The 127,358-nt window shown below is 50.7% G+C and overlaps 2 protein-coding genes across 5 annotated transcripts; one reads left to right on the top strand and one right to left on the bottom strand.

Moving 5' to 3' along the window:
• Positions 1 to 21,801: 21,801 nt before the first annotated feature.
• RPS14 (ribosomal protein S14) lies at positions 21,802 to 28,452 on the bottom strand. Its single transcript, XM_042949221.1, has 5 exons — positions 28,345 to 28,452; positions 25,673 to 25,823; positions 24,905 to 25,066; positions 22,946 to 23,022; positions 21,802 to 21,923 (listed from the first exon to the last, which is right to left on the bottom strand). The coding sequence occupies exons 2-5, from the start codon at positions 25,819 to 25,821 to the stop codon at positions 21,856 to 21,858; spliced, it is 456 nt and encodes a 151-aa protein (XP_042805155.1). The 5' UTR covers positions 25,822 to 25,823; positions 28,345 to 28,452; the 3' UTR covers positions 21,802 to 21,855.
• Positions 28,453 to 55,687: 27,235 nt separating this feature from the next.
• On the top strand, positions 55,688 to 114,764 carry NDST1 (N-deacetylase and N-sulfotransferase 1). Of its 4 annotated transcripts, none has more exons than XM_042949188.1 (15): positions 55,688 to 55,887; positions 86,299 to 87,197; positions 93,576 to 94,070; positions 96,957 to 97,044; positions 98,214 to 98,368; positions 99,044 to 99,229; positions 101,100 to 101,228; positions 102,053 to 102,235; positions 103,587 to 103,683; positions 104,913 to 105,036; positions 107,427 to 107,601; positions 109,662 to 109,832; positions 110,485 to 110,594; positions 112,281 to 112,383; positions 113,594 to 114,764. In XM_042949188.1, the coding sequence occupies exons 2-15, from the start codon at positions 86,685 to 86,687 to the stop codon at positions 113,711 to 113,713; spliced, it is 2,649 nt and encodes an 882-aa protein (XP_042805122.1). In that variant the 5' UTR covers positions 55,688 to 55,887; positions 86,299 to 86,684; the 3' UTR covers positions 113,714 to 114,764. The 4 variants fall into 4 exon arrangements, with proteins under 4 accessions (XP_042805122.1, XP_042805137.1, XP_042805130.1 ...); XM_042949203.1 differs by lacking the exon at positions 55,688 to 55,887 and adding an exon at positions 56,247 to 56,357; XM_042949196.1 differs by lacking the exon at positions 55,688 to 55,887 and adding an exon at positions 75,619 to 76,162.
• Positions 114,765 to 127,358: the final 12,594 nt, after the last annotated feature.

Here is a 127,358-nt window from a genome sequence, read left to right as displayed (position 1 = left end):
TGCAGAAAGGGAGAGGAAACGGTGGGCTCGGTGATCCCCCTGCTGCCTCCTAACTTGAGCATTTCATGAACTGAGTCCATGTTTCTAAGGCTCTGGGACTAACATTAACTGCCACTTACTACTAAGTCCTCCTTTGTGCCAGGCACAGTGCTAATTGTTTTACATGCTTTGTTTCATTTGATCTTTACAGCGACTCTTTGAAGCCTGTTTTATTTTATTATTTCCATTTATAGGGAGGGACTCAGAGGCTTTTGAGAGGCTACGTGCTTGCCCAAGATCATGCATCCAAGAAGTGGGGAGTCTAGGTTTTTAACCACTCGGCTCTTCCGTCATGCTGATGTCCAAACCATGTATTTCAAATTCAGGACAGTGGGGGCCTCTGCGGAAGGCCTGAGAAGGGAGATTTAACTGTGTTGGCAAGGTTTTATTTCTTACTATCTGTGGCTCACATACCACATTTGTTTTATTAATCTTTATGTCTTTTATGTGTTTCAAAATTTACACTAGTAATTTTTAAAATAATTTTAACAGCTTTTAAAGACTTTGTGGTTTGGGGTGCCTGCGTGGCTCAGTCAGTTAAGTGCCCAACTCTTGGTTTCAGCTCAGGTCATGATCTCATAGTTTGTGACTTTGAGCCCGACATCAGGCTCTGTGCTAACAGCACAGAGCCTGCTTGGGATCCTTTCCCTCTCTCTCTGCCCCTCCCCTGCTCACGTTCTTTCTCTCTCTCTCTCTCTCTCTCAAAACAAATAAATAAAGTAAAAAAACATAAAACCTGTTAAAAATAAAAACAAAATAGACTCTGTGGTTTGAAGATTCAATGAGTCTAAGATTTCAAAAGTCAAGGGAGATAGTATATGTATTTTGAGGAGACGGAGAAGAGCAGACATGGCCTTCAATGCACCAGACCGGAGTTCAAATTCCAAGTCAGGAAGACCTAGCCCATGACCTGAGCCAGTGCCTTGACCTTTCTGAATTGTTTTTCTCCTTTGTAAAGGAAGGACAATAATACTAAACTTCCTAAGTTGTAAGAGTAAATAAGCATTTAGCACAGAGCCTGGTAACCATAGGAGATGCTCAAGAAATGAAACTGTTACTCAGATATTTACTAGTTAAGATATTTTCTGGATAATCAAGACAAATGAAATTATGTATCCATACAAACTTGAGCACAAATGTTCATAATAGCCCTCAAGTGGAAATAACCCAAACCCAAAGTCACTAGATAAACAAATTGTGGTTCACCCATACAATGGATACTACTTGCAAAAAAAGGAATGAACTATTGATACATATACAATCTGGATGAATCTCAAAATAAGTATACTATATGAAAGAAGCCAGAACAAAAGAGTATATACTGTATGATTCCATTTAGATAAAGTTCTAGGAAATGCAAACTAACTTACAGTGATAGCAAAGAAATGAGTAGTTACCTAAGGATTGAGGGGGTGTATGGGTGCCTGGGTGGCTCAGTAGGTTAAGCGTCCAACTGCAGCTCAGGTCATGATCTCGTGCTTTTGTGAGTTGAAGCCCCACGTCGGGCTCTGTGCTGACAGCTCAGAGCCTGGAGCTCACTTCAGATTCCATCTGCCCCTCTCCTGCTCACACTGTGTCTCTCTCAAAAATAAATAAATATTTAAAAAAAATTTTAATGAAAAAAAAAGGATTGAGGGGGTGTGGCGCAGGAAGGGACAAGAAGGAGGGATGACAAAGTGGCACAAAGAAACTTTGGGGGCACTATCTTGATTGCAGAGCTTTATTCATGATGTATGTACATGTCAAAGCTTACCAAATTGTACACTTTAAATACACAAAATTTATTATGTATCAATCATACCTCAATAAAGCTATTTTTAAAATAAGACTTTTGGGGGCACCTGGGTGGCTCAGTCAGTTAAGTGTCCGACTTCGGCTCAGGTCATGATCTCATCATTGGTGAGTTCGAGCCCCGCATCGGGCTCTGTGCTGACAGCTCGGAGCCTGGAACCTGCTTCAGATTCAGTGTCTCCCTCTCTCTCTGACCCTCCCCTGCTCATGCTCTGTCTCTCTCTCCTTCAAATAAATAAAAACATTAAAAAAAATTTTTTTAATAAAATAAGACTTTTTAAAAACATTCCTTTTTTTTTTAAGTTTATTTATTTATTTTGAGAGAGAGAGCAAGCAGGAGAGGGGTAGAGAGAGGGAGAGAGATTCCCAAGCAGGCTCCAAATAGAGCTCAAATTCACAAACCATGTGGTTTCTAAGCTGAAACCAAGAGTAGGATGCTTAACTGACTGAGCTACCCAGGAGCCCCTTTTAAAAACATTTCTTAAAACACAAGCGACAAAGCAAAATAGTGTGTTGTCCTTCAAAAGTCACTATAAAGAAAGTAAAAAGTCAGCCCCCAAATAAGAGAAAATATTTACAAATTATATATCTGATAAGGGTCTAATGTCCAGATTATATAAAGAGGTATTAGAACTCAATAGTCAAAAGACAACCTAATTTCAAATGGGCAAAGGATTTAAGCACATCTTTCTCCAAAGATGTACAAATGGCCAATAAGCACATGAAAAGATGCTCCACATTATGAGTTATTAAGGAAATGCAAATCACAGCCACAATGAGGTGCCACCTCACACCCACTATGGTGGCCGTAACCGAAAAGACAGACAATAACAAGTGTTGACAAAGATGTGGAAAAAGTGAAACTGCCGTATTGCTGGTGGGAATGTAAAATAGTACAGCTGGGGCGCCTGGCTGGCTCAGCCACAGAGAATGCCACTCTCGATCTCAAGGTCCTAAGTTTGAGCCCAACATTGGGGATAGAGTTTACTTTTTAAAAAATAAGGGGCGCCCGGGTGGCTCAGTCGGTTGAGCCTGACCTGATCGGCTCAGGTCATGATCTCACGGCTCGTGGGTTCGAGCCCCGCGTCAGGCTCTGTGCTGACGGCTCGGAGCCTGGAGCCTGCTTTGGATTCTGTGTCTTTCTCTCTCTCTGCCCCTAACCCACTCACATCCTGTCTCTGTCTCTCTAAAAAATAAATAAACATTAAAAAAATTAAAAATAAAATTAAAAATAAAATTAAATTTAAAAAAATAAAATAAAATAAAATAAGGGGCACCTGGGTGGCTCAACTGGCTAAGAGTGACTCTTGGTTTCAGTGCAGGTCATGATCTCATGGTTGTTAGATTCTCTCTTTCCCTCTCCCTCTGCCCCTCCCCACTTGCTCTCTCTCTAATAAACTTAAAATTTTTTTTTAAAAATTAAAATATGGTACCACTACTTTGAAAAACAATTTGACAACTCCTCAAAAAATTAAACAGGGTTACCATATGAGCCAGTAACTCTGCTCCTAGATCTGGCACAAGAGAAATGAAAGCATACCCCCACACAAAAACCCGCACACAAATGTTCTTAGCACCATTGTTCTTCATACCCCTAAAGTGAAAACAACCCAAATGTCCATCAACTGATGAGTGAATAAAAGTGGCATATCCATACAATAGAATATTATTTAGCCATAAAGAGGAGGTAATATATCAACAGAACTGTTTTTTTTTTTTCCAGAAACAATGAAGTACTGATTCATGCCACTAAATGTTTGAATTTGGAAAACATCATGCTAAATGAAATAAACCAGACACAAAAGGCTACATACTGTATGATCTATTTCTGTGAAATGTCTGGATTTCCATAGAGAGAGAAATCCATAGAGAGAGAAAGTAGATCAGTGGTCGCCGGGGGCTGGGTGGGGAGGGGAGGATAGAGAATGATTGCTAATGGGTAGGAGGTTTCCTTTTGGGTGATGAATATATTCTAGAATTAGATAGTGGTGATGGTTACACGACTTTGTGGATATATGGAAAACCACTGAGTTGTACAATTTTAAAAGCTTGAATATTGTGTTATGTGAATTATAGCTCAATTTAAAAAAAGATTTCTTGGTAATGATGGCTAGAACACACATATAGCTTCACTTCCTCTCTCAAATGACATTTTTTTAATTTAAACTATAAGGACAAGGAGGACAGAAGAGAAAGCAGCAGCAGAATTTTGGAAGCTGGAGAGCATATACACTAGAGGTAACTCCTATAGCAGATCCAGAAAGCTAAATCCTAAACCTGCAGCTAGAAAAGCTGACAAGCCACCTATTTACATGGCAGATGTAAATCTGCTCAGGAATTGGGATATTAGGCAACTGGGTAGGAGTAAAGGTGGGGCTAAGAAGAGGAGGATTGGTTGGAAGTCTGCTTACCAAACAGTTGGATGGATACCCACTTCCTTTCCTGCCATAAGTTCCTCCTCCCTCTCTCAGGGAAGACTGGAAGTTTATCCTCTGGCACAGCATAGGACATGGGCTGGTACTAAAGCTAAGAGTCCCAGCCTTCTCCCCACTCCCGGTTCCCCAAATGCTAGAAGGCAGGCCTGTCCCTCCAGGCAGTACATGAGAAGATCCTTCTTTGGGGAACATGACCATCCCAGGAGAAATGACCTAAATATTCTGACATTGGGGGTTCCTCAATGAAACGGATAATGCTATAGGGGAGCTCTCAGTGGATAAGTCCTACTCATGGGTCACAGCTTCTACTTGGTTTTTTAGATCATCAAGGGTTATAGAATATCTGAAGAAAGCCTCTAACATAAAAGAGAATGAACAAAACAAATAACCAAACCCCCAAAAAGCACCACGGAGGAACAAAATGGCCATGATTAGCATTAGAGACATAAAATATGATACTATACCCATGAAACAAGAATAGATGCCCTTAGAAGAAAAACACAGCTGAAAAAAAAGAAGAAGAAAAACGCAGCTATTGAAGATTAAAAGCACAAGGGCAGATATTAAAAAATTGGTAGATGGAAGATAAAGGTTTGTTTTTTTTTTTTTCGTTTCTCAGAAAGATAAATTTCCCACAAAGACAAAAAGAAAAACTGGAAAGAAAAGAAAAGAGAATTAAAGACCAGTTTGGGAAGCCCAACAGCCAAATATCAGAGTTCCACAAATAGAGAACAAAGAAAATCAAGGGGAAGAAATCATCAGTGAAATAAGTTAGTACGATTTCCAGAATTCAAGGGCATAAATTTCCAAACTGAAAGGGCCCAGGGAAGACCAAGGAAAAAGCATGAAAATAGTCTCAAACCAAGGCACATTATGGCGAGGTTTCAGAAAAATAAAGACAAAGAAAAGATTCCGCAAATTCCAAATTTCCAAAAAGGAAAAAACAAAACATATACAAAACACCAGGAATCACAATGACTTTGGACTTCTTAACAGCAACCCTGCAAACCAGAAGATAATGGAGCAATGTCCTCAAAATTCTACAGGAAAGTTATTTCCACCCTGGCATCCTCACTGAGCCAAATTATCAAATATGTGAGGGTGTCATGAAGATATTCTCAGACATTCAAGATCTCAAAATTTTTCCTTTCTCAGAAAGCTTCAGGAAGGTATGCTCCACCAAAATGAAGGCGTTCACTAAAAATACAAGGAGACCTGAGACACAGGAAACTGAAATTCCACTTGTGAGACAGAATAGGGATCCCCAAGAGGGTGGTGCACAGAAATTCTAGGAGTAAAACGAAAACATCTACATTGGATCAGGCCCAAAGGCTCTGAAAGACATCTCAATGTGACAAAATTGATACATATCTGATATGTCTGATAGATATGTCATATGTACTGAGAGGCAAGTTTTTGGAGAGTATAAAATTAAATTATGATAATTTCACTGAAAATTAAGTAAGTGAAGGAACACTCATACACTGTTGGTGGGACGCAAACTGGTGCAGCCACTCTGGAAAACACTATGAAGGTTCCTCAAAAAGTTAAAAATAGAAGTACCTCATGATCCAGTAATTGCACTACTGGATATTTACCCCCAAAATGCAAAAACACTAATTCAAAGGGATACATGCACCCCTATGTTTATTGCAGTATTATTTACAACAGCCAAATTATGGAAGCAGCCTAAGTTTCCATCAACAGATGAACCGATAAAGAAGATGTGGCACATATACACAATGGAATATTATTCAGTCATTAAAGAGAATGAAATCTTGCCATTTGCAACAACATGGATGGAAGCAGAGAGTAGAATCTTAAGCAAAATGTCAGAGAAAGACATATATCGTATGATTTCACTTATATGTGGAATTTAAGAAACAAGAAAACAAGGGAAAAGAAAAAAGAGAGAGAAAGACAAACCAAGAAATAGATTCTTAACTGTAGAGAACTGATGGTTACTGGAGGGGACGTGGGTGGAGGGATGGGTAAAAAAGGTGATGGGGGAATTAAAGAGCACACTTATCATGATGAGCCCTGAGTAATGTACACCTGAAACTAATATAACACTGTATGTTAACTGTACTGGAATTAAAATAAAAAACAATTTAAAAAAACAACAAAAAAAGAAGGGTTGCTGGGTGGCTCAGTCCACTGAGCAACCCACTCTTGATTTCAGCTCAGGTAATGATTCCAGGGTTGTGGAAGCAAGCCCTAAGTCGGGCTCACGCTGAATGTGGAGACTGCTTAAGATTCTCTCTCTCCCTCTGCCCCTCCCTGACTCCTGCTCTCTCTCTCTCTCTCAAAAAAAAAAAAAAAAAAAAAAAATAATAATAATAATAATAAAATTTAAACAAAAAAACTTAAAAAGGGGTGCCTAGGTGATTCAGTCAGTTGAGTAACCAACTTTTGGTTTCGGCTCAAGTCATGATCTCAAGGTTCATGGGTTTGAACCCCACATGGGTCTCTGTGCTGATGGTGCGACGCCTGCTTAGGATTTTCTCTCTCTTCCTCTCTCTCTGTGCCTCCCCTGCTCATAGGCACATTCTCTCTCTCTCACAAAATAAATAAATAAACTTAAAATTTTTTTTAATAAAAAATAAAAGAAAAGAAAACAGGGGTACCTGAGTGGCTCAGTCTGTTTAAGCAGCTGACTCTTGATTTCAGCTCAGATCATGATCTCGTGGTCATGGGATTGAGCCCCGAGTCAGGCTCCATGCTAGACGTGGAGCCTGCTTAAGATTCTCTCTCCCTGTCTCTCTACCCGTCCCCTGCTCACATGCTCAAGAAAGAGAGAGAGAGAGAGAGAGAGAGAGAGAGAGAGAGAGAAAGAAAGAAAGAAAGAAAGAAAGAAAGAAAGAAAGAAAATTAAGCAAATGAAAAACCAAGACAACTATTAAGTCTTGGGAAAACAAAAGTTATATATGAAATTAATAATAATCCTAGTATACTATGTAACTCAACTTGAATGTCATACACATTGTCATAATACGGTAAACATTGAATGCTGATCATAAATAACCAAACATATAATAGAGGTATAAGGGAGGAGGAAAGGACAAGAAAGAGTGACATAGAAGGACAGAGGAGGAAAGAGGGCTAAATCCTCATCTTCCACTGTGAAAAACCAACCAGGTAATGTTTAAAATTGAAAAATCAGGAAGTAAAATCAGAAGTTATTTAGAGATACAGAGATAGATACCAAAAGAATCAGCTAAAAAAGTTTAAGTGGTATAAAGAGGAAGATGAGGAAATGCTATTTTTCATAGTAAGCCTTACAGAAGTATTTGATTCTTTGAATATGTAAATTTTTGTAGCTTTGATACAAAGGAAAACTAAATTTAAAAATAATGAAAAAAGGGGCACCTGGGTGGCTCAGCCGGTTGAAGCCTCCGACTTTAGCTCAGGTCATGATCTCGTGGTTTGTGGGTTTGAGCCCCATGTCGGGTTCTGTGCTGACAGCTCTGAGCCTGGAGCCTGCTTCAATTCTGTGTCTCCCTCTCTCTCTGCCCCTCTCCTGCTTGCACCCTGTCTCTCTTTCTCTCAAAAATAAGTAAACATTAAAAAAAATTTTTTTTAAATAATGAAAAAATACATCAAAGTCAATTGATTGTAAGCTGACTGTGAAAACAAAATGGCAGGCCAAAACCTTTTCCTTGTGAAGCAACTTTAGGCTAAGGCCAAAGATGACCCCAAAAGTCAACCTGCTCTTGAGTGCAGGCGACTGGAGACTAATTCCAGCCAGGAGGGTGGACCCCAAGACTGAATTTCTCCAGGGTGGGTGGGAGAGGGCTCTAGGCCCCAGTGCCTACTGAAGGAGACCTATGCCACCCCTCTCCCTGCATTGGGAAGGAGACAAAGTGGTGAGGAGTAGGAAGACTTGGTATCTAACACATTCTTAAGGTTAAGGCAGGATTCAATGACCCCATTGTTCAGATGGGGAAAGTCTGGCTCAGAAAGGGGAAAGGAACTGGCCCAAGGCCATACAGCGAGGTCACAAAACGCTGGGTCTGGCCCCTGCAGCTAAACAAAAGAGCCAGTCTGCGGCAGACTTCCTGTATTCACCTCCAAGTTCTAGTAGTTGGATCACAGGGCAGAGAAAACGAAAATACAAGGTAGGTGTGTTGGAGACATCAAGAGAAAGAAATGTTCAAAGACTACTGGGATTTGTCAGAAGGATCCAGGATCCAAATGGAATGGGCAGCTGTCAGTGAAACATGGGACATTTCTAGAATCAATTAGAATAATTTACCTGCTCTTTAGAAGAAACTATAGTTCAATCCCAGGTGATAAAGAAAAATTCTTCTTAAAAAAATTTTTTTTTAATCTTTATTTTTGAGAGACAGAGACAGAGTGTGAACGGGGAGAGGCAGAGAGGGAGACGCAGAATCTGAAGCAGGCACCAGGCTCTGAGCTCTCAGCACAGAGTCCAGTGCGGGGCTCAAACTCACGAAACGCAAGTTCATGACCTGAGCCGAAGTCAGATGCTTAACAGACTGAGCCACATGATGCTCCCAATATTCTTTTTTTTTTTTTTTTTCAAATGTTTATTTTGAGAGAGAGAGAGAGAGAGTGTGAGCCAGGGAGGAACAGAGAAAGAAGGAGACAGAGGATCAGAAGTGAGGTCTGTGCTGACAGCAGAGAACCCAACACAGGCTGGAACTCACAGAACGTTGAGATCATGACCTGGGCTGAAGTTGGACGTTCAACCAACTGAGCCACCCAGGCGCCTCAAAGAAAAATTCTTCTTTACAGAAGAATACAAGAAAACCAACATAAAAGAAAAGATAGAATTAGAAAATCACCTTTTAATAACCCCCAGTGCAATAGCTGGTTCAGGTAAGGGCCACCAATGGATGCCAAAACCATGAGATGAAAGGTTGGAGAAGGAAAGGATATCATGCACTGAAGCAGCATCCCAAAGGTCCTCACTGGTTGCAAAGAGGGAAAGGCACTTTACGAGGGTGTAATCCTGCTATCAGCACCAAGTGATCAAACTTAGCATCACCAATCGTGGGACAGCCTGACAACAGGTTTCCTAATGGGATATAACACTGAGCATCAGCTGGGAAATATCTTTGCTAAAACATCATTAACCTGAATCTACCTTTTTTTTTTTTAAGTTTATTTATTTAAGAGAGAGAGAACTGGGGAGGTGCCGAGAGGGAGGGGGGCAGAGAATCCCAGGCAGGCCTCACGCTATCAGCATGGAGTCTGACGCAGGGCTCAAACCCACAAACCGTGAGATCAAGACCTGAGCCGAAACCAATAGCTGGATGCCTAACCAACTGAGCCACTCAGGCATTCCAACCTGAATCTCCCTTTAGACCTAAGTTTCAGTTTACAGTAATTAGAAGAATAGAAGAACAAGTGAAATGACACCAGAAGGAAAAAGACAAATCCAAGGACAGTCCACAAGACAATGACTGTTACCATCAAAGAGTCAATGCCATGAGAAAGTGTGTGTGTGGAGAGGGTTCTATATTTTAAAAGATTTAAGAAATAAAAAAGAAAAAGAAATGTAGGGACACCTAGCTGGCTCAATCAAGGGAGCATGTAACTCTTGACCTCAGGGTTGTGAGTTCGAACCCCACGTTGGGTATAGAGATTACTTAAAAATAAAATCTTTAGGGGCGCCTGGGTGGCTCAGTCGGTTAAGCATCCGACTTCAGCTCAGGTCACGATCTCACAGTCTGTGAGTTTGAGCCCCACGTCAGGCTCTGTGCTGACAGCTCAGAGCCTGGAGCCTGTTTCAGACTCTGTGTCGCCCTCTCTCTCTACCCCTCCCCCACTCTCATTCTGTCTCTTAAAAATAAGTAAACATTAAAAATCAAAATCTTTAAAAAAATAAAAGATTTACAAAATTTAATAACCAGGTGCAATTTATAAATCTTGACAAGATTCTGGTTTGGAAAAAAAAAGCTACAAAAGATATTTTTGAGAGGCTGAGGAAATGTGAATCTGGATTGAATATTAGAGGATATTTTGAAATTGTTACTGCTTGTCTTAGCAATAAGTGTGAAAGTGGAATTTTTGGCTGTTAAGTGATTATGTTTTCAGGAGCTGAAGACTGAATGAAATACTTGGAGGTGACATGACTTGATGTTTGCAACTTATTTTCAAATGGTTCAGAAAAAAAGATACAGATAGATAATAGGTAAAATTAACTAACAACGGTTGATCATAGATGGTGGGTATAGGAATGATAAACTTTTCTGTATGTTTAAAATTTTGCATAATAAATGGTTGGCGGAATGGTTTTCAAAGCCTACACAGGAACCGTGTTGGGTACTAAGAAGACACTATGTTGCCATCACTGTTACATTGACACTTGTGGGGGCAGCGGGCTCTTTTACAGCACAGGCACATGTGCGTCCTAATCTTTATTGGACTTTCTCAATAACTATTCAAAAGGTTTTTTTGTTGTTTTTTTTTTTCATAGGAAAAAATTCCAGCTCTACCACTTACTAGATGGGTGATTTTATGCCAATTACTTAACTCCCTTTTGCCTCAGTTTCCTCAAATGGGCATGCTAAGAGAACCTATCTTACTGGGTTGCTGGGAGAATGGAAGGAGTCAACACACACATGCCTGCCATAGAGACTAAGTGTGTAGAATTTAGGTAGCTCGGTGATATGATTTCCTTGCAAACTTGCCACGTCTGAATTAGGAACCCTGCCTGTGTACAGAGATTTGGAGCCACTCAAGGAAAGGGAGCAGCAGGTATGTTTGTCTCAGCATGTGTATCCTCCCACCAGGGAACTTCCTGGGAGTCTCGAGGTGTACCCTTCAAGCTAGTCAGTTGAAATGCCTGCTCTCCCTTGGTGTGGACACTCTAGGCTCCAGAGGTGTGAGTTCCTGCCAGTTCATTTGGGTGAGCCAGGAGGTGGACTCTCTCAGGACCTCAGGCCCATCCTGTTCTCCTCCTCAGTCCCCAAGTCTCTCAGAAGGCGGAGCCGCCCCAGGTAGCAGGCCGGCAGTGCGTATCCAGCCCTGCCCACCACCCTGCATGGCCTGGCCATTCTTTTGGTGGGAGGTCTCCAAGGACTCTGGTACACTTGGGCTGTGAACACAGAGCCAGGAAAGGGGCTCTTTGTGGGGAAGGAACAGGTCCGGGCTCCAGTCCCACATCTGCTATACCTGCCCCAGGCAAGTTACTTACTTCACTTCTTCCATTCACTCATTCAACACTTACTTATTGCACATCTTCTTGGTGCCAGGCACCGTCTTGGGTACTTGGGCTACATCAACGAACAAAGCAGACAACCATCTCTGCCCTTATGGAATTTACATTCTAGTGGGAGATAAGCATGTAAACTATACTGTTTGTTAGAGAGAGATGAGCAAGCTGGGAAAAAGGGAAGGTATTGCTGGGGCAGGTGGATAGGGGTAGGCTGCAGTACTTTATAGGGTGTTGGAATGCGCCTCACTGGCAAGGACAGATTTGAGCATAGGCTTGAAGGTGAGGTTGTTTACTACGCCCACGTCTGGGGGGAAGAGTGTCCTCGGCAAAAGAAAGCCAGAGAAAAGGTCCCATGGTGGGGATGTGCTTGGCATGGTTGAGGAATGGCAAGGAGGCTAGCGTGGCTGGAGTGGAGCCTCTGAGATGGAGATCAAGTGCATGAGGTCAGTGATGTCTGGTGCCAGGCCCTCTTCATGGTCTGGTGTGGCCATCTTCATGACTTTGACTTTTACTCTGAGTGAAATCAGGAGCCATGGGAAGCCTTTGAACAGAGGAATGCTGTTATGATTGTGTTTGGCTTTTTTTTTTTTTTAAAGAATGCTTTGTTTTCATGTTTATTTTTGAGAGAGAGAGAAAGAGAAAGAGGGAGGGAAGGAGGAAGGGAGGGAAGGAGGAAGGGAGGGAAGGAGGAAGGGAGGGAAGGAGGAAGGGAGGGAAGGAGGAAGGGAGGGAAGGAGGAAGGGAGGGAAGGAGGAAGGGAGGGAAGGAGGGAGAAGGCAAACAGAGACACAGAATCCGAAGTAGACCCCAGGCTCTGAGCTGTCATCATAGAGCCTAACATGGGGTGTGAACCCATGAACCATGAGATCATGACCTGAGCCAAAGTCAAATGTTTAATCAACCCAGCCACCCAGGTGCCCCTCTGATTGTGTTTTAAAAGGGTGGCTTGGGCTGCTGCTTTGAGAATCTCATTGGACTGCTGTGAAGGTCTAAGGAGAGCCTGGATGGAAAACACTTTGTAACAAAAAGCTCTGGGGAAAAGAGACTAGCTGTTCTGCTTCCTCCCATCTTATCCAAGAGACAATCGAGTAAAGAAAGGATTTGACTTGCCCAAGGTCAGATGCTCTACAATCAATTTAGCATCTGGAACTCCCGGACTCTTCTCCCAGGTGCCATCTGGCAGGTAGGTAAATAGCTTTTGGACTTGTGGTCTCAGTGAATGCATCTGAACAGGACCGACTGAGTGGTTCTCCCCCATGATTCGTTCATCCAGCAAATATGTATTAAGCACAAGTTCTCCACCCGGCATTAGGATATAGGGGCAATCGAAGACACCTGGTGAGGGCTGAGCCCCAGTCTTTGATGGAGCAGGAGTCAGATATCAGTCAGAGACCAGGCCACCAGTGGCTGGGGGTAAGCTTAGGGGTCGGGGGTCAGTCCATGGCTGGAATCAGCATGAGGCTGGAGGCAGAGAGACCAGTCAGGAGGCTGTGGTAAAAAGCCAAGCTGGAGAGGCAAGGCCTGGTGGAGCCTGTGGCTGGGAGCATGAGGAAAGGGAACGAAGAGTAAAAACGTCAGGAGGAAAGTCCACAGGACTTGGGGGAGACTGGATATGAAGAAAGGGGTGGGTCCAAGATGCTGCTGAGCATTCCTACTTGGGTGACAGAGATGATGTCATTCACAGAAACAGGAAGTCCTTGGCACATCTGAGGAACAGAAAGAAACGCCATACGTCTGAGCATAATGAGCAAGGTGGGGTGCGGTTTCAAATGTTGTTGCCGAGACGGGCAGGGGCCAGATCATACAGACTTGGGTCTTAGTGGGTAGTATTCCAAAACAGTGGGAAGCTAGCAGAGAGTGTCAGGCAGTAAGGGACTGTGCTTGGTTGATGTTTTAAAATCATGTGTGGCATACAGATTTAAGGGGGGCAGGAGTGGGAGCCTGGAGACCAGTTAGGATGAAGTAGCTTAGGCGAGAGATGGTGTTTTCCGGTGGTGGTGGAGACAGGGAGAAGTGGATGGATTCCATAGCTGTTTTGAAGGGAGAGATGTCAGGTGTGGGCAGGAGATCAAAGGAGTGCCTGGGTTTGGGGTGTACAATGGATGGTGGCATTCATCAAGATGGGGAAGATGGGAGAGCGCATTCTGGGATAGGCAGACTCCAGAGTTCGGCTCTGGCTACATTCTGTGTGACACCCACATGTAGACATCAGGTAGATGGTTGAAGGTACCAGACTGACACTTAAGAAAAGAATGAACACGGACATTTGTAAATGGTCAACTCGCAGATGGTATTTAAAGCCATGGGACTAGGGCTGAGCCCTGGGGACCCTCAACATTTAGAGACTGGATGGAGGAGCAGCCCTGACCAGTGTGGAGAAGTCGTCAGGGAGGAGAAGGAAAACCAGGAGAGGGTGCGCTCATAGACCCCAATAAGGGAGTAGGCGGGGGGGGGGGGGGGGGGGGGGGCGGTTACTGCGCCCGATGCTGCTCAGAGAACCAGGAGGAGAAGAAGCCCCATGGGCTCGACCACGTGGGGGCCACGGGAGATGGAGTCAAGAGCAGGTCGGCAAATTGGGTCAGGAGGTGAATGGGAGGGGAGGAAGTGATACCAGCATGAAAGGGGGGGGGCAGGGAGTGGGGGCCAGCAGCTGGAAGAGGACTCAGGTCACGGCTCTCGAGCATGTTTTGTGGATGGGAAAGATGAAGGAAGGGGGCAGGGGCTTGATGGTGCTGAGGAGGAGGGGCCTGCCCAGCTCCTGCGCGGGGCGTCCTGAGGTGCTTCTGCACAAGCTGCCCCTCCAAGAAAGGCCGCTCTGCCATCCAGCCTCCTCCGCAGTGCCTCCCCTCCATGGCACTCAAAGCACCTCCCCTCCATGGCCTTTCTTCTTCTCCTCCTCACCACCCGGACCTCCTGCCTCAGCACGGCAGCTCATTCCCCCAGTGCTGCCACCACCAGCACCATCCACTGGATTTGAGCTAAGTGAAACTTCCGGAAGTATACCAAGGCCTTTGTTCCTGGCTTTCATTCCCTCCTAGGGTCTCACCTCTTTGAGTGCAACCTATTCCCACATGGTTGCTTATTGTATTGTCACAACAGCCCTGCAAGCCTCAGGGGGATTTAGGAGATATACAAATACAGCTAAGCGCGCGGCTAGTAAGTGGCGAAGCTGGGACTTGAACACACGTCTAGGCTGTCCGCAGAGCCCATTCTAACTACCGTCCCATGCTGCCTCCACAGACCTCTCATGCCTTTTGGCCAGTCTTGGTGAAGGCGACGCCTCCTGTACTCCTCCTGTTCCCATGGGATGGATTTGAAAGGCAGACGGGATTCTTTCCCCATCTGTGTTTCAGGGGGGCAATTTCTACAATTACTCTCCAGACAAGCTAAGTACCAGTTCACCAGGCTTCTGTCCTGTCCAGGAATGACCCTTTCTGAACATTTCCTCACATCCCTGAGAATCTGTTTGCATGCCTTCAGAGACAGAGAGCGTATTACTACATCCACGAGCAGCCTGTTCTAGGCAGGAGGATAGCAGAGCAATCCAAAAACGGACTCCAACCCCAGATGCTTTGGCTGAATCTCAACTAGTATCCTGTGCCTCAGTTTCCTCATCTGCAAAATGGTAATGATAGAAGTGCCTACTTCCTAGTGTGATTACGAGGATTAATCAGATGCTACATTTAAATAGCCTGGGAAGTACATCATAAATTTCACTTATGAGCATCATCATCATGTTTCCTGAGGGCAAGCTACAACTCACTTTACTGCAACCTCCACTCGTCAGGCCCTTGGAATTCTACCCTCTTCTTCATTCACCTGCAGTTTAATCCTGTTGTTCTGCAGTCCTCAATTTTTATTTTCTCCTGAAGCCAGGTTTGATTTTTTGGGTGTTTTTTTTTTTTCGTAAGTTCAGTTATTTATCACGCAAACGTGATTTTCCTAAGATCATTTCTCCTTGACAGAGTCACTGGTTGTTTGCCAGGCAAGCGCAACAGTACCAAGCACATAACTAGGCTTGGAGAATGACAGCTTAAGGCCTCACCTCCTACCCTCACAAGCCCACTTGTCGGCTCCCAGGCTTTTGCGCTCCCTGGATTTGGAACCCTGTGAGCGGGCCCACGTGACTGCATATCTACCATCGGGGCAAGATTATGTCATGACGGAGAGCCCAGATTCTGGAGACAGAGCCAAGTTCAAGCCCAGACTCTTCTGCTTACTTGCAACATGTCATCTTGGCCAAGACACTCAGTGTTCCTGAGCCTCAGTTTCTTCATCTGCAAAAATGAGATGATACTACCCTTGTTTACTTTATCAGATGCTATGAGGATTAAGATAATGTATATAAAATGCTCAGCACAGTTCTTACCTCAATAAACATTTGCCATGAATGTTCTAGGGCTATGCCATCTAATAGAGCAGTCACTAGCTCTCTATATGTGGCAGTTGAAGCCTGAAACGTGGCTAGTCTGAATTGAGATGTGCTGTTAAGCATAGAATACACATTGGATTTCAAAGACTTAGTATAAGAAAAGAATGTAAAATCCTTTGATAACTTTTTATATTGCTTATATGTTGAAATGAAAACATTTTGGATATATTGTATTAAATAAAATATATTATAATTAATGTTATTTTTTCTATTAACAGGTCTTCTAGAAAATTTGGAATTATATGTGGCTCAGTTTTGTGGCTTACATTATATTTCTTTTGGACAGTACTACGATGGTGGGGCTTCTGTCGTTTCGGGTGGGCGATGGTGGGGGTGGTTGTATTTTTTTTTTTTGTTTTCCAGTGTGGCAGGGGGGAACAGTATAAGTGGTTTTGAGGTATTCGAATTTTAGTGGATGTATCTGTCTCTTATAGATGGTATTTGAGCTGCAAAGGCTCTTTGGAGATTAAGTAGGCCAATCTTCTCTCTCTAATGATGGGGGAACTGAGGCCTACCCAGAGGCCCATGGGATATGCCTAGGGCCAGAGAATTAATGATAGCAGAACTCAAATCAGAACCCAGATACCTTCCCCATCCCAGCAAGCGGCTTCAGGTCAGAATAATGCTGCCACCTGGTGGTCACCCATAGATGAGCGTCACAAGCCAGGGCGGCAGCTAGGCTCCCTCAGGAGCAGGACTCAGCTGCCATCTACTTCCCTGTCCTCTGCGGAAGCTAGAACAGGAAGGACCCTCCTCCAACCTCCTTCCAGTCTGACTGCACAGAGCCCCAGCTTGCCAGGGGTATGAAAGTGTAGTGATTAAGGGCACTATGTGATTACAGACAAGTGAAGGGTTAAATCCCAACTCTACTCCTCCTAGCTATGAGGCCCTGCAAAAGCCACTTATCTCTGATCCTTGGTTTCCCCATATGTAAAATGTGGGTAATAATAGCGCTTACCTCAAAGTTATTAAATTTGAGTCAACAAATATCTACAAAGCACCACCACTTATGCACTGTTCCTGGTACTGGGATATAGCAGTGAACCTAAAAAGACAAGCCCATGGTTCTCAGTGTGCCCTTTAGACCACTGAGAGCAGCAGCACCTGAAAACTTGTTAGAAATGCAAATCTTCAGGCCTCCATCCCAGATCTACTGATTCTGAATCTGACACATGCTCAAGGTTGAGAACCACTAGACTTGGACACGTAGATTATATATCAGGTGGGGTTAAGTGATATGAATATGGCAAATAAATGGCTAAATATCTTGAGAATAATGGCCGGGGGCGGGGGTTAGGTGGGGAACACTAATTGATCTGTGAGGGTCAGGGAGAGCCTACCTGATGAGGTGACAAGTTCCAGCAGACATCTGAAAGCAATTATCTAGAGGAAAGGTTAGAAGGATATGCCGTTTCCCCTTCAAAACATCCTATATTTATAATAAGTCCTGGGGATAGAAGATAGGTGACTATAGTTATTTAAAAAAAAAAAAAAAAAAAAAGACTTCCTGCAAACTGCATATACATTCTACTTATATCCTATTGGCCACAACTTAGTCAGATGGACCACACCTAACCACCTGAGGAGTCTTTATTCTGATAAACCATATATCCGGCTAAAAACTGAGAGTCCTATTTACAATAGAAAAGGAAGAAAAAGCATTTTGGTGAACAATGGTTTCTGCCATACTAAGAGATTCTGATGTAACCAGCCTTTGGGAGTCTGGTTTATACTTGTATGCCTCCAATGATGGGGGATCCCTTATCTCATGAAAATTTTATCCCCTCTTTGAGCAGCTCTTTTAGAAAACTCTTTGATAACTCAAGTCTACCTCTCTGTAATTCCTACCACCGTGGGACTACACGGAACAAGACTGCTTGCTCCCTCTTCCCCAAGGGAGAATTTTATTTTAAGTCCCCTATACATCCTCTCTTTGAACCACCTAAGGTCAATGGCTTCCCCCCTTGGGAAGGGTTTTCCTGATCCGGCATTAAGAGATTAAAAATGACCTTGACAGTAACCTCATGGATGACAGGGAGCCACATCATCACCCAGGTCCATGAAGATGAAGTGGAAGTCTAGTGCTCTACCTCAAGCAGAATGTGAAGGAAGCCAAGCAGGAATTGGAGTTCCAGTCTCATTGGACTTTTGTATTTCTTCAGGTTTATTTTGTAGTTCAGAAATTCTTCCTTCTGTTGGCTCTAATCTGCCATTGAACCCATCCACTGAGTATTTAATTTCAATAACTGTATGTATTTTTCTTTGGTTCCTTTTTGAAGACATCTGATTATATCTTGCCTACTTTTTTACTCCATTATTTCTTTAAGCATTTCATATGTAGTTATTTTATTTTTTTTAATATATTTTAATGTTTGTTTATTTTTGAGAGAGACAGAGACAGAATGCGAGTGGGTCAGGGGCAGAAAGAGAGGGAGACACAGAATCAGAAACAGGCTCCAGGCTGTCGGCACAGAGCCCGACACAGGGCTCGAAGCCACGAGGCTTGAGATCATGACCTGAGCCAAAGTCGGATGCTCAACCGACTGAGCCACCCAAGCGCCCCTGTAGTTATTTTTTTATTTCAGAGAGAGAGTGTGAGCTGGGGAGAGGGGCAGAGGGAGATAATCTTAAACAGACTCCACAATCAGTGCAGAGCCTGATGGGAGGATCAATCCCACCACCCCAGGATTATGACCTGAGCCGAAATCAAGAGTCGGAAGGCACAACCAACTGAACCAACCACCTAAGTGCCCTGTTAGGTAGTTTTACGTTTTGATAATTTTAATATGAACTCTTTGGGGGTATATAAATCTTTTGTTTCTGTTTGGGGTACTTATTTTCATGTGTTGGTATCTTTTTTGGGAGTGGAGGGAGCAGGAGTCATATTTGGTTGAACCTAATCTGTGAGAAACCACTGGGCTTCAATTGTGCTTCTGTCCAGAGGAGCTTTTGCTTTCTATCAAGAGCCCTGACACAGTCCTACTTAGGACTTACTAGCCCAGAAATCTGAGGATTTCTGGCTTGTTGTGAAGGTCAAGCTCAGCTCCCTCACCGTGGGGCCGAGCCTAACCTTAACTTCCTGGCACTGACTTGGCATTTGCCTTAAGAGCTACCCCAACTTTCTTTGCTGACAGCCATTCCCCAATCCATTTCAACTTGATGAACTTTTCTTTCATTTCTTGAATGCCCCTGGGGATTTCTTTAAAATTTTTAAAAATTATTTTAAGTAGGTTCCACACCCAGTGTGGAGCCCAACACAGGGCTTGAGCTCATGACCCTGAGATCCAAGTCGAGCTGACATGGAGAGTTGGCCACTTAACCCCACTGAGCCACCCAGGTGCTCCTTTATCTCTTTGAAGTCCAGGAATGCATGTTTGTTTTATCAAGGATCTAGAAATAGAAATGCTTTTTTAAACTATCTAGTTTGCAGCATCTATCTAGTCTACAGTAGGGGAAAGCCCATTCACCTATTCAGTGATTCATTCGACAAGCCATTATGGAGCTTGTACTTATCCAAAAGCTGGGGCTGAGGGCTGGGTGGGAGGCACTGGACAAGACCCACTTTACCTTCTCAGAGCTCACACATTAGTGGGGAAAATAGGCTAGAATGCAGGGGGACGGTGGTGGCACATGGGAAGTGGGGGGTGCAGTGGGAATTCAATAGAGAAGCGCCTCGAGGGGCAACCAGGAAAGTAACTCTGAGAGAGGGATGAAGAACAGATTCTAACAGATGAGAAGACAGTGAGGTGACATGGGGGAGAGTAGATGCTGAAGAAGCCAAGCTGGGAGGGGATGTGAGCAGAAGACCGAAGGCATAGAGAATTGGAAAAGCAAAAGGACTAGGTTTGGCTCGGGCAGAGTGAGAGCGTCAAGTATGGGCAGGACCAGGTAACAAAGCATGTGGTCTAGGGCTAGGCATGGAGGCTTGTTTAGTAGACTTACAAGAGCTCAGGTCAGAGAAAGGAGCCAGGAGGGCAGGAGGGACCATTTCTCAGGGCCTGGCTGGGGCTGCAGCTGCAGCCCACGACATCAGGCTCACCTGCCAAGGCTGGGCTCCCGTGGTTCGTGGTCTCAGGCGGGCAACAGCTCCTCCAGTCCTGCCTTGCATGTCTGTGACCGACAGACTGCTGTTTCAACCTAAGCTGTGCAAACTGGCTCTCCTTGCAAACAAAACCCTGAGAGGAACAGCTTTCAAAGACCTGGCTGACTGCATCTCTGGTTACCAGGAAACAACAGTACAAGTTGCAAAGTCCCATCACAGGAAATAAAAAGAATGCTCTAGCAACCGCCAGCATTTTTCCACCAGGATTCCAGCCAGCTGTCATTCAGGCTCCTTGGCATAAGAACTGAACAAGCTTAAGAATAGTGGTAGCTTCTTCAGAGCCAGGCACTGTGCTAAACACTTTAATCTTGCTTAATTCTTATGATACCCTGAGAGGCAGCCATTATCACAGGAAGTTTCACTAAATGGTCAAGCGGTTAAGTAATTTGCCTAAAGTTAGTCTGAAGCTGGGAACTAGGTATTTTCGTCCAGGCATGTTCACTTCTTGAGGGTCTGTACACATCCCGCCTTAGCAATCAGGCTGCCGGTAAGGAAGTACCGTTTTTCCCCCCTAACATTTTTAACTTTGGAATAATTTTAGATTTACCAGAAAGTTGCAAGGATCGTATGACTTTTCTACATACCACTCATCCAGTTTTTCCCCTAATGTTAACATCTTACATTACCACAAAATATTTGTCAAAATTAAGAATTGAACTTCAGGCCTTACTCGTATTTTACCAGTTTTCACGCTAACGTCCTTTCCGGTTCAGGATCCAATGGTGCATTAGTTAAGTCTCTCTAATCTCCTTTGGTCTTCTATCCTTGTTTTTCATCACTTTTGACCCAAGCACTGGCATTCTGCAGAATGTCCTCTAATTGGGTTACGGGTTTCTTAAGAGTATCAGAGTTCAAGAGCTCTCATCATCTTGCATCTAGAGTATTGTTGACCATTCAAGAGCATAGGTTTGAACTGCGTGGACAATTCACGTGGATTTTTTCAATAAATACGCATAGAACTGTCTTCTCTCTTCCTTATAATGTTCTTAGTAACATTTTCTTCTCTCTAGCTTAATTAGCCACCCAACAGTGGAGCAGTTACCATCACAGGGCCCTATGCTAATCTCTTGCAGAACACTCTGTACCATCTGGTACCACTGGGTCCTCGGAGGTGGATGCAAGCTTCCGGAGAGCAAAAACTTTTTTAATCACTGATGAAAATAGGGCTTGGTGTGTATTTGTGGGGTGACCGAATCTCTATGTACTTTATGTACTGATGTGGAACAATCTCCAAGATCTGCCAAGTGAGAAAAAGCAAGACGCAGCAGAGTGCACTACCAATTTTGCACAGAAGGTGTGGGGGGCGAGCAGACACCCACGTATGTTTATATATGGCTCAAGTCTGGAAGGCTCCTCTTCTGCTCAGACTACACTCGGCTCAACGGTTTCCACTCTGCCCTGGCTCTTTAAGAATTGGTCCATTTTTGGAACCAACATCTCCTTTTCAAAACAAGGTCTCTAAGGTCTTGGTCTGCTTTAGATGATGGAGGCAACGATGCCACAACCAGCAGAGTGGAAAACACCCAAGTGCACACAGGTACCTCACCTCTCCTTAGGCTCCTCCTCCCAGGAAGTCACTTCACCGAACACAGGCTCGTCCTGTCAAGTGTCAGGGTCCTAACCAGTATCTTCTGTGTTCCTGTTTGGCAAGTCATCCGTATCCTCTGCAGTAATATACCTGTTAAAGGCCTCCTGCTTTATCCTGCACCTGTGATCCCAAGAAGTCTTATGCCCTGGTCAAATGTAGCCAGGAGGAGAGAACCAAGTATCCCTGAAGGGTGGCCTCTACATGAAGGAGAGAAGACTGGAGTCGAAACAGCTTACACAAAGGCAATTTATTAACAGAAAACATTAATTTGAGGAATCCTGTTCACAGACGGCGACCACGGCGACCCCCCTTCCTGCGGGTGCTATCGGAGGGGATGGGGGTGACATCCTCTGTGGGGAGGAAGAGAAAATATCATTGCCTAGAGATGGATGGGAAGGAGCCCGGGCCTCCCTAGACCAGTGGCCTCACACACCAACAGTGGATCCTGCTGCTCCCCACATAAACCCTCCATACATAACACACGGATGCGGACTGCCCCATCTGCTGCTTCCTCAAATTTTCCGATGTAGTCTGAACTCATTTTTCTGAAGGGAAAACTGAGGCTCAGAAAAGGCATACAACTTACATACGAGGTCAGAAGCAGGCGAGAAATCACGTTTCTGACATCCAGCCCACTGACTCTCTAGTGAAAAGATTCTCCTACTAAACAGGGCAACCTAACACTATCTTCTTTCCAGTCAGTAAAAGGTTGAAAATATGCTGAAAAAAATAAAACCTTAAGAGGAAAAGGTTGGACCACCAGATCGAGGGATCAGTACATGATGCGACCATGTGCACAGAAACAGGAAAAGGCTAACATCTTCTCAGGAGCTAGAAAGGATCAGGAGATCACAGGCGTGAGGAGGGCAGGCACTACACAGATATAGGGGATTTGCTGTGATTCTCCACCGCAGGAGTTGCCACTCCCTGCATTCAGTTTTCATGGTCACAATGACTAGTGTACTCTTAATACTTAGTAGGCAAGGACCAAGGATACAGATGGTCCTACAATTCAGGAGACAGACTACACACAATGCCAACTCCCTTAAGAGACACTATAAAGGATAGACAATTCATCTCCTAACAGTTCCACCAGCCACTGTCCCAAACTATACACCAGGCAGTGTGCGGCACAGGGGTTAAGAAATCAAACTGCGCTGTCCCAATGTAAAAGAGAAGGTCGACATTTACAACAGGTGATGGGGTGTTCAGGGAGAAATTCTGTCACATGGTGCCTCTTGCAGCCCCCATTAACAACCCTAATTGCCAACAGTACCCAGACCAAGCACTGTATCCACTGGGTACATCACAAGCTTTCTGGGATTAATACTTCAAAGTAAATTCAAACGCTAGTTAGAGGGGGGACACTTACCAATCCGCCCAATCTTCATTCCTGAGCGGGCAAGGGCTCTGAGGGCTGACTGGGCCCCAGGTCCAGGGGTCTTGGTTCTAGGAAATGAGAATCTATGTTAAGAAAAGCTCTGTCCAACTCATTAGGGGTTCTTTCTGAGATCCCACAACCCTCTAGCTAAGGACTTGGCAACTTTCCTTAAAGGGCCAAACAGTGGAAAGCCCAATGTGGAACTCAATGAACCTGAGATCAAGACTTGAGCTGAAATCAGGGCGCCTGGGTGGCTCAGTCGGTTAAGTGGCCGACTTCGGCTCAGGTCATGATCTCGCGCTCCGTGAGTTCAAGCCCCGCGTCGGACTCTGTGCTGACAGCTCAGAGCCTGGAGCCTGTTTCAGATTCTGTGTCTCCCTCTCTCTGACCCTCCCCTGTTCATGCTCTGTCTCTCTGTCTCAAAAATAAAAAAAACATTAAAAAAAAAAATTTTAAAAAGACTTGAGCTGAAATCAGAGATGGACACTTATCAACTGAACCATCCAGGCACCCCCAAACAATAAATACTGAAGGTTTAGTGGGCCACTTATGATTTTTGTTGCGTACTTTCTGACCCCTGGGTCATAGTTTGTGCTCTGCCCTGCCTGCAGCCCATTTAAAGCACTGTCCCTTTTTGCCACAGGCTATAATTCTTTTTTGGTGATCTGTTCATTTCCAACTGCTCCACCCGCCCCAAACCAAGACCCTAACATCTTTTCAGTGGACCACTTCATCTGGTCTGCTGTCCACACAGCAGCCATTGTTTTTGTTTTGTTTTGACACAAGCACTATGCCCAATGTGGGGCTTGAACTCAAGACCCTGAGATTAAGAGTTGCATGCTCTACTGATGGAGCCAGTCAGATGTCCCAACACAGCAGTCATCTTTAAAAATGTCCAATCTTGGGGTGCCTGGGTGGCTTTGTTGTTTTAAACGTACAACTTCAGCTCAGGTCATGATCTCACGGTCCGTGAATTCGCACCCTGCTTCGGGCTCTGTGCTGACAGCTCAGAGCCCGGAGCCTGTTTCAGATTCTCTGTCTCCCCCTCTCTCTGCCCCTCCCTCACCACGCTCTGTCTCTCTCAGAGAAGGGGGGAAAAAAAAAAAAAAAAAGTCCAATCTCAGGGCACCTGGGTGGCTCAGTTGGTTAAGTGCCCAACTCCTGATTTTGGCTTAGGTCATGATCTCATGGTTCGTGGGGTGCTAACACCACAGAGCCTCCCTGGGATGTTCTCTGTCCCTCCCTGGCTAGTACTCTTGCTGTCTCTCAAAATAAATAAACTTTAAAAATGCCCAATCTCATCAGGTCATTACTATTAAAAAGTTCTTTTGCTCCCCCCACCTTTGGCTGAAGTCCAGCTCTTTACTGCTTCTTTAAGACCCAGCAGGAACTTGCTCCTGCCTAGCTCTCTGATCACAATTCACAACACTCTTCCCACAGATGTGCCAAGTCCATTCCCACTCGAGACTTTTCCACTGCAGCTGTATCTTGCTGAATACTTTCTCCCTGTCCTTCTTTCACTGGACCACTTCCTGGCACATTTAGGTCTTAGTTGAAATTACACCTTGTCACTAAGTCCCATTCCTGACACCACACCTTTACTTCCTAGCACTTACCACAAATGGGAAGCACAGGCGCCCCTGCTTAGGTTGTTTAAAGTCAGACTCTCCTACCAGCCTAGGTGCCTCTATACAGGAGACGAGAGGTGACGGCTACTCTTTTCCATCATTCTTTTCTAGTACCCCACACACAATACCCGGTATGCAGTGAGTGCTCAACAAACAAAGTTGGGGAGGAGGGAGCAGAAGCGGTGGTGCAGCAACCAACTACTAAATATGAACACACTTAACATGTCTTGTGCAAAGTCACAAGAGAAAAACCAAGCCTCAAATCCAGGTGCTTTGGCATCCATGCCCAGAGACCTCACCTCCCGGCCCCCGACTCACGTACCTATTTCCTCCTGTGGCCCGGAGTTTGATGTGGAGAGCGGTGATGCCCAGCTCCTTGCACCTCTGGGCTACATCCTGGGCAGCCAACATGGCAGCATAGGGTGAGGACTCATCTCGGTCAGCCTTCACCTTCATCCCACCAGTCACACGGCAGATGGTTTCCCTAGAACAAAAGCTCACGGTCATTCCGCTCACGCAACAAGGATTCTAAGTACTGAGCACATCCTAATGAGTGCCACAGTTCGGGTATGGCAGAAGATGAAGGTCAACTCGAATATGCATCCTTCCTAACAAGATGGCCATGGGTTCTGCCTTGATGGGGTTCAAAGACCCAAATGAATGGGACGCCGTATTAACAATATAAATTTACTTTTACATTTAATCCTCTCAATTGCTCCATGACGTAGACGTTAACCTCGCCGTATATGAGAAAACCAAATCTTAGAATTTGAGTGACTCTTGCTAATGGTGGCCAGAACCTGTACGTAGAGCTGACTTCCAGTCCACCACTGCTCCTACTAAGTACCAACAGATTGAGGATTCACGGATCACCACACTTTAAGGACACAAGGGCACGGAACGTCTTTCTTGTAACTCAAATGCCTGGGAAATCACAGTATTTGTGACTAAACAAACAAACAAACACGTTTCCTTATCTAACTTTTTAATTCTTTCAAGAGAACCCCTTAAACTGCCACCGGATTCCAGGAGAATTTCTTCCCCCAGACCCTTGCCAGTTTGGTCTGTACCTCTTCACCCAGGTACTCACTTGCCAGAAAGATCGGTGACATGGACAAAAGTGTCATTGAAGGATGCAAAGATGTGGCACACGCCAAACACATTTTCTCCTTCAGCTACCTGAGGTCCAAGGCTGATGACCTGTTCTTCTTTCTTTTCTTTCCCCTTTCGAGGTGCCATTTCTGAAAGGAAGTAAAAAAAAAAATCCCGAAGTTAGCAATGGACAAGAGGTTTCCACAACCTTTTCCTGGCTATTAAAGGAAATCTCCAAGTTTTGCTCCTCTGTGTCTCTTTCCCTGCACCCTGGGAATCTGTGCAATCCCATCTCTGCCTAAACTCACTTCTCTCTGCACTTAGGAGAGTTCAACTGGTGGCTAAAGAAGCAAAGTACCTTGAGATAACCTTTCCCCTGAATTTACTTAAAGCACAGATCATAGCACTTGCTAAGCAGCCCAGAGTTCTAGCAGCAAGACCACAAGTATCCCTCCAATTTTTACCAAGTCGGCCTCAAAACCACGAAAAACACTGGCTTAGATCCCTAGAGACCTCCAAGTTCAACTGACAGCTCTGCAAACCTGGGTAATCAATTCTTCCTGGGCCTTAAAGCCCAGAATATATATCCTGAGAAATTTTTAAAGATTTGTTTAGTGACACAACAAGTCAGTTGCAGAGCAGTGATGAGAACCAGGTTAAGGGATTCCTAGTCTACACTCCACAACACTTCCAATACCAGGAGGGCTTCTGGTCTCCTGGACCCCAAGTATCATTTACTGGTTAGGCTCAAAGACTTTAAAGACTGCATTCAAAAAGATTAGTAGAAGGCCAAGACCAATGACCTACCCATGAATTGGTGACAGCTGAAGACCCTTTACGGAAGACACCTGCTGCCTGAACTCTGCACTAACTCCTACACTTAGAATTCAAGGGTCCCTCACCCACATAGTTCCCTAGTTTCATCTCCTACTATATCCTGTGCCAGATCCCTCCAAAAAGCCAGTTCAAGGGCTATCTCTCATCCTCTGACAATTCATCTCCTGCTATCCTTCCACTACGGATTAAAACCAAATGCTTTTTAAAAAAATTTTAATGTTTTAAACATTTCTAAATGCTTATTTTTAAGAGACAGAGACAAAACATGAGTACAGGAGGGGCAGAGAAGGGGGGGACGGGACACACACAGAATCTGAAGCAGGCTCCCCCCTCCAAGCTGTCAGTACAGAGCCAGACGTGGGGCTCAAACTCACGAACACGAGATCAATGACCTGAGCCGAAGTTGGACGCTTAAGCAGCTGAGCCACCCAAGTGCTCAGAACCAAATTCTAAAACTTTTACTAGAATCGAGCATTAAAGGCAATAAAACATATCCTTTTGGAAGGCTAATGGAAAAGCCCCATCCCAAAGACTCAGTGTTAGCGAAATCAAGTAACTCTAATCTGACATAGCATGTAATGGAAGTGCAATTATTCCATTAAAGGAGGAAAAGCAAGTATGGATAAGTGGAAGGCTAAGAGAGGACTACTTTCCTCCCAAAGCACCTCCTGACACTCAATCCGAACAATTCCCTAACACTTCCAGAAGACACTAAAAATCAGAAGGGCTCAGATGACTTAGGCTGCACCCTTTCGGATGAAGACAAATTTGGCCTTGCCTTGGTTCGTAAAGACAGTGGCAAAACCAGACTTAAAATCAGTGCCCCGACTCCCAGTCCAGCATTTTCTACCCTGTGCCAAGATGCTTTTATTCCATGAAGGACCATTCCAGACCTGAGAAAGTCCATGTCTCTTGCATTCCTGGATCTCCCCAGTGCCTTCCTTATACAAGGTCTGGGGAGTGACCACAGTAAGCACATGTGTAGGCCTTAGATGTACAAAGTAACTGTTCCTACGCTCAAATTACATCCAACAGAGTTAAGAATTTTAAGGAAGGGGCCAAGGGTGCTCACAGGAAAAGTTTTAAGTTCTGCCTGGAGAAGCCCAGAAAGACCAGCAGATCAGAACTTCAGCAGATCAGATTCATCAGGAAGCATGAATACGAATTCCTCAAGTGGCCACCCCACAAATGCCGCCCTGAGGTGGTGATGAGACGGGTCCTCGCAGAATATATAAGCGCATGGAAGGTGCTCAACCAACACTGACTTACATCCTTCTCTACCTTTAATGTCTGGCTTTGTAAGGCGCGCCCAGTACTTGCAACGTGCCAGACCTAGCCATCAACCGGGTTCAGGGAGCACCCAACGCAAGGCCGTTTTTTCGGATTCTGTCCCTGAATCCCCACAACCCCCACGGAATCCGGACGACAGTTAATCCTACTTCCCAAACAAGGAAACAAACTACAGATTACGAGCCCGGCCTGCGACCGCTCAAGAAGCTGGCGGAGTAGAGAGAAGCCACATCGGACTAGGGTCCCGGATCCTTCCCAAACATGCTGTGCGGCCCCTTAAACGGAACGGTGGTGGCAGCGCGGAGCGAGGGCCTTCAGGGCTGTACCCACACTCAACCCCCTCCCCTTCGCAAGCTCCTCCTTGAGACAAGACGGCCGCTTCCGAGACCAGGCGCGAACCTGAGTCTGGGGTCGGCCGGCCGCGCCCCTCTCGCCTGGCACCTGACTCGGCTTCCGCGGAAACACCCCAGCCCAGCGCCCCGAACCCCGAGGGGTCCCCCTGCCTCAGGATGCCACTGGATTAAACCCACTGAAGCCTCCTACCTGCGCGTCTTCGCTAGACTCCGCCACCGGAAAGAGAGGGCGAGAGAAGGCGGGGCGACGGGTCACGTTCGCGTTCCCGGAAGTGTACGTCTGAGGTCACGGAGCGAAGCCGGTGGCCCGTTTCCAAGGAGTTGAAGACTCGCCCTCGGGAAAGGCGGTTTACTTAAAAGAGCGCTAAAGGAGGCAAGGGGAAGGGTGTCGCTGCGAGCGGGTCTGCCTCTGAGACTGCACGAAGCAGCTACATCTCCTGAGCGAGGCGGGCCCTTGTGCGAAGATCGTGGCGGCCGCACCTAGACGGACTTCTTCCATCCTGATCCCGGGCCTAGTCGGCCCGGAGGCGGCAGCGCCTCTCGTGGCGCGGAGGGCAATAACAACAATTGCCTGCTTTCATCACTGACTGTGGACGGCTTGCTGTGTCCTGAACAAAATAAGGATAAATTATTCAATATTTATTATATACTAGCTTGGGCTGAGCGATTTATATGCATTGCTTCATTTAATCCTCACAAAATTATCAAATAGATAACTTTTTATTTCTCTTTTACGGATAAAGGATGTTAACCAAGATTACACATTTGTGGCTGATTTGGATTTCTGACTTCAAAGACTGTATGTTTGATACCTACTTCCATGTATCCCTCTAATAGTGAAGGACCTTGAAGGGTTGGGAGGTGTATAGATGGAGATATGGGGAAGGGCAAAGAAATAGGTCGTGTGTGTGTGTGTGTGTGTGTGTGTGTGTGTGAGGCCCATGTAATAGACTACATATATTGCATATATATGAAATTTTTGAACAAAATTAGCGATTATACAGGGTAACGTATAGCCCTTTCTTCACTAGAGTTGGTGCCACTGAACAGCTTTAACTCAGTTTAGCAAAGACCTCCTTTTTAAAAAAGTTTCCCCTTTACAAAAGCAATTAATTACAGAATACCTATAAAAGAGAAACATATAAACATTCTCAAAGGAGAGTACAAGGAAGACAAAAGAGAAAAAACCAGTGACAGTCTTACCCACCACAATTAACACCTTGGTGTACATCCTTTCCAAACATGATCCATGCAAATACCTACAGAAGAGGCACTTCCTTTTTTTTTTTTAATATGAAATTTATTGTCAAATTGGTTTCCATACAACACCCAGGAGGCACTTCATTTTTTTTAAAGAAAAGAGAATAAACTTGCAATATTTTTTCCCAATGGCTAAAAAAAATCTGTGCTCATAAACAATCCACATGATAAAGTGTATAGAAAAAAGTAAAAATCATTTCTAAATTCTTCCTTCTTTTTTTTTAAAATTAATGCATGTTCATTTGGAAGTCACTTGAATGTAAAAAGAAAAACAAGTATCCATCCGAAGACAAACACTGTTTACAACTTTAAATACGTATGTATGTAATACATATACATACCCACGTGTATATATATATCACCTTTATTTTGCTTTTGGCATTATGCTATAGGATGTTGCTATATAGTTTTTAACTTTTGATTTTGAAATAATTGCAGATTCACAGGAAATCACAAAAAACACGTAGGGAGAGTTCCCATGTACTCTTCACCCAGTTTCCCATAGCGGTAACATCTTGCGTAACTATAAAACACAATCACAGGAAACAAGCAATTGCAATGTATGCATAGAGTGCTATATAATTGTATCACACACGTACACCTGTGCAGCTACCATCACAATTACCACACAGAACTGTTCCATTACCACAAAACCTACTTGTGCTGCCTTTTCAGAGTCCCATCCACCTCTCTGTCCCTCCATCTCTACCACCACCCCTAATCTCTGGAAACCAATGATCTATTTTTCAGCTCCAGAATTTTATTATTTCAAGAAAGTTATATAAATGGAATCACAAGTATGTGACCTTCTGAGATTTTTTTTTTACCTAGCATAATTCTCTTGAGACACATCCATGTTGTTACATATATCAATAGATTCATTCATTTTTACTTTTTTTTTAAATTTTTTTTAACGTTTATTTATTTTTGAGACAGAGAGAGACAGAGCATGAACGGGGGAGGGTCAGAGAGAGGGAGACACAGAATCCGAAACAGGCTCCAGGCTCTGAGCTGTCAGCACAGAGCCTGACGTGGGGCTCGAACTCACAGACGGCGAGATCGTGACCTGAGCTGAAGTCGGCTGCTTAACTGACTGAGCCACCCAGGCGCCCCGATTCATTCATTTTTAATTGCTTAGTAGTATTCCATGTATAGATTTACCATATTATTTTATTTTATTTTATTAACTTGTTTTATTTTTTGTTTTTTTAAATTTACATCCAAATTAGTTAGCATATAGTGCAACAATGATTTCAGGAGTAGATTCCTTAGTGCCCCTTACCCATTTAGCCCATCCCCACTCCAACCCCTCCAGTAACCCTCAGTTTGTTCTCCATATTTATGAGTCTCTTCTGTTTTTATATTATTTTTGTTTCCCTTCCCTTATGTTCATCTGTTTTGTCTCTTAAAGTCCTCATATGAGTGAAGTCATATGATTTTTGTCTTTCTCTGACTGACTAATTTCACTTAGCATAATACCCTCCAGTTCCATCCATGTAGTTGCAAATGGCAAGATTTCATTCTTTTTGATTGCCGAGTAATACTCCATTGTGTGTGTGTGTGTGTGTGTGTGTGTGTGTGTGTGTATCACATTTTCTGTATCCATTCATCCATCGAGGGACATTTGAGCTCTTTCCATACTTCGGATATTGTTGCGAGTGCTGCTATAAACATGGGGGTGCATGTGTCCCTTCGAAACAGCACACCTGTATCCCTTGGATAAATGCCTCATAGTGCAATTGCTGGGTCATAGGGTAGTTCTCTTTTTAGTTTTTTGAGGAACCTCCATACTGTTTTCCAGAGTGGCTGCACCAGCTTGCATTCCCACCAACAATGCAAAATAGATCCTCTTTCTCCTCATCCTCGCCAACATCTGTCATTGCCTAAGTTGTTAATGTGAGCCATTCTGACAGGTGTAAGGTGGTATCTCATTGTTTTGCTTTGTATTTCCCTGATGATGAGTGATGTTGAGCATTTTTTCAAGTGTCGGTTGGCCATCTGGCTGTCTTCTTTGGAGAAGTGTCTATTCATGTCTTTTGCCCATTTGTTCACCGGATTATTTATCTTTTGGGTGTTGAGTTTGATAAGTTCTTTATAGATTTTGGATACTAACCCTTTATCTGATATGTCATTTGCAAATACCTTCTCCCATTCTGTCAGTTGCCTTTTAGTTTTGCTGATTGTTTCCTTCGCTGTGCGGAAGCTTTTTATTTTGATGAGGTCCCAGTAGTTCATTTTTGCTTTTGTTTCCCTTGCCTCCGGAGACGTGTTGAGTAGGAAGTTGCTGCGGCCAAGAACAAAGAGGTTTTTGCCTGCTTTCTTCTCGAGGATTTTGATGGATTCCTGTCTTACGTTTAGGTCTTTCATCCATTTTGAGTTTATTTTTGTGTATGGTTTAAGAAAGTGGTCCAGGTTCATTCTTCTGCATGTCACTGTCCAGTTTCCCCAGCACCACTTGCTGAAGAGGCTGTCTTTATTCCATTGGATATTCTTTCCTGCTTGGTCAAAGATTAGTTGGCCATATGTTTGTGGGTCCATTTCTGGGTTCTCTATTCTGTTCCATTGATCTGAGTGTCTGTTCTTGTGCCAGTACCATACTGTCTTGATGATTACAGTTTTGTAGTATAGCTTAAAGTCTGGGGTTGTGATGCCTCCTGCTTTGGTTTTCTTTTTCAAGATCGCTTTGGCTATTCTGGGTCTTTTCTGGTTCCAAACAAATTTTAGGATTATTTGTTCTAGCTCTGTGAAGAATGCTGGTCTAAATTCTTTCTTCTAGCGATACCACCATTATCAAATTATCATTATTGAATTGGAGCATAATTCCAGAAATAACTGTCTATATCTATATTTTTATCATAAAACACACAGTCTTAGGTAAGTGAAATCATATTCTGTATGCCATTTGTTAACCTTTTTTTCCCTCAACATTGTGGACATCTTCCCACAACTATAGTAGAGAACTACAACATTTTTTTTTTTACAAATACTTAAAATTGTATTTGTTATTTTGAATATTAAGTGCATTCACAAGAATAAAGAGACTATAAACAGATATGAAAAAGTGTGCAAAAAAAAAAAAAAAAAAGATTTCCTCTCATCTCTGCCCCGGCAACCCTATCCTCTTCCTTGCAAGCAACCAGGAATAGCTGTATCTTTTTTAATTAAAAAAAAATTTTTTTACATTTATTTATTTTTGAGAGAGAGGGAGAGAGAGAGAGAGAGTACAAGTCGGGGAGGGGCAGAGAGAGAGGGAGACACAGAATCCAAAGCAGTCTCCAGGCTCTGAGCTGTCAGCACAGAGCACATCACGGGGCTCGAACTCACAAACCGTGAGATCATGACCTGAGCTGAAGTCGGATGCTTAACTGACTGAGCCACCCAGGTGCCCCTATTTTTTTTTTAATTTTATTTAATGTTTATTTTTGAGGGAGAGAGAGAGAGAGACAGAGTGCGAGCAGAGGAGGGGCAAAGAGAAAGGGAGACACAGAATCCAAAGCAGGCTCCAGGCTCCGAGCTATCAGCACAGAGCCGGATGTTGGACTCAAACTCACAAACTGTGAGATCATGACATGAGCCAAAGTTGGACGCCCAACTGGCTGAACCACCCAGGTGTCCCATAGCTGTATTGTATCATTTTTAACTACTACCTGATATTCCTTTGTATAGCCAAACCATTATTTAACCAGTTCTCTGTTGGTGGGGACAAAATTTGTAAATGTAAACAAAACTGTCAAGAACATACTTGTGCCTTTCTTTCCTCAGGGTAGATTGCCAGAAGTCAAAAGGAATATATATTTGAAATTTTGATACATGTTGCTAAATTGCCCTCCAGAAAGTTCATGTCAATTTCCACTTCTGCTTAACTGAGAAACTATGTCTCTTAGTATTGTATTTCTTCCATGGTTAGTACAGTGAGATGTCTCTTCATGGATTGTTTTGAGCATTTGCATATTTTCTGTGACTTGTCTGTTGATAGTCCTGAAAAGGGAAGGCTTTTTATTCTCAAGTAGTAAATTCCTCAATAGAAGAGGTATGATAGCGGAGACTGGAGAATTGTGGAGTGAGCTCTTGCTTTGGATAAGAGTTGTACTAAACAGACCTTGGTGAGGGAAACATCATGAAGGGAGAATGGCTTAATCTTACGGCTGAAGGCAGTCCATACAGTTACTTCACAACTTATTTTTTTTTAGGGGCACCTGGCTGGCTCCGTTGGTAGAGCATGTGACTTTTGATCTCAGGTTCATGACTTCAAGCCCCAGTTTGGCATAGAGCTTACTTTTAAAAAATAACACAAAACAAATATTTGTTTTTTTAAAAAGAAGAACCTATTTCTTTTATAGGGAAGTCTTATCTTCATATCAAATCATCAAAGCCACTGCTTTCAAACTCCACTTTGATTATTTAATCAACATATGTATTGTTTCTACAAAGAGTTGTTAGTTGTGGGCAAAAATTGTAACCTTTCTTGGCTTTAGTTTTCTCATCTGTAAAATGGGATAATAACGGTATTTAAAAATGTATATTGAAGCGTATGTCTTCATTGGGTACTTGCTCTGTGCCAACCTCTGAGATATAATAATACTGACATTTAAGCTAAGAAAGACTTAAAGGGGTGCCTGGGTGGCTCAGTCAGTTGAGCGCCCGACTTCGGCTCAAGTCATGATCTCACGGTTTATGAGTTCAAGCCCCGTGTCGGGCTTTGTGTTGACAGCTCGGAGCCTAGAGCCTGCTAGGAGGGATTCTGTGTCTCCTTCTCTCTCTCTGCCCCTCCCTGCTCATGCTTTGTCTCTCAAAAATAAATAAACATTTTTTTAAATGTTTTTATTTTTATTTTTTGAAGGAGAGAGAGAGACAGAGCATGAGCAGGGGAGGAGCAGAGAGAGGGAGACACAGAATTCGAAGCAGGCTCCAGGATCTAAGCTGTCAGCACAGAGCCCGATGCAGGGCTCGAACTCACAAACCGTGAGATCATGACCTGAGCCAAAGCTGTATGCTTAACCGACTGAGCCACCCAGGCGCCCCCAAAATAAATAAACATTAAAAAAATTAAAAAAAAAAAAAGACTTATTGGGCTCTTAGTATGTGTCTTGCACTGTTCTAGATGCTTGGGGTACATTTGTGACCAAAGCAGACAATGATCCCTACCTTCTTGGGGTTTATATTCTGGTAGCAAGGGCAGGCATAATATCTAAATAAATTCTCTATTATGTTACAAGGTGATCAGTTACTACGGAAAGAAGAAAAAGTTGAGTAAGGTAAAGGATATTGCAGGGGTGGGGGGTTCTCACGAAAGGGGTGGGGCACATAGCAGATTCAAATCGAGAGGGCAAGGTAGCCTTGTTGAGAGATTTGAGCAGAGGGGGGAGGCGGGAAAAGGAGCAAGTGTTGCCAGTATCTAAGGGAAGATTACAGCAGGCAGAGGGAACAGCATGTACAAAGGCCGCAGGTGAAGCGCCCATGGCATAGTCCAGGAACAGTAAGGCCAGTGTAGCCACGGTGCAGTGATGAGATGCAGTGATGGGAGGTAATGGATGGTATGGGCACATCATATAGGCCTTCAGGTCATTGCAAGGACTTTGGTTTTTATCCTGTAAGGAGCCATCAGAGGGTTTTGAGCAGAGGAGGGACAGAATCTGACTTATTTTTTTTTAAGTTTATTTATTTAGAGAGAGAGACAACACAAGGAGGGGGAGGGGCAGAGAGAGAGGGAGAGAGAATCCCAAGCAGACTCCATGGTGTCAGCATGGAGCCTGATGTGGGGCTCGATCCCACAAACCGTGAGATCGTGACCTGAGCCAAAATCAAGAGTCAGACACTTAACTGACTGAGCCAGCCAGGTGCCCCCTGACTTAGGTTTTAATAGCACCAATGAGGATGCTCTGTGGAGAATAAACTCTCGGTCGGTGTAGGGGTGGGGGTGAGAGGTAACATAGAAGGAAGGGTTCCAGTTTAGAGGGGAAAGATACTGGTAGCTGAGACCCAGGTGGTGTCCATGGGGGCAGAAAAAAGTGATTAAAATTCCATTATATTTCTGAAGTAGATCCAACAGGATTTCTTGATAGGTTAGACAGGAGACATAAGAGAAAGAGAATTATCAAAAATGATTCTGGGGCGCCTGGGTGGCTCAGTTGGTTAAGTGTCCGACCTCGGCTCAGATCATGATCTCACGGTTCGTGAGTTCAAGCCCCACATCGGGCTCTGTGCTGACAGCTCAGAACCTGGAGCCTGTTTCAGATTCTGTGTCTCCCTCTCTCTCTGCCCCTCCCCCACTCACACTCTGTCTCTGCCTCTCAAAAATAAATAAACATTGCAAAAAAATTTTTAAAAATGATTCCAACATTTATGGCAGAAGAAACTGGAAGGATGGAGTGGTCATCGCCTAGGATGGGGAAGGCCGAGGGAGGAGTTGGTTTTTAGGGGAAGATGAGACATTCAACCTTAGGCCTGAGTCTGAGGTGTTTAGTGCACATCCAAGTGGAGATGCCAAGGAAGTTTTGGGGATGGATGGGTCTGGAATTGAAGAGCGGCGTCTTCAGCATCTGGATGGTATTTGAAATCATGAGACTGTTGATGACCACCGAGGGGCTGAGTGCAGATAGAGAAGGGGAGTTCAGGGACTGGGCATCAGAGCATGGGGATAAGAGAAAGAGACAGCCAAGGAAAAAGAAGCAGGGAACAGCAAGATGGGAGGAAAACCGAGAGGGAGGGCGTGTCTGAGAAGCCAAGCGAAGAAAGGGAATCAAGGAGAAAGGAGTGGGCAGCTGAGAGGTATCTACCTCGGTGAGGCCGAGAATGTGCATAGAAGCCACAACACAGAGGGCACTGGGCACCTCCACAAGAGCAGTTTCAGCATGCACGTGTATCAGGGGAACGTGCGAATGGAGTAGATGTAAGGAAGAAATGAAGGTAACGCGTGCAAAAGGCAGAGGATGAGAGAATGAGGAAACGGGATCAAGAGGTTCTTTTGGGTTTTCTTTTTTAAGGTTGCACCCACAACAGATATTTGTACACTGCTGGAGGTGAAAATTTGAGGAAGGAGCTGCGTCCTTGAGCATGTGAGATCTGATGGGCTTTAGTGCCCGCAGGGATTAATTGGCTTTGGGTAGGAGCATGGGTAGTGCATCTGTGCAAATGAGGCAGAAGGAAGGTGCTGCAGGGAGCAGAGCACGTGTGGTGGGTGGGAGCTTGAGAACAGTCTCATTGGGGGAGGGGCATGAGGCTGGGGGTGGGCAGAGCGATATGGAAGGTTGGAGGTGATAGAAGACTTGAAACGATCACCGAGGTCCAGGGCAGTAGAGGATGATTCCCAGGCAGCATTAAGGGTCCCCTTGAGGTTGGTGGTTGGTGCCTTTTTCCAGCCACGTTCGGCTGCATGGATGCAGGCATGGAATAAACAGTGCGTTTGGACTAAACGAGAACTTGAGAGACCAGCGGGAGAAGGAGGGTGAGTGCACAGAACAGTGACCATGACTGAACATGACATTGAAGCTGGATGACTGGGGCCATGAGAATGTCAAGGGGCTAAGGAACACCCTAAAGGCTGTGGGGGCAACAGGTCAGAGGTCCCAATGGGGCCAGGGACAGCTGAAGTCAGTTACCGGCCAATACTTTGGGCTGGCGATCAGGAGCCCAGGGGCATGAGACTGAGATGTTGGTTCAAAGAGGAGTTGCGGGCAGTGGTAAGACCATGGGAGTGAGTGGTCCAGATGGGCCGGGGAAGGAGCTCCTTGGAGTGAGTGGATCCAGGGTGATGGCAGCATCCTCTGTGTGAAAACTGAGATGACCAAGAACTAAAACAGGGATAGCCTGATTGAGAATGAAACTGAGTCCAGAGTAAAGAAGTCCTTGAGGATGGCAGGATGTGCCCCAGGGGTTGGTAGATGTCTGCACTGAGGGAGTAATGCTCCCTGGCTACACGTGTGCGGTGACAAGATTCAAAACTGGCGTCCTTTAGGGAGGAGGGAAGGGGAATGGCCTGGAAATAAGGAGTAGGAGAACAGCATGCTCACATCCTGCGGTTCCTACCCCCTTCTCTCACTTCTATAGCAGGGAGGCCACTGGGGAGCCTGCAGGGAAATGCAGCGTCTTCAGGCGGGGGCCAGGTTTCCTAGGACGAGACGGGAATATCCAGAGAAGAAACTGGAAGGAGAAATCTCATTGCTGATGGTCTGGAATTCCTGAAGGGAGCAGAAGGCTTTGAGGAGCTGAAAGGGAATCGAACTTGGGGATGGGGGGTACCGAGGAGGGGCTTCCAGGGCCCCACTGGGACAAGAGAGCAGAGACAAGGGAGGCCCTGGGTGTGGGATGGGCAGATAAAGGCCCCAGAGACTAGTGACTGAACATTGCAGCTGCTTGTTGGACAGCAACAGCAATGACAGCACCTACATTAATGATTTACAGCATGCCGGACCCTCTACTAAGCGAGGTGCATGTATAATCCCATTGAATCCTTTCAATCACCCTGTGAGGTAGAAATGTTTTGTTCCCCTCATTTTACAACGAAGGAAACAAGCAAGCGATCAAGAGCCATCAGTGGTGGTGTGGGAACCTGAGCCCACACAACAGGACTCCAGAGCCTGGATATTTTATTTATTTTTATTAGAAAGAGAGAGCATGCACGAACCTGAGAGAGGGGCAAAGCAAGAGAAAGAGAGAGAGAGAGAGAGAGAGAGAGAGAGAGAATCCCAAGCAGGCCCCATGCTCAGCATTCAGCCCAAAGCATGCCACGGGGCTCGATCTCACAACCCTGGGATCATGACCTGAGCTGAAATCAAGAGTTGGACATTCAAACGGCTGAGTCGCTCCAAAGCGCTCCAGGCACTCCAAAGAACCCAGCTATTTTAAATCTCAGATCCAGGTGTTTTCTAAATATCTGTTGAGTAGGTAAACGAAGAGCAGGGCATTGGCCTGAGAAACCCAAACCCAGCCCTTTGCTGGGCGTTCCAGCCCAGCCTGGAATGCCCCATACTTCCTATGCTTAGCAACTGTTCATACTTTAATTTCCTCATGGGTTCTATCCTCTGCTCCCCTGGGAGGCTAGTTTTGCAAAAGGGAGCAAGGGAAGGGTGGGAATAAGAAGCTGTGGCCCAGACAGGAAGAGATAGTTCACCACAGACCCACAGCCTCCTAGCCCAGTGGGCACCAGGCCTTGGAGGTGGGGCCCAGCCCAAAGCAGTACCTGTGTCCTTCCTGGAAACTCTCAGTTTCCATCCTCCATCGGCTGTGACCTGCCTGCTTCTGATGCTCACAGGACTCACCCTCAGTCTGAGTGCATGGGTGCTGGACCCTCTCAGCACTTACCATGCGGAAGGAAGCATTACAGAGCTTCTGTCAAGGTCTTTGTTGAAGGAGGAATACAGGCAAAAATCATGGAGTATGTGGAGCAGGGCACGTGGGGTGTCCGTGGGGGCTACAGAGGGCAGGTTCAGCTTGGTCAGGGCCTCTGGGCAGGTGCCACTCAAGTAGATGCCCAGAGTGGGAGTAGGGATCAGCCAGAACAGGGAGAAGAGGGTTGGGGAGAATTTCCAGGCTGAGAAGTTAGTCCGTGGGAAGGTCTTGAGTCCGTAGAGAACGTGGATCACTCAGGATCATTTGTGAAGTTCTGTGAAGTCCCGTGTGGCTGGAGTGGAGGGCATGGTGGGAAGTGAGCTCCAGGGCTGGGGGCTGAGAGGCTAAATGCCTGGATGGGCAGCCCCTGTGTTTGCTCCTAGGCCCAGCCCTGCCCAGGGAAGGAGATCAAGGTTGGGGTGGGGGAGGTCCCAGGGAGCTGCTGCCCCCACCCTGAGTGAAACAGAGGGGCTGAGTACCAGCTCCCTCCTAGGTTTCCCACTAGGTGGCGCCTGATCTCCACACTGGGAGGAAGGATGGGGGATGCTGTTGTGTTAGGGAAGGGCTCTGCAGTTTCTGAGCCCAGAAGTTGATTGGGGAGTGTGAGTCTGTGTGTGTAAATCTGCACTTCAGTCAGGACATCCACCTGGGACATGGTTGTGATGTGGCCTTGGCATACATTCTCCCTTCGTGCTCAGCATACCACCAGGAGCTCGGATTTTTGTCCTCAGAGTCTAGAGTGGGAAGCCGAGGCTAGAGAAGGTCAGGGATGTGCCCAAGGTCACTGGGCTGGTTCAGAATGGAGTAAGTGGATAGAGGTTACCACCAGGCCCCCCAGATCTGGATCTCAGCCTCTGCACCTTGCCACGCTGCAGGAATGGCTTTCAAAGGACCTGCTCTGGGTCAGTCTGAAGGGGAGAGCAAAGCCCAATGGGTTGGTGATACCAGGATATGGATTCTGGGCCATTTATCCATTCAGCACACTCCTTGAGTGCTGCTATGTGCCATGCACTGTGCTAGGCATTGGTGAGCAATAAGGCAATGGATATAGCATAGACCGGAAGGCACAATCCAGCAGGGGAGACGGCCAGACGACATACGAATAAACTGGCTGACAACTTTATTGTTACGGATTTTCGTAAGTGCTGTGAAGGAAACAGGCAGACCCAACAAGGCCACAGGGGTGGGCTCCTTCTCTTGAAGGGGGTGGGGACCGGACTCTGAGGAAGAGACCTGAAGGGTGAGAAGGCACAGCTAGAGGAAATAGCTAGTCCAAGAGCTGCCAAGGCAGAAAAGAGCGTGAGGGATTGCATGGAGGAGGGGGCAAGTGAAGAGGGGGAAAGAAGTAAGATCATCCAGGAATCCAGGAGCCTGGTGAGCCCGGGTAAGGAGGGTGCCTTGGGAAGGCAGTGAGGAGCTATAAGCAGGGCATTGCACGTTCCGATTTGTGTATTTCAAAGCTCACCCCGAGGGCAGCTCAGTGGCTCCGTCAGTTAAGCACTGGAGTCTTGATTTCAGCTCAGGTCATGATCTCATGGTTCATGAGTTCGAGCCCTGCTTGGGGCTCCACGCTGATAGTGTGGGGCCTGCTTGGGATTCTCTCTCTCTCTCTCTCTCTCTCTCTCTCCCCCCCCCCTTCCCCCATTCATGCTGTCTCTGTCTCTCTCTCTCTCTCAAAATAAATGAACTTCAAAAAAAAAAAAAAAAAAAAAGCTCACCCTGGCCCTGTCACTTTTGGAGTTACCTGTGGGACATCCCAGTAGACAGAGGGGGCAGGCAGTGGAGGCTCACTGGACAGGCCGGGGCTGCTGGTGTAACTTGAGGAGCCTCTAGACTGTACTCATATCAAGGGATTGGGGGAGGTCACACAGCCCACAGTCCACGTGGCTCAACGATGGAAGGTAGCAAGGGCCCCATCACTGCAGGTGGGCAGGGGAGCCTGGCTGCTGGAAAGGGGAGGCCTCTTTGAGGGAGGTGGAAGAATGAAACGGCCTCTGAGGGTGTCAGAGACCGAGCCTGGGTGGCCCTGGGGCTCTGGGGACAAGCTGGAGATGCTGACTCTGTCTCTTTGTCTGGTTAGATTCTCCTTCTCAGTGGCACTTCCCCCACTGCCATCTGGTAGGCCCCAGAGACAAGACCCCTGGTGGGGGCGGGGAGGCCAGCCCCAGGGACACGCTGTAATTCTAGCTGGGGGCAAGGTTCCTGAGTTTCAGTGCCACCTGGTGTGAGGTTCCTCTTTCTGGCACCTCCCTCATGACTGGCTCTCTGCTGACAGTTCCTCCTCCCCAACTGCGGGGCTGTTCAGCTAGCTTCCCACCTGGAAAGACATTGAATCAGGTGGTACCGCATGGTGGGGGGGGGGAGGGGTAATTGGAGGGGGCCGCCAAGCTTAATTAATGGTTGTGAAGTCCTTGAAACTGCATCCGAGAGGTGCCCCCCCTCCACCTTGACTTTCATCTTCAAAACTTCCCCACCAGCCTGGATGAAAGGGCCAGGGAGGGGCCAGGTATTAATAGTAATTTTTAGTTTCACTAATAAAGAGAAGACACGGGATTATCACCAAGTTTAACTTGTTCTCCCCTCTTTGTCTACCTCTTCTCTCCTTCCTCTGTCTCCATCTCTCCCTTCCTCTTTTCCTCCTTCCCCCTCTCATGCCTTGCCACTTCTGTGTGTCCTTGTTTTGAGGCCTCAGCATCCTGCAGATGGGTCTGGGTCTCAGCAGATCCTTGTGTTGGGATGTCTGGGGCACCAGGATATTGGGGGAGCACCCCTTGTCTGGGTTGCAGAAGGAGGGCAGGAAAACATGTGGGTGTGGGTGTGTATTAGGGTGTTTATGTCCATTCATTCATTCATTCATTCACTGTTTTACAAATGGTCATTGAACACCTACTGGGTGCCAAGCATTGGGTTGGGCCCCAGGGATTCAATGCTGAGCAAGACAAGACTCAGGCCCTGCCCTTGGAACCAACATCCAAGCGGGGAGGACGGATAATAAACAGCAAACTGGGAAGTACACGTGGGGTCACAGACTGAGGTGCACACTAAGTAGGGATAATTAGCAGCTATGATACAGAGTCATGTGGGGGACCACTTTAGACTGGGGGACCAGGGAGGCCTCCCCGAGGAGGTGGCGTTTGGGTGGAGACCTGAATGATGGGAAAATGGTCTGCAGGGAGGACAGCCTTTACAAAAGCCCTGAGGTGGGAAAAAGCTTAGAATGTTGGAGGATGAGAAAGGAGGGTAAGGGGGCCCTGTGACAGGAGGGGAGAGCTAGATGGAGAAGGGGCAAGATGAGCTGGTGCATGGCCGTGCCCTCCCCCACCCCGTGCATGCACACCAGCCCCACACCTACTAGGGTGCTCTGCTCTCACTGTCTTGAAATTCTTAATTTTTTAAAAAGACACTGGTAAACTTTATTTAAGTTTATTTATATTTTGATAGAGAGTGGGGGGAGGGGGTAGTCGGGGTGGGGGACGGGCCGAGAGCTAAGGAGAGAGAGAGAATCCCAAGCAGGCTCCACACTATCAGCGTGGAGCCCCAAGCAGGGCTCGAACTCATGAACCATGAGATCATGACCTGAGCCCAAATCAAGAGTCAGATACTCAGCCGACTGAGCCACCCAGGCGCTCCCTGAAATTCTTAATTTTTTTTTTAACGTTTATTTATTTTTGAGACAGAGAGAGACAGAGCGTGAACAGGGGAGGGGCAGAGAGAGAGGGAGACACAGAATCTGAAACAGGCTCCAGGCTCTGAGCTGTCAGCACAGAGCCTGACGCGGGGCTCGAACTCACGGACCATGAGATCATGACCTGAGCCGAAGTCGGACGGTTAACCGACTGAGCCACCCAGGAGCCCCTGAAATTCTTAATTTTTGAACAAGGGGTTCTGCATCTTTATTTTGTACTGGACTCCACACAAAGTATGTACCTATTCTTGGCTGGGAAGGTCGGCAAAAAAAGTGAATGTCTGTGTAAAAATACGGGGGCCACTGGGCTGGTGTTTGGTGAAGGAAGGAAAGAAGGAGGGAGGGAAGGGAGGAAGGAAGGAAGAAGGGAAGGAGGGAAGGAAGGAAGCCATGTGCACACATGTGTGAGCTGATCAGTGAGGCTGTCACATTCAGGCCACATTAGCTTGGACCAGGGGCTGCTGTTATGTGTGGAGGGCTCACATGAAGATGTGGCCCTAACCAACATGCCCCAAAGTCCTGCGGCCCCTGCTACATTTCCCAGGGCTTGTTGCTTGAGGGGCTTCCAGAACCTGTGTGTACCAGGCCTGAAGCAGCACCATGCAGGGAGTGAGGCCAGGCTCATCCCAGGCCCCACTTTGGGAAACAGGGGGACTCCTTCACCCCAGGCGGAGGTAGGTCTGTCTCGCCTGTATGATTTGAGACTTTGGAGCCAGACAGACTTGAGTTCTAATCTGACTCTGTCTAGTGGATGTAAATAACTGAACTTTGAGTAGGTGATTTGCTCCTCTGAGCCTCAGTTTCTGCATCTACAAAATGGGGGTCACCACTTAAATTTGTTGAGGGGATTAAATGAGGTAAGAGAAGAACTCCTGGCCGAGCCAGAACTTGGTAAATATTTGCAACAATAGTTATCATTACCATACAATCTCTGGAGCCTTGGGTAAACATTCGCTTCTGCTTCTGCCTCTAAATGTCTGCATAATCATGAACCAGCATTTAACCCTCCTGGGCCTCGGTTTCCTCTTCTCTTAAATTGGAGTGATAGCAATCTAACACATTTCTAACCGGAGTGGTCTGGATGAAACCGCATGATCACTGGAGCTTCTCTGTAAACTGATATGTGTGCACATGAGCTGTTGGCACACTCCTGACCATTTGGGGGAAGGTTTTCTACAAATCTGCCCACCTGGAGAGAAAAGGACCCTTGGGTTATTGCAGTGCATTGAACCTAGTTCCTGGATTCCAGCCCTGAGTTATTTTGCGCCCTTGCTGGAAAGTCTGCCCTGAAAGCGAACCTCAAGTTCAAGGTCTGCTTTTGGGCAAGGAAGAGGAAGGTCCAGAAACTGCAGCAGGGGAGGAGAGGATGAGCTGAGGGAGGACAAAGGACCAGGAGCCCAAATCCCTGGTGGCCTTGCTTCCTGCCTCCTCCGGGTCAGCAAGCAGCCAGAAAGCTATGAGAAGTAGTCTCTGACCAAGGGTCCCAGGGGACCGGGTTGGCGTGGAAAGACCCCCACTTCTCTCTCACGGACACTCCCAGCAGCTGATTGCCAGGTGCCTCCAAAACTCATGGGGATCCCTAAGCAGCAGCAGCACCAGGCTGGGAAGGGGAGCCCCTCCCCCCTAGAGGAGATCTGGCCAGGGGAACCTGGAAGAGAGAGTGAAAGGGCCCTCTGTCATCCCTGAGTGAAGACTGTGAGCTCTGGATCCATGCCTAGAACGGCCACAACCAGCAATGTGACCTCAGCACTATTTAGCCTCTCTGTGCCTCAGTTTCCTCACCTAGAACACTTTACTCCTTCTGAGTGCCTCTGGGAAAACTAAACACTCTAAGGTTCTTAGCAAAGCCTGACACACAGTGAGGGCTTTCACAACATTTGCTGTTATTATATTCCTTAAAAGACGAGGCCACTCAGCAAGCTGTGACGGTCTGTCAGATGTCCTGATAGACTAGCCCTCCTCTATATTTTGCTATAGTTTTGGTTGACAATAATCATTCATTCATTCATTTACTCAGTAAGTATTTATGGAGCGTATTTATGGCAGCAAAGGGTGGCAGATGGGGGACCCCAGGACTGCTTGGTTCCTGGAAGGGCATTTGAGCGAGAACTCACATTTATTCAGCACTGACTCTGGGCAGATTCCCACTACCCCGGAGATGGGCATTAGCCAGCTAACAGCAGAGGGAGTCTGGGTGAAGTCACAGACACAAAAGCACGCAGCAACACAGTGGCAGTGCTGGGACTCAAATCCAGGTCCGCCTGCCTCCAAAATTTGTGCTTTTCCAAATCTAGATTCCTGGTCTACCTTTCTGCTGCCCTTCCCCTCAACACCTGGCCCCTGCCCCCACTTCAGCACAGCCACATCCCTAGAGGCCAAAGGTTGGGCTGTGTTCTGTTGCCCTCTGTAGCAGGATCTTTGTCATTTCCTCTCTGGTTCTCCTGACCATGCAGAACAACCTTGGGGCTTTCCTCAGAGGGGAAACCCAGACTGGAAAGCAGCCCATGGAAAATGTGGCTGCGGGTGACTCCTGATGTTTGTCTCTTCAGCTGCAGAGCGTCTGGGTGCTTGGGAGTGGAGCAAGGTGGGAGGCTCCCGGGATGCGTGTGGAACCAATCATTCCCCCAGGGACTCCCTCTGGCTCTGTTATCTGAGACAGGTCACAGCGGCTCTTTAAAGGGGCCTCAGTTTCCCCACCTGTAGAAAATGGAATAGTCGCAAAGCTCCAGCAGCAGGCTCTCTGCATGGCATTTGAGCTGGGAGTTTATGTGCTATTGGCAAGTCCTGTCCACCTTTCCTCTTTCACTCTCGGGAGGATAAAGTGGGACCATGGCTGCACAACCACTTTGAAATGGAGGGCAGAGTGGGGGCAGATCGATGTTGACCAAGCCCCTCACTGTCCAGCTCCAGCTTCTGCCTTGCCCAGACTCCCGCCTGTACCTAAGTCCCCATTCCCCAGACCCTCTGAAGGACCTGAGAGCCTGGGGGCAAGGTTGGAGTCCGGGGGTCTCTGAGCCTGGCATGAGCCAAGAAGCCATTCACCTGGAGGAAACACCTGTGGGGCCTTCCCGCAGCTTTCCCGATGTCTCGCCATGCTGGGTTTGTGCTTTCACTTTCCCCACAGGCAGAGACAGGAGGGGAAATTTGGGAGTAGGAAGAGGGACCCTGTGGTTAACCAGAAGGCATCCTTCTGGCAGAACACAACACTTATGCCTCGATTGGGAAACCCTTTCTTCTCTCCAGCCTCAGTTTCTTCATCTGCACAACTCAAGGGATACATCACATGACCTCAGAGAGCCCTCCCGGTCTTCCAGCCCCAGATGGCAGGTTTCTGACTTCTGCCCTCCTCCGGGGCTCCAGGCTTCAGGCTCCAGCAAATGAAGACCAGTTCCACCCTCGGCGGACCCCATCTGGGGTTTTAACCACACTTCCCAGCTCCGTCTGCGGCAGCAGTCCCCAGATGCTCTCTCTGGGGTGGACAGAAACCAAGGGAGGGAGGCAGGGGCATGCCCCCTCCCCAGGAAGATTCAAAGGCAGGAGTCTCACTTCCAGGCTTGTGCGCATGGATGGAGAGATGATGAGCTGGAGGGATGGCTGGTGCGGCAGCTCCACACAGGCAGGCCAGCACCCTGGGCACATGGGCACGCCCACCCCTCTTCCACTGGCTGGGCCAGATGGAGGGGGCAGCTGAGGGGAGGGCTCCTTGCCCTCCACCCCCCTGGGACTCTGCAGGGGCCTGGATTTCTTTCCACACAAATGACATCGGGGTGGGGCGGGAGCCTTAATCCAGAAACAGACTTGGGGTAGACTCAGGGAAGCGTTTTAATCTGGTGGAATCACCATTATAACATTATAGAACCAGAGTATGCTGCCGAATTCTAGAATCTCTGAGGCACCACATCCTAGAGTTGTAGAAAAACGAGGCAGAGATTTTAGATCTCTAAACTGCTGTCCAACACTGTAGCCACTGGCCACGTGTGGCTAGTGAGCACTTGAAATATGGCCAGTCGGAATTGAGATGTGCTTGTAAATGTGAAGTACCAGTGGATTTGGGATTTAGTACAAAAGAATTTAAAACATCTCAATAATAGTTTTTTTATATAATTGCATGTCAAAATGCAAATGGTTTGGGTATATTGAGTTCATATGATGTATTACTAAAATTAAGTTCACTTGTTTCTTTGTATTTTTTAAAATGTGGCTACTAGAAAATTTTAAATTTGATTTGTGGCTCGCATTATATTTCTAATGGACAGAACTGTTCCAGAACCTAAGAATCATAATATTTAAAAATCTCAGATTCATGAGGGGTGCCTGGGTGGCTCAGTAAGTTAAACGTCTGACTTTGGCTCAGGTCATGATCTCCCGGTTGGTGGGTTTGAGCCCCATGTCAGGCTCTGTGCTGACAGCTCAGAGCCTGGAGTCTGCTTCAGATTGTGTGTCTCCCTCTCTCCCTGCCTCTCCCCTGCTCACGCTCTGTCTCTGTCTCTGTCTCTCAAAAAAAAAAAAAAATTAAAATTTTTTAAAAAAAAATCTCAGACTCATGAAATTGTGGCATTTCAGAACCTTAAAGTGATAGAATTCTAGAACCAGATTTCCAGATCTTTACATCGCTTATTTGAATCTTAGACACTAACTCTCAGAGCCTAGAAGAATCTGAGAAGACTCCTGGTCTTTCTCCCACCCAGAGTAGGGACCCTTCTATTCAACCCTGACCAGTGCTGATGCTGATGAGTTTCTGCCCACCCCTTCCCATCACCTGGCAGAAAGCACCCTGGGGCCAAGGCTGCTGGGCTCCTCGAATGATTAGTTTCTCCATGTTGGGTGGGATCTACCCCCTGCAGCTTTTTCGACCTTTGAGATTGGTTCCCAGAGCACCTTCCAGGGCCTTCCAGACAAGTCTGCATCCTCCTCCCCATGAAAGGTAAGGACTCTGGGTCCTATCCCTCCCCTTCCCAGGCTGTTGGCCTACAGGCTGCAGGGACTACTTTGACAACTGTTCCTAAAGATGGGCTTCAAGGACCCCCCCAAGCAGGGACCTTCAGGTCCAGATGACCCTCTCTGCTTCCCCATCCCTCAGAACTGTTCCTGGGGTCCCAATAACAGAGGTGGGGGGGAGTCCTTCCAGCCTCTAATTTGTAGATTATCCTGTCTGTCCATCTGGATAACTGGCCTGTACCTCATGGTCTTGACTCTGCCCTGTTTTCAGCTCCAGGAAGATGGGGGGTGGGTGACCATGGGTACTGGGGCATGGTGTGGCACAGGAATCAGGGATCCATTTAGAGTGCCCCAGATCTGCTTGAAAAGTGAGACTCTGAGAGGAAGAAGGAAGAGGCCTTTTCCCCAACCGAATCAGGAATTGCAAGGCAGGACTAAGTGGCAATGACTCAGAGGGCCCCAGCAATTCAGAGGCGGAAGACCAGAGGTCAGTCAGGGAAGGCTTCCTGCAGGAGGTGGGACTTGAAGGAAGGGGTGGGGAATTGGAATTGTGAAGAGGTGGAGGTGAGGGAATCCTGGGCAGAAAGAATGTTTGTGCTCAGGTCCTGAGGGGCCCAGGCTGCCTGGAGTAGAGGGGTCAGTGGCGGGAGGGCTGTGAGGGTGGGGCAGCTGGCTGAGGGCAACCTGTGGGTTATCCTCTGGGGATGGGAGTGTATGCTAGAGAGAGAGGGAACTCCAAAGAGTTCCAAAGGGTCCCTCACTCTTCCGTCCCCCAGCCCCGCACCATCTCAGGACAGACCCAGCCCAGGCAGGTCCCTGTGAAGAGGGGCCTCGGAATGATAAAACTTCCGTGCCCGTTGGAGCAGATAGCCCCAGACCATCATGCCCGTCACAGAGCCAGCTTCCCACCAGGTCAGCTCTGCCCCGCTCCCCGTGCTGGCGCATCTGCAAGGGCCCAGGAATGATGTCAACACAGGCGTCCTTGCCTGGCTAGTTAGTGCCACTTCCTCAGCTTCTGCTCCGTGTGTAGTGGGGCACCGGAGACGGCTGCCTGGCAGGGCCCTCCCAGGTCGTCCGGGCTGTGCTACATCAGAGGCGATGGGGGCAGGGCTCTGCTCCTCCCTGGGCCTCAGTTTCTCCATTTCTGGAAGGAGGCAGATTAGGACTAGTTCAGGAAATAAACTAAGATGCCAAGGGGGCCCATAATGCGAATGACGAAGTGGACTGGGCATGTGTATGAAATGGTGGGGACCAAGGAAAACGGGACAGCAGCCTCCAGACCAGGTGACCTAGACCTAGACCATCCCTCCCAGCCTTATGTGGGGGGTATGTGTGGGGCAGGGGGGTGGACTTCTACTGGGGCCCTGAGTCTCAGTTTCTTTAGCTAAAGAATGGGTATTATAATGCTTAACCCCACCCCCAGGGTGGGGGGTGATGAGAATGAACTAAGATAATTGTTGGAAATCTTATAGAGAAATGCCCCCCCAACTTTGATTAGTGGAATCTTTTTTAAAAAATGTTTGTGTGTGTGTGTGTGTGTGTGTGTGTGTGTATGTCAGTGTGTGGGTGTGTGTGAGAGAGCATGAGCGGGGGAGGGACAGAGAGAGGGAGGAAGACTCAGAATCCAAAGCAGGATCCAGGCTCCCAGGTGTCAGCACAGAGCCTGACACGGGGCTTGAACTCCTGAACCGTGAGATCATGACCTAAGCCAAAGTCAGCCGCTTAACCGACTGGAGCCACCCAGGCGCCCCTGATTAGTGTAATCTTTTGATTGAGTGATGTTAAAAGTATTTAGCTCCAGGGGATCAAGTGAAGAGGACTGAAGAATGAGGAGGCCAGACAGTGGAGGAATGGATGAGAAATGGCCTGGGGGAAGGGGCAAGGCCAGGCAGAGTACCTCTGACCGGCAGCCGGCAGCTGCAGCCAAGAGGTTTGGGAAAGAACAGTCCCTCCAGGCCCTTGGCACCTGCCACCCTGATGGCTGAGCCTTCCACTCCGCTTGCCAGGCTTCAACTCAACCCTGGACCCTGCCCTGCCCTCAGGCGACTTTGAGCTCTTGCAGTAACATCATTTAGAGACCACCTGTGTGTGTGTGTGTGTGTGTGTGTGTGTGTGCACGTGCGCGCGCGTGTGTTTTTTCTTTCACCAGGTTGTAATTGGTGCATCACAATGAACACAGAAAAAAAAGAAATTAAGCGATTTACATTTGTTTGCAGAACCCTTTACCTCTTCCGCATTGTGAAGATGTTCACCCTCCTTTCCCTCCTTTCCCATTCTAGCTGTTCTATGGGTCCACAGGGTCAACAAGAAGAAAGCAGGCAGGTGGCCCAAAGATCACGTTTAGCCTCAGCTCTGCTCCTCTGCCAGCCATGGGGACCTCCTACAGGTTAGCCACATCTCCACTTTCTCATCTGCAAAAGGGGAGTGAAAAATCTCCACTGTGTCTACCTCTCAGGACTGCTATGTGGTGCCCAGCACTCGGTTTCCAGAATGAGAAAATGCTTTCCAAAACAAAGGAGAAGTGCTGCCCTGGAAAGGGATTGTGCTGGGTGAGCCAGTGGCCAGCGGCGGCTCCTGAGAGTGAGGGACAGTCTGGGGAAGGGGCGATATGGATCTTCAGTCTCTGCCCAAAACAGGAAACTGGCCCCAGAGATGGAACTGCTTTGGAAACCAGTTACAGCATCAGTGAAAGTGGGTGTACAACAGGGAGGAGTAAGAAAGCCCCACCCCCGGCAGTGAGGGAAGGGAGCACAGAACCTAGGTGGGCTTGGACAGTGTGGGGGCTCATGGCCCCTCAGCACCAGGTGGGGTGAAGAGTGACAAGAACACAGTCCTTTAGTTGGATGGACCTGGATTTGAACTCTCCTCAGCTACTCCTGTCTGGGCGACCTCGGGGAAGGTGCTTCGCCTCTCTGAGCTTCATGCTGTCTGGGTTGCGGAGTAACAAACAGAAAGTGGGCGGCACGCACCAGGGCAAGTAATTAATGAATTGCTGTTAGTTGCTCCTATATCCCATCTCAGACAGACAGTCTTTGGTTGGTTCCCAGAACATTCTATATCCATTGTCCATCTGAAGCATGGATAATCTGCCCATTTCACAGATTTTTTTCCTTTATTTGTTTGAGAGATATCAAGATCTGCCAGGAAGCACTCAATGTATGTGTGTGTGGCGCGTGTGCAAGTGCGTGCATGTGTGCATGCGTGTGTGTGTGTGCGTGTGTGTGTGTGTGTGTGAGAGAGAGAGAGAGAGAGAGGAAACTGTTACACCATGTGGTCAGTGTTGTAATTACGGTGACTGTATTCTCCAAACCACAAATCAGGTCACGTGGCCTGACAGAGGCTATTTTCTGCCTCCCCTGAAGTCCAAACATGAAATCACATGTAGTTACACATTCATTGAATCACCTTGTATTTTTTTAAAGAAGCAAATGACATGAAATTTGGATTGTCCTTGACAAATCCCCCTGTAGTCCGAGAAAACTCACTAGAGCCATGACTGGGGCCCTTAAAGAGCCTTGGCAGAGGCAAGATGACTTCCCGGAGGAGGTGTTGCTTAAGGGGCCTTGAAGACTGAATAGGAGGTCTCCAGACAGAAAAAGAGGAGGTGGCCTGAATGCCCTTAGGACATTTAGAGCCTGAATGCTCTAAAGACAACCTTGCTAGGAACTGGGGATTCTGGCAACTGTGTCTGCTTTCAGTTACTTTTCACTTTCATTGTTCCAAAGACCTGCCACAAAACAAGATTGTTACAGGCCAGTGTAACCACATGGTTACCCTGCGTTGTATCTTCCGAGGCATGTACTCGTCCTCTCTGCCGTGGACTATGCATTCCTCAGGGGCAGGGGCCATATCTGTCTTGCTTGTCTCTGTGTCCCTCCTCTCCTGTCCTCCCCCATAAGGATGGCATGAGGAAGACTATAGGAGAGGTACTAAAAATGTCAAATAAATAAATGAATAAAGTGCCGTTGATGAACTTTTCATAGGTAGACAGTCTCTCTATTTGGTCCTGCGTCTACTGAATTTCAGCTCATCTGTTTGGTTAGTGACTCTGTGCGGGTTGCCTACCCCACGTCTGCCACTGTGCAGGGTGGTGGGGCTCTGAAGGGCGTGAGACCAACAAGGGCCTGCCCACACAGAGCTCACTCTCTAGGGGGAGAGATGGGCAGAGGACAAGTAACTACAAGGGTGATGAAGAGGGGGTGAGACATGTAGACCCGCAAGCCTGGTCTGGATTAGGGGTCAAGGGAAAGCCCCGCAAGAGATGGAATTTAGCCTGAGACTTAAAGTATCCTAATTAATACTTAACATTTAAATAATGTCCACCCTGTGATAGACACCACCCTGAAGGCTTTACGTAATTAACTCACTTAATACTCACAACAGCCCGGTAAAGCGCAATGCTATTGTTGTCCCCATTTTAGAGGTGAGGGAACTGAGCACAGAAAGGTTAACAAATAGGACCAAGGTGACATAGCTTATAAGTGGAAAGGCCAGCATTCAAACCCAGGCAGTCTGGCTGAGTCTGCACTGTTATCAAGGACTTAGGTAAAGGGGAAGGTGGGACATTGCTTATTTAGGATAAGAGGTGAGGCTGGACCTCAAGGCAGGGAATTTATCCTAAGATCCATGGGAAGCCATTGGTAATTTCAAGGAAGAACCGAGCATGATGAGGTTGCATCAGAGGGAGCAAAGTGGGAGGGAGGGAGGGAGGGAGGGAGGGAGAGAGAGCAATTAACAGGCTGTGAACATGGACCACGGTAGGGACAAAAGAGCTGCTTGGACTAGGGTGGCAGTGGTGCAGAAGAAGAAATGGGGTTGTTAGGTTAAAAACAAATCTGGAGGCAGAGCCAATGGGACTTGCTCGTGAAGGGGGTATGGGGACAAGGGGCTGGTGTCAGATTTCTGGACTAGACATGTGAATTGGGGACACAGGAGGAGGAAGAGGAGGAAGAGGAGGAGGAGGAGAAGAAGATCTGGGTGGAAGATGATGAGTCCAGGCTCTGACTTGTGGAGTTGGATAAAGGTGACCTTCGGACAGCCCAGGGATATGTCAAGTGGGCGGAGGAGAGGCCACCTGGGGCGGAGGAGGGGGTCTGGGTCTGGGAGAATTGTCAGCACAAAGAAAGTCCCCAAAGCTCTGGGAGGTGTGGGTGGGTCCTGAGGGGATGGAGGAGGAGGGCATCTGGACCGCCTTCCTCAGGACTTCCTGGGGTGTGGTTGGAAACGCAGGTCCTCAGCTTCACCCAGTCCCATGGAGGCAAATCTCCTGGGTGGGCCCTGGGCCTTGCCTCCTGGGAGGCTTTCTGGGTGACAATGAGTTGGAGGGCCTTGGGGCCAGCTTGGTGAACAGCAACTCTGAAGACTTGGGAAGCGTCGGAAGAGGTAGCTACCCATGATGGGGAGTTACCCCAGCTCACTGCTGCCCCCCAAATGCTTTGGACCTGCAGCTCCAATGATGAGATGCCAGATCTCCATCAGCTTGGTCAGGAGGATGATTTTGTGACCTGACTGGCCGCCCTTCCCCTCAACCCTCCCACAGCATGGCTCTTATCACCTCTTCCACCTGCTTACAGCCGTCTTCTCCACCAGGTCCTCAAGATAATGTCTGATCCGTGGAGCTTCCCCCAAGAGGTCACCTATCATTTGCTCCTAACCCACCTCTCCAGTTTTCTTGCTCATTTCTTCCTTCCTGCTTCCTCCGCCTTCTCCTCCTGCCCCCTGCCTCCCACCCAGGCAACACTCAGCTTTTCCTGAGCACGGTGTATGTGGCCTTTGCACGGGTTGTTCCTCATGCTGAATGTGTCCTTCTGCCCGCCCCAATCCTACCCATTCATCCTGCTCCTGCTCCCAGGCTGCCTCTCCCCAAAGCTTCCTCATTCTATTCCCCTCTTACTATGGGCCATAGCCCTTGCCCTGGTCCTCCCTAGCAGTCAATCCCTCCTGGACACAGGAGGGACATGCAGATTGTCTCCGAACATGCTCGTCCACTTGACTGCAGACCCATGTGTCTTTCACCCCTGCTTCTCCCTTACCGGTACAGGAGCTCAGTGCCTGGCACAGTGAAGATGTTCACAGGACCTCAGGTGGGTGGAAATCGTCTTCTAACATTGTTTTTTAATATTTGGGGCACCTGGGTGGCACAGTCAGTTAAGCATCTGACTTCGGCTTAGGTCATGATCTCACGGTTCATGAGGTCAGGCCCTGCGTCGCATTCTGTGCTGACAGCTCAGAGCCTGGAGCCTGGTTTGGATTCTGTGTCTCCCTCTCTCCATGCCCCTCCCCCACTCATGCTCTGTCTCTCACCCTCTCCCAAAAAGAAATAAACATTGAAAAAAATTTTTTTAATGTTTATTTATTTTGGAGGGAGAGAGAGAGAGCATGACGGGACAGGGTGGGGGGTGGGGGATGGGAGGCCGAGAGAGAGGGAGACACAGAATCCAAAACAGGCTCTAGGCTCCAAGCTGTTAGCACACAGAGCTCGATGCGGGGCTTGAACTCACAACCCATGAGATCGTGACCTCAGCCAAAGTCAGATGCTGAACCAGGTGCCCTGGAAGTGGCCTTCTAAAGCAGAGATTAGCATGAGTAAGATTCTAGGGGGGCTTATTTAACCTGCCTAATACTCAGAGCATATTCGAGGACTTTTAGATCATTGACCACAGGAACATAGATGATAAAGGATAATTTGCTGGTAGATGCTGACTTACCTGGACAAATGAGTGGCAGGGCTGGAGAATGCACTAAGAAGTCACAAGCCCATCTTTGAATGGGGCCTGCAATTTGGGCCTGTGACCACCACGATTAGGCTCCTTCCTGTCTGATGATACTCTGTCCAAAGCTGTCACTTGGGCACAGCTTGGAGTCAGGAACCCAGTCCCATCCCCCAGCACTTTGTGGGGCTTAGCATCTTTCCCCTGTGAAACATGCATGGGCTGGCTGAAAACCTCTTCCCCCCAGCACAAAGTTAGTTTTTAGGGGGATTGGGGTGAGTCTATCCTACTCTCACATGTCAAGTTTGGCTTTTCTACCCCTCTTGGCTTTGCTCTGTTTGCTCATATATATATATATTTTTTAGTTTATTTATTTATTTTGAGAGAGAGAGAGAACAAGCAGGGGAGGGGCAGAGAGAGAGAGAGGGAGAGAGAGAATCCGAAGCAGGTTCGAGCTCACAGTGAGCTGGACGTGGGGTTCGATCTCACAACCATGAGATCACGACCTGAGTGGAAATCAAGCATGGATGCTCAACCAACTGAGCCACCCAGGCCCCCCTGCTCGTATGCTTTTTGAGCTTTGTTCCTACAGTTAATCTTGAGCCTCAGGAGGTTCTTAAGAAACTACCAATCTACTGTTTTCCAAATTTGCCCCAGCCCCACCCCAGGTCCACAGAGTCAGGACCGCCAGGGGAGGGGCCTAGTTACATACATCATTAGCAAGCTCCTCAAGGCTCAGTAATCGAATTCACCCCTCCCCCTCCGCCGCATCCCTCCTGGTTCTGGATGGTTCATGGACGCCAAAAAGCCCCTACCTAGTCAGTCAGATCTGAGCAGCCTCCATTCAGCTCTCTATGAGCCTCAGAGAAATCATCTCATGTCTCTGGGCCTCATTGTCCCCATCTGTTTCATGAGGAAGGCCACCGTAGTCTGGCCTAACTTGCAGGGTCCTTGAGATGGTTGAAATGACACTGGGGATGGGAACCCGAGGCTCAGTGGGAGAAGAAATCTGCACAAGGTCATCCACCTCTTCAGCTGCCTGTTACGTGCTGGGCGCTAGGGATTCAGCTGGGAACAACTTGTTGGGGGAGATGACATTCTAGTAAACAATGAGACCAGTAAATGAACCAGATAATCACGATAAAGGAAATAAAGGGGTTTTCAAGAGTCAGGGCAAAGGTGGGGTGGGGTGGGGTGGGGAAGGCCTGCCCAGGAGGGGTCACTCCGGCAGAGACCTGGTTGTCGGGGAGCCGTCCGGGGAGGCCCTGGACAGTTGTCATAAGCTCAGCGGCGGCAGAGCCCGGAGGCCCCCTCGGGCCCGGCCAGGGCGCTCCCAGGGCCCCCGGAGGCGCGGCGGGCGCGGGTCTTTGTCTCCCTAGTTTTCTCTGAAGCCTCTCCGACCCCCAGCGCTGTTCCCTCTTTGACCCCGAATAACTTGTGGGCTTCCCCCGGGCTTTGTTTCCCCGGGGTCACCGCCTCCAGGACGCCCGGCAGCCGCCCGGGGCCCTCGTGGGTCCCGCATCTGACACCCCCTCCGGCCCCCGCCCCCTACCCGCTCGGAGACAGGGGTCAAAGGCAGCCCGCGTCACGTGGTCGCCGAGCAGCACCGAATCGGCCGGGAGAGCCGAGGGAGAATCCGGGTGGAAGCCGAGAAATCCAGCCCCGATAGCAGCTCCCGGTCCCGCCCCGGCCCCCGCCCCGGGGCGCTCGCCGCACGCCCGCCGGCCGCCGGGGCCTCCGGAGCCGATCTCGGGCCGGCACCCACGCTCCATCACGGGATCGAACCCCGCTCCCACGGCCGCGATTCGGGGAGGTAGGCGCCGCGGCCGGCGAGGGGAAGGGGAGACGGGCTGGGGGCCCTGGGCGCGCGGGCTCGCCCCTCTGTGCGCCGCCGGCCTGCGGGGTGCGGGGGCAGCGCGCCCCAACTTCCAGCTCTCGGGGAGACCCCCACCTCCCCGCCGCGGGACCGCGGGGCGGGGGGGTGGTGGGGGTTGGTGGGGGGTGGGGACTGCGAGCTGCCCCAGCGCGGTGCCGGGGGCCGGGACTGGGGGCTGGGCACCGGGCGGGGGAGGGGGAGGGGGACAGCGGGCGGGAGGCGGAGCGGGCGGTGGCGGCGGCTGCGGCGTGGAGCGGGGGTGGGAGCGGCGGGAGGCGGCCGGCGAGGGGTTAACCCCGGCCGGGGCCAGAGCCCGGCGGCGCCCGCACGGCCGGGGGGGAAACCCAGGCGTCCCGCGGCTCGCCGGGAGCGCCTCCTCCCCCCGGGGGGCGCCCCAGCCGTGGCAGGTAAGAGGCTGGGAGGGCCGGGGCCAGCCAGTCCCCTGTCGCCGGGCCGGCGGGGCCCGAGCCGGGCGTGCAGGCCGCGCGGGGCCCAAGCGGCCGCCGGCGCAAGTTTAGTGCGGGCGGGCGCCGGGCGGGCGAGCCGAGTCTGCCGGGCCCCGCGCACGGGGGTGGGAGGACAAAGGGGTGGGGGGCCGCGCTGGGGCTGGGGGCAGGCCGGGGTGCGGGCGAGGGCAGCGCGGCAGCTGTAGGTCACGGATAATGTCACTCACGAGGAATGCCCCCTCCCCCTCCCCTACTCCCGAACAGGGGAAACTTTTGTCTGGCGAGGGAGGGGGTTAGAGGCCGGGTCCCGGCTTGGGGCAGGGTGAGGCGGCCGGACCGGTTTTCTCGGGGCTGCGAGAGCGGCCTGGTCTCTAACTCTCTTCCTCTCTCTGGTTCTCGGAGCGTGGAGCCTCCGCTTTGAACGCTGCTCTTTAACACCCTGGGACGGGGTGAGGAGGGGGCACTGGGACAGGATGGGAATCTGGGGACTGGCCTCCTGGCTCTTAACTGGATTGAGCACAGGGGTCAGCCAGGAGCCATGCCAGGCCCAGGGGATTCAGGACCCCACCCCTGTCTACCCCTGTCTAGCCCCAGCGCTGTACAAACCCCCCCCCCCCCACCAATCATTCAGAATGGCCTCAGGCAGTCCTGCCCCTGGTCTTGAGGTGCAGACTGACCTGGATGTCTGTCACTTCCCAGCTCTGTGACCTTGGGCTGGTTCCTTACCTTCCCCTCACCTCAGTTTCCTCACCTGTAAAATGGGAAAAATATAGTATATTCTAGAATAAGGATGAGATGAAAATCTGTGGTACCTCAGTAAACTGTGGCATGTTTATATTCAACAAGTATTTATTGCATGTTTACTATGTGGCAGGCACTGGGCTAATTGTTTTGCTTTGTTTTTTAATGTTTACTTATTTTTGAGAGAGAGACAGAGTACAAGCAGGGGAGGGGCAGAGAGGGAGACACAGAATCCCAAGCAGGCTCCAGGGTCTGAGCTGTCAGCACAGAGCCTGATGTGGGGCTCGAACCCTCGAACAGGGAGATCATGACCTGAGCCGAAGTGAGACGCTTAACCAACTGAACCACCCAGGCGCCTCTGGGCTAACTGTTTTATATATATTATTTTCTTCAGTTCTCCCGCTTTACTATGAACCACATTTCACCGAGGGGGAAACTGAGGCACAGGATGGTAAAGTCTGTGCAGGTGAGAAGTGATGGAACTTGGATTTGACTCTCCTCCCCTAGCCTGAGTCTCACCTACAGGTCTCTATAAAGTCCTGCTGTGACTGAGCTCATGGTGTAATTTTCAGTTGAAATTATGAGGACACTTGTCCCCTCTCCCCATCACCCTCACCCCCAGGTGCTGCTCCTTCTGCCTGGTACTGGTGCAGGTTGAGGTCTTGTGCCCTGGCTCTTGTTACTGTGGGCAGCTGGACCAGGAGGGAAGTCCAGTGGAGCCTGGGCCCGGACCTCTATGGTGGTCCGACTTCTGTTGCTGGCTGGGTCCGTGGCAGGAATGCTCTCCCAGTGAGGGTGGTGCAGGAGGAGCTGGTCTCCCTGGCTCCAGCTAGGGACAGCTGGTGGCTTTGTCAACAGGCCTGTCCCCAGCACCCAGGAGAAGGCAGAACCTTTCATCTCCATTCAGACCAGGTCACTTTTAGATCAGCAGGGGACAGAGGTAGGGCCAAGAAGCCGAGCCCTTGGGGGCGATGAGAGACAGAAGGCCAAAGGATTTATATCACAGGTGTCCACTTGTGTGACTCATCAGCAGGGTCCTTATTGCTAAACTAATGGCCTGCCCTAGGTGCTGCAGCCCCAAAGGTCCCCGAGGACAGTAATAGGAGGTGGACTTTGAGCCACGGTCAGGATTACAGAATCCTAATGGAAAATGCTTGTGTGTACTGGGTTTCTGAACCTGGGGCACAGTGTAGACCCTCAGTAAATACTCTGAGTGAATATGCATGGACCCAGACTTCCGTCGGTTTCAGTGCTCTGTGCTGGCCCAGTCTTTTGGTGAGGGAACCATCTCATGACTGCTGATCAGGCTCTTATTGGGGGCCTTGAGTAATTTCTTTAAACATGGAAAACAAATTTCTAGTTAATAAATGACATCTTAAAACAATGGAGTGGGGTAGAGAATGAAGGTTCTTGGGAAATGAAAGTTTGCGTGCACATTACTGTCCTAGATGCTCCGAGGGCTGTGCCAGCACTGCGTCTGGGATTTGCAGGGTCTGTAGGTTTTTGGTAGGCTCCACGAACAGGGGGCCTTCCTGGGCTGACAGACCACTGTCAGCCTCTAGGAACAAGAGTGGAAATTCCACTACTAGCTGGACTTTGAGGGGACTCAGAAATGCGGGGCGATGAGTGGAGGGGCTGGGTGGGTGAAAGGAACCCTGAGGGATGGGGGTGACCCTTTGGCATGAGGCCAGACTGTCCTTGTCCTCGTGATCAGAGCAGAAAGAGAGGCCTCTGGGAGAATCGACAGGTGAGGGAAGGAGCCAGCAAGCAAGAAAAAATGGATAGTGAGCCTCCTGTCAATAAGGGGCATGCAAGAAACAGTTTTAATTCACAAGTTGAGGATGTGGTCGAGTGTGAAATCATAGGCTGAGGGTTGGCCCAGGAGCCAACTGAGAAACTGCATCTGTGACACGTAGAAACGGGCTCCGGTCTCAGCAGCTCCGAGCTCTCTCTGCTCTGGGCTTTGGGCCTGCTCGACCCGTCCGTCTTCCATACTTTGGGACCAAAGCCAGGCCTGCAAGTCCCTAGAGACTGGGCAGACTTCTGCTGGCTTGGAATTTGGTTTGGGTATGGCTTGAAATATCTGGACTGTTTGGAGGACTTGGACATACTTTACATGAAATGGAACATTAGGGTAATTTGTTAAATATGTATGGAAACTGTCTGCGGGGTGGGGTGATGGGGAAACGAAATGGGGTGAGGGTGAGGTGCTGCTTGTTTCTGAGTGGAGAGGCTGCTGGTCTGATGGGGGAGGGAAGACGAGGCTCCGTGATGGTGGAGAGGCAGGACGTGGTCAGTGATAGATGGGCTTTGGAAGGTCAGTAGAGGGGAAAAGCTCTACTGGTTGTTAACGTCGGCAGGGCTTCCTGGGAGAGGAAGTGTTTGTGAGGATGCAGGCTGTGGGAAGGGGGGCAGTGGAAGGCAAGATTGGGTTCTGGGGACTTTGCAGCATCCTGCTCAGGAGTTTGGATTTTATTCTGTAGCCGGTGGAGAGGACAGAGGGTGGTAAGCAGCTCGTTGAGTCGATGCCTGTTGCCGTGTCTCGTGCCAGGCTCCTTACAGACGCTCCACTGAAATCTCACAATACCCCTGCAGAGTAGCTGCTGCCGCCGGTAATCCCCACCCCTGCCCCATTTCCAGATGGGGAAATGGAGGCTCAGAGGCCTTGAGTCACTTACAGAGCGGTATTGGAACGCAGGCCAGAACTGCTTTTGCCCCAGTGTGCTGTTCCTCTCAGAGGTCATTTGGCCAAAGATGGTGGTGAGACTGGTTGTGTTGAGACCAGCTCAGAGATGATGCGAGTTGGGGTCCAGCAGAGAGCTGAGCAGAGTCTGACTCAGGCGGTGGGACTGAGGAAAGGAGGAGGAGGAGGCTGAAGGACTTTGTAGCTGCTTTCGGGCTCAGGCTCATCACAGGTGACCTGAGGTTTGGGGAAGGACCCTTAAGTGACAGCATCACTGCTTCCAACCCCTGGCAGGGCTCTCTGTGGGCAGAGGGCATAGTCTTGTCCCGTGCCTCCTGAGGGCAGAGACAGCAGCAAGAGTGACAGGAGGCTAACGGGAATATGATGCCTCGGGAGAGGCGAGGTCTCCATTGCTAAAGGTAAACAGTGACCCTGGAGAGAGGGAAAGGATGCCGAAGGCGTGTGCTGGGAGGGTCAGACCTGGGTGACCTCTTTCAGTTCCCTTTTCTTCCGAGAATCTCAGCAGTTGGGGTAGTGCTCGGCCCATTTCCACCCCCTGTTTTTCTCATAGCTCTTCAGAGCTGCCCCTTCCTGTGCTTCTTGGGAAGTTCCCCATGCTGGCCTGGCCTGCAGTGCTCTGCCTGGGAGAGTCCTTACCCTGTGGAACACACTCAGCACAGCTGACCTTCCAGGGGCCCCTCGGGATGTCTGGACCAGCTGCCAGAGCTGCCGGGACTGTGGTTTCAGAGGACTGGAACCTTAGGCTTCTATTTCCCCATCTGTGAAATGGGTTCAGTCTCTCTTTCCTCAAATGTGTGGAAAGAAAGCTGAATCATGAATCAGTCTGAACCAGTAGGAGTTGAAGGGAAGGGCCAGTGGGTCTGAAAGTGCGGAGCGGGAGGGGTGGAGGCAGGGCTGTCCCCCGCCTGCCCTTCAGCAATGGTTAATGCAGGGTCTCCTGGTCTTGAAAGGTCACCAGTAGAGGCGCTTTCTCCTGCCTGTGGGGGCTGGTACAAAGTTCTGCCCATCAGCTTCAACTCGGAGGTTTGGAGCTTGATAGAAGGTGTGGATGTGAATGTCTGAAACTGTATGGCCTCTGGGGTAGAGATAGTCTGCCACCAAAGGAGTCACAGAGGGGACCAAATCTCTTCCCTAGATGGAGGAGAGTTTACATTAAGCTGCCTCCTAGCCCTTTTTATTTCTACCAGTCTTGTTTCTTGATTCAGACTGGATTAATCTAATGTTAAACATATGCATTATAAATGAGCATTTGCTTATTTGGAGGGTAAGGTATGGGAGGTAGCCCACTATGTGACCAGTGCCCCATCTCCCATTCCCTCACAAGCCTCAGCAGAACCTACCCATCTCTGCTCATGGCGAGGATGCTGAACCCCAGTCACTTGCCCTCACCCCCCAATAGTCCCCCACTGAGGCCCAGCTCCGGTGTTACCACTTCCCTACAGTCATTCTTAATGCCATTGGACATTGCCCGCTCCCTACTTTTGCATGGGAAGAGCCTACTATATGGCCCTGTCATGGGGCCCTTCACACACCTGGCTTTGAATTCTGGTTTCTTAGGGACATGTCTCATTTCTTCTAGGCTCCAGGCTTTGGAGGCAGGGGCTGTGTGTGGCCCATTTCACCAGGGGGGAGCATTGCAGAGTGGAGTCAAAAGTCATGGGTTCAAGGGGGCGCCTGGGTGGCTCAGTCGGTTAAGCGGCCGACTTCGGCTCAGGTCACGATCTCGCAGTCTGTGAGTTCGAGCCCCGCGTCGGGCTCTGTGCTGACAGCTCAGAGCCTGGAGCCTCTTTCGGATTCTGTGTCTCCGTCTCTCTCTGCTCCTCCCCTGTTCATGCTCTGTCTCTCTCTGTCTCAAAAATAAATAAACGTTAAAAAAAAAATTAAAAAAAAATAAAAATTAAAAAAAAGTCATGGGTTCAAGTCCCAGCTCTGTCATCATTAGCTGTGGGATCTAGAGAAAATTACCTAAATCTTAAATCCCTCTAGGCTTTAACCAATGAGGATAGTAATAGTCCTGTTTTGCTAGGAGAGTTGAACAGATCAGTGCCTCACCCAGAGTAAGAGCCCAGTAAGTAGCTCTTCAAAGATAACAATGGGTATTAGTATTGTTTATACCTACGGGGTGGTCTGTCTTTTCCGAGATGGAAGGAAGAATCCTTAGGGTTTGAGTTCCTGAACATTCTGTCTCATAGCCTGGGAATGTTTATTTGGAAGAGGAAACTGAGGCCCAGAGAGACTGGGCAATTTGCACGGGGTGTGGGAGCTGCCAGTCTTATCCAGGAGGCCGGACAGGATTTCTTCTGTTACACCTGTTTTTCCTCTTTTGTCCTTTCCATCAAGGTTAAGGTGCTCAAGTTCCGTAAGGGCCCGTGTCCTCCCTAGTGGCCATGTTGAATGGTATCTAAAACTTATGCCAGATAAGTTGGCCTGGCTGGTAGGTCCTGTGGCTGTCCTTGAGAGGAGGGCACCATGCCCTAGACTGTGCACACTGTGGGCTGGCACCTCCAGAGGCCTCCCACCGAGCCTCCCTGTGCCCTGGGAAGGGGGACGGGATGATGTCAGGGAGAGGTGGCCTGGTGTAGATCTTGGGGCAGGTCACTAGAACACAGGCAGGGCAGAGGCTGGGAGCTAGGCTCTGGACCCAGATGGCCTTGCTGGATCATTTCCTACTTGTGGCACCTTGGGAAGCTCTTCAGTGCCTTCCTCCATTCAAAGGGGATAGTAACGGTCCCCATCTCACAGCATTTCGAAAGATAATGCAGGAAAGATGCTTAACTATAAGCTGAGTCCATGTGAGTTATGATTATTGTTGTAGCTGGTGATGTTGCTATTGAACAGGGAGCTCATTCCATCCTCCCCAGAGCAGGAGGAAATAGACACTTGTGTCACCCCTCCTGGTAGCAGGTGTGGCCACTAAGGCTTAGCGAAGTGGAAGGGTCAGCCTTTGCGGCGTGGGGGGCGGGGGGGCAGTTCAGGCTCAAGGGATTACCATTACGGGCTGCTGGTTTCTAAGGGGCTGCTCTGGCCAGACAGAGCAGACTTACTCTGTAAGGCACCGGAAATGAGGAAACGTAAGCATGCTCAGAGCTAGCCAAGACGGAAGGGGTTGTGTGGGGAGGTGTGGGGCAGAATCCCAGGGCTCACATGGTTGAGATGTGGTGGAGACTCTGGCCTCGTTCGCACCCGAGGTCTGGCTGAACGAGGCAGGGTGTGGATTCTCATCACCCCTAGGCCGGCCATGGATCGGCCTGTCTGGGCAGGTCTGGGGTGGCGGTCGGCGGAGGTCTGCTGTAATCATTGTTCAGTGGCAGCCACCTCTGGTCTACACTACCTGTCCAGGCAGAGGCCAGGTGAGGAGAAATGAATGTCGTCATCACAGGGCCTTCACTTATGCATCACTGTCTGTCCAGATTCCCTTCCTCCTCTTCTTAGACCATGGCAGCTCCTGCTCATGCTTTTACAGGAGGGTTAATGTCACATGCTCATGGAGGCTCTTCCTTATTCACCTGCAGGTTGAGTCAGTGGTTCTCGGGGTTGGCTTCTGGACTAGTAGCATTACCTGGGTATTACCTGGGAAGTCGCTAAAAATGCAAATCATCTGACCCCACCCCAGACCTACTGAATCAGAAACTGGGATGAGGGGGGAAGGAGGAGTCCAGCAGTCTGTTTTAAGAAGCCTCCAAGTAATGGGGCACCTGGGTGGCTCAGTTGGTTGAGCGTCCGACTTCGGCTCAGGTCATGATCTCACGGTCTATGGGTTCAAGCCCCGCGTCGGACTCTGTGCTGTCATAACAGCTTGGAGCCTGGAGCTTGCTTTAGATTCTGTGTCTCCCTCTCTCTCTCTGCCCCTCCTCTGCTCACTCTCTGTCTGTCTCTCTTTGCTTCAAAAAATAAACATTAAAAAAAAAAAAAAGGAGCGTCCAAGTAATGTAGGTGCATGCTAAAGTTGAAAAAAACTTGGTTAGAGGGGCACCTGGGTGGCTCAGTCGGTTGAGTGACCAACTTCAGCTCAGGTCATGATCTCATGGTTCATGGGTTCGAGCCCTGCATCAGGCTCTGGGCTGACAGCCCAGAGCCTGGAGCCTGTTTCAGATTCTGTGTCTCCCTCTCTCTGCCCCTCTCCTGCTCATGCTCTGTCTCTTTCAAAAATAAACGAAAAGAAAAGAAAAGAAACACTTGGTTAGATAATTAAAAAAACAACAACACACTTCCCTCCTTGGGCTCTCAGCATATTCAGACACCCAGCAAATGTTGAAGACCCAGAGAAAAGCCCAGTTTTTCTCTACCCTGTCGTCAAGGATTCATCATCTCGTCACATCTCCAGGAGACACTCTTGTGACACAATAACAAGGTTCAGTGGAACCCCAAGACAATTATAGGAGACAGTGCTGGGGCCACTTAAGGAAGGCAGGATGAGGGGACTTGAAGGGTGGGGGACTTTGTGGAAGGCAAGGGTGGGTTCCAGGAACAAACCAGCTGTGTTCTGGGGCTGGGGCCAGGCAGAGAGTGTGGATCCTGCTCCAGAGAAGGGTGTGCGTGTGTGTTTGCGCATGTGTGCGTGTGATCACAGTGGTCAGATATGGCTTGAGAGGGTTAAGGGACCTTAGCTGTCACCAGTCCAGTGGTTTTAAGCATCTCGATATTTTTATTTTTATTTATTTTTATTTTATTGAGAGAGTGCATGTGAGTGGGGGAGAGGCGCAGGGGGTGGGGGGAGAGAATCCCAAGAAGCCTGGCACAGGGCTCGATCTCATGACCCTGGGATCATGACCTGAGCTGAAACCAAGTGTCAGATACTCAACTGACTGAGCCACCCAGGCACCCCAACTATGTCAATAATTTTAATGAAGATGATCATATCATTTTCACTCAACATTTTTTGAGACCTTATCTGCTTACTCAGCATAATCCTATAAAGTAGGCACTATTATTGTCCCCATTTTATAGATGAAAATACTGAGGCCATATAGCCATAAGGTGATAGATCTAGGAATTCTGTAGAATTCTATAGAGGTGCTTGGAAACACGATCTCTTTGGAAGAAGGGAAGTGGGAGATTGTCTTGGAATGTTTATGTAGCAGACCCCACTTGGACTGGTTTTTTAAAGATGCAAAAATATATCAAATATCAAATGAGTGAATTAGGTTTTGGCGGGGGTGATGGGATTGTGTTGGGATGATTGGCGCTGAAGCCTCCATGCTGGGGCCTCCACTGGACACTGTCATTCTTTCTGTCTTATGGACGGCCATTTGAGGTACACAGAGACTCACTCAGTGCTGAGTTCAAGGTCCCACAGCTAGGACAGGAGATAAAATCAGAGAAAGAAAAGAACCCTCTTCTGGTTCTAGGAGGAGGGGTAGGGGTGGGGGTCAAGATCAGAGCCCACTGTCCAGTGCTGTCCTTTTCTGCCTCAGTGTCACCAAGGTACTGCTGAGGAACTGGAGGGCTTTCCTGACACAGCGGGAACCCCTTCGTTTCTCAGTGGTGAACCAAGCAACAGGGACTTGCCCACACAGGGCCACACATGGCGTCATGATGGGGACCCGAACCCAGCGCTGTCTCTGTTCTGACCAGGGAAGGCTTTGTTTCCCGAAAACTGCCCCTGCACCCCACCCCATCTTTGGCCGGCTGGGTAGCCATAGCCCTCGGGGTAGCCCAGGGCAGTGCTGGGGGCCGAGACGGGAGTGTCCTGGGGAGAAAGCTGCCAAGGAGAGGCGGGGCCGCCTCCGAGGGAAGAACACTCAGAAGCCCAAACCCCAGACGGAAACCCAGTGTATTTTCTAGGTCCTGAGAGGATATTTGGAACAATGGAAGTAGGATGGGGGAAGTTGGACTATAAAAAGGGCTTCTTGATATCCTTTTTAAAAAAAAGTCGTCTTTAGGTTGGACTTTTGTTTCTCTGAAGGATGTTTATGTAACTTCCTGAAAGCAGGGTCCCAGGGCGGCACAGTTTGTCAGATGCCACTGTTTATACACTCGGCTTTGAGCTGGGAAGGACTTGATAGGGTGGTCTCCACATTTGACAATTGGTGGAACTGAGGCTCTGAGAGGCAGGACGAGCCTACCTGAGGTCACGTAGCGAGACAGCGGGAGACTTGGCACTGGAGCCTGGGTCTTCTGGGGCCTTGCAAGGGGCTGTTGTCTTGACCCACTCCTCCCAGGGCCGTGGCTGGCATGGGAGCTGGGCAGGGGCCATGGAGGGGTCCCCCTGGGAAACACTCAAAGCTCTGGAGGTAGGGCAAGGCCAGGGCTGGTCTGTAGTGAGGTGGGCTCCCTGGATGTTGAGTTGTGCGGTGGGCGGGAGGCTGGGATGGTGTGCTTGGTGATGCCACCCCCGTCCAGATGCCGGGGCCCAGCTGTTCCCCGTCTGCCCAGCAGCTGGGAGCTGTGACTCACACCCAGTGGGTGCAAAGGCAAGGGCTATTGTACGTCGTGATTTATCCTGTTCTCCTAGCCCCGAAGGGATGACTAGACCCTGAGCCCTGGTTCGTGCCCACGCCTATGAACTTAAGCAGCTGTGAGTTTGGGCCCTGTGTTTATAGATATGAGGCATCCCAAAGGGCTCGGGGGAATCCTCTTTCTCTGCCACCTCCTATCTCTTGATCCTACGTATCCTATGATCTTGACTCATCCATTGTCACCAGTGCAGGAGTCTGCGTGCCCCTGAAATCACGCACAACATTTCGTGGGGATTTCTATGCATTTTTTCCTGCAGAGAGAGTCTGTAGGTTTCATCAGGTTTTCAGAGGACTCGACTCCCCGCCCCCCCCACCCCGCCTCCCCGCCAAGTGCTGACAGGAGGACAGGGGCCCACATGCGTGTACTGCCTGCTGCGAGGAGTTGCTGAAGGGGCAGGGTGGTTCCAGTGTTCTAGCAGAAAGTAGCCTGGTGGCAGCAGGTGGTGCAGAGCGAGCGTGGTCTCAGAGGCCAGTATTGGGGTCTAAGCCACACCCTTCAGTTAAAAGGCCTGTGACCTTGGATAGGTTGCTGTGTCTGTGCTTCAGTTTCCCAATCTGTAAAATGGGAGTAATAATTGTCATCTCATGGTGTTACTGACTTTTAAATAAGAGAATCCATGAAAGGACTTATCCCAGTGCCTGATACAAAGTCATTACTCAGTAAAAGTTTGCTATTATTATTAGTTCCAGCTCTGTAGTCCTCTTAAGTGCCTTATCTTGGGGTATTAGTCTCCACCTTTAGCTCTGTACTCTGTGTTGGGCTTTCCAGGCTCTGCAAGGCAAGGTTGGAGAGTAGGGGTAGACAGGGAGGGAGGGAGAACCCTCTCTGTATTTCTGGGCCTCTCTAGCCCAGGCCCTCCCTGGTGCCTTGAACGTGGCTTTGTCCTGAGGCAGGCTTATGTAACCAGCCAGGCCTGGCCAGGCAGGACACGATTCTTAACCTCGTTTTGTCCTCCATTGTCTCTACCTCTGATGGAGCTGTTGCATTAGTTGATCTGTTCCTCAAGCTCCAGGGATGAAATTAACCTGTGCTATCCTGCCGCCAAGTGATGTAATCAGGAGGTTTGCTGGGAAGGTGGCCCCTCCTACCTCCTGGGGATGTTCAGAGCTGATGCCTCTGTGCCTGCTTTGGGGACGGAGACAAGGACTCTTCTTTAAGAGGAAAGACAGGCCATAGGCTAGGGGGCCTTTGACCCATGGCCCCTGTGGTTCCAGTGGGTGTGCGTACCCCTCCCTAGGATTCCCTCCCAGGAGTGAAGCCCCACCATCTGGCAGCCCACACCAGTTCTCTCCCAGGAAGCCTTCCGGGGACCTCAGCTGCAGGGGAGTTGGCTTCCGCTGAGCTCCATGGCACGTTCTGTGTCCCTTTCAGGAAAACAGAGGCCACAAACTGGCAGGCCACATCTGCCCCATGGGCACATCCTACTTAACCCATGCCAAAAATTGAGCTAATTGCCAAGAGGAGATTTCACCTAAAAATCCCTATTTCTGGCTTTACTTCACAAATTGGAAGATCGGAAGACCTTGAGCCTACGTTCTTTTATTTATTTTTATTTATTTATTTATTTATTTATTTATTTATTTATTGTTTTTTTTTAATATGAAATTTATTGTCAAATTAGTTCCCATACAACACCCAGTGCTCATCCCAACAGGTGCCCTCCTCAGTGCCCATCACCCACCCTCCCCTCCCTCCCACCCCCTGAGCCTGCATTCTTAACACACACTTACCTGTTTTTTCTGGCCCTCCAGGTATTTGAGTTTGTAACCCTATCCTGGAGTCATGAACTACTTTCTTTCTTGTGTTATATAGTGTTGTTCCTCATCTGCTTTGTGAGCTCTTTAAGAATGATGGAGGGGGGCGCCTGGGTGGCTCAGTCGGTTAGGTGTCTGACTTTGGCTCAGGTTATGATCTCAGTTTGTGGGTTCCAGCCCCGCGTCGGGCTCTGAGCTGACAGCTCCGAGCCTGGAGCCTGCTTCAGATTCTATGTCTCCCTCTCTCTCCGCTCCTCCCCCACTCATGCTCCGTCTCTCTCTTGTCTCTCAAAAATAAAATAAAACATTAAAAAAAAAGAAGAATGGTGGAGGGTAGGGGGCTGGCTCATCTCTGCTCAAAGCATGGTGCTCAGGCTTAGGGCTGTGTGCACAGCAGGAGCAAATTAAATATCTCCTTTATGAATGAAGGTGTGGCAGTGCTGCTCCCCGCCGCTGGCTGCAAAGGTTCCATTTAATAGAGGCCTCTGGATCAGCCTGCCCTGTGGCCCTCGAATCCTCCTCCTCCCAGATAAGCTGTGACTGCTTAGCCACTGACCCAGGCAGCTTCTTAAGCTGCGGGTACACAGTCACTGAAGGTGTCGTCCCCATGCTGCCGTATAACCACAGAGAGGAGCATCTGACCTGTGACAGTCCCATGTTTCACTCTCCCAGGGGGTTTGGAGGAGTTTGGGGAGAGAGAGAGGCCGGGGTCAGCAGCCCTCAGATGGCACCTGTCCAGACTTCTGCGTTCTGGGGGTACAGAGGGAAAGGGGGGCATCAGCTCAGGTGTTTACTGGAATGGGCTTCCCCTCTTTTGAGCCTTTCTCTGCTTTACTCTGCTCCTAGAATACGTGCTTTATCCGTTGACTCCTCTGTCCAGATGTCTGTCCAAGGTTTATTTCACTCTTTCCGCTGAAATCCTGCACATCCCTTGAGGCCAGCTAAGCTGCGCTCCTCCTGAAAGAGGTCTTGGCTGAGAGGTTGCAGTTGTTCTGGGTGTAAGAAAAAGCTGGGAAGCTTGTAAAAACTACACGCAGATTTCTGTCCCCCATCTTTGGTTCCTTCAGTCTACGGTATAGCACCCCCTCCCCGGAAGGTTCAGACATGGGGCTCTGTAGACAGGTTTTGAGGACCCTGTCTTAACTCACGAAGCCCAGGGCTGCTAGGGAGGACCCGTGGGTGGCAGTCGGCTGTGTAACATCAATATGCCCTTTTCGCTCTCTGGGCTTCTCTTTTGCCCTCTGTGTAGGTTCCTTTCTGTGGTTGTGGCCGAAGGGGCCTTGTGAGCCATCCTTGGAGAGGATGACAGAGGGGATCAGTGCAGGTGCCAGTGTCTGGGTGGGGTGAGGCCACCTGTCACTGGGCCAGGCCCAGAGAGGTTTCACATTTGTCAGGTCATCATGGGAGGAGGGAGGCTATAAGCCTGTCAGAGTGGGCAGGCGCTATGGCCTGGGTATCAGGCCCCATAGAGAGGACCTGAGCCCAGCGAAGTTGGAGTCTAGCCTGTGTGGCCCAGTGACCTGGCCACAGGCTGAGAGGTGCCGCACTGTGTGATCCAATGGCAGGCAACCTGAGGCTTCAAAGTGCAGGCCTGGACAAGCCGTTTACAGATGGGTAAACTGAGGTACAGACGGGTCACACACAAGTGCATGGAAAGTCAGGCCTAGATTCAGGTCATCTGACTCTCAGGTAAGACTACACTCCTCTGTCCCCACCTCCCTCTGTGCAGGGTCAGTGCCAGTTGACCCAGCTGGGACAATCATCTGATTGTCTGTGTTGACCTCCAGGCTAGGGCCTGGAAAAGTGAAGTTACACCGTCACAGCCACCCTGGAGGCATGAGACCGGTGGGGTGTGCAAATTAGCCTTCAAACATTCTCCATCCCATTTTTTTTGTTTTGTTTTTCCTTAAACTGTCTGATGGGCCAGCCCCCTCGGTGCCCGTCTCTCCCTGGCACTGGGCTTCATGCTCTTTATTCTGGAGACAAAGCTTCCTTCTGATGGCCCTCAGTGCTCCAACAGGAAAAGGGCAGGCGTGGCACCGGGCCGGCCTCCTCCGCCTCCTTTTGCTGGGAGCGTGGGGCAACCTTTGTCAGATGCTGGACCCGGGACCCGGCAGCACTGGGGGGCTGGGAGAGCTGGCAGCCGCAGCCCAGTCTCTGCTCCTGCCAGTGGCTGGAGCCGCCCTGTGGAGCCAGCTGTCAGACCCAGAAGTTCTCCTGCAGTGGCCAAAAGGGTGGTAAAGGCTTCAGACAGGGGCCAGGAAAAGTCCTGTTCTGGTGCAAGCAGTCAGTTGTCCCAGGACAGGTTGGGGATTTGGCCAGGAACTGTTCATGTGACAACCCTCGGGGTTTCAGCTGGCACAGGTGATCAGCCTCCAAGCGACACAGCCTCCAAGCGTCTCCAGGAGCTGCAGAAACCAAAAGATGTGTTCAAAAAAATGCTTTTTTTGTCAAGCATTTGCCTTGTTTGGGTGCTTTTCCTTGCCCTGGGACACAGCGGTGGGCAAAACAGACCATGTCCCTGTTTTGGACTTGGGGCTGACATTCTAGCGGTGGGGCAAGATCAACAAAGCAGCGAATACCAGTTCAATACTGGCTGTTTTTCAGGTGGCAAGAGGTGCCTGGAAGAAAAATAAAGCTTGGTTGGGGGTAGAAAGAGTGACTTGAGCAAATGGCCCTCCTGTGTTGGGCAGTGGTGGAAAGCCTCTGGTAAGAGGGCCGGCAGGCTCCACGAGGGAGGCGGCGGGAGCCACGGGCTGTCTGGGGAAGAGCATTTCAGGCAGAGGAAACAGCACCGCAAAGGCTTTGAGGCAGGAGGGTGTGGGGGTGTATCTGAGGGACAGCCAGGAGGCTGGTGTGGCTGGGACAGAAAGAAGAGTCACCCTTGTCGGGGATGGGACCGGAGGGAGGGCAGACTCGAGAGGACTTTGCTGTTTAGTGTGAGTAAAGGTGAAGCTGCTGAGGGGGGGCAGAGGCCGCCCTTGTTCCAGCACACATTTGGGAAGGACTGAGTGCACTACCACCCGAGAAGTGACGGCAGGGTGGAAAGCCCCCGTAGGCACTCAGATGAAGGAGGGCTCAGTGTGACCACTGTGCGGAAGGGAGCCAGAGGTCGGATTCTGGCTCAATTTCACTGGATAAGCTGATGGATTGGGTGTGGGATGTGAGAAGAAGCGGGTGCCCACAGCAAGGATTCTGGCCTGCAGCACTGGAAGGACAGCGTTGTCATTTACTGAGACAGGGAAGGCTGCATGACGAGCAGGTTTGGGGAGAGAAATGGAGATTTCAGGTCAGATGCGTTATACCGGAGCATTGGCTGGAGTGGAGGGCACGTGAGTAGAGATTGGTCCTGGGCCTTGTATTCCTGCTGCTGAAGGGGCAATTCCTGTGTGGGTGTGAGGGCTGCCCTCCCGAACTCTGAGACTCTGTTCTCTAAGAACAAATGTTTCTGGGCCCTTCATGTTCTTTTCTCTCTTTGACAGCCTCCTACTGCTTTTCCCTTCGGAGGAAAAAGGCAGATTCTGATGGCTCGCTGTCATGGTGGTCCCAGCCTTTCTACCTGGCATGGCTCTTTGGTCGGGGGGGTGGGGGGGCGGAGGGGGCAGGCTGGAGGTGAGCCCTGGAGGCCTCAGGCCTTGTCTTGGCTCTGCTACCAATAGAGAGAGCTATCACTCTGGGCCTTGGTTTCCCCTCTTGTACACAGAAGTGGTGAGCTTGCCCCAGGGTTCTGAGGGTGGAAGGTTACGCTTGAGGCGGCCGCATAGCACGGTGGTTAAGAACCTGGGCTTCGGAGTCCAGGTATGGGTGTGCATCTTTGCCCTGCTGCTTCGCTGTGAGACTCTGGGCCAGGAACATAACCTCTCTGAGCCTTAATTTTCTCATCTGTGAAAATGGGCCAACCATGGTACCTGTGTCCGAGTTGCAGTGAGAGTTAAATGAGAACATTTGCACAAAACATGCAGCAAAGGCCCTGGCACATCCCATTCTCTGTTAACTCGGGCTGTTAGTAGCAGTGACCTGTGCGGTGGGTCAGGGGAAGGGGTTTCGCCTGGGGGCAGTGGGAGCCATGGCAGGTTACTAAGTAGGAGTGTGTTGCACATGTGATGTGAGAGCAGCTGCGAGTGTGGGGACTTGGCCTGAGTCCTCTTGGTAAGTCCCTGACCCCTTCTACCCGCCAGAGTGAGAACTGGGGGCTGGCCCTACTGGGTTCTCCTGCCTTCCTCAGGTGGGGGTCTTCACTGACCTGGCATGAGCAGCCTCTGCCTTGCACAGGTCCCTCAGGGATGGAGTGATTCTTTTCCTTAAGTTCTCCTACAGGCCTCTTGGGCTGTACATGCCAGTGACTGACCTTAGGGAATGTAAATGTGGGGCTTTGAGGGGTGGGTGACATTGAGGGGACTTGAGTTACATGTAGGGCTCTGGACAGGGCTGGGGGGGGGGGGGGCGGGGCAGGCCCGGAGTAGCATTCCACTGGGCACTTGACTGTGGCCTCGGTTCCTGGTCTCGGTCCAGGCTGGGTGGTGCTTGCTGCACTGGAGCCGTGGAGAGGTTGACGACGGGCGGAGGAATGTGGCCCCCTCAAGACCCACACTTCACTGGTGCCCAGGCATGCCGGCTGAGCCCTGGGCTTTCGCAAGCCTGTTTCTCCTCAGTTGAGCCATGCCAGGATGGCAAAGGACATTTCGGAGCCCCCAGGGCTCACAGCCAGGCTGTCATTAGGCATTGCTTGTTTTCCCAGGGTCCAAGCATTTTTAGAGATGGAGGGGGCTCTGGAGATATTCCAGGGACTTCTCTTAATAGCTGGGTAAATTGAGATCCAGAGAGAGCAAGGCACTTGACCAAGGTCTCACAAGGCCACCGCCCTACTATCTGTCACCTCCCTTTGTTCCCATGTCCTTTGCTTAGACTCCTGGCCTCCTGCCCGGATGTTTGTAACAGCCTCTGTCTTGTGGGCTCTCTGAGAGCTTTGTTTGTCTTCCTATTATCATACTCTTGCCTAACCTGCCAGGCACACGTGCTGCTTGAGCGTGTCTGGTCTCCCTTCCGGTCCCAGACTGAGCAGCGCAGCACAGAGGTTCTGAGCCAGCTCTCCCTTCCTAGCATGGTGACCTGGGGCAAGATAGCCACAATTTCAGAGCCTCAGTGTCTCTGTGAAAGGCAAACAGTAGTAGTACTTAATTAATGGGGGGGGGGGGGTTTAAATGAGATCATGTGTGAAGGATATTATACCTGCGAGGACTGAGCTCTCAAAAATGGTCATTGTTATAAACGCTGACTGAACTGAAGGTCGAGGGCGCGGAGGAGTCAACAAAGCTTTGGACTGGGAGGCAGAAGATGGGCGCTCCGAGTTCACTCTCAAATACTGCCTCACTGTGTGCATTTGGGGACATCACTCCTCCTCTGGGAACCCCACTTTCCTCATTCGAGAAGGGTGGAAGAAATCCCTGCTATGTTCTTGTAAGGCTGTCATGTGATGCTAAAGCAATGTCTGTGAAAAAGCTTTGCATCTGTGTAATGATTTAAAAATGGCACGGCAGTGGCTGCGGTGTGCTGATGGCGATGAGGACATTGTAGCCACAGGGGTGGACAACTGGCTTGGCTGCAGTCTGGTCAGTCTGCAAATGCTCAGCGCCCACACGGGCTTCCCATGCCTGCCTGCCTGCTCCCGGCCTCCACCAGCCTGCCTTTCACATCAGCCTCACCACCGCACACTCGAAGGTGTGGGAGGTGCAAAGACCCAGTGGCATCTTCCAGGCCCTGGTGGATTTTGGGTTATCTGTGGCTAATGCCATGGAATGTAGGATTATAGCCAGACACTGGTTCGAATCTCAGCTAAGCACTTCCCAACTGGGGGCCTTAGCAAGTTGCTTAACTTCCACGAGCCTCAGCTTCCATACTTGTAAGATGAAGCCCTGATGAAGTGGAGGCCAAGCATTCGGCAAAGGGCGCCACGCGTGGTTATATAGGATGGTGGTATAATGTGTTTTCTGCCTGGAGTTTGAGGACTGATGGGAGAGGGAACCATTGTGCCCATTTCTGGGGATGAGCTGTAGGTCAGAGATGCCCAGCTTGGAAGCAGCAGGGCCTTTGGAGTCATCTGGCACTGCTCGCTTTGCCGGTGACAAAAGCTGGTCCTGGAGAAGAGCAGGTGCTTGGCCGAGGTCACTGGCGGGTTAGAGGAGGGCTGGGCCTCGGGTGAACTTTAAGGAGCCCCTCACTCTCGGGTGCTACTGGGAGATGGTGCTCCCTCTCAGCATCGGGCAAGTGCACACAGCAACATCTGAGAGTGGGCGCCTCTTTACCGTTTGTGTCTGCTGCCTCACTTGCCTCCCCCCAGTCAGGTCTGGGACCAGAACTCCAGTCTCCTGACCCCAGGAACTGAGCCACCAGCCTTGGGAGTGCAGGGACACCTGTGAGGCACCTTCTAAGAGTCTCACAGAGGCCCCTCGGGCCCCTTTAAAAGGAATCTGCCGTAAGTAGGTCACCGGATACTTTTCACTCTATGCTCTCTAGTTTCTGTGTTCCAGAGAAAGTGAGGCCCTCCTCCCTGCCTCCCACCACCTCCTACCCCTTCCCCTGCCAGCTGTGCCTCCATGTAAGCATGTTGAGGCCCTCACACTCAATGCGTGTTGGTGGCGGGCCCCCGTCGTGGCAACAAGCCCCAGCACATCTAGAGAGATGAGGCCACTTTCATGCGTGCCTTGAGGAAAGCCTCCTGGGTCTCAGCAGGCCCGTGCTGTGCCCACCAGGCCTCCAGGAGATTAGGGAGCTTCCGTGGCTCTAAGTGACTCGAAGCTTACCCTTCCTCTTTGTTGCTCCCAGCGCATCTGGCTTCCCTCTGCGCTGGCCACAGGGCCTGGAACTTTTTCAGTCTCCCTAAGGCTTTCCTGTCTTGTGGGCAGCCTAGTCTTGGGACATCCATCTGGGCCAGTGGCCCCATCACCACCAGTGGGCCTGTCGGCTAGTCCTCAGGTGGCTGTTAAGAGGTAGCCAAGGCCGCTAATCCCTGCAGGAGTTCTTAGGATTTATCCAGGCCCCGGAAGGTGGTCCTGGGCCACCCTTATGACGTGACATGAGGGGACTTGGACAATTAGCCCAGTCTCTGTCCCTGGGCCCACGCATACAAAAACTCCATCTTTTTTTTTCCTACCCTGACTCTCAGGGCCTGGAATTCTGCCATTAGCAAGTTGCCTTGTGCTCTCCTTGACGTCCTCTAAAAAGGCAGATACTCCTGCATGTGGACAGTCCTACGTGTTTACTGCTAAAGAGTAAAGCCAGGCTAGCCTGGCCCTTTTCCAGCTGCCTGTGTGACCGTGGCCATGTTGCTTCTCCTCTCTGGGCTACCTAAGGCCCTTTCACCTAACACCTCAACACGCTGGTCTGGATTCTACACCTTCCACACTCTGGCAGTTACCCTTCTTCCTCCTCTGCTGGGCGGACAGTGGGAAGGACCCCGCAGCTGAGTCGGGATGGGGGCAGGGCCCAGAAGCCAGTGTTACCACCAGCGGGCCCAGATAGCTGAGCGGATATCATATCATCATATCGGGCCTACTTCCTGTTCTTTTCAGGACAGGTGGGGAAGCAGGTCTGGAGGGGGAAGGCTCTTGCTTCACATAGGAAGTCAGGTGGAGCTGTAGCCATAGAGCAGATTTCCTTGCGGCCAGCGCGGGTTCCTCCACTGCCGGCTGCACCTTTCGTGAGAGTGTCTGGAGGGCCCATCAGCATGAGGGCCAGGGACGTGCTTTCTCCTCCTCCATGGAAGGCGCCTCCAGGCTGGGGCCTCTGCCTGTTGTGGGGCCCCTGAGTGTGGGGCAGAAGCAAGCAGGACATCCTCTTCCTGAGGTCCGGGAGGGAGGGGCCGGTGGCCTCTGGCAAGGAACCTGGTGGTGAGGGGCCTGGAGGCTTCCGGAACATGGTTGGTGGCTCAGGATGCCCTAGAGCCACCACTCCCTCCCTCTTTCCCTCCCTCCCTCCCAGGGAGGGGACTGGCTGAAAGTAATGCCATTTGTCCTAGCTCTGGGATTAGGTGCGGCCTCGTCAAGTGAGGAGCGTGCAGCCATTAAGAGGACGCAGTGAAGGGAAGCCGAGCCCAGCGCTGCTGCCTGGAGGTCTGGTGGGTCTTATCATTCTCTCCCCGGCCTTCCCTTACCCTCTGACCACAGCCCCTAGGCCCCTCCCTTCTGTCCAGTCCTCCCAGGTGTGTCTGGATGTGTGTGCACCAGTAGTGTGGGCACGTTCACAGCCATGCAGGAGGGGCCCGGGTGTGCAGGGAGTGGGACAGCCTGGCCCCAAGCCTGGCCCTGGGTCCTGTCTGCATTTAGGACCAGGAGCAGGTTCCTGAAGTGTCTCAGCCCCTGGGGCAGCCCCAGAGAGATGGCTCGGGGCTGACCTGGCAGATTCCTGTTGGAGGAGGAGGTAGTGGCAGAGGGGTAGGAAGGAAGGGCTGTTTCTCTTGATAGTTCCGTGATCCTGTGAACCCACGGAAGCCAACAGGTCCAAGAGTTAAAGAATACTGCAGGGCCATTGGGGGGAGCAGGAATGGCGAGGTCCCAGGGTGCTGAGAGGTCACATTCATGGCCTCAGTCTTGTCTACACTTGTGAAAGCCACAACATGTCAAAGCCAGGACTCCTGGGCAGTTCCCCTGTTCTTATTTGGTGTGTGTTTGGGGGGGGGGGGGATGGGGGAGTGGTCACAGCCACCCTGCATTTGTTTGGAATGCAGTATCTGTTTGGGGAGAGCCCTCTAACAGCTTTCATAGATTCTGGAAGGGTTCTGTAACCCGGGAGGTCACAAACTTCCGATCTAGTGCACACCCCTCGTTGTCTAGTGGAGGAAACAGAGGTGAGGAGAAGGTAAGGGTCTTGCCCAGGGGCACCTAGGGAGCGAGTGGCAGGGCTGGGATGCTGATGTGGACCCCAGGCCCACATGGGTTTTGGCTTCTGTACCCATGAGATGGAGCGCTCCCCACCGCCTAGCAGTACAGCTGCTTTATGGAATCTCTCGGGGGGCATCTGGTGACCTGGGGTGGACCCGTGGAAGGACAGGGGCTGGGACTGACCAGCCTTGCCTGGCTCCTCTGCAGGGGTGGCAGATGGGGGTGGGGAGGTTCAGGGCATGATAAACTTGTTTCTACGTCACTGGGAAAAAATGACAAATAAATGGGGTCATGGTAGTACCTGGTGTGCCACAGACCCCTGAGGCATGCTGGTCACCATTTTCCTTCGAGTTGGCCCTCGAAGTTGAGATGTCCTACTTCTTCTTACCCTCACTCCTTCGTCTCTTCTTCCTTCACTTGAGGCTGCTGCCTGGGCCATGGAGGCGGCCCCCTTTCTAACATGGACACCTGCTTGTCAGAGGTGACCGAGGCCCCTGGGGCAGGGGAAGGTGAGGACCCTCTGGCTGAGGTCTTGCCTTTCTGGGAACCTTTGGTGTCCTACTCTGCCAGTAAAGACTTTCCCATTCCTGAAGAAATTGGGTCAGCCTGTGTTTAGGTAGCTGGGATGGGTCATCGGCAGGAAACCTCTCTAGGCCACAGACCTCACTCAAGAATGGTGTGGAATGCTGAGCATAAGGACTGTCTATAGGTTACAAATAGCCCACCTTGGAGGACTGGCCCAGGGTCATCCTAAGCTCTGCCTCTGCCTAGCTGGGTGACTTTCAGTCGGTTGCTTACCCTCTCTGAGCCTAGGTTTCCTCATCTGTAAAGTGCATATATCAGTGACCCCACCTCTCTGGGTGTGAGGATTGGGTGTGACAGATCAGAGCAGACTCTCAGCACTGACCCAGTGTGGGGCTGGTGAGTTATCAGGAGCTCAGCCAGTGCTGGCTGCCGTCCGGCAGGGAGGTTATGAGATTTGCAGGGAACTATCATTCCATTCCTTTTGAATGCCTATGATCTGAGCCTAAGAAAAATAGGAATGGATTCAACTCTGTCATCGATGGATTTGGGGGTTGGGTGGAGAGAGCCCTATTTGGGGAAGCTTCATGGGCTAGTGAAGAGCATGCCCTGTGATGGGCCTCCCCGTCTTGGTCTGTTAGGAGCTTTGGTGGGACTGGGGGGCAGCTGGTCCTGACCTGTCTTGTTCCTGACTCCGCCCCTCCCCACAGGCTGTCTTGTTTGTTTGCTTGCGAAACCCTTTCTTCAGAGCTAGTGCATAGGTAAACTCTCAACTCCGGGCCTGTTGGAGGAAAGACAGCTTCTCAACAAGTAGGGTCTAAGTTCCTGAGGTTTTTTTGTTGAGCATTCCCTGCTGGGGAACCCAGAACAAATCCCAGGTTAGGAACCTGGGAGTGAACCAGCAGGGAATGCTTTGTTTGCTTGTTGATTGATGGCTGATTTGTGGGTCTTCCTCCAAGACAGATCGTGAGAGGCTGCTTTTGATGTTAAAACACGCATAAAATGGATGAAAACAAAGACAGACAGAGCACCATTCAAAGGGAGCAGAGAATAGGATGTCCAGAGCGGTAGAGTGTGGTAGCCGTCCCGGGCGAACACAGGGGACCCGTGTTGCTGACAGCTGAGGATCACAGGCTCTGGAGCTGGTGGCCTGTGCGAGATCCTTGTCACCCACTCGTTAGCTCCGTGGGCTGGGGCAAGTCGCACGCCCCCTCTGGGCCTCACTGTCCTCATCTGTAAAATGAGGGGAAGGTAGGTCACAGTGCTGCGGTAAGGGTTAAATGAGCATGTCATACCGGCATATTGTGTCCAATAAATGAGTTCCTAGCATTGATGCATTTGGCTCGGATCCCCAAAGGGGAAGGTAATTGGCAAGGGCACATCTGTCTTGAGCACCTACTGTGGGTAGGAGACCACGTCTGCTTTGAAGAGCTTTTGGTGAGGTTGGGGGACCAGTGTTCCAGTCCCGAGAGGCCCTGGCATCTGGCGGCACGCATCCAGCGCTGCATGATGGGACACAGAGCAGGAGAGCTCATCTAGGACTTTGAAAGCCACAGCTGGTCTTGGAGGAGGATGGGCAGGCTTTTAGTGGACAAGAAAATGGGTCAAGGTAGGTGGGCGTGGGGGCAGGGGATCCTTTGCTCGCTCTCTCTCTCTCTCTCTCTCTCTCTCTCGGGATCTCAGTGTCCCCATGTGCTCACCGCGGGGTGGACTTCACACTGCAGCCCCGAGGCTCTGAGCCAGACTGCCGACAGTCCCTTGGTGGCGGCCCCGGACTCCGGACTCTGGGGTGACTGATGGGCAGCGGCTGGGCCCTCGGCCAGGCGGCACTGCGGGCCTGTGGGGGATGGGGTGTGCAGCGAATTCCAGCAGAGGAAGGGATTTGCTTCTGGTTCGGCCTCCCAGGGGTGTAATTGGGCTGGAGAAACTCCTGCACAGCTGGGAAGCAAATGTGGAGGATTTTCTGTGCTGCACTGTGCGTGGTGGGTGGGGCAGGCTGAGGCCGGGTGGCTGGTGGAGCTGGGCGGCTTCGGGGTGTGGCCGGGTGGTGGGTGGTGGGTGTGATTGTGCTGGGGGTGGGACAGGCCGGGAGGGGCTGGGTCAGCTGTGGGGAGTGGCCCTGGGATTGCCTGTGGGGCTGCCACTGCCCAGGCCTGCAGCCAGCCCTCCTCCCCCAGGCCCGGATGCCCATTCACATACTTCTGAGGCTGTTTGCGGGGCTCTTCCTGCACCTCCTTCAGCTCCCCACCCCGTACTTGTGCCTGTGGCCCAGATGGCTGTGACGATACCATTTGAACGTGTCGGCACCGTGTGAGTTTGCCCGTGCGTCTATATGCATAGGAGTATGGGGCATCTGGGGAGGGTGTCAGGAATGACCCAGGCGGGAAATAAAAGCTGGGCTAGGTGAGCACCCAGGGCTGCAGGGACCTTCCTGCATTTTACCCTGCAGCAGCTTCACACCAGAAACCTAAAACCTTGGGGTTTGGTAAAGCCTACTTCCCAGTGCCCAGGGCCATTCTCGGTGCCTAGTGGTGCTCTGTAAGTACAACGAGGGGACAGGGGATGGGCCATCTGCTGTGCCCCACTTCCAATGTCCTCCCAAACCTGACGCCGTTTCTTCTCCTTCTGGATCCACTGTGAATTTGGTAGGTGGCCCTGGGCCAGTTGCTTCCTGAGCCTCAGTTTCCAAATCTGTTAAATGGCTAATCATTTTACCAGCCTATATCGCCGTGTGCCGGGCCCTGCGCTGTTTTGCACACGTCATCTCTTTTAGTCCGGGCAGCAGCCCTGCGAATATATAAAGCCTGTTTTACACTTGGGGAAACCAAGTCTCAGAGAGGTTGAGGGATTTGCTCAAAGATCACAAGGCTAGTAAATAATGGATGCAAGATTCAAGCTCAGGCAGGCTGGCTCTAGTCTAAGCCCTTAACTGTAATGCTAGCAGCTGGTGCATGGCCACCTCACAGAATGACACGTGCCGCCCTTCACAGGAGGTCTGCTGCACACAGTAGGCGCCAGGTAAACGTGAGGGCTGGGTCATTAGGTGTGCTTCACCATGAAAGGCACAGGACGCTCAGCCTCTGAGAGTTCTTGGTCCTACTCCTGGTGTTGACCTGCCCATCCAGGGCAGAGACGGACCCTCTCCCCAATCCTGATTCTAAACACCTTGGTTTCTGGAAGGCCCTTGGCCTTTGCCTCCTTTCTCTCCAGGTCCTACACAGGATTGTGGGGGAACCAGAGCATTTTGGAGTAAGGGGGGGTGGGTGGGGTAGGGAGTGACTTTCAACTCCAGAGCAGTGGCCACAGTTACCGTGGTATTTCCCGAAAGTGCAGCGTTGCCATGGTATCTCCATGACAACCAGAGCATCTCATTCATTATCCCCAGCACCTTGGCAGGGAGAGCTGGGTCTGGGGCTGAGAGAGCACAGTGGGAGCCTGGCTAAGAGCTAGAGGCCTCAGTGGCCGAGGCCCCCTCCTGCTCTCCCCATCCCAGCTAACATGTCCCTGCAGGCTCTGGAGCCACCTCTGTCTCCTGGGGTCTGGCTTCAAATTTCAGCTCTGCCACGGACTAGCTGTGTGATTTTGAGCAAGTGACTTAACCTCTCTGAGCCTCATTTCCCTCAACTGTAAATGTAAATAATGACAGTAGTTTAAGGCTTAAATGAGATATGGCATGTAAAAGTGCTAAACACAGTACCAGCCAGGCTTGTGGTAAACGTTTGAAATGTGGTAGCAGTGAAAATAACAACGGCGATAATTATAATGGTATCATTGTTGTTATTATTTTTATTATAGAAGCCCCTGGGTTTCATGGAGGAATGAAAGGCCAAATTTTTGAAGTTAGGGAGGAAACCCATTTGAGTCAAGATTTAGTGGTTTCCTATGTGACTGGGGCAAGTCATTTCACTTTGAAGCCTCAGTCTCCTTATCTGTACATTAGGAGTAATAACAGGTCATTATGAGTCATTCATATCTTGAGTATTCAATTAGAACCTAGGCCTGGGGAGAGTGGTGGGGGCTTCCCTGCCCTTTGGGGCACCCAGGCATGTGGGGAAGGAGAAGGAATGAAATTAGTATTTGTGGAGGGCCTATGTGCCGGGTGTCAGGAAGGGCCTCTGCCCCTGCAGAGGTCAGTCAGTCCTGCTCCTGCCCCGGGTTCTGGAGCCTACAGGGTGCAGAGTTGTGTATAGAAATACCTGGAGTCTCCTCTGCATGGACCTCACACTCAGGTGCACCCAGGGACTGGGCGGGAAGCCAAATGAAGGAAGGAGGTCGACTATGGGACTGTGTTAACTGGAGAATGCGTACCTCAGCTGATGGTGGCCTCTGGGGGTGCGTGCCCAGTGTCAGCCAAACGTGCTCTTTTTATTTTTATTATTTAAGTATTCATTCATTCATTCATTCATTCATTCATTCATTTATAGAGGGTGCAAGTGAGCGAGGGGCAGAGAGAATCCCTGGAGGGGCAAAGAGAGAGAGATGCAGGGAGAGAGAGACAGACAGACAGAAGCAGGACTCACCCAAAGCAGAGCTCGTGCTCACCTGATGTGGGACTTGAACTCACCAACCATGAGATCATGACCTGAGCGGAAGTCAGATGCTTAATGACAGCCACCCAGGTCCCCTGAACATGCCCCCCCTTTTTTTTTTAAGTTTATTTATTTACTTTTGAGAGAGAGAGAGAGAGAGAGAGAGAGAGCGAGCACAGGTGGGAGAGGGGCAGAGGGGGAGGGAGACAGAATTCGAAGCAGGTTCCAGGCTCTGACCTGTCTGAGCCGAAGTTGGACACTTAACTGACTGAGCCATCTAGGTGCCCCTGGACATGTTCTTTTTAAAGAGAAGTTAGAAGTCCTAACTTTTATGTGAAGTCTCGTGATGTTAAAATGTTGATAACTGATCTCAAATTTAAGTAAAAAGCTGTGCAAGCCAAAGAATGCACATTTGCATCCTGTCTTGGCCCGAGGGTCCTGGTTTTCCTGTGCAGCACTATGGAGGGGGATGGGGCCCGTGAAAGTCTGAGGAATGGGACTTGGGAGCAGGAAAGGGGGTGGTGGATAGGGATGACTTAAGAGAAGTGATGACATTGGAACCGGGGTCTTGAAGGATGAGTAAGTGTCCCAAGGGGGAGGGGGAGGCATTCCAGCAATGGGAACTTCATTAGCAAAGGCCTAGATGCATGACCAAGATTGGTGACTGGTTGGGCGAGGCTGGAGTTTAGGAAAACTGCTGGTGATGTCCGCAAGACCCAAGCAGGCCCTGGGCAGCAGGGGGAGCATTGAGGCCTCAGCCCCCAGCTGTCCTGAAGGACTTGGTGGCTCCAAGGGGATTAGAAGCCCCCTAGTTCTCCATCCCTTGAGCCACAGGGGCTCTGGAATGCAGGTGGGTGTGGAAGGTTTTGAATGGCTGGTGCCAGGCCTTTGAGAACGTTGCAGTGGGGGACAGTGCTGGAGGCCCCTCTCGCCAGTATGGTGGTGGCTGGCACTTGGCTCATGAAGCATCTAGCCCTCTGCCCACCCCCACCCCAGAGTATTTGGCCTCTCTGGGGACAGGGGCTGGTTGGCCCCCTCTCTTTCTCTCTTTGCCCTCTCCTGGGCCTGGGCTTTGCCATGCCTTCTCTCTGGCCTCCTGGCCTTTGACCATCTGGCCCCTGCTCATCCATCTGGCTCGAGGGAAAAGCCAGGGCCTCTGAAAATGGGGGTTTGGGATTCTGAGGACTGGCTGTCAGAGACTGGAGAGAGAGCATTGGAGCTGGCTTGTTCAGGCTTTGTGGGCTCAGTTATACCCACACTGTGCCTACATTGAGGAAGCAACTGGAGTGATTGGTAAGAGCGGCTGACCCTTATTCAGTGCCGTGTGCCAGGCGTGGTCTCTGTGCTTTCAGTGTATCGATTCCTGTAATTTTCACAACCATGAGAGCGTGTTAAACTTTGCTGTTTTACAGATTAGGAAAGTGGGGGCACGGAGAAGCTAAATAACTTGCCTGAGATCACACAGCTGCTGGGCGACTGAGCTTGGGTGTGAATGAAGCTCCAGTCTGCGTGTAACCATGAGGCTTTCTTAACATAGGACTTCAGGTCCAGGGACAGGTTTGGGGACATGGGGTCTGGACTCCTTGAAACTGTTACAAGATTTTTCAGCAGCTATGCATATTTTTTATGGAAAAATGTTGTCAGATTCCTACAGGGGTCTTTGACCCCTAGATGCCTGAGACTGTTGCTTGCATCGTTAACATCTACGCTGAAAGTCTGTTAACGCAATAGACCAAGGGCCATTGACCACAGCACCTAGGCCTGCAGGGGAAGTGTGGTTGGGTGGCTGGAGTGGGCAGGTGTCCCCAGGCATGGCAGGCAGGCAGGGCATCATCCAGGCAGCTGTACCTCCCCACCCACTGTGCTGGCCCCAAGCCAAGAGGTGGGGCTAGCTGTGGCCACAGGGCAGAGAGCTGCCCTTATCAGTGGGAAAAGGGACGCAGTTGCAACCTGGAAATAAATATGACTGTCACCCCAGCCCTCCAGCCTCCGCCCAGGAGACCTGTTCCTTCTTGCCCTGCTCTCAGCTGGAATTACAAGGAGTCCCTGGAAAGCTTTGCACAGTCCCTTATCTCCAAGTGGAGGCATGTGTTTCTCCCCATTCCTACCCCTGGTCAACTGAACTTGTTCTTCTGGTCAGTTCAGGAACCACTTCTTCCAGGAAGCCTTCCTTGATCCTCCCCCTCTGCTTCAAGGGGCGTTAGGTGTCCCTGAGTTCTCTCAAACACCCTTCCCCCACTATTACACTCGTCCCCCTGCATTGTAGGAACCTATTTTCTTGGCTGCCTTGGGTTCCCCGTGGTGCTGACATATAGTAGGGACTGGGACTGAATTAAAGAATGAATATCAGAGGTGGAAGAGCCCCCAGAGAACGTCTGGCCCAAGCTCCTCTCTAACAGGCAGGAAGCCCAGAGAGGGGTTAGGGTATACTCTGCGTCACACAGCATGTGATTGGCAGAACTGGGAGCAACACTGGTGGCCTAGACATGTCCTCATTTCATAGTCCTGCCTCTTGCTTATGATCACTTTATTTATTTATTTATTTATTTATTTATTTATTTATTTATTTACTTATGAGTGTGTGAGAGGGGGGAGGGGCAGAGGGAGAGGGAGAAAGAATCTCAAGCAGCATGCAGCCCCACATGGCACTCGACCCCACAACCCTGGGATCATGACCTGAGCCAAAATCAAGAGTCCATCACTCAACCGACCACCCAGGCGCCCCTGAGCACATATTTTAAAAACATTTGTTTTCTGGGGCACCTGTGTGGCTCAGTTGGTTAAATGTCCAACTTTGACTCAGGTCATGATCTCACGGTTTGCGAGTGTGAGCCCTGCTTCGGGATCTGTGCTGCCAGCTCAGAGCCTGGAGCCTGCTTCAGATTCTGTGTCTCCCTCTCTCTCTGCCCCATCCCCGCTCATGCTCTGTCTCTCTGTCTCTGTCTCTCTCTCAAAAATAAACATTAAAAAATTTTTTTAAAATAAAACCATTTGTTTTCTTATTTTCACAAAAATAGTAAGTGGTTATTATAAAAAAAATTAGGAAACAGAGAAGAAAATAAAAATCATTCAGAGATAATCCTTGTTAACATTTTGGCTGTTTGTTTGTTTGTATGGATTTAGTACCAGTTTCTGGCTTATGCATAACAATTTTCAACAGAAATATGACCATGCATAGTGTTTTACAAGTGTTTTCTGCTTTAACAACATGTGTGGTAACTATATTTCTACGTCAGTAAATGTCTTTCTTCCACATAGTAAACGTTGTAAGTGTCTGCCTGGGCTTCTATCTAATGCTTGCACTGTAATTGCTAAGGGCAATCCCCTATTGTTGGACATTTGCTATTGTAAATAGCACTGGGATTTGTCTTCTTGTGGGGAAATCATTACACACTTCTGAAATTACAACCTCTAGGATAAGTTCCTAGAGGTGCAGTTGTCTGGTCTCTGGTATGCTGGACCCACCCCCAGGGCACCGTGTAGTCTTGGGCCTGGGAGGGATTTTTAAGATCTTCACCCCTTAGGGCAGGTCTAAGGCTTACATTCACTCCCTGGCTGTGTCCGCTGAGACCCTCACACCTTCTGTCTCTGTCCCATCCCCATCTCTCTCCTCCTAGTTTTCAGTAGCGCTTCCACTATGTTTAAGGGAGCCTGGAAGGCCGTGGTATAGGGGCTGCTGTTTGGGATGAGGAAATTGGGGCCTTAGTTTACCGGGTGTGGGTGTGTGGTCTTCATTTACTCTGCAGTGAGATTAATATAGGTGGAGGCTCTGGGCAGGGGATGGGGCTGAGGGGGACCCAGGAACCCCAAGTTCTGGCTGCCTGATAAGGCTGCTAGGCCCATTCAGACAGAGAAATGGGTGGGGAAGCACTGTGTGGGTGAGGATGCGGTGTTCAGCCATGATTCAGAACCCCACCTCTGGCTCCCAGGCCTTGCACATGTTTGTTTCACTCTGTCCTTCCTGCATCTGGAGTTTGCTAGCTCTAGTGTTGGGCTCGTGCAATTCTAATAAATAGCAACCGCCCTTGTGGACACCATATGCTTGGTATTGCTCTGAGTGATTTATGCGCATTATGCACATTAGGATTAGGGACCTAATCCCTGAGCCTCTTGTGAGGCAGGTACTATTGTCAACCCTGTTTCACAAAGAGGAAAACTGAGGCCGAGAGAGAGAGCTTGTGTGAAATCATAGAGCCGGGTTAGGCAGCAGCACTTGAGTTGGACCCACCTAGGTCAGGTCCTGTGTGTCCACAGTCAGTGGACGCCCAAAGCCCACACTCGGCCTTCTCACCTCTGGCTCTCCTCTCCTCTCCACAGCCTTGGCCGCGTGGGCCCCACTGAGCGAGCGGCATGCGGCACCCCCGGGCCTGCCCTGTGTCCTTCGGCCCGCTGCCCAGCCCCCCCAGGAGGCCCTGACGCCCTGGGGGCACTTCTGCTGTGCACAGGACCACGTGGGGGTTTGCCATGGTGACATAAAGGCGCACGGAGGAAGGAAGGAGCGCAACCGGCCTGCGGACTGTGCCCCTGGCTGGGAGGAAGGGCCGGGGGCCCGGATCCCCCACTCCTGCTGCCCACTGAGGGCCGCGCTTGCTAAGTGACTGTGAATTTGTTGGTCAGTGGACGACTCTGCTCTCTCCTCCTGCGTGGGGCCTGGGGGTGGCCGGGGCAGAGGGGCCTCCGGAGGCCGAGGTCTGGGGGCCAGGATGCCCGCCCTGGCACGCCTCCGCAGGCTGTGTCGGCACGTGTCCCCGCAGGCTGTCCTTTTCCTGCTGTTCATCTTCTGCCTGTTCAGCGTTTTTGTCTCGGCCTACTACCTGTATGGCTGGAAGCGGGGCCTGGAGCCCTCGGCAGACGCCCCTGAGCCTGACTGTGGGGACCCGCCCCCTGTGGCCCCCAGCCGCCTGCTGCCACTCAAGCCCATACAGGTGGCCGCCCCCTCCCGCACGGACCCACTGGTGCTGGTGTTTGTGGAGAGCCTCTACTCCCAGCTGGGCCAGGAGGTCGTGGCCATCCTGGAGTCCAGCCGCTTCAAGTACCGCACGGAGATCGCACCGGGCAAGGGTGATATGCCCACACTCACCGACAAGGGCCGCGGCCGCTTCGCCCTCATCATTTATGAGAACATCCTCAAGTACGTCAACCTGGACGCCTGGAACCGGGAGCTGCTGGACAAGTACTGTGTGGCCTACGGTGTGGGCATCATCGGCTTCTTCAAGGTACGCAGGGGCTGGGGTCCCCAAGCATTAGCAATGCTGGCTGAGTTTGAATCCCATTTCTACGCTCCATAGCTGAGTGTCTGACTTTTCCTATCTGTAAAATGGGTATAATGTTAGCCCCTACCTCCTAGGATGGTCACGAAGGGTAAGTGGGTGAGTACATGTAAAGCACTTGGAGCACATAGTACCTGGTGTCTAATAAATGCTTTTTAAGTATTAGCTTTTATTAGGAGCACATGGCAGGGGGATTGCCTGCCTCACACGGGGACCTGGCACACAGTAGGCACTTGCCTAAAGGAAGCCTCGGGAATGGGTGTGAGGTAGGAGAGACTAGGTCCCTTGAACGTCATGGCAGTCCTTCCAAGGCATGGGGTGTGTCCTCATTTTGCAGATGGGCAAACCGAGGCTCAGGAGGATTATGTGTCTGAGGCTAGGTAGCCTATAAGTGGAAGAGCCAGGATTTGAATGCAGTCTTAGACACTCTGGGCTCTGGATCCTGTACTCTTTCCTCTTGCCTGTGGTGGGCTGTGGCATTTTATGCGCCTCCGGAACAGGGCCATTTTGCATTGGGGGGAAGAGGAGAAAGAAATCCCAGTGGGCAGGTGCACCACTCTGGGCTCTGTGGGGCACCGAGAATGACTGCTGGGATCAGAGTCCTTGCTGAATGTGCCATGGAGAAGCTGTCTGTGGGGAGGAGGAAGTTGGGAACAGCTGGATGGGGGGATCTAGGGGCTCTGGGTAGAGAACTCTCCTCTTCAAGATGGGTGGTAGGGACCCTAGGGAGGTACGTGGGGACATTTATCTCTTTAGTCAGCAAATTTTTACAAAGCACTCACTGTGTGTCCAGATCCTTTGCTAGGCACTGGGGACATAATGGTGATCAGAGTGTGCAGAGTCCCTCATTGCTGTCACTGAGCTGACATTTCAGTGCAGTGGGGTGGGGTGGGTGGCAGACAACGAACAAGTAAACAAGTGGCAGGTGGTGACAAGTACAGGAAGGAATAAAGCCGGGAAAGGGCATAGGGGGTGAGGGGTATGGGCAGTTGATGCTGTTTTGGATGGAATGGCCAAGAAGGTTGTCTTTGACGAAGTACTGGAAGGAAGTGAGGCAAGGAGCCACATAGCTCTCTGTGCAGAGGGCCTTCCAGACAGAGGTGACAGGTCATGAAGGTTCTTGCTTGGTGTGAGCTGGGAGAGGAGCAGGAGTGGGTCAGAAATGGCCCATAGCCGCTGACGGGTGCCCATATGTCCCCAGGCACTCGTGGCCACCCATGTGCACTAGGCCCTGTGCTCGGGGTAGGGAGGAGCCTGACCCAGGGGAGGGGTTCCCCCGGTGTGTCCTTTCATGCACTAATGCAGCAGGATGCTCTGCCACTAAAAAAGGTTTTGTGGGCCAAGAAATTGAAGGCCCTTAGAAGTCCTGCAGTAGAACAACCTGGTGAGATTTGTTCCCCAGCTGGCTTGATCACAAAGCCCTTTATTTCAAAGAGCAGCCTCTAGGAAACGCTGGCCTGGTTTATGGCTTTACAGTGGCATAACCTCAGGCTCCCTTCATTGTCTGATTTTTCTTTTCCCCTGGACTCTTCCATTCCCTGCCATGAACTTCATTAAGTTTGATTCAGAGCCCCAGGGCTGGAAAACATCTCGATGGCTGACATTTATTGAGTGCTCACCCAGAACCATGCCCTGTCCATGTGCTTTATGTGAATGAACTCATATAACACTCATCAAACGATCCTCTAAGGCGGGTGGATAGCATCCTGATTTAAGAGAAAAGGCAACTGAGGCAAAGAGGGGTGAAGAAATGTGACTACCCTCATCTCTCTAATAAGTACAGATCGAGGATTTGAACCCAGGCAGTCTGACTGTAGAGGCTTTAGTCTTAACCACACTGTGATGGGTCCAGGGCCCCAAATGCCATTTATGTAGTAGAAATTACATCAGCACACAGAACTCCCACAGTCTCTGGGGACCAGGCAGCGAGCACAGTTGGTGTGCCAGTGCTTGGATGCTGTCTAACCCCAGTTCTTTGCTGCACAGAAGGTGAACATGAGGCCCCGGGGAGCAGGGACACGCTCACATTCTTACTGTGGGGTCACTGGAAAGTCCAGTCTTCGTGTTGTTCCTACCATGTTGTGTAAGACAAGACCCCTGCTTGGTCTCAGGTAGAGGCCTGGGACTTTCTGCTCAAATGGAGCCCTCTGGTGGTCAGGTTCCATCTTTTGGCTCTTTCCACAGTACAAGTGGGTTTGCATTGGGTTTGCAAACCCAGAGGGTTTGTGGACCCGAGGTCTGGAGACTCCCCCTTTCTAATTCCCACTGGTGCTGGATTCCCAGGTCCGTGTAAGAGTAGGAGCTGGAAAGTCCAGACCCTGCTTCAAATCTTTCTGTCACTTTTAAGCAGAGCGACCTCAGGCAGGATATTCAAGCCGTCTGTAAAGCGGGACCTATCACGGCACCCGCGTCACTGGGCCATGTCGAAGATGACAGCGGGTGGCACCGTCTGCCACCCAGTAAGTGGCAGCTGCTGTGCCTTGCCATCTCCTTGTTCAACAAGCACAGCTGGTGGGCACCTTTGTCTGTCTTGTGGCTCTGTCTTGTGCCCCTAGGAGATCCTTGAGGATGGGAGCCCTGGTTCCTGCCATTGTCATAGCTCCTTGTGCCCCTAGGAGATCCTTGAGGATGGGAGCCCTGGTTCCTGCCATTGTCATAGCTCAACCTCATGACTCCAGGGGCCCTGGGGCTGACCACAACCTGGCAGAGGATTGACAAGGGCTACCCAGCCTCTTTTATCGCACACCTACTATGTGCCACACTGACCCCATTGCTTTGCCAGCTTTACCGTGTGCAATTCTCACAACCACCCTGTGAAGGAGGCACTTCATTTTCAAGTAAGAAACAGGCTCAGCAAGTGAAATGCCTGCCTGAAGTAACAGAGCGAAGTAAGTCAGGGCCAAGATTGACAACCACACTCATGCCTTCCCACCCAGCCACAGGTGAGTATGTCAGAGCAAACAGACCGACAGATGTGAGGACCGGAGACGTGCAGACGTGGTACCTCGGGAACCTTGGGCGTCCCAAAGTTATCCAGCTAGTTACCATCAGAGTCTGACTCCCAGGTCAGGGCCCTTCCTCCCTCTACCTGGATGACTCCACTGGAGGATTTGGTGTCTCCTGAGCGGGTCCTCAGTGCTGAGGAACAGGAGGGGTTCCCCTCTGGTGGGCGGAGGCCTACAGTATGGGCCAGTCCCTGTGATGCCGAGGCTCGCTCTCCATTCCTTTCATTGCCCACTGGAGTGGACGATCAGCAACTTGGCTTTCTCGCTTCCTCGATGTCTCCCAGCTGGGCAGCTGGCTGAGCTGCCAGCGCCTGGCTATCAGCTCAGGAACGGGGCTTTGAAATGGGATCCCCCAGTGCCTGTGGTCCAGTGTGGCCTCCCAGGCCACAGCAGGTGACGGATAGCGCCTGAAATGTCACCGGGCCCCACTGCCTTTGCTCCCACATGGCCCAAGTAGTTTGGCCAGTGCTGGCTCAGGGGTCCTGGGGACCTGGGGCTGGGCGGAGTGGCCTGTCAGGATGGGACTCTGCGTTGGGTCTCAGCACTCCAGGTTGGCTCAGGACAGGGTGTGGGCAGGTACTCCTGGTATGTGGAGAATTGAATGGAGGTCCTTTATCGCATTTTTCAAGGCCAGAACCTTGCAGAGCCTTTGTGGGAATTAGAAAAAAGCACTTCTGCATGGTGGATATTAGCAAAAGAAACCCTCAGGGGAGAGGCAGCTCCACCTGGGGCACGGGCTCAGTCCTCAGCTGAATATCCCTGTACAGTGCTCCCCTGGCCAGCGCTCCTGGGTGGTCTTCCCTATGGCTCTACCTTCCTCTCTAGCCTCATTTGGTGCCCCTTTGCTTTGCCCCACCCACCCCACTCATTCTCCACACAGCAGCCAGATGGATCTTTTTAAAATGCAAATTGAAACCTGTCATCCCTCTGTTCGAAACCCTTTGATAGAGTCTTTGATGGCTTCCGCTGCCGCTTCCAGCCTCCAGGGTCCTCAGATCTGGCCCCAGCCGACCTTCCTGTCTCATTGCCTCCTCTCCCTCTTGATCACCCTGCTGGCCTCTTGCTCTTCCTTGAGTCTCCTCCTTCCTCAGGGCCTTTGCACTTGCTGTTCTTTGAATGTAGCCCCAGCTTTCCCGCTGGTTGATACTTACTCATTCTTTTTTTTTTTAATTTTTTTAAATGTTTTATTTATTTTTGAGACAGGGAGAGACAGAGCATGAACAGGGGCGGGTCAGAGAGAGGGAGACACAGGATCTGAAACAGGCTCCAGGCTCTGAGCTGTCAGCACAGAGCCCGACGCAGGGCTCGAACTCACGGACCGAGAGATCATGACCTGAGCTAAAGTCGGCCGCTTAACCGACTGAGCCACCCAGGCGCCCCAAAGTTACTCATTCTTTAAACCTCGGTTCAAAAGTCCCTTCTCTGGGAAGTATTCCTTGAGCCAGCTGACTGTGGCCAGTTACGGACTCTTCCAGAACTATGAACTTCTATGTAGGATGTGCCACACTGAAGCTTTATCCTTACTTCTGCGATTTTGGTTGCTGTCTCTCTTCCCTGCTTGACCTGAAGGTTTGTGAGGGCGAAGAGCCATGCCTGTTTTTCCTCACTGTATCCCTCACTTAACATAGTGCCTGGCACACTGAACAGTTATGGAATGAACAAATGAAACCCACACTGAAAAACTGTCATGTGCCAGGTACTAGGGATCTGTCTGTTCCTTTTTATTCTATTTACTCGTTTATTAAAGTTTATTTTCAGAGAGACAGAGAGAGTGAGAGCAGCGGAGGGGCAGAGAAAGAGGGAGAATCCCAAGCAGGCTGCACACTGTCGGCACAGAGCCTGGCACGGGCCTCGAACTCACGAACCGTGAGGTCAAGACCTGAGCCAAAATCAAGAGTTGTACACCTAACCAGCTGAGCCACCCAGGCGCCCCTCCTTTTTATTCTTTTTAAAAACCCAATTAACTCCTCAAGCACGTGTTTGCTCTCACTGGGTATTAAGCCTTGTTTTGGGCACCGGGGATCCAAAGGTGGAAGTAATGTAGCTCCTGCCTTTGAGAGGGCAGGCTGGTGAGACAGAGACCCTAAACAGATAATGCAACAGCCAAGGTGAAAGTGCTGCAGATGAGGCTCTAACCTGGTTCCAGGGAGGCCAGTGCAAAGAGGGCATTTGCACTGGGTTTTGAAGGATGAACAGGAGTTCGTCTGGCCAAGAATGCCGAATGGAACTGGCACAGGGACAAGAACGAACTGTACCATGTGCAGAAGCAGGTGGCTGGAAAGGGGAGGGATGGCGTGTGAGTCTTGGGAAGAGGAGAGGGGGTGCCGTGGGTACTGTCTGCAGATCCCAGGCAGCTGGGCAGCACCAGGCCCTGGGAGAAGAAGCTGGACTCCTGTGAAGGGAGGGCCTCGGGTGCTAGGTGCATACAGAGGGTTGGGAACGCTATGGGGCAGAGTGTCTTTGCGCCTGCACCCCCAGCAGACGCCTCCTCTTTGGTCTCATCTACATTGGCAATCCAAGATTTCTCCTGAGTGAAGGATTGCGTGGCACAAGCCAGTTTGGAAACCCCAGGCAGAGGAACCTGGTGGCCAGTTGTGTGTGGGCTCCAGGGTCAGATCATCTGGCTGGGTCATTGTGACAACTCCTGCCCCTGTGTGACTGAGGGCAGCACCCCCTCGAAGCCTCAGTGTCCCCACCCATGAAGTGGGATAATAAAGCCTCCCGAGGCTGGTATGAGGACTGAATGAGCAATTGGTGATGCTGCTGGCCCCGTCCCGAGCACTTTGCCAGAATCATCCTCGACCACTCCATGAGGTACTCACCGTTGCTGGCCACACTTTACAGCAGAGGACACGGAGGCACAGAGAGGTTACCTAACTTGCCCGCGGCCAGGCCGTCTGGTGGCAGAGTCTGGGCTCTCGACTGCTAGACTTCTCTCTGTGTGATTTTGCCCAAGTTACATAGACCCTCTGGACCTTAGTCTCCTCATCTGTAAGATGCAAACGACAGCGACCCCTCCGTCGTGGGGTCACTATGAGGATTAACAGCACCTGCCTGCCAAGTGCATGAACTGGATTCCTGGCTTTGGTGAGCACATCCTGCGTGTTAGCCAGTATATTATCGTGATGGGTGGGGCCGGGTTTGCATAGCTCGGTTAGCACAGGGCCAGGGATAGGCTAAGGCCTCCATGGATGTTAGAGAATACTGTTGACGCTACTGTTATCTGTCCCCGCCTGAGATCCCGCAGGCCCTTGGGGCTTCTGGATCTGACGGCTCTGCTCCCCCTCTCTCCCCCTGCCCCCCCCCCGCCCCCCCACAGGCCAACGAGAACAGCCTGCTGAGTGCGCAGCTCAAAGGTTTCCCCCTGTTCCTGCACTCAAACCTGGGCCTGAAGGACTGCAGCATCAACCCCAAGTCCCCGCTGCTCTATGTGACACGGCCCAGCGAGGTGGAGAAGGGCGTGCTGCCCGGCGAGGACTGGACCGTGTTCCAGTCCAACCACTCCACCTACGAGCCTGTGCTGCTGGCCAAGACGCGCTCCTCCGAGTCCATCCCGCACCTGGGCGCGGACGCCGGCCTGCACGCCGCTCTGCATGCCACCGTGGTCCAGGACCTGGGCCTCCATGACGGCATCCAGCGTGTGCTGTTTGGCAACAACCTCAACTTCTGGCTGCACAAGCTCGTCTTTGTCGACGCCGTGGCCTTCCTCACCGGCAAGCGCCTCTCCCTGCCTCTGGACCGCTACATCCTGGTGGACATCGACGACATCTTTGTGGGCAAGGAGGGCACACGCATGAAGGTGGAGGACGTGAAGGTATGGCCGGGGGTGCCAGACACGTAGGGCAGGGCCTTGCCGCCTTCGGACCTTGGGATGCCCCAGCATGATGTCGCCGTCTCTGTCTCCCCCCAGTGCTGTTGATCCCCCTCCCTCGGCCAGCTGGTTTTATTAATTGTTTTACTGGACGAAAGTGTCCCTGAAAATTATATCGAAGCATGGGGCAGAGAGGAATTTTGCATCTGGGGTGTGGAACTCAGAAATGCGCCTGTGGAGGGAGAGACCCGGTCACTGAAGCACTGGGCTGGGAGCTGGGCAGGGTTGCTTCTCTGCCTTTGAATCCAGACCTGATTTTTCACTCTCAGAAATGTTGATGTCAGTACGAGAGCTTCCACGAAACTTTTCAAACAAGAATTAGAGCTTGAATCATACACAAGGCATAGTTTAACTGAGGTCTGTATAAATAGTGGAATGCATGTGTTTATTTCAAAAAGTGTTTACCAAACAAAACTGTATGTAAAAGCATTTTGCAAGCCATGAAATTTTACACACATGCATCACTACTAAAGAGAAGCCTCCAAATCAAGACCATTAAGCTAGCTTTAAAATGCAGTTTCCATCCACTCTCTATTTTACTCAGAGTTCTTTGCAAAGGAAACGATCCCTAGTGTAAATGGGGAAATCAGTGCCGGTTGCCATAAATAGAGGGCAAGCACAACAGTAGAGCCAAGGAAAACAAAACCAGGGGATTAAATTCTACCGAGATACTGCTGCCTGCTGACCTGGTCCTCCTTTACGAGATTAGCACCAAACCCAGACTTCCCTTTGATGTTAGGACTGCAAAAGACACTGCTCAGAGGAGTGCTTTCCTTCCACATGAGTCCGCATGTGGGCGCTGTGTTCCCTGTCATCCTGCAGTCACCGCTGGGGTCGGTCAAGGGCCTGGGGGGAAGGCCGGGGGAGCATTGGTCCTCCTGCCTGGGTCAGAGGCAAACGCTCTCCTCTTCCTTACACCTCCAGAGGAGAAGAACCCAGCGAATGGTGTTGGGGAGCTGGTGCTGTCTGGGGAGTCAAGATCAATTTGACCCTAAACTGACTGGCACACCTGGGCAGCCCTGTCCGGCATCTGGGCCCCGGTGGTGAACTGACAAGAGGGGTGGATGGGAGGTTGTCAGGCTGTTTCCTGGCACCCCCGGGGGGTTCACGGAGGGGCATGTGCAGACAGGCCAGGCTCTCAGAGCCTTTCTGGCTCCCATCTCGTGGGACAGGGCAGTCTTTGATCTGCTTTGCACATTTGCTTCTGAGATATCACTTCTTCAAGGGCGGTCCTGTTGAAAGAAAGTGTTAAGATGATTCCTGTTGAGCCTTCCAGCTCTGAGGTTTCATGCGATGCCATAACCCACTTCCAACAGAGTAGATCGTGTGGTTTTCTACTTAGGATGCCCTTCTACTCTCTCCTGGTATAACCATAGTCTTGGCTGCCTGTCCAGGGGAGTTCCTGGGACTGGTTCAGGGTTGATCCCTTGAGGATACCAGGCTACCGGGCTCGCCATGTCACCCATGAGCCCTGAGTGGCCCTACTTGGTTCTCACTTTCCCCATTTTTACAGTGAGAGGGATGATAGCAGTTTGGAGCTATTTCTGTCGAAGAATACTAAGAGAGACACCCTCTTCTGTGGGCTCGGCTCAGTGTGGACTGCAAAGTGCTTCGCCAGCCGGGGTCCCATTTGCCTTAAACATCCTTGTGAGTCTGAAAAGGCAGAGGTTTTCTCCCTCTCCGGTCCCTTAATCCCAAGCACAGGCTACAACTAAGCCTTTCTTTTAGAGACATGAATGTCGCCTCATGAACTTGTACTGGCTGTGCAGCGCAATTTAAATGATACCAACAGCAGCTGCTTATTCAGGGTTTGGCAAGTGCCAAGCTCTGTGCTTAGCTCTCTCTGTGTATTGCCTCCTCTGATCCTCATAGCAGCCCTGTGACGTGGGTATTATTGTAAGTCGCATTTTACAGAGGAGGGCACTAAGGCTCAGAGAGGTGAAGTCACTTGCCCAAGGCCGCACAGCAAGAGCGGGCACATCCATCAGGTAGTGCATGGCCTTGGAGGATGCCGGTGGTGGCCCCCGAAGGGCCAGGACTTCCAGTTTGCAAAGTATCCTGACAGCAGGCACTTGTGGGTTTCTTAACAGCCTTGTGCATTGTGCAGGGTGGGGACCTTCGGAGTCCTGACTCCAGAGTACAAGCGTGTGTTTGTTCCCCAGCGTCAGCTTCCCTTCATTGACTTGCCAAGTGTGGGGCTGTGCCATGCATGGGGACATGGCATTGCTGGGTACACAGTACATCTTTGGAAAAGTCATGATGCTGTGACATCAGCCTTGCATTTACTGAGAGAAATCCTCCACGTTTGACAGGCAAAAATAGGAGGCTCACGGTGGCAGTGACCACAGACCCGGCGATGCCACCACTTTACGTTACTTACCAGAACGTCTAGCAGTTTTACACGCAGTACGTCACTTAGTCATCCCAAGAGCCCCATCAGGAAGATATTATTGTCTCCATTTCACACCGGGGGAAACTGAGGCCTGGAGCAGTTACACAGTTTTCTCAAGGACACAGAACAGAGCCAGGCTAGAGTCACGTCTTCTCTCACCAGCGTCCTGGTGGCCCGGCACAGGGCTGGCTTTGTGGCTGTGGGACCCCACACTCAGAAGGGGCCTGTACAAGGTCAATGCTCTGCTATTGCCTTCTGGATATTTTAAATAATTTTGGAGCAAGAATCCCACATTTTGATTTTTTTTTTTTTTTGCTGGGCCCTCCAAATTTTGCATCCGGTCCTGCAACAGCAGGATCTTTCTGGGCCATCAGGGGGAAGAAGAGAGAACTCCTGGCTTGCCCCTCACCTGCTCCTTCCTCCCCTGCCTGTCCTAGGCCCTGTTTGATACGCAGAATGAACTACGCACGCACATCCCAAACTTCACCTTCAACCTGGGCTACTCAGGGAAATTCTTCCACACAGGTAAGTGGGCCTGGCTCTGCCCCCACAAGCAACTTCCAGGGGCCCTCAGCATCTATGCCCTTGGAGTGCAGCAGGTGGCTGGCATGCCCACATTGGGGCCACATTTGACCCCTGTGCCCCCCACCCCCATCCAGCAGCCCACAGAGCAGTCACAGCCCCAGGCAGAGGGCATTTGGGGGCAACAATAATACAATAACCCCCACTCATCCCTCCCTGCCCCTCAGGCTGTGCAGTCTTTTGGGGACATCTTCTCCCTCTTCTCTCCCCCTTACCTCCGTCTTTTAAAATTATTTGTCCTATGGCTGCTTAAAAAAGTAATTGGTTGAATTTTAAGAACATTACAGAAATATGTAGTACACAAAGTGAGAATGTCCTATAATTGTGCCCACCCCAAAGATGGCCTTTGGCATTTTATTTTCAAGTCTTAAGTGTTGAGGTTGAGGGTGTAGGTTGCCTGATTCATGCCTTCCCTCTTCTTTTGGGCTTCCCCCAGTTCCTCAAACGCTGACCTTCTGGGCTGGGCAAGAGAGAAAGACCCCTGAGATGTCTTCTGCAGTACATATTTTCTATAGCTGCCTTCTGCTTGGGCAGAAGCAATGTGGACAGTCTCTCTTGAATTCTAGGAAAAACCCTAATACTCCACAGTTCTGGGGGGCAGGGGGCAGGGGGAGTGTGCAACAGGGTCCCAAAACCAAATAGGGTTGTCTGTATGCATTTTTCGTATTCTCAGCCCTCAACATATCAGAGGTAGTCGTAGCAATATGCATGAGGTGGGATTAGACATCCTGTACATGTTTAAAGAGCTCCGATCATTAAGTAAAAGGCAAATGCCAAATGGCCCACTAGGAAAACAGGATCAGAGCAGGCATGTCAGAGCTAGGAGAAACCATCACGATCATTGCCTGTGAACCATGGATTGCACACACGGGGCCCAAGGGCGCCAAGAGGAGAAGGACTTGGCCAAAGTCATGCACTGAGTGAAGTCTACACTCTAGAATGCAGGGCCCTGGACTGGGGCTCTGTCTGCTCCCGTGCTGTAGCTCAGGTAACTCTCCCAAGCAGCCCTCTTGGGTGGGCTTGGACTGCGTACGCCCATCTGCGTGCACCAGCTCGGGCTGGAGAACCTCATGGGGGTGGGCCGGGCCGAGCTGCCTGTGCTCTGACTCTAGGTACTGATGCCGAGGACGCTGGGGACGATTTGCTGCTGTCGTATGTGAAGGAGTTCTGGTGGTTCCCCCACATGTGGAGTCACATGCAGCCCCACCTTTTCCACAACCAGTCGGTGCTGGCCGAGCAGATGGCCCTGAACAAGAAGTTCGCTGTCGTGAGTAAGATTCCCTACAGGGCGGAGCTGGGCGGGCTAGGGGCTGGGCTGGGGGTCTGGACTGCTGGCCTCTCACTGCTTGCGCAGTTCCGTCTGACAGCATTTTATTAGTATCTTTATAGCCACTGTCTTTCTGAAGCCTCACAGAGACCCCAAGAGGTGGTTCTCGATATTCTCACTTTTAGATTAGAAACCGATGCTCAGGGAGGCCACATACCAGCTAGGAGGAGGTCCCATCAGGACTTGAACCCAGGCCTGTTTGTTTCCTGAGCCCAAGCTCTTCAGGCCAGAGTGGAAGGCTCAGGAAAGCTGGAGCTGGTGCTCAGGGAAGAGGGAACAAGGCCCAGGTACGGGCTTAGCCTGGGCCCACCAGCCAGTCAGAGGCCAAGACTGGCAGGAAATGCATTTGTCCTTGCTCCTCACTCCTGGGAGCTGGAGGGCAAGAACTCTGGGCTGAGAGTTAAGGGTCCCAGCTTGGTCAGTCCTTCACTCCGAGACTCTGGGCACATCCCTTTCCTCCCTGAGCCTCAGCTTTCCCATCTGTACTTGAAAGGCTTGGACCCACTACCCTGCCGTTCTAGCCTCTGATTGCTCTCTCCCATTCTAGAAAGGGAAAATAAGACCCAGTGGGGAAGGAACCCCATGCTCACCCTGCCTTGGCCCTCCTCCCCCCAGGAGCATGGCATCCCCACGGACATGGGCTATGCCGTGGCGCCCCACCACTCGGGCGTGTACCCTGTGCACGTGCAGCTGTACGAGGCCTGGAAGCAGGTGTGGAGTATCCGCGTGACCAGCACGGAGGAGTACCCCCACCTGAAGCCGGCCCGCTACCGCCGTGGCTTCATCCACAACGGCATCATGGTGAGTGGGCCCCCGGCGGCCCGTGGGGCAGGTGCACACGCGTTGTCCGGGGAAGCGTGGCTTCGGTGCGCTGGTTAGGGGTTTCAGGCCAGGTTCTGCTGCCCCCTCTGGTAGCCAAGGCTCTCGATCCCAGGGAAGGTAGGCTGACAGTCTGGCCTTTCGTGAGCTCCTTCTTAGCTTTTGTGATAGGGGATCAGGGGACGAACATTTTTAAAAAGGACCTCTGGTAAGGACTGGGAACAGGCCTCTCTCATTCATTTGCTCATTTTTTAAAAAAAATTTTTTAAATGTTTGTTTATTCTTGAGACAGAGAGAGACATAGCATGAACGGGGAGGGTCAGAGAGAGAGGGAGACACAGAATCTGAAGCAGGCTCCGGGCTCCGAGCTGTCAGCACAGAGCCCGACGCGGGGTTCGAACTCACAGACCGCGAGATCATGACCTGAGCCGAAGTCGGAGGCTTAACCGACTGAGCCACCCAGGCGCCCCTCATTCGTTTGCTCATTTAAACATTTTTCATGAACTCTTCTGTCTCTGTCCCTTTTCTAGGCACTGGGGATGCAGAAGTGTACAAAGCCAACAAAAGTCCCTGCCCTTGTAGACCTGACATTCTAGTGGCAGGAGGTAGACAGTGTGCTCATAAGTGTGTAACATGGGTAATGTATGGTCAGATGGTGATGGGGCCATGGAGAAGAGTCAAGCAGGGAAGAGAGATAGGGAGTGCCAGAGGAGAGGAGAAGCTAATTGAAATAAAGTGACTAGGGAGGGCCCTCCTAGGAGTGAGCCATGCTGCCATATGAAGAAAAGCATTCAAGGGAGAGAAAAACATGCAAAGGCCCTGGGGTGGCTTGTGCTGGGTGTATTTGAGGACCAACTAGGAGGCCAGTATGGCTGGAGGGGAGCAAGTGAGGGGGAGATAAGGTCGGAGAGGTGATGGGCCCGATTGTGTAGGGCCACATAAGGCCATTGGATAGACATTAGCTTTTTTTCTGAGATGGGAAGGTTTGCATGGGGCGCTGTTATGATCAGACTCCTGTTTTAAAAAGATTTCCATTGTTCTGGTCCCTGTGAGTTTCAGAGACTTCAGGGGACAAAGTGGAAAGCAGGGAGACACTTGGGGACCACTGCAGTCTTCCAGATGAGATAGTGGTGGCTCGGACCAGGGTGCAAAGTCAGGATGCAATCAGATTCTGGACTTATTTGGAAAGTCAGAGCAACAGGATCTGCTAATGGGTTGGATGTAAGATGTGGGAGGGAGAGATGCGTCAAGGATGACTCCGGGGTTTTTGGCCCTAGACGCTGGAAAGCTGAATTGTCAACAGTCCAAATGGGGCATATGTGGGAAGGCCAGATTCATGCTTCCATCTGTCCGTCCGTTTATCCATCCATCCATCCATCCATCCATCCATCCATCCACTGACCTCTGGATACCAGGCATTCATATTTTCTCTGGGGATGAGGTGGTGACCACCTGACAGGCGAGTTTCCTCCTCTCTTGGAGTCCAGTTTCATGAGAGGAGACAGAGACTCGGCAGTGAAACCAGTGCGGGGCTGGGCGCACTCCCAGGCAGGTTCTAGTGCTCTTGAGGGGGTTGCAGGTGTGACCGGAAGGGGACCCTCTCTGGACAGACGTTCTCACTCTCCTGTCTCCGTTACTTTTGGGTCTGCTCATTTTGTTAACGGAGAATAGCATGAAGTGTGTAAAATGGCACAGGCCCGTGGCCTTTGGGGGAGAAGACCCCCAAGAGTGGGGGCTGTGTGGTCACACAAGAGGCTGCCTTTTACGAGGAGACACCTGGCCGTTCTCCTGAGGAAGGGTCCTCTGCCATCCGTGCCTGGAGATGCCATAGCTCTCCCCTTCCCCATCCCAGGTCCTCCCGCGGCAGACCTGCGGCCTCTTCACGCACACCATCTTCTACAATGAGTACCCTGGTGGCTCCAGCGAGCTGGACAAGATCATCAACGGGGGCGAGCTCTTTCTCACCGTGCTCCTCAATCCTGTGAGTGCTCTGTAGCCCTTGGCTGGTGGTGAGGGGAGCGGCTGCCGGATGGCGTGTCTGCCACCGAGGCTGGCTTTCCTGGGCCTCGAGAGGAGGGGGTGGAAGCAGGTATGAGGGTCAGGAGTCGGGAAACCCACTCTGCGGCCCTGGCTCTGTCCCTGCTCTGCTGCATGACCTTGGGAAGGCAATCCGAGTTGTCTTTTTTTTTTTTTTCCCTTTCATAATCTTGTACTTCGAGGCAGTAGTGTTAGAATTTTTGTCTACGTTCTCCTTCCAGTCTTTGTATGTATAAATACACGAATGTTGTATATTAATATACATAGTCAATCATGAATCTACAAACTACGTATGTGTGTAATACACACGTAAAATACATACGTAAAATATGATACATATATTTTGAACTGTTCACCTGAACTTTCTGGCCCTCTCTTTCCTTACCTATAAAATGGAAATAACCATCCGTGCTTTAATACTGTTCAGTAGATGTTAAGTGGTAATTGTATTCGGCTTTACGGGGTAACTGAGTACTCCTTGTTTTCCATGAACACTCCACAAAAAAATATAAAAGAACACCCAGTGACTGCGCAGTAGGTCAGCTTCCCGTTTCAGGGTTATAGAAGTTGGTGGTCAGTCAGACCTGGATTCACCTGGTTGTGCCTCAGCCAAGGTCACACGGCGAGTTTCTTAATGGCGCCAGTACACCTCGGACTGGTCGCAGCTTCGGTCTGCGAGCCGCAGCAAGACGGGAAGAGTCAGAAGTGGGGTGGAGGTGCCTCAGGTGCTGACCAGCCCCGCCTCCCACCTCCCCTCCCCTGGAGCAGATCAGCATTTTCATGACGCACCTGTCCAACTATGGCAATGACCGCCTGGGCCTGTACACCTTCAAGCACCTGGTGCGCTTCCTGCACTCCTGGACCAACCTCCGGCTGCAGACGCTGCCCCCCGTGCAGCTGGCACAGAAGTACTTCCAGATCTTCTCCGAGGAGAAGGACCCGCTCTGGCAGGTGGGTGGGGTGTTGGCCCAGGTGTCCTGTCGCAGAGACGGAATGCCCGCCACTCACAGGCACGCACTCCAGACACGGGCTTGGCCCCCACACCCTCGTACTCTCTCTCAAGTGCCAACTCAGGCGCACACTTGCTCACCAGCACGGGCACACTTGCTTGCTCTCACGCACACGCGTGTACACACCTCGCACACAGACCCACATGCATGCACACTCATGCACACCTTCTGAAAAAGCATTACAAAACTGTAAAGGAACACAGTGTAGATCAAGTGGGGGTCAAAATAACTGCCTGACCTAGTTAAGGTTTTTTTTTTGTTTTTTTTTTTTAATTTTTTTTTTTAAACGTTTTATTTATTTTTGAGACAGGGAGAGGTAGAGCATGAACAGGGGAGGGTCAGAGAGAGGGAGACACAGAATCTGAAATAGGCTCCAGGCTCTGAGCTGTCAGCACAGAGCCCGAACCGGGGCTTGAACTCACGGACCGCGAGATCATAACCTGAGCCGAAGTCAGCTGCTTAACCGACTGAGCCACCCAGGTGCCCCCTTTTTTTTTTTTTTTTAACATTTTACTTTTAAGTAATCTCCACACCCAATATGGGGCTTGAACTCAAAACCCTGAGATCAAGAGTCACATGCTCTATCAAATGAGGCAAGCAGGTGCCCCGTGTCCTGCTTAGACTCTTAGATAGTCCTTTATGCCCCTTCTCATGCTCATAGGCTCTGTACCACAGGAAAGGGGACTGATGGGAAGGTTTTGGGGGGGCAGCTCTTGGGGACGTAGGCCGCTGGGGGTTGTGAAAATCCAGACACAGAAGCTAAGCTGGAATTGATGGCGGTCTCATAGTTCAGACCAGAGGTCAACAAACCATGACTCATGGGCCAAATCTGGCCTGAAGTCTGTTTTTGTAAATAAAGTTTTATTGAAATCCATCTACACCCATTCTCGTAAGTACTGCCTATGGCTGCTTTCATGCTGCAGCAACAGAGTTGAGTAGTTGTGACAGAGACCAGATAGTACTCAAGGTTAAAATAGTTACTAACCACTTACCAATAGATTTACTAAACTCTGTAGAAAAAGTTTGCTGACCCCTGGTTCAGACACAGCTCATCCAGTTAAATTCAATAAGTGCTCATGAGCTCCTGCTACGTGCCCTGCACTGGGCTGAACTAGGGCTAACCGGAAGTGGTCCCTGCCTGCTTGCAGCTCAGTGTCCTGAGCTGGGGATGTGACAAGGACATGTGTAGTTACTCTACCTGGCAGCACTGTGACAGCCACATATCCATGTGCAAGGAGAGTCCATTCATTGGGTTTGGAGCCCCCCTAACATTCCTTCCACTGTTTTTTTAGGACCCCTGTGAGGATAAACGCCACAAAGACATCTGGTCCAAGGAGAAGACATGTGACCGCTTCCCAAAGCTCCTCATCATTGGCCCCCAGAAAACAGGCAAGTTTCTCTCCTCTTGGCCGGTGTCCCCCACTGCCTGCTGTCTCAGCCACAGAATTTGGGGGACCGCCGTGCCCTGAGTCCACTCCCAAGTCATCTTCCCCGTCTTTCCCAGGAAGTGGGAGTGAAGTTGGGATGAACACGAACTGCCTGTCAGTATGGAAGTGGGGAGGGGGTGGAGGATGGGCGTGGAATTTTCCTACCTGTCCCGAACCACCGCCTCAGGGAGCTCTCTCTGCGTCTTCCTTGGAGCCTCTGAGTCTAGGCAGAGAAGCCCAGATCAGCTGTTCTGCAAATTTGAGCAATGGCAGGAAAAACTGGTTCAGTACAAAGAGGACTGGAATCAATTAGTCATGTCTGCCAGAGGCGCAAGAGGGAGAAGCAGTGTATGGTTGCTAAGTCTTTGCCAACAAACACACTCTGAGGCATGAATAGGCCCTCCCATGTTATAGATCAAAACACCTGAGACTCAGGGAAGCTAAGTGACCCCCCCTCCCCCGACACATTCACTTAGGAAATGACCGATTCAAGTCTTGAATCCTTATCTCTATGACCCCCGAAGCTTCTACTCTTAACTAAACTAAACCCTTATAGTCTCCTTCTCTTTCAAGATGTCTCCTCCTAGCGTATAAACCATATAGACTCACACACAGGAAAGGAATGAGTTCTCTGAAGGAGGGAGTAGGTCCTGTACAGTCAAGTGGGCAAGAGAGTATGAGTGAGGGAAGGGCACCCAGAAGAAAAGGCATTTGAGCCAAATTTCTTAGCCCTTCAAGAACTTCTTCACATCAACACATTGCAGGATCTGGAGCTCCCTTTACTCTGCGCTCCTCCCGAGTGTCAGAGGATAGAGCCCAGAACTGGAAACCATCTAGTTCTGGGATTATGGGAAGACACTAATGGATTGGGCATGGCTGCTGGAGTACAGGGGTTGGAAGGATTCTGAGGCCAAGTTCCTGTTTAGTGTTTAGAAGGCCGTGATGGATTACTGATGTCTACAGTGGATGCAGGAGTTGGGATACCCACATGCATGCCTTGTATTTGCCATCCTGGGTTTCATAAAATCCTTTGATCATATAGATGAAGAAACTAAGCCCCAGAGAAGGAAAGGGACTTTCCCGGGATCTCCCAGTGAGGCACGGAGAGCTGGATTCAGAACCTAGGATCCCAGGCTCCTTCCTTGTGTTTGGGGGCTGGGCCCTGGTCTCAGCTGCCTTCTGTCCCTGCAGGCACCACAGCCCTCTACCTGTTCCTGGGCATGCACCCAGACCTCAGCAGCAACTACCCCAGCTCAGAAACCTTTGAGGAGATCCAGTTTTTTAATGGCCACAACTATCACAAAGGCATCGACTGGTGAGTGGCCCTTTCTCTCCAGAGCTGGATGGGAAGGCAGTCACGGAGACTACCCGGGAGGAGGTCTGCTCTGGTCACAGCAGGAAGCAGCTGGCACTTACTCGCCCACAGCCAAAGTTCCTGTAAACAGGGACAAAGCTCAGTGACCCTTGGATCATGATGTTGGCACCTTGTCACCAGCTGGGACGTTTGATGAGGAAGCCCTTTGCCCCTTTACATTATCGCCTGGGGTCAGAGACTGCTGGAAGTCCGAGCCAACCCCGCCCTTGCTTGCTGACAAACATCCTGCGTCCCATTGGACCTATAGGGACTTGTCCAAGGTCCCAAGAGTTGAGGACAGAGCAGGGGCTAAAATCCAAGTGTTCTGACCTGAGAGCTGGCCCTTCTCAACTGTGTTTCTCTGACAGTGGAGCCGGGCGGTGTTCTTGTGAGCCCTTCAGAGGGGCTTGCTAGCCCTTGGGGGGTTGCCTGGAGAGGTGGTGGTTGAAATTGCAGCTTCCCTCCAGAACCCGTCACCCGAGGTTACCGCGGGGTGTGGAGCCTAGGTTACCGCGGGGTGTGGAGCCTATGTGGGGAGAGTCTTACACTCTGAGTCTTTCACTGTGTATCTTTCTCCACTATTTGCCTTTTCTTACCCTATATGTGTATCATTACTCTTGTTTATTATGTTAACATCAGTGGTTTACCTGGGCGAAGAGATTATGGGCATTGTTTGGGGGTTTTTTTTTGTATTTTTCTTTCTTTTGTCTATCATCTCTCTCTCTCTACCTACCTACGTGCCTACCTCTAATCTCTAATGTGTCTACTGTCTCTTGTCTAAAACCCATTGTAGCCACTGGAAATCACCTTTCTTCGGATTTTAGGGAGGTAATATGGTGCGACACCATATATTCAGCAACGCTGTCAGCAGGTCTGGGATGGCACCCCATTAGCAAGCACCCCAATAGCACATACATCAGTTAATGTGTCTATAGCAAACTCTGTGAATATTTACTAATAAGTCAGGTTTTGCTGCCAAATGGCTTTGCTACAAATGTTGGCGGGGGGTGGGAAGGCTCTGTTTTCAGAGCTTTCTCAATTTCGGTGTTACAGACAATGGTGGGTGTACAGATGCTGTTTCATAAAGAAAATTCAGAGATACACCTGAAACTAATATAACACTGTATATTAATGAACTGGAATTTAAAAAACAAACAAACAAACAAACAAACAAGAAAAAGAAATAAATAAGAAAATTCAGAAATAGGAGGGAGCTAGCTATTCCTCGGCCCCATTCCCAAGATTTTGATTTTGTCAGTAGGTATGGGGTGGGGTGCAGGAATCTCACAGGCTCCTAGGTGGTTCTGATAAAGGCGTCCCTGGGACCTCCCTGGAGAAACCCTGTCTCACAGGATACAGGAGGGATCCTACAATCTCACCTAAGGTGGGTCTTTGGGCTTTGGCTCCCATGAACCCCTGAAGTTGTACTTCTTTTTTTTTTTATGTTTATTTATTTATTTATTTATTTATTTAGAGACTAAGAGTGTGCTTGAGCGGGAGTGAGGGGAGGGCAGAGAGAGAGGGAGAGAGAGAATCCCAAGCAGTCTCCCTGCTGTCAGCACAGAGCCCAATGTGGGGCTGGCTCTCACCGCAAGATCATGACCTGAGCTCAAATCAAGAGTTAGATGCTTAACCAACTGAGCCACCCAGGCACCCCTGTGTTTGTACGTCTATTTTGCCTGAGTAGATGCCCCCGGGAGGGTCTGGAGTGTTGGTTTAGTTTTCCAAGATGTCCTCAACTCAGAGCTGGTCCCAAAGGACTGGCGTGGACATTACTCTGGGTGAGATATGGGAGGTTTATCTGGAAAGCCATGAGGCTGACCTATGTGAGGCCGGGGAAGGGTGTGGCTGGCAGGAGGTGACACACTCCCCCTTTCTTTGTCTCCTGGTCCACAGTGACAGCCTAGAAAGTGCCGTTCTAGGTCAGGAAAGAAACCCTGTACTCTGGGGGCAGCTAAGGGTGCTCCTCCAGTCCATGCTGGCCCTTTCTGGGGTTGGAGGTGTCCCAGCTCTCCCCCTCAAGGCAATGGGAGTTAAGGCCCTGTCAGTTTAACTGGGAGCATCTTGTTTAGGTTCAAAGACGCGACCCCCATCCCATGCCTTACAAGCCATATCACTTCCGTAAGTCTTCATATCCTCCTGACTCCAAGGTCCCCCCTGGAAAGGAGTGGATTCGAAAATGGGAGACTGCCGAGTGGCCGTGTTTGCAGAATCCCTACCAGAAGCGAGTCCGTGGGATCACTGCGCTCTGCTTGCTTTTCGAAGTTCTACCCCCAGTGACCCTCACCTCACTCTCTCATGCCCCCCTCATGAGTCTTGCCTGTGAGCTCTTCTGTCTGGGCTTCCTGCAGGTACATGGAGTTCTTCCCCATCCCCTCCAACACCACCTCCGACTTCTACTTTGAGAAAAGCGCCAACTACTTTGATTCGGAAGTGGCGCCCCGGCGGGCAGCCGCTCTGTTGCCCAAGGCCAAGGTCCTGACCATCCTCATCAACCCAGCAGACCGGGCCTATTCCTGGTACCAGGTGAGCTGGGGCTGGGGCGGAGCCCTGGGTGGGGGCACGGGGCTCTGTCCACCACGCAGCTACTCACTCACTCATTCAACAAACATTTAGTAAGCACCTACTATGTGTCAGGCCCAAGCTAGGAACAGGGTGGTGGGTAAGAATGGAGCCCCTCCTCCACAGTGCCTCCAGCCTAGTAGAGGAGACAGGCAGAAATCCACGACGCATCCCAGCTGGCAGTGACCTGGCCACCCTCCCAGCTTCATCGTGGCTCCTGCCTCTGATTCTGACCAATGAGACGTGGAGGCTGGTTCCACCCTAATGAAATGGAGGTTTGCTGAGCAGTGACCATACTAACTGGCCTCCTCACTGGGCACTGGAGGGGGTGGGGGGGAATTCAGAGAAGGATAAGGCATAGGACTCCCCATTCATGGCAGAAGCTGCAAACACCAGATCAGGTAAGGAATTCACCCGGACTGTTGTCTGTGCCAGAGAGGGTATGACTCCTACCTCCTACTTGACTATGTAAGAACTAGAACTTTCTTTAACTTCAATGACCTAACTTAATTTTTTCGAGCACCATTCCACTAGGCTGACAGGAAAGCTTAGACCTGAGCCTTTTGAGGGTTTCCTCCCCTGCCTGCCAATCTTCCTGGGATTGTGATCCAGTGCCAGGGTATGGGGGGTGGGTAGCTGGTCCACCAGCTGGTCCTGGATGGCCTCCTCAGGCCTGGCCACTTTGGGAACTTCCCTGCCACCCTCTGAGCCTGTCTGTCTGGGTTCTTCAAATGGCCAGCCACTTCCTCTCTGGGGCTTTGGTGTGTCCACGGAGCCAGCAGGTATAGACCCTACGTGCTCTCTGGTCCCACAGGGCCCCCTTCTCTCACTCCCCACCCTGAGATGTATATGAGTCTCAGTGTGGGTGTGGGGGCTCATGAGAGTTACCCCTAGTGGGCAGGTTCCTGATCTCTGGATGCTGAGGGCCCAGGACATTGTTTTAGGTGGTTCAAACATGGCATTTTCCCCGTTTTGATTCTTTCCCAGTCCTGTCTTAGTCTGCTCGGGCAGCCGCAACACAATATCATGGATTGGGGGGCTTAAACAACAGAAATGTATTTCTTACAGTTGTGGAGGCTGGCGGGTTCAGTCCCTGGTGAGAGCGCTCTTCCTGCTTTCAGATAGCCACCTTCTGACTGTGTCCCCACAGGGCAGAGGTGGGGGCGGGGGGAGGAGAGAGAGGGAGGGAGGGGGAGAGAGAGAGAGAGAGAGAGAAAGAGAGAGAGAAAGGACAGAGGGAGTGTTCTTTGGTGTGACTTCTTATAAGGGCACTAATCCCATCATAGTGGCCCCACTCTCATGACCTCATCTAACCCTAATTACCTCCCAAAGTTCCCACCTCCAAATACTAACATTTACGGGGTAGAGCTTCAACACATGAATTCGGGGGAGGGGACACACATATTCAGTTCCTAAAACCGTCTGATTTCTATAAAGGAGACATTCTCAGTTTGGGGTAAATGTCTCTTCAGTCCTTTCTCACACTGCTAAGCTCTGTTTTCAACAAAGAGAACACAAGCTTCGGGCCCAGGGCCTGTAGCAGACATTTGTATCTGGCTGGCATTTGAGAACGCTGCTTTATTTTTATTGCTTTTATGAATGATTACCTTCTTTATGTGACAACTGATTCTGGTTGTCTATTTATGGAGGCAGTAGAGAGTTTTATATTGAAATAGATTTATGTGCATAAGAAAGATGAGTCGATGTAAATCAAAAGTATATTGACATTGGCACACGCAGGCGGTTTGTGGATATGGCAGAAATCCGAGAGGTGGTGAGCAGAAGACCAACATTTGGAAACTCTGATCTAGTCCAACTCCCGTCTTGCAAATATGGGAAAGCTAGGGCTCCAAGGGCCATGTCTTCCCCAAGTCAAAGAGCAGTGAGAGGCAGAGCCAGAACTTGAACCCATGGCTGCTGGTTCTAGTCCAGAGTGTTCTGGCCACTCCACGGCTGCCACCCCAAGAAAGCCTCTTCCTTTGTGGCCTTCATGTGACATTCTGACCCTCTCCCCTTGCACACAGCACCAGCGAGCCCATGACGACCCAGTGGCCCTGAAGTACACCTTTCACGAGGTGATCACGGCTGGGCCTGACGCGTCCGTGAAGCTGCGTGCCCTCCAGAACCGCTGCCTGGTCCCCGGCTGGTACGCCACCCACATTGAGCGCTGGCTCAGCGCCTTTCACGCCAACCAGGTAGCTGCCTGTCCCTGACCCTTGGGAGGGCGCTCACAGTACTGGCTTGTGGCAGCTGGCAGAGAGCCTCAAATCTCGTGTCAGTCTCAGGGCCAGATATGCCCTCATTGGCGAGCTAGACCTTCGGGGTCTTCCAAGGTTTCATTTTTATTATCCCAAGGCTGATGTGTGAGAATCCCCTGAGCCCTTGTCCCATTACAATGGGCTCTATGTCCCTGAGGGGACTCTGAAAGCCCTGAGGTAGGGCTACCTTCCTCGGAGGAGGAGAAGGATATGGTGACGTAGTGAGAGCCTGGTCGGAAAGGTAGGCAGGGTCAGATCACAGGCATTTTAGGGAAACCCTTGGAGGGTTTATGCAAGAGAATGAGAGGCAGAGAGGTGCGTGGTAGGGTTGTGAGGGGCAAGCTATGCTTGGGTGATAGCTTCATCTCTAGGAGATGACATTGGTCCAGGGAAGCTGGCAGAGAGCTGGACTGTAGAAGACTGAGGCGTGGGGACACCTGCCATTCAGAAGTGGAAGATAAGGTAGAGGCTATAGAGTGCAGAGTCCCCAGTTTGTGACTGTGGCTGCTGACCAGAAGATGGGGAACCTATTTGCCACTAGAGTAAACACACACCCATATCATCCTTCTCTTTTTTCTCTTTCTTCCAGATTCTGGTCTTGGATGGCAAACTGTTGCGAACAGAACCCGCCAAAGTGATGGACACAGTGCAAAAGTTCCTTGGGGTGACCAACACTATTGACTACCACAAAACCTTGGCGTGAGTGTTGCCTTGGCTTTTCGATAGGGTGATTTTCTGAGCAGACACCTGGACCAAAAAGCCAAAGGCTTGAATGATTATGGAAGAGACACAGATTAGTTAGAGTTAGCAAGTGTTAGGAAGCATGCATATCCCTGATAGCTGTCTAGCAGAAAAGCTAATATTAATATGACCTGGGTCATATTAATAAAGGTATCAACTCAAAAAAAAAAAAAAAGGAGGTGATGAATATGTTCTACTCTGGTCAGTCCCAACCCTGGGGTTTTCTTTTCAGTCTGTGCTGAACATTTTCAGAATCTTTTACTGAAGTAAGTTAGACTACCATTAAGCAGCCCCAGTTCCCCATAAGGGTTTCTTAGCATTAGATTTTGACTTAGTTATAATTTCAGGAAAAGGAAACTATAAGTATTGGTGATGGGTCATAATCCCACTCACTCAGAACCTGGCACAAGTGCACTGAGAATGCCCTCCCCAGATTGAGTAGGTGCCAGCCTGTGTTGCAGGAGCTCAGGGCTAGGGAGTCGTGTCTCCTAGTGCTATGTCCCAGACCATGACTCATGCAGCTGGATGGAGGTGGGGGGGGGGGGGTGGGTCTCAAGAGAGGGAGGAATAAAGTCACCTTCCCTGGCTACCTTTCTGGGAAGGTCATGCGGTAAGAATGTTCCTTTTCACTCTCTTGGAAGTTGAAGGTAAAGAAGGTCACCTTAAGGCAGACAGGAACAGCAGCTAAGGGAGGGCTATGGCATCAGAGATGCCTGGGTTAGGATCCCAGACCTGTTGCTTCTTTAGCTGTATGACCTCGGGCAAGTGTCTTCGCTCCTTCAAACCTCACTCTCCTCATCTGTAAATTGAAGACAAAGGTGATAATTCCTGCCACCCAAGGGTCACTGTATTGAACGAAGCATGCGTGTGGAACTCATAGCTCAGTGCCTGGCACGTACTGATGCTCAGAAATCCTCTCCATCATCGTCTTCCTCCTCTATGCCTACCCTGTGACCCATCCAGAAACCCCTGTCTCCCTCACCAAATGTGAATTCTGTTTCCTGGCTCTTCTCATGCCCAAGAAGCTCCGAATGGTTCCTGATCTGGGGTTGAATTCTGATGCCAGCATGCCTCCTCCCCTCCCCTTGACAGCTTCAGATCTCATCTCTCCCCCACAAAAGCCTTCGAAGGCCCAGCATGACTTCGAATCCTGAAGGCAATCTTGCTTTGCCATTTCTGAAATTTAGTCCAAAAGCCAGAACTTCTCAGTGATGAGCATGCTTAAGTACAACAAAAATCCCCCACGAAGCTTTTTTTCCCTGTTGGGTTCTTGGGTGAAGTTGCTCAGCCCTGAGTAGGAGAATGCTCAGAAAAGATTTCCCAGGATCCTCTGGGATTCTGTTATGGGTCGCTGAAGGGACGGACTCACGCTGCTCCACCAGGACAAGAGAAGGCTCAGAACATGCGAGCTGCCTTCTGCTAGGAAGAAGGGGCAGGGCGTTGAGTGTAGCCCAAGGGCAAAACTCGGGCCAGCGGATCCAAACACCAGCCCCACACATCTCTCTGTGGGTTCCAGAGTGTGCTTGGGGTAGTGGGTTTCATGGTCTAGGCTTTGCCCTTCCTGGGGTCTATGAACGTTGCCTTAAGGTGGGAGGGGGATGGGCTGGGCCAGCTCCCATCCATAGGCTTTCCCCAACTCCACAGGTTTGATCCAAAGAAAGGATTTTGGTGCCAGCTGCTCGAAGGAGGAAAAACCAAGTGTCTGGGCAAAAGCAAAGGCCGGAAATACCCAGAGATGGACCTGGATGTAAGTGGATGCACTGCCTGTGGCAGCTGGGTAACTGGAGGGGGTCCCTGGCTGGCGGGGATCCCCTCTTCCCTTTACCATGCACTCAGCACCTTTTTTTTATTTTTAATGTTTATTACTTTGTTTTTAGAGAGGGAGACAGAGTGTGAGTGGGGGAGGGACAGAGAGAGAGAGGGAGACAGAATCCGAAGCAGGCTCCAGGCTCTGAGCTGTCAGCACAGAGCCCAATGCAGGACTTGACCTCATGAACTGTGAGATCACGACCTGAGCCAAAGTCGGATGCTCAACCGACTGAGCCACCCAGGCGCTCGGCCATGTGCTCAGCGCCTTAATGGCCTTGGCATTTCTTGGATGGTGTTCTCTTATTTATTTATTTTGAGAGAGAGAGCGGGGAGAGGGCCAGAGAGAGAGGAGAGAAAGCGTCCCAAGCAGGCTCCGCACTGTCAGCCTAGGGCCCGACGTGGGGCTCAGTCCCACAAATCGTGAGATCATAACCTGAGCCCAAATGAAGAATCAGATGCTTAACCGACTGAGCCCCACAGGCGCCCCTTGGATGGTGTTCTTAAAAGGAGGAAATAGAAGCTAGGACATGGTGGGTCAGGAATGGCTTAGTCAAGTGAGTATTTATTACCTTCTGCCAAGGGCTGAGTGCTGTGGGCTTTGAGGATGATTCAGACATGTGCTTTGCCTTCAGGGAACTCCTAGTCTAGGAGGGAGACTAGTCAACACAGACCAATAAGATGCAGGCCAGCAAGTGCTTCACGCAGCAGGGGAGCTGCACACAAGTACTGTGGGAATTCAGAACACGGAGATGCCACTGGAAGCTGATGGGGCGGGGGGAGGGGTAAGGGTGGGGAGGGGCTCTAGGGTTGGGCCTGTGAGGACGGGGGTGACACCGGACCTGGGCATAGAGGAATCCCTATTCTTGCAGGAGAGAATGGCGTGTCCAAAGGATGCAGGGGAGAGGTTGCACGCTGTGACTCTCAGTTGCCCTGGTTTTAATTAATTCTCTCTTTTCTCCCTATCACGAGAACTTTTACCTTGTGTAATTGTATTTTGGCGCCCTGCCCTATGAGTTTTCTCTTGGAAGCTACCATTTTCAGAAAGACTGTGAATGAAAGGTGTATGGGTGGACGCGGACAGAGTGGTGGGGAGGGATCCCTCTTGAATCAGCGCGTCACTGAGATCTGAACTCTCCTTCCCGTTCCAGTCCCGCGCCTTCCTGAAGGACTATTATCGGGACCACAACATCGAGCTTTCTAAGCTGCTGTACAAGATGGGCCAGACACTGCCCACCTGGCTGCGGGAGGACCTCCAGAACACCAGGTAGCCACGGCCACCTCAGCCAGACTGAACGTTTGCGATGGCCTGGACGGCCTGCCGCATGCTGAGCCAGACTGACCTGCAGAGTGGGGAGCTGGGCCTGGGCTGGCCAAGCACTTATGAGCAATACTCAGCTGAGGCCCAGGCGGGGCCAGGAGAAGAGCCCAGGCAGGTCCGCAGGCACTTCAGAGCATCCAGTGCCGGGTCTGTGGCCTACAGGACCTCCTTAGCCACCAGGGGTCCGTTCCGTTCACAGCCTTCCATGGGGAGGCCACTTCCTGTTGGGGGGAGGCCACTTCCTGGTAGGAGGGAGTCCGTGAGACTCTTTTCTGTCCCTCACTGTGTTCTACCAACCACACCCTCCCCGTCATCCCATCACTCCCTGCCCCGGGCAGGGTATCCCCTCAGTATTAGCTGCCCTATTTTCCCCGTCCTCCAGACAATAGGGAGAAGAGCCCAGCTGGGCCTTTTGCCAAACCAGGGAGAGAGACTGGATGCTTCCCTGACTGTTTTGAGCCAGGCACTTCAGAGGGGTCAGCGGGGGACCCAGAGTCACTAGGCTGGATGTGGGGGTGGCCACCTCAAGAGAACTCCGGACCTCCGCACACATTCTGGTTAATACTTTCACATCTCACCTTCCCTTTTGGGTAAAGAATCGCTGATTCCTACAGTATCCACCCAGTCCTTGGGGCCTTCTTCAGGACCCCAGGGCACCGCCATGCCATTTGGACCCAGAGACCCAGGCCTCCCTACCCCTGTTCCTCACCCTGGGATATGACGTGTGGTGTTTCCTGTGGTAAAAGACTGAGGCGGTTCAGGAGTCTGCCAGTATACATGTCCCAATGTACATATGCTGTCCCCACGCCCACCCAACCTTGGCCCCTGGCAGACACTGGGCAGAGTGGGTGAGACTGCTGTCCATGGCTTTGCCCCAGCTACCTGTGGCCAAGGGCTCCTAGAGACCCCCTTAACCCCCTCCCAAATACTAAGAAGCTAAAGTATTTTAATATTTTGTTTTTTCTTGGTGCCAGAGTTTATACCCTGGGTGCTGGGGTCGCACTGTGTTTTATATATATATATATATATATATATATATATATATATATATATATATATATATAATGTGTATATATATATATTCTATTTTTTTTGGTTGGGTTTATTTTTAATTCAGTCATACAAAATGGTGGCAAGCCCCAGTGTCACATCTCAGTGCTAGAGAATGGGATGGTAGGATGGAGGAGGGCGTGTGTCTTCATATGTCCGGGCCTCCAGGAGACAGTTTGGAGGTGTCCCTTGGAGAGGTCTCTGTTCCTCCCCCAAGTGTCGCGGTTGTCCTGGGGCTACCGCGGGTGAACTGAGGTGGTGAGACGAACAGGAGAGACCTACTCCCTCCAGGAAACCTGGCTTCGTGAAGCGCAGTGACCCTGGAGGAATTCTGGCCAAAGGCAACAGCAGGGCTGGGGCGGGAGGCTGGAGGGCCGAAGGCCAGCCTGTCTCCTCCCCCTCATATGGTGCTAGGTTGGGAGCTGCCCTGGGAGCCGGACTGCCCGCTGGGACCCACTGAACTGTCTCCAGGCCCCCCTCCCCCCACCCCAGACCATGGGATCTCGGGGCTGTTTTCTGGTTAGGGTCTGCTCCTACCCCCTTCTTTAACAATGTGAAGTGATGAAGGCTGGGCACCTGTCCCCAGCCCCTCCCACTGCCAGGTTAGCTTCCAGCCCACCTCCAGGAATCCCTTTCTGGAGCGCCTTGTCCTGTTCGGAAGACTCTAGCATCTTGGGGCTGGAAGGGTCCTTTGACGGGTATGGAAACAGGTCCAGAAAGGGGAGGCGGCCTCCTTGGCCGATGTCTCAGAACTGGGTGCACGCGGAGCTGAGAACTGAATCTGAGGCTCCTGATTCTGGGTCCAGTGCTCTTCTTCCAATGCCACACTGCCTCTGAGCCCATCCTTGGGACCCTACTCTGTGCCAGGTTCCTGTCCCTCCCTCAGTCACACCCGTGGTCATTCCAGGATAGGGGACAAACCACTCCTTCCCAGCCAGGGTGCCTTTGAGCCTTCTCAGTTCCTGATCTGCATTTGCAGTCCTGCCTTGCTCTCCCTAAGAGGTCTTTCACCAGTGTGCGGGGGGCCGGGTCTGGCTGAGCTCTGAACCCGTCCCCTCTTTTCAAGTTCTTCCCTGGGTGGATACTCAGCAGAACAGCTGCGTGTGGGTCCGCTGTCCTGCGAGAGAAGCCTTCCCATCATGCTTCTCCTCGGGGCCTTTGAGCCTGGGAACCCCGGGCAGTGTCGACCCCGCCGGGGATGAGGAACAGAGTGCCTGAGGACAGGGTGGCGTGCCTGCTTGTACGCCTGTGAACGCTTGCTGGTGCCACGGCCCAGACTCGCAGGACAGGGTCTTCCGTAGTGCACACCCCAGCGTCGTCCCCCACCTTCGAGCTCCGTGGCCTGTGAAGAGCTCGCAGCTCCCACCTGTTGAAATGTACCCTCTGTGTCTGGATGCCTGCTCCCACCTCCGGGAGCTCAGAAGGCCTGGAGGGCAGGCAGCTCCATTTCTCTCCGCCTCTGGCTCCAGGAAGGAGGGGGCAGTTTTGAGACCCTGTGGGACCCTGTGGGAGCAGAGGAAATATTGGAGCATTTTGTCCAGGCCCTTCTGGGAGGCTAGGGACTTGACCTGCCCCATGTTCTAGGTCTGTCTGGTCACTGCGACTTCCTTTCCCACTGATGAATCTTTCTTGTGGACCCACTGCCAGGACCTGTGGATATTGGGGAGGGGGACAGATAAATCCCTCTCGGGGCTCTCAGCTACCGAGCACACAGATCCTCCACACGAGAGGCGCAAATGGGTACAGCATCGCAGCATCTTTAATGTTCGATAATTCACTGTGTTTGGCCAAAAAATAGAGAGAGAGAGAGGGAGAAAGAGAAATAGCTTAAGTCATGTAGCTGACTCCACCATCCATTCTGCCATCTTTTCCACGAGCCTTTGCTGGGGGAGGGCACAGGTGTCATGGTCACCTGCAGCTGCCCGAGTCACCTGGGGTTCTAGAGCCGCCCGTAGTGCAGGCGTCTTGTGCTCGGAGGGTGAGCCTGAAGTTTAAAGATGGGCCTCTTCCAAGCCTGTGCGTCGGAGGGCCAGCGCCTCCGGGGCCCAGATGAGGGAGCAGTGGTCTGTTCCCAGTGGAGGAAAACTAGGCTGACCCCCCAGAGATTGGTGGTCTCAGTGGGGAGGGGTCCCCCGTGGGTTTGTTGGTAAAGGAGCAAGTGAAAACATGTTTTGCCAATTATTTTATTTTGAACACCCAGTACCCTCCATCTAGATTTCAAATGAACACGTTGTCGCGTTTGTTCTCTCTCTCTCTCTCTCTCTCTCTCTGTGCGTGTACATTTTTTTTCTGAATTAGTTTAAAAGTAAGTTGCTGCAAATATCATGAGACTTTACCAAAACGCTTCCGCCTGGGTCCCCTAAGAGTTAGGACGTTGTCCTCCATAATTGGCCTGTAGCACACCCAAGACCGCAGTGATTTCCTAAGAACATCCGCTGTTCAGTCTATATTCACTTGTCCCCCAGGTAACTCATACCTGGTTTGGGAATCAGGATCCTGTCAAGGTGCATATATGGTACCTTATAACTGTGGTTGTCGCTCAGTCTCTTGAAATGCTGAAAAATTCTCTCTCTGCTCACTTTGATTTTTTTAAATGACGTTATTTCTGAGGAGAGCAGGCCTGCTGTCCTGTCCGAGTCCCACATGCTGGATCATTTCTTCATGGTGTCATAGAATATGTTCCTCCAGCCCCTGTCTTGTCAAGGGGAATTCAGGCCGTATGGATTTTTGCCTTTTGTGCTGACTCGACAACTTCATCCCGGCCTGAGATGCCCCTCTGCCGTCACCTGTACCAAGTGCCAAACCGGCAGAAGGGCTAGATGGGGTTCCAGGAGCTCAGGGGAGGGCAAGGGGGTGGCCATTGCAGCTGGCCCTGGGTGCCCCCCGGGGGGAGGAGGCTGGGCCCTCTGGGAAGGAGATGCCTCTGGCTCAGAAAACCCTGTGCTACCTGCTCTGATCCTGGCGATGGACCACACGGCACCAAATAGAATCTCTCTCTCTCTCTCTCTCTCTCTCTCTCTCTCTGTCTCCCTCTTTCTCTGTTTTGTGGCCTCCTGGTTTTTACTTCCCAGAGGCCCATGGTCTGTGTGCACTGGAGCAGAGCCAGGCCCCGGGGATGCACCAGGGAAGGGCCTAGCTGGGGAACTGCCTCCCCCAAGCTGTGGTGTGAGGAGAAGAGCACTGGGCTGGAGGCAGGAGATGTGAAATTTCGTCCCAACTGGGTACATTTAGTAGCTGCGTGACAGTTTTCCTCCCAGGGCCTCCATTTCCCCACTTGTAGCATGAGCAGATGGGGCTAAAGCAGGGGTTTTCAAATGTCAAAGAAGGAAGCGGGTCTGCTCTAGGTGAAGTGAGGGTGGAGGGCCCAGGCCCCTGCCCTCAAGGCAATGCCGGGTGCCTGGTTTGCAGCCCCGGGCTGGCTGCCCCCCCAGGGCTTGCCCTTGCCAGCTCCGACAGCCAGAGATGTTTTTAGTTCCCACAGGGGATGGGCATGGGCTTTGTGAAGGGTCATCGTCAAGGGCCTGGGGAGACTCTGGCTGTGTTTTATCCTAATGAGTTCATCCCTCCCTCTTTCCTTCCTCTCTCTGGCCCTTGAGGAGAATGAAGGAGGAGAGGGTTTTCTATGACTGTGCTAGCTTTTATTATAAGCAAGAGGGCTCCTTTTGTAATTTGTGCATGAAATTCATGTCATTTCCTGGGGAGAGGAGAGGGCTGACTGGAGAGGGTGGGGGGCACACTAGGGGAGCAGACAGAGGTTTCCTTCCCTTGTGTGGGGTGGGGAGAGGGGGGAGAGGGGATGCTACCCAGCTCACCCGATCAGGGCTCTCGAACCAGCCGTTTTGGGTTGTGTTAAAAGTGGGAACCTTCCTCCATTAATGTACAATCTCGAACTAACTGCTAATAAAGTGGGGTTCTATTTGTATGCACTGGTCATGTCTGTCTTGTCTCTCTGAACTTTTTGAAAGGCCTGCAGGGGAGGGGTGGAGATCCAGGGGGTCTGCACCACAGCCAGTGTGGCCACCCTGTGGATGGTGACTGGGGAGAAGGCATTTTACTCTTTGATGCTGTTTCCCTCGTCTCTGAGGGACATGGAGGAAGTTGGGCTCACTGGCTGTTCCTGGAGAACCGGCTTAAAATGCAGATCCCCAGGCCACACTTCCCGAGAAGTGGCACATCTCTGGCAGATGTGGGGTGGGGCCCAGCCGTCTGCATTGTAACCTCCAGCACCCTGAGGCACCCCGTTTTGGGAAACCCTGGCTTTGATCGATGAGTCCTGTGGATTCTAATTAATTTGGAGAGTCCCACTGTCTGAGCAACCAAACTGTGGTTAAAACACGTGACTATCTAGCCCTCCCAGCCTGACTGAGGGCCAAGCTTGACAGAGGCCCCGGCCCACCGTCTACAACACAGGGCTCTGGACCTGCTCCCTCAGATCCCCCTGCGAAGCTTTAAATTCCCGGGCACCCCAAAATCCACTCTTTCAGAACCTTTGGGAGTGGGACCCCGCGAAGTGCATTTTAACCCCCTGATACACAGGAAGATTCGGGAACACCGAACCAGGCCACTGAGTGCGAGCCAGAGAAGGTCCACCGGCACGTGGATGGCTGTCGAGGGGCGAACGAGGGCACAGCTGGGAACATAACAAAATGCCAGCCTCCGGGCACGAGGGCAGCACCTGCAGGGACCCTTGAAGTTTGTCAGCTGGGAGCTCGGTACAGGTCGTGTGGTGTCACCAACAGTTTGTGGCTGGAGGCTGCACTAATGGGAGCAGTTCCAGAAAGTGTGCTTCAGAAAGGAGCCCTGTGCCAGTTAAGGGGGTCAGGCTGCATCAGAGGTTTTTGAATTTTAAAATAGCTAATACTAATTTTTAAAAGAGAAAATTGGAAACCAGGTAAAAGCAGGGGTGCTCCGGTTGGAGTGGGGTCAGGGTCCAGACTCTCACCAGCTAATTCCTCCTCTCTGTCCCCCATACTATCTTGGAACCCTAAAACTCCTTGAAACACATTGTGAAAATCCAGCCCAGCTGCTCTCAGAGGTCCCAAGATGCTGCATTTCTTTCTTTATTATTTATTTTTTTCATTTTATATATATGGAGAGAGAGCATGAGTTAGGGAGAGGGGCAGAGGGAGAGAGAGAAAGAGAGAGAGAGAGGGAGAGAGAGAGAATCTTAAGCAGGCTCCATGCTCAGCACGGAGCCCAATGCAGGGCTCGATCCCATGACCCTGGGATCATGACCTGAGCCGAAATCATGAGTTGGACACTCAGCCAATGGAGCCACCCAGGCACCCCTCAAGATTCTGCATTTCCAATAGGTTGGGTGAATAAAGGCATATTAGACTCTTCTCCCCTAATTGAGGAGGAGTCCAGGGAATCTGATACAGTCTAGGCTCCCCAAAGTAGGCATTTCCCTCAGTGAAGCCCTGGGTCATGTGCATAGAGCAGTGTGTTTCATAATCGTAAAATACTGGAAACAACCTAGGTGTCCATCCACAGGGGATCAGCTAAGTAGCCTAGTGTCGCCACAGGCTGGAACGTGATGATGCAGTTGAAAATAATTAGCTCCGTCTTCAAGTCCTGCCAGGAAAATTTCTATGAGACTGGCCTATAGTGTGACCATTTTTGGAAAGAATGCTACATAGTGTATATTTTTCCTGGGACTGTAGATACATAGCTCCCACATCAAACTGGGAACTGGCTACTTCTGGAGGAGGGAGAAGACACTGGGAAGAGGGGGAAGGTTCAAAGGGAACTTTAGCTTTGGCTTCAACACTTTTTTAAAAATATAGAGGGGACACCTGGGTGCCTCAGTCAGTTAAGTGTCTGACTTCAAGCCCTGCGTCAGGCTCTGCGTTGACAGTGCAGAGCCTGCTTGGGATTCTCTCTCTCTCTCCCTCTCTCTTCCTTTCCGTGTGCACATGCTCTTTTGCTCTCTCAAAATAAATAAATTAAAAATAAAAAGATAGGATATTTGTGTATCATTTTTGGAATGAAAATGGGCTCATAGAAAGGGGGCTCGTAAGGATGATGCCATGAAGGCCACACAGCTGGCCTTGACCCAGCAGTTCGCCGTTCGGCCCCCATCAGAGCCCCAGGCAGTGGGGGGAAGTTCTCGCTTTGCCACAGCTATCCTGAACACCCGTCAAGATCCTGAGCGGAGGATCCTGACCAGCTGTGAGACTTGCCGACAGTCTCTGGCCCTCGGAGCCCAGCGCCCACATGCTAACATACGGGGGGGTTAGAGCCCACATCAGCAGTCCTGGACAACCCGACACGGTATGAGACGGAGGCAGCTGAACACCTGTGAGATTTCTGACAAAAGCATAACACGGATCTAGCCAGCAGATACATCTCTGTTGAGAGACGATTTGCAAAATAACTGGCCTGACCTCTAAAAATGTCGTGGTCGTGAAAGATAAAGGCTGAGAAATGGTTCAGAATTGAAGGAAACTAAAGACACCTGGCAATCGCATGTCATGGGTGACCCTGGAGGGGCCCCAGACCAGGAAAACAATTAGCTATAAAGGACCCTGTAGGGACAAGTGGCAAAACGTGAACGTGGACTGTGTGGATTGGATAGTAGTATTGTATCAGTATTAAATTTCCTAATTTTAATTATTGTTAAGAGTCTGTAATTTTTCTCAAGAAGTTCACGCCGAAGTATTTACAGATAAGGGGGGAGAAATGGAGTTCGTAGTTTGACTCACCCTCTAGTGGGTGGTTTATCCGGTGCAGTCTAGACTGTGTCCACCTAGGGGCAGTCTCTCCCCAGCTTCTCACAGCTAGAGTGTGGGAATGTCTCCACCGAAGGCTGCGCTGGTGGTTAATGGAGGTGGGGTAATAATATTATAAATAATAACATCAATAAATTATGTGAATACTACAAAGCATTTCTCGGTGTGTCAGGCAGGCCCTCTGCTTGTTAAGGACTACCTCTTTTAACCCTCGCAACAGCCCTCGGAGGTAAGTATTAGCATCATCCCCATTATATAGATGAGGAATCTGAGGTTCAGAAAGGTTAAGTAGCTCTGCCAGGATCACACAGCTGGAGTCGTTGGTCTGTGAGGCCCCACAGCCTGAAGCCCACGGGGCTCTATTGTGCAAGCTCAGGCACGGAGCAGGGTAGAATCTACCTCTACCCCACATTCGGTCCCCAGCCACTAGGAACTCTGGACCGTGGGTTCCCAAACATCCACCTGTGCCAGACAGGGACACTTCCTGCCTCAGCATCAACCGAGCGGTTCCTGAAATTCAAACACCTGGCCCTGCTGCTCCAGATTCTGATTCAGGAACTCTGGGAAGGGGCCAGGAATCTGTGCTCTACCAAGTTCCCCTGGGGTTCTGTTGTGTCATCAGAGGCCGGTGTGAGAAGTGAGATGATTCATTTTCAGAAATACCAAATAAAAACTGTGCTGATTACCAATAGGTTTACAACCTATTGGAAATATGTACGAACGCCCCCCCCCCACCCCCGCCCGCAGCCGATCACACACACACACACACACACACACATACACACACACACACACACACAATGGAGTCCCAAAGCCTTAGACACTTCATTTCCTGGTTCTTCCCCTCTCCATTTCGAGGGGTTATTTTTTGCAGGCTTTGCAATGAGCATGCACCAAAGAACTGAAGTCTTCGCATCACCTCAAGGAATGTTCATTTGTTCCAATCAGACTACTTGTTGCCTTACATGGGCATAAGCCACTTCCGGTAAGGCTGTAACCTCTGTAGTGCTCAGCCAATGAGGAATCAGGGGAGGGACTTGCACGCTAGGAGATAAATTGCCTGCTGTAACGCGGAGTGTGCTTCTTCGTCAGACACCCACTCTTAAAGGAACATTCATTAAAGCCTTGCTTCACTGTGCTCCGAGGCTCCGTGTCCCCCCATTGATTGGGGCGGTGGGCTTATTTCTCACAACCAGCAAGTCTTGGTCATTTCCATCCAGCGTATTTTCTGCCTGCTCTCTACAGCCCCAGGCTGTGTGCTTCTAGGGTAGGAGATAGGCATGGATCCATCCCTGCCCCAGATGATGTCGCAAATAGTACCGTAAATCTCTTCTCTTTCAAGACTCTCCCTTACCCTCCATTATGACTTTTTTGGAGGCTTGTTTTTCCTGCCTGTCAAATCCACAGCCCTTAAATCTCTCTTCATACAGGAAGTCTTCCTGGCTTGCCTCTCTATACTCTCTGATCACAGATATCTGTAGATGGTCATTAAAAAAAACAGAAATACAAGATTGAAGCATATGATGCAATAATATATAATATGATGTTTAGGTTACAGTGCAGATAATTTTATTGTAGCATATGTTTATATTATCACATGGTATATATTTTTATTATATTACAGTTAGGTATATCATAGGCATTTAGTTCCAGTATATACATTTAGGTATGATGTGGTAGAGCTAAGAAGGCCCATTTAGTCTCTTAGTTCCTCTCTTCCCCATTTTACAGATAGGTAAGTTGAGGCCCCGGGGCAGGTAATGGGGCTCAGGGGACCTTGAAGATCCTTGGTCCTCAAACCCCCTGCCCATGTGGATATAAGCTCACCTAAGACTGATGCACCAATATTCTAACTGCCTGGCTCATAGCAGCTTGTGGTCTAAGGAGGGGAGGCGGAGGCACGTCCTCAATGGCTAGCCCAGCCCCCACCCAGCCGTTAGTGTGAAGGAGGGCCAGGCCCATCTGCACAAGCTGGAGTCAGTTACCCAGCTGTTTATGGGTCTTTGCCTCTGGTGTTTATAGTTCCGCCTTTGGGTCTGCTTAGCGTCCCCGCTAATTAGAACAGTACTCCAGGAGGCGGCGTGGGGTGCGGGGGGGACCACTGATGGGGAGCAGCGGGCTGGACCTGGGCCCTGGCTTCTGCCTCGCCTTGCTCCCACAAGGATTTCGGGCCTTTTTCAGGGACACGGAAAGGACAGCACGATGGCGCCAATTAAAATCAGGTGAGAAAACAGGCCTGTGGGGGAGGGGAGAAAGTGGAGGCTAGACAAAGGCTACAAATTCGGGCCAAATCTTGGACCAAATCTTTCCTTTTAAGAAAGTACCCCCCCTTTTTTTTTAAATCACTAAAGTTATAGATGTCAATTGTGGAAAATTGAAAACATACAGACAAATGAGAAAATGAAAATGTGTCCCACCACTCGGGAAAACCACAGTTCACGTTTCAGGACTTTGCCCTTCTGTCGGACGTGTAAAGTCGTTTTTGTAGAAATGAGAAAACACTGACATTCTGTTTCTCAAACCTCTTCTTAACCGTAACAAGTTGTCCACATTTTTACGTGTTATTAAACGTTTCTCTACTGTAGCCGATCATGTCATTTCCATTTTTTATTGTGATACGAGATTGTTTGAAAGAATTGCAAGCACCAGGGAAGTAAACAGAATCTGAAGCATGTGTCCTCTCCGTCTGGTCGCTGGGGTCACACTTCTAACTCTTTGGTGGGACTCCTTCACACATTGTCCTCCACACGCTGTATCGCTGGGTCGTAGTGGATTTCAATGATCCCCCCCCCACTGGACATTGAGGTTAGGCACCCCGCTGTGACTCGAAGCCTCCAGGCAGCGGGGGTATTCAGGGAAACCTGACACCAAAAGCAGATCAGTTTCTCCCAGAAAATCTCATCGGTGCATCATCGGGAGTGACGTCCTCAGCAACACGCTGGTGGGAAACCAGCTGCTTCCTTGTGCGGGTCGTGCTTGTTTCTGTTTTTGAAATTAATACAAGGAATTCACATTTGTTTCAGAAAGTTTTAAAAATACAAATCAGCCAATCCTAAGACAATTGAAATCACTCCACACAGCAAGTACTGCCCACATTTTGGTGTATACAATCATAAAAGCTGCAGTGTTTATTGGATGCTTGGTCTGTGCTAGTCTCACTGTGCTAAGTGCCTGAGATGTCACAGGACCAGAGTCCTTCCTATTTGATAGATGATGCAAGTCTAGCTTTTAGGTTTGGAGACTTGTCCATTGTCTCCTGGCTCTAGTGTGGCCAAGTCTGCCCTTGGACCCAGGCTTTCTAGCTTCCAAGTCTATACTCCTACCCTACAACCCTACTTCTTCTTTTTTTAATGTTTACTTACTTATTTTTGAGAGAGAGTGAGCGAGTGGAGGAGGGGCAGAGAGAGCGGGAGACAGAGAATCCCAAGGAGGCTCCACACTGCCAGTGCAGAGCCCAATGCGGAGCTCGAACTCACAAACCCTGAGATTGTGACCTGAGCCGAAATCAAGAGTCGGATGCTCACCCAACTGAGCCACCCAGGTGCCCCCCCCCCGCTGCCTTTACATATCTGCCCAGAGGCTGGTTTCCCTCTTCCCACATTAATGTTTCATAATCTGCTGTTGTTTCTCTTGGTGATAAATTATGACGATCTTCTGGTGTCATTAAAAATTCCTCCTTATGGGGTTCAGTTTGTGAATGTACCATACTTTATTTGATGGTTGAACATGTGCACTGTGTTAGATTTTTAGTATCATAAACAAAGCCACGCTGAATATTTATGCGGCTTAACCCTTGAAGACTGTCCATAGTTATTTCTACAAGGCTGCTTTCTCTAACGGCCGTTACTGACCCATCACACCAAAGGGCAAGGGCGTCAGGGTGGCCAGGGGGCACCCGGTGAGCTGTGCACACCCAGCTCCTGGCTGAGCTGGTGCTATTTGAGATGGATATTCTGTCTATACAGAAAGCAGCAGGCAAGTCTTGCTCTTTAAACTGTGCTCCAGAAATGGTTTCTCAGTGGAGCGCAGGGAACCACTAAAGGGCTGAGAGCTAGAGATGAACTGCTCAGCGAATGACCCCCTTGTCTCCACAGGAGGGCAGCCCGCTTGACTCCATAGATGGCTGAGTCAGAAAAGGAGTAAGAGGGGCGCCTGGGTGGCTCAGTGGGTTGAGCATCTGACTTTGGCTCAAGTCAGGTCATGATCTCGCAGTTTGTGGGTTCCAGCCCTGCATCGGGCTCAGCCCTGCAGAGCCTGCTTGGGAGTCTCTCTCTCTCCCTCCCTCTCTCTCTGCCCCTCCCCAACTTGCGCATGTACTCTCTCTCTCCCCGACTCTCTCCCAAAATAATAAATAAAAGGATAAGAGAAAACCAGTCTGAAAAGGTGGCATCCCATCTCCAACAGAGGAGATTCATTTCCTTCCCCTGCAGATCTAGATTAGATTCTGAATTTGGGGCCAATCCCACAGGAGGTCCACAAGGACCCAGGGCTCTGCTCCCAGAAACACCTGAGGGGATGCCCTGGAGCCCGGTGCAGCAGATCGGGCATCCTCGTGCACAGAGTGCTTGGTTGGCTGGGATTTGGGGGACTGGCTAGCCAGGGTCGGGCAGGAGAGGGTTCCAGGCAGGTGAAATCCTGGGCAAAGCCTGGAGGAGAGGGCTGGATAGCCACGGGCTGCCAGCATCCAAAGGGTCTTAGCCTGGAGAGTGGAGGCGGCGGGGTGGTGAGGAAGGAGGGGTGATGAAGCTTGAGGCTTTTGTGAGGTCCACGGGGCCTTGTCCACGGAGTAAGGGGTCTGCCTGTTATCCCAGTGCTGACAGGACCCGCATACCGGTTCAGCGTAAAGAAACATGATGAGGTTTTTTTGCCCCTGCCTCCCTCCCACCTCTCTATTCTCAGATGCCCAGAGGCCTCCACTCTGCACCAGACTCTGCCTGGTGGTGGGCGGGAGGCAGGGCAGAAGACGTGGGTCGTTGCGCACCCCAGACTGGGTCACTGGAAGCTCTGTGGACGGGAAAAGAGGCTGAGCGGGGATGCCAGGAAGCATGGCCCCCACCCGCCCTGTCCACGAGAGACCCTCAGAAAATGAGCTCTCATCTCCGTTGGTGGTGGGTCGGGGGGTGCCCTGTGCCGGCCACCCATCGCACGGTCTCACATCCCAGCTCCGCGTCTCGCCAGCTGTGTGGCTGTAGCCTGGTCACCTTCCCCTTCTGAGTCATAGTTTTATTGTGTGTAAAATGGAAACATCCACAGAAGGAGGCACAGAGGACAGCCTCCACTCAGTACTCAGTAAACGTTACTTATGACTTGTGCCGGCTACCCGCAAGCTCTCCTCTCCAACAGGGCTGGGGTGCGGCATCTCCCCCCTTCACAGACCTGGGGCCTGCTTCTAGAGCTCCCTGTGGGAGGCCCCTTGGCCGTGTGGAGGCGGCTGGCGGAAGCAGCTGATGGCAGCCTCCCCCCTTCACAAATGAAGTTGCCTCCTCTCCCTTCCCCATTAAATCGAGTTTGTGAGCCTCCTGCTCCCGGTTCCCTGACAGGTGGGACGCCAGGTACAGAGCGCCTACTGTGTGCCAGCCCCTCACGGCGTGCTGGGCATCATCTCCCTGAACGCTCACAACCCCCTGATGGGGCTCGTTGCTCCCCTTTACCCGGAGACCTGAGCTGAGGCCTAGAGATGTCTGGCGAGTTGTGGGTGGCCGGGCTGGGACCTCACCCCGTCTGACCACCAGGTCCTGGCTCCTCCCTCTGTGCTGTCCTGCACCCCTGGCTCGTCCCCCACCTGACGTCCCCTTGCACTCCTGCCTCCCCGAG

The sequence above is a fragment of the Panthera leo genome, chromosome A1, assembly GCF_018350215.1.
Source record: "Panthera leo isolate Ple1 chromosome A1, P.leo_Ple1_pat1.1, whole genome shotgun sequence".
Taxonomy (NCBI): domain Eukaryota; kingdom Metazoa; phylum Chordata; class Mammalia; order Carnivora; family Felidae; genus Panthera; species Panthera leo.
The sequence above is the reverse complement of the archived record's forward strand: the minus strand, read 5'-3'. Positions and strand labels throughout refer to the sequence as shown.

What these genes read in the sequence shown, in the direction of transcription:
- NDST1 (XM_042949188.1), top strand. Translation starts at nt 86,685, where the DNA reads ATGCCCGCCCTGGCACGCCTCCGCAGGCTGTGTCGGCACGTGTCCCCG. An exon ending in GCATCATCGGCTTCTTCAAG is followed by an intron (nt 87,198 to 93,575) that starts GTACGCAGGGGC and finishes GCCCCCCCACAG; the next exon opens with GCCAACGAGAACAGCCTGCT. An exon ending in AGGGAAATTCTTCCACACAG is followed by an intron (nt 97,045 to 98,213) that starts GTAAGTGGGCCT and finishes CTCTGACTCTAG; the next exon opens with GTACTGATGCCGAGGACGCT.
- RPS14 (XM_042949221.1), bottom strand. Translation starts at nt 25,821, where the DNA reads ATGGCACCTCGAAAGGGGAAAGAAAAGAAAGAAGAACAGGTCATCAGC. An exon ending in GTCACCGATCTTTCTGGCAA is followed by an intron (nt 25,067 to 25,672) that starts GTGAGTACCTGG and finishes CTTTTGTTCTAG; the next exon opens with GGAAACCATCTGCCGTGTGA. An exon ending in AATGAAGATTGGGCGGATTG is followed by an intron (nt 21,924 to 22,945) that starts GTAAGTGTCCCC and finishes TCCTCCCCACAG; the next exon opens with AGGATGTCACCCCCATCCCC.